This window comes from Astatotilapia calliptera, chromosome 5 (genome assembly GCF_964374335.1).
Source record: "Astatotilapia calliptera chromosome 5, fAstCal68.1, whole genome shotgun sequence".
Taxonomy (NCBI): domain Eukaryota; kingdom Metazoa; phylum Chordata; class Actinopteri; order Cichliformes; family Cichlidae; genus Astatotilapia; species Astatotilapia calliptera.
Window position 1 is genome coordinate 3,771,178 of NC_137426.1, and position 132,743 is coordinate 3,903,920.

The 132,743-nt window shown below is 40.4% G+C and overlaps 9 protein-coding genes and 1 long non-coding RNA gene across 12 annotated transcripts; 6 read left to right on the plus strand and 4 right to left on the minus strand.

Annotated features, from left to right (window-relative positions):
* The first annotated feature begins 12,627 nt into the window (after positions 1 to 12,627).
* On the plus strand, positions 12,628 to 16,937 carry LOC113021877 (deoxyribonuclease-1-like). Its single transcript, XM_080301564.1, has 9 exons — positions 12,628 to 12,855; positions 13,372 to 13,457; positions 13,760 to 13,858; positions 13,991 to 14,097; positions 14,986 to 15,092; positions 15,280 to 15,392; positions 15,836 to 15,990; positions 16,351 to 16,447; positions 16,546 to 16,937. Exons 2-9 carry the CDS (start codon positions 13,377 to 13,379, stop codon positions 16,597 to 16,599), a joined length of 813 nt encoding a protein of 270 aa, XP_080157690.1. The 5' UTR covers positions 12,628 to 12,855; positions 13,372 to 13,376; the 3' UTR covers positions 16,600 to 16,937.
* A 1,940-nt stretch (positions 16,938 to 18,877) lies between these two features.
* Positions 18,878 to 27,988, plus strand: LOC113021879 (deoxyribonuclease-1-like). The gene is made up of 10 exons (XM_026166701.2): positions 18,878 to 19,037; positions 20,235 to 20,320; positions 20,722 to 20,816; positions 21,234 to 21,320; positions 21,712 to 21,815; positions 22,889 to 23,001; positions 25,104 to 25,255; positions 26,278 to 26,374; positions 26,482 to 26,577; positions 27,920 to 27,988. The coding sequence occupies exons 2-9, from the start codon at positions 20,240 to 20,242 to the stop codon at positions 26,533 to 26,535; spliced, it is 783 nt and encodes a 260-aa protein (XP_026022486.2). The 5' UTR covers positions 18,878 to 19,037; positions 20,235 to 20,239; the 3' UTR covers positions 26,536 to 26,577; positions 27,920 to 27,988.
* A 1,238-nt stretch (positions 27,989 to 29,226) lies between these two features.
* Positions 29,227 to 38,878, plus strand: LOC113021882 (deoxyribonuclease-1-like). Of its 2 annotated transcripts, none has more exons than XM_080301561.1 (10): positions 29,227 to 29,384; positions 32,909 to 33,001; positions 33,091 to 33,185; positions 33,293 to 33,370; positions 33,487 to 33,599; positions 35,727 to 35,839; positions 36,841 to 36,995; positions 37,795 to 37,891; positions 38,004 to 38,130; positions 38,393 to 38,878. In XM_080301561.1, the coding sequence occupies exons 2-10, from the start codon at positions 32,921 to 32,923 to the stop codon at positions 38,572 to 38,574; spliced, it is 1,041 nt and encodes a 346-aa protein (XP_080157687.1). In that variant the 5' UTR covers positions 29,227 to 29,384; positions 32,909 to 32,920; the 3' UTR covers positions 38,575 to 38,878. The 2 variants fall into 2 exon arrangements, with proteins under 2 accessions (XP_080157687.1, XP_026022489.2); XM_026166704.2 differs by having other exon boundaries at positions 29,229 to 29,384; positions 33,284 to 33,370.
* LOC113021874 (granzyme B-like) lies at positions 38,879 to 41,150 on the minus strand. Its single transcript, XM_026166696.2, has 5 exons — positions 40,558 to 41,150; positions 40,323 to 40,470; positions 39,762 to 39,891; positions 39,269 to 39,541; positions 38,879 to 39,153 (listed from the first exon to the last, which is right to left on the minus strand). Exons 1-5 carry the CDS (start codon positions 40,613 to 40,615, stop codon positions 38,950 to 38,952), a joined length of 813 nt encoding a protein of 270 aa, XP_026022481.2. The 5' UTR covers positions 40,616 to 41,150; the 3' UTR covers positions 38,879 to 38,949.
* Positions 41,151 to 47,599: 6,449 nt separating this feature from the next.
* LOC113021873 (granzyme B-like) lies at positions 47,600 to 49,398 on the minus strand. Its single transcript, XM_026166695.2, has 5 exons — positions 49,241 to 49,398; positions 49,015 to 49,162; positions 48,580 to 48,712; positions 48,104 to 48,376; positions 47,600 to 47,989 (listed from the first exon to the last, which is right to left on the minus strand). The coding sequence occupies exons 1-5, from the start codon at positions 49,296 to 49,298 to the stop codon at positions 47,810 to 47,812; spliced, it is 792 nt and encodes a 263-aa protein (XP_026022480.2). The 5' UTR covers positions 49,299 to 49,398; the 3' UTR covers positions 47,600 to 47,809.
* Positions 49,399 to 56,922: 7,524 nt separating this feature from the next.
* LOC113021881 (mast cell protease 1A-like) lies at positions 56,923 to 58,426 on the minus strand. The gene is made up of 5 exons (XM_026166703.2): positions 58,211 to 58,426; positions 57,990 to 58,137; positions 57,775 to 57,910; positions 57,335 to 57,598; positions 56,923 to 57,246 (listed from the first exon to the last, which is right to left on the minus strand). Exons 1-5 carry the CDS (start codon positions 58,269 to 58,271, stop codon positions 57,085 to 57,087), a joined length of 771 nt encoding a protein of 256 aa, XP_026022488.1. The 5' UTR covers positions 58,272 to 58,426; the 3' UTR covers positions 56,923 to 57,084.
* Positions 58,427 to 62,002: 3,576 nt separating this feature from the next.
* On the plus strand, positions 62,003 to 70,107 carry LOC113021870 (intermediate filament protein ON3-like). The gene is made up of 10 exons (XM_080301559.1): positions 62,003 to 62,564; positions 65,458 to 65,666; positions 65,790 to 65,850; positions 66,316 to 66,411; positions 66,917 to 67,081; positions 67,674 to 67,799; positions 67,883 to 68,026; positions 68,154 to 68,230; positions 69,328 to 69,374; positions 69,532 to 70,107. The coding sequence occupies exons 1-10, from the start codon at positions 62,253 to 62,255 to the stop codon at positions 69,648 to 69,650; spliced, it is 1,356 nt and encodes a 451-aa protein (XP_080157685.1). The 5' UTR covers positions 62,003 to 62,252; the 3' UTR covers positions 69,651 to 70,107.
* Positions 70,108 to 72,095: 1,988 nt separating this feature from the next.
* Positions 72,096 to 88,762, plus strand: rbl1 (retinoblastoma-like 1 (p107)). The gene is made up of 22 exons (XM_026166706.2): positions 72,096 to 72,617; positions 74,739 to 74,872; positions 75,233 to 75,436; positions 76,156 to 76,220; positions 76,396 to 76,524; positions 76,996 to 77,159; positions 77,310 to 77,374; positions 77,464 to 77,623; positions 78,157 to 78,323; positions 79,473 to 79,585; positions 79,809 to 79,912; positions 81,774 to 81,911; positions 82,171 to 82,335; positions 82,986 to 83,136; positions 83,219 to 83,446; positions 83,821 to 84,011; positions 84,611 to 84,787; positions 85,368 to 85,439; positions 85,540 to 85,627; positions 86,783 to 86,934; positions 87,029 to 87,193; positions 88,195 to 88,762. Exons 1-22 carry the CDS (start codon positions 72,456 to 72,458, stop codon positions 88,387 to 88,389), a joined length of 3,189 nt encoding a protein of 1,062 aa, XP_026022491.1. The 5' UTR covers positions 72,096 to 72,455; the 3' UTR covers positions 88,390 to 88,762.
* A 4,980-nt stretch (positions 88,763 to 93,742) lies between these two features.
* tmem74b (transmembrane protein 74B) lies at positions 93,743 to 128,817 on the plus strand. 2 transcript variants are annotated; one of them, XM_080301562.1, is made up of 6 exons: positions 93,743 to 94,367; positions 96,789 to 96,879; positions 98,474 to 98,746; positions 99,833 to 100,699; positions 104,287 to 104,375; positions 127,735 to 128,817. In XM_080301562.1, exons 3-4 carry the CDS (start codon positions 98,522 to 98,524, stop codon positions 100,475 to 100,477), a joined length of 870 nt encoding a protein of 289 aa, XP_080157688.1. In that variant the 5' UTR covers positions 93,743 to 94,367; positions 96,789 to 96,879; positions 98,474 to 98,521; the 3' UTR covers positions 100,478 to 100,699; positions 104,287 to 104,375; positions 127,735 to 128,817. The 2 variants fall into 2 exon arrangements, with proteins under 2 accessions (XP_080157688.1, XP_080157689.1); XM_080301563.1 differs by lacking the exon at positions 104,287 to 104,375.
* On the minus strand, positions 108,116 to 115,758 carry LOC145428822 (uncharacterized). The gene is made up of 2 exons (XR_013909143.1): positions 115,335 to 115,758; positions 108,116 to 115,205 (listed from the first exon to the last, which is right to left on the minus strand). It is a non-coding gene; the product is annotated as an uncharacterized LOC145428822 (long non-coding RNA).
* Positions 128,818 to 132,743: the final 3,926 nt, after the last annotated feature.

Below are 132,743 nucleotides of genomic sequence, written 5' to 3' on the forward strand. Positions count from 1 at the left end.
TACTCCTATCTATCACCATCTGTTATATGCGCACCCATTTCTCATTAACAGTATTGAATTTCAAACAAAGTACTGCTAAATGTTCTGCTTACTCTCTTTCTTTTTCTATGGGTGGACAAGATGCTTTAGCTTGGAACTAGAAAAACCAAAATCAAACTGAAGGGCTCAAATAGATACTTGAAGATTTTCACATTTGTTTTTTGTTTTAACAAGAGTCATGTTGTCATGCTGCAATCTTGGAGAAAGAGTAAATTAGATGCTTTCCAGATGGTAGTGCAAGATGAATAAAAACTCCACTGGCTGAAATGTACCACCATTTCTTGTAATGTAATGTAATAATGTAATGTGTTAGTCCCCATAGGCAAATAGTTCCTCTGCATTTAACCCATTCACCCAGTGAAGCAGTGGGCAGCCACCAATGCAGCGCCCGGGGAGCAGTGTGTAGGGACGGTCCCTTGCTCAGGGGTACCTCAGGGTAGCCGTTCAGTGGAGTTGAACCCCCGACCTTCCGATCATGGGGCCACCACTCTACCTACTGAGCTATCCCTGTCTACATCCATTCTTATGGATGGATGTAGACACTCATTATTTTACCTCCTTCCTGACTTCCTCTGTCTATATTGGATTCATGATTCAGACCTGTTGCCACTGATATCTGTGACATTTGATCCTTTCATGGACTGACTAATCTTCTCTCAGCTTATTGAAATGACTATAAATAGAAATAAGTAAATTTGGATCTTAGGTTATTACAAATATGCAGAAAAAGGCTTGGGTTCCAGATTGTGTTCAGTTACAAATGCTGAAATGACCATCTCTTTCTTATTTGTGTGCGTATTTTCTTTCTAAAACCAGGTTTGTGTTTGTTTAGAGGTCCACCCATTTGGTGGTTGTGGGCAGTGTTTTCCGGTTTTTATGTTTCATGTTAGAAAAAAAATCAACCCAATTTCAGCATGGTTAAGCATGGTGCAGTTTAATATTTAAAACTGGTGTTCGTTATGGCCAAACTGTTGTTTGCCAGTGGTGCAACGGATCAAAAGTCTCACGGTTCGGATCGGATCACGTTTTTTCATCACGGATCAAATCAATTTTTGGATCAGCAGAAAAAAAAAGAAGACAAAAATTTAACTTGCCATTTACTTATTTAAGTATTTTTTGCCTATTAAAATCATTCAACTCAAGACTCATTCCACGCAATTATATAAAAACAAATTAAGTAATATAGAGCAGTGCAGGGCTTTCTATCTACCACTCCGCTGTGATATAATGAGCGGTCACGGTCACGTAGCTTTCCGTTGTCCTGGAGGTCCACCCATTTGTAGTTAGGGCAACAGAAGATGCCTCAGCCATAACTTTAAACTTTTCCTGTTCATACATGCTTGGAGCAATCTTGTCACTAAGGTGGACGCGCAACGGGATGTCATAGCGTGGCTCAAGCACCTTCATCATAGTTTAAACTAGTGCTGTCAGCGTAAATCTCGTTAAAATGACGTTAATGCCATAACCAGAATCAGAATCAGAATCTGCTGCCCCCAGAGGGCAGCAGATCAAAAAGTCTGTGTCCAGGGTGTGAGGGGTCTGTGATGATTTTCCCTGCCCGTTTCCTGGTTCTTGAGAGGTACAGATCCTGGATGGAGGGCAGGGGGGCGCCGATGATCCTTTCTGCTGCCCGTACAGTCCGCTGCAGTCTGCTCCTGTCCTGTTTTGTGGCTGCTCCATACCAGACTGTGATGGAGGAGCACAGGACAGACTCAATGACCGCAGTGTAGAACTGGATCAGCAGCTCCTGTGGAAGACTGTACTTCCCCAGTTGTCTCAGGAAGTACATCCTCTGCTGGGTCTTTTTGAGGATGGAGTTGATGTTGGTCTCCCACTTCAGGTCCTGGGAGATGGTTGTACCCAGGAACTTGAAGGTCTTCACAGTTGACACAGGGCTGTCTGATATGGTGAGGGGGAGCAGAGTTGAGGGATGTCTCCTGAAGTCCACTGTCATCTCTACAGTCTTAAGAGTGTTCAGCTCCAGATTGTGCTGACTGCACCAGAGTACCAGCCGCTCAACTTCCTGCCGGTATGCAGACTCATCACCATCTTGAATGAGGCCAATGACAGTGGTGTCATCTGCAAACTTTAGGAGTTTGACAGCCGAGTTCTTGGAGGTGCAGTCGTTAGTGTAGAGGGAGAACAGTAGTGGTGAGAGGACACATCCTTGAGGGGCACCAATACTGAGGGACCGGGTTTCAGAGGTGATCTCCCCCAGCCTCACTTGTTGCTTTCTGTCTGTCAGGAAGCTGGTGATCCACTGACAGGTAGCTGGTGACACGCTAAGCTGGGAGAGTTTGGAGGAAAGAAGTTCAGGCACAATGGTGTTAAAAGCCGAACTAAAGTCCACATACAGGACCCTGGCATAAGTTCCCGGGCGGTCAAGGTGTTGCAGGATGTAATGCAGCCCCATGTTCACTGCATCATCCACCGACCTGTTTGCCCGGTAGACAAACTGCAGAGGGTCCAGCTGGTGGCCTGTAATGTCTTTCAGATGGGCTAACACCAGTCGTTCGAAGGATTTCATGACCACAGACGTCAAGGCGACAGGTCTGTAGTCATTCAGTCCTGTGATGGTGGGTTTCTTGGGAACAGGGATGATGGTGGAGCGTTTGAAGCAGGAGGGAACTTCACACCTCCAGGGATCTGTTGAAGATGCGAGTAAAGATGGGAGCCAGCTGTTCAGAACAGGTTTTGAGACGCCGTCTGGTCCGGGGGCTTTCCTGGGCTTCTGTTTCTGGAATAGTCGGCTCACATCCTGAGTGTGTATTCTGAGTTTCAGGGAGGAGGAAAGGGGGGTGAGAGGTGTGGTGGAGGTCGTTGAGTCTGGATTGGGAAGGGTGGGGGTGGTCGTTGAGTCTTGATTGGGGAGGGCGGTGGTGGTCGTTAGGTCTGGATTGGGGAGGGTGAGGGTGGTCGTTGAGGCTGGATTGGGGAGGGTGAAGGGGGGAGAGGTGGAAGGTGTGTTGGGGGTCAATGTCTGAAGCAATGTCCCTGGGGAGGGGAGGGTGGGGCGTGGGAGTCTGTCCGTCTCAAACCTGCAATAGAAAGTGTTTAACTCGTTGGCCAGGTCTTTGTTTGCTTCAATAGTGGGTGGGGGGCGTCTGTAGCTGGTGATTTCCTGCAGGCCCCTCCACACTGATGCAGGATCGTTGGCTGAGAGCCGTTCTTCCAGCTTCTGGGAGTAGATCCTTTTAGCTGCTTTGATCTCCTTGGTCAGTGTGTTCCTGGCTTGCTTGTAGAGGGCCCTGTCACCACTTCTGTAGGCGTCCTCCTTGGCCTTACGAAGATGTTGGAGTTTAGGAGTGAACCATGGTTTATTGTTGTTGTATGTGCAAAAGGTCTTTGTTGGCACACACACACGTCTTCACAGAAACTGATGTATGATGTCACAGTGTCCGTGAGCTCGTCTAGGTTCTCAGATGCAGCTTCAAAAACAGTCCAATCAGTGGAGTCAAAACAGTCCTGCAGTTCCTGCTTTGCTGCGTTAGTCCACTTCTTCACAGTTTTGACTACAGGCTTGGCACGTTTGAGTTTTTGCCTATAAACTGGAATAAGATGGACCATGCAGTGATCAGAATGTCCCAAAGCTGCCCAGGGCACAGAGCGATAGGCATCTTTTAGAGTGGTGTAGCAGTGATCCAGTATGATGTTGTCCCTGGTGGGGCAGTCTATATGCTGTCTGTATTTAGGGAGTTCGTAGTTTAGGTTTGCTCTGTTAAAATCCCCAAGAATAATTGTAAAGGAATCTGGGAATTTCCTCTCCAGGGTAGTAATCTGGTCAGCCAGCTCGCACAGTGCATTGTTCGCGTTGGCCTGTGGAGGGATGTAAACTCCGACCAGCATGAAGGAAGAAAACTCCCGCGGTGAATAAAAAGGTTTACAGTTGATGAAAAAACTTTCCAAGTGTGGGCTGCAGTGTTTCTGTAACTCTGTGACATCAGTACACCAACCTTCATTAATGTAGAAGCAGACTCCACCTGCATTAACGCAGCTGCACGGCATCAATGAGTCAACTAACGCGTTGTCTAGTTTAAACCCCTTGTTTTGCACAACAGAATACGGCCTCCCGTCTGCAGCTAAACACCCCAATAGCTTTTGCAATAGCTTTAGCCCAGTCGGATAGGGCAGCAAAAGGCTGCTTAAACACCGCAAACTCCTCTGCTCCTCCAGTGCTGGCCATAACTATCGCTGGACAAACTGACCACGCGCACCATACACATACTTTTTTCTTCTTTTTCGAATCTTCGGATCACTTGCGTGCCGAACCGTGGAGTGGGATCGGTTCGGATTACGGATCAACCGTGATCCGTTGCACCACTATTGTTTGCACAGAAGTCCAATAACAAAACAGCACTCGGGTTCAGATCCGAGAGGCCGTTCCTCCCAATCTCGCCCTTCCAGGTCTCACTGTCTTTGCCCACGTGAGCATTGAAGTCTCCCAGCAGAACAACACAGTTCCCTTGGGGGAGCACCCTCCAGTGTCCTACCCAGGGACTCCAAGAAGACTGGGTACTCTGAACTGCCGCTCGGCACATAAGCACAGACGACTGTCAGGACCCATTCCCTGACCCGAAGGCGAAGGGAACCAACCCTCTCGTCCACTGGGAGAAACCCCAACATACCAGCAGCAATTTTGGCACAAAAGTGGCACACAGTGAAAGTGGTGAAAAAAGGGCGAGAGGGAAAACACTTGACCTCTGAATTAAATCAACCTAATAAACTAACGCAAGCTTCATATATGGGCTCTAAGTACCTGTAACTAAATAGTCACTGAGACTGGCAAAAACTACAAGACAAAACTCCTGCGAGGGATGCTGAGAAAGTAAACAAAGCTATGAAGCACTCGACTGGGCTAGAACAATCTCCACAATAATAGTCAAGCATGAACACAAGAATCACACCGCGTGTGCGGCAGCAGAGTCCAAAGGGAAAAAGTCTCTTTAGCTGGCTGGGGAAAATAGCCTGAGCACGACACTAGGTATTGTGCGGAGCAGGCACACAAGGTAGAGGGTTACAGGGTTACACTCTCAAAGTCATTGTCTGGGTAGAAGGCGAGGCTTTGGGGAAAATAGAGGTCCGGGTGAGGCTAAACCAGTGCGCATACAGTTCGCCTCCTTGCCCACCACACTGTGAAGTGCTGGGCAGGGAGGCAGGCAGTCGAGTAGCGCTGAGTACAGAAAACAAACCAGTGACAGGAAGTAGAGTGGTTAATGACAGCGAGACTCAAAACCCGCTGAAAAGGTGGGTTAGCTGACGTTCCGGCGATGAATGTTTGAGAACGCTGATCTTAAGAGCCTGCCAGCTGATTACACACAGGTGCCACAAACGAGGGGGGTGTTGTGACTGCCCAGTGATGGATTACTAGCACACAGGAAAACCCAGCACTCACCTGGACCATGACAAGTACATAAGATATAAATAAAAGAAAAAGTAAAATAATTAATTAAATAATTTCATTACAAGCGAATACTAAGTCTCACTGAGATTAAAAGCCAAAGAATAAAAGTGGGTTTTAAAACGCAATTTGAAAGTGGACAGTGAAGGGGCCTCTCTAACGTTCAAGGGCAAATTATTCCACAATTTAGGAGCCACGATAGAGATGGCCCTGTCCCCTCTGAGCTTCCTGCTGGATCTCAGTACCTCCATAGCTTGCCCACTCCAGCTCCTATGACCAAATACAAACATTGGGGAAGAGAGTTAGCTCAACCCACCACAACTTCCAAGCTAGCAAGAATTATCTATTCATGCTAGCGTTCACGTTTCCTAGAACACATATGTGGCACACACGTACTACACATTTAAAGCATCTAACAAAAAACAGGCATAATGATGACAATAATTGAACTAAAATTGCAATCAGAAACATCAGGGTGGCTAAATATGAATTATATGTGTGTTTTACAGTGTTGGAAAGAAATGACACCAACCTCTCCCACAGGGGAATTGTAGAAAAGGGGAGAGGCAAAAGGGGTACACTGTATTTATAGGGTTGCACCAACGAAGAAGAACAATGAGGAGGGGCGCTAACTGATAATGAACATAACTACAGGTTTGGAGGTCCTAAAAGCAGGTATAAAAGGAACAGTTTGGGGGTTTAGAACACATTTTGTGTAATTATAACAAGATGTGATTTATGACCCTGTTACACTGTGAGGATTCCATCAGGGCAGATGCAGGATGGCGGACCATCTCATAGATTTTCGTACTGCCCCAGTTGAGGCACAGTTGATCGGCTGCTCCGATCACGCACTTCAGGGGGTCTATTTACAATCCCTAAATGACGTTTTGAAGATCAACTCGCTTCATGCGACAAGCCATCATCGTTTGAGGAGTTTGCCTCGCTCAAAAAACAAAAACAAAAGAAGTGATTCAGTCCCAGAGCTGATGCAGTTATCCCTGGAAGACAGAGAGCGCTTCTATTGTGGACAGCTTGAACATTTAATTTCTTCGCATCCAAAAAAACTAAAAGGATCTGCCTGCCGGCAGATTCGGGGGTACACACAGTAACCATAAACCCCATCTTCAGCTTCCGGTCTCTCAGTTGGTAGGACAAGATACCCACTCGTTCCAAGCCCTAGTCGATTCTTGGGCTGAGCAAAATCTAATAGATTCTGGCCTTGCACAACAGTTGAATCTTCCGCTATGCTAGCTCAATCCACCACCATTCCCGCCAAGGCATTAAATGATCGCATCCTTGCTCATATCACGCACCAAACTGAACCCCTCAAACTAGTTACATTGGGAAATAACAAAGAAACACTAGCGATTTTTACACACCAGTCCCCTAGTACCCGTCTCATTTTAGGATTTCTTTGGTTAAAAGTATAAAATGCCCATCTAGATTGGGCGGGGCAAAGGGTGTCGAGCTGGAGCCTTTTTTGTCATGCAAATTGCCTTGTATTGGCGTGTCCCCCAGAGCCAGTCAAATCTACTAGCACCAGTGAATCCGTCACAGATCTCTCTCTTATATGCACAGAGGTATTCATTAAAGACACCTTACCACCCCACCCCATGAACATGGCGAGCGCTTCTCAGGTCAGCCAGCTGCCAGCGCCAGTATGCCAACCAGCACCGCTCAGCCAAACCCACGTATGCTCCTGAACAAAAGGTATGGCTGGCTTCCAGGGATATTCCCATATTGCCCAGAACTGAGTCCCGTAAGCCGTCGCCTCAGTACATTGAGCAATTCGAGGTGGACAAAATTATCAATTGAACTTAATTGAATTCAGTTTCATTTAATTTCATTTATACAGTGCCAAATCACAACAACAGTCGCCTCAAGGCGCTTTATATTGTAAGGTAGACCCTACAGTAATACATACAGAGAAAAACTCAATCAGATGATTCCCTATGAGCAAGCAAGCAAGCATGAAGGAAAAACTCTCTTTTAACAGGAAGAAACCTCCGGCAGAACCAGGCTCAAGGAGGGGTGGGGCCATCTGCTGCGGCCGGTTGGGGTGAGAGAAGGAAGACAGGACATGCTGTGGAAGAGAGACAGAGATTAAAAGCAGGCACGATTCAATGCAGAGAGGTCTATTAACACATAGTTAGTGAGAACGGTAACTGAAAAAGAAATATTCAGTGCATCATGGGAATCCCCCAACAGCCTACATGTATTGCAGCATAACTAAGGGAGGATTCACCTAATCCAGCCCTAACTATATCCTTTAGCAAAAAGGAAAGTTTGAAGCCTAATCTTAAAAGTAGAGATAGTGTCTGTCTCCTGAATCCAAAGTGGAAGCTGGTTCCACAGAAGAGGGGCCTGAAAACTAAAGTATTCACCTGACCTTCTGCGTGTCACAGTTTAAACCGGTGATCACGAGTCCTTTGCCCTTTGTCTGTTGTCGAGTCCACAGATCATTCCCTCCAACTACCTACAGTTATTCACCATTCGATCACTGGTCTCGTCTGCTGCCTTCTCAGCAACATCTCTGGTATGGATTCTACACTCACCTACCTGCCTCCTTGCTTCACCACATTCTTTCTGGACTGGATCATTCTCATACTTGCCCAGACCTCCACGATCTTGCCTCGCCCTCTCGCATACCTCCACCTAAAATAATATTAGATAACTTTATTGTCACTGCACAGTCATACATAGTACAATAGTACAATGAAATTGGAAAACTGTCCCACGTTGGCACTACGTACAACACAACACGACAAGACACAATAACTTAACTTAAGTAATAACAAGAAGAATAAGTGTATGTTTATTGCACACTGTTATTATTAAACATTATTATCATTATTGCACCTTTTTATAAATATAAATATGATTAATGTTATTGTTGTTACCCCCCCCCAAAAAAGTCACACGGTTTTTTAGGGTTTTTGCAAAGATGCATTGTGGACACACCTGATGAAAAACTGACAGGAAACCACTGTGCTAAACAAAGACACCATGAAAAGCTGATGTAACCATCACAGGTTTCAAGATTATCGCCTTCATCATCCTGGCTGCAAAAAGAACAAAAAAAAAACAGACCTGATGAGGAGATCTCGAGCTGACAGTCAAACTGTTTGCTCGATTTGTCGAGCAAGTCATTGGCCAATGAGCTTAACACTGATAATCCTCCTTTCTTACACATTGTATGACAAAGTTTTATGAAATAAACTTCATGATTTATTTAATGTGACCACAAAAATGAGCCCATATCTTTTTCTTTTTCTTTAAATTTCAAGAATAACTGTCACCATAATGATTTCTAAAAAAAAAAAAAAAAGAAAGAAAAAAAAAAACCCCAACCCATTTCTTTTGAAATTTCAGCATTATCACCGTCACCATCAAAACTGTCACCATGGTTGCAAAAAACAAAACAAAAATAGTCGTGATCAGGAGGTTTGGGTTTGACAGGGAAACTGCTTGCTAAATTTGCCAATTACAAGTCATTAAAGATTCAAGATTCAACACATTTATTGTCATGTGTACAAAGAAAAGTCAAAGGAGCTTGCAAAGAAAAGCGTCTGGACTTCTTTAAGTTACTTGAAGACGTTTCACCTCTCATCCAAGAAGCTTCTTCAGTTCTAAGGTCAAATGGTGGAGAGTCCCAGATATAAACCTAGTGGGAGTGACCCCCCACAGAGGAACAAAAGGACCCCCTGATGATCCTCTAATCGCCTGAGCCAAGGTGTGAAACTGGGTGTGGGTCCCAATCAGCCAGAGTTTCGGGTGAGCTCATTGTGAAACCTGGCCCCACCTTATCATGCGAATTCCTGAGGTCAGATGGCCCAGGATGTGAGTGGGCATTCAGGCGTCTGGGGAGGGAACTCAAAACTGGATTATAGATGGCAGAGAGTTGGTGTCGTAAACCACCGCCTCTGTTCAAAGATGGTCGCTCACAGTGGACATAGATGGCTTCTTTCACTCCTCTTTCAAACCATCTGTCCTCTCTGTCCAAAATGTGAACATTGGCATCCTCGTAAGAGTGACCTTTGACCTTAAGATGCAGATGGACTGCTGAGTCTTGTCCTGTGGAGGTGGCTCTTCTGTGTTGTGCCATGCGCTTGTGAAGTGGCTGTTTGGTCTCTCCAATGTAGAGGTCTGGGCATTCCTCGCTGCACTGTACAGCATACACCACATTGTTAAGTCTGTGTTTTGGCGTTTTGTCTTTCGGGTGAACCAGTTTTTGTCTGAGCGTGTTGCTGGGTCTGAAATGCACCGGGATGTCATGCTTGGAGACATCAGCCATAATAAAGGCTTGCTTTTCGTTTAAACTCAGTTTTGTCTCCTCCGTGTCCTCATTCACTCACTCACACACACGGTCTGCCCCAGCAAGCCGTGACAATTTCGTTTAAAAGCTATGTTTCGCTTACAGGCTGCGACAGATGTTTTTATACTCTCTGTGAGCTCAGAGGGCCAAATAAGAAATGGTTGTGAAATTAGTTATTGTTATAACCTCAGGATAAAAATACTCGGAAACTCAAGTGCCAGTTTTAGGACGTTTACTGACCACTTTTAGAAACAACCACAGCTAGTCGCATACATACAGGAAACTGTCCCACACATAACATTCCGGCAGGGAGAACCCTGAAAAACCACTGAAGGTTCCGGGGTGCAACGCCCCCAAACATACATTAACAACAACACTGTCTATAACAGTTACAGTCTGTGCATTTGCTAAAACAGAGCTCGCATTAGCAAGTAACCAAGTAACCTTAAGGAACCTCTGTAGTGTAGCTTTTTCTTACTAACCACTTTGGCTAACATGTGTGACATACGGGAGTTAGAGTGGCATATGAAAAAGAAGCTCATTTAGAGCAAGGCTTTTCATAAGAGGAAAGGGGAGACATGGAATGAAACACAAGGAGAGGAACATGGGAACAGAAAAGGGAGACAAAACAGCACCTATAGATTGAGGTAGACACTGGGGAGGGGGAGGGGGTTTCAAAGGTCTTCCTCTGTCCTTGTGAGGGGGTGGGGGATCAAACACAAACGTGACTGGGGAAATATACACGGAGGACAGCAGTAGAGCATGACATGTTGTAGGATTTAAAAAAGTATGTTTGAACAGTTTAATCTGCTTGTCTCTGGTGTTTCTACAGCACCACCTAAAGGTGGAAACCCATTACAGTTCTGCAGGTTTGTGTGTCATACCAAACAGCTTCATTTGAGCTCTGACTCATTTTATAAAAGGTTCAAAGTAGTCCTTGGAAAGGATTTTAAGATATAATCCAAAACTAATGGGGAATGGGGATCTAGGGTTCTTAAAGGGAACAGGCATCCATAACATCCACCTCTCTTCGGGTCAGTACACTCTTAACTCATGCAGGCTCGCCGCACTACAGGGAGTCTGTACACAGGGAAAAACACACAGTAAGTTTCCTCAAAGCATAAAGGCCAGCAAATGACTTCAGGTGCCAGCCACTACCTTAAGCTGATAAGATCATGTGAGACAGGTGGGTGATTTCCTCAGGTGTGTAGAGCAAAGGCCAAGACCCTGAAATAAGGCCCAACAGGGAGCACGAACAACAACAAAAATCACAGATAGAAGAGAGGAGAGACAGAAACTGAAGCAGAGAGAAAGAGACGAGACAAAACCTGAAGATGTCAGCAGGGAGAACTAAAAGACCACAATATAACATTTTGTATGAGTGCTCTATATTTTGCTTTTCCCAGAAACATGGAAGAAATCAAGTGACATGACTGACTTTGTTGTAAACACTTTGTTACCATTGTTACTAAACAGTTTCCCCTTGAAAATATGACAAGACGGAAACATCAGTTTGCTACAGCGTTTGCTAAAAAAAGGTCTTGCCCAACTAACGGTACCCCATCTTGATAACTGGCCATATATTTGTCATTTTTATCTATAACTGAAACTGCAAACACACATTTAAAGTTTACATCGTTAGAACAAATACAAAAGGTTCTGTTCCAAGGTTAATGACGTTAATGATGTCGATACGTTGAATATTAACTATCCAGTTATTTATTTCATTCAGCCAACCACTCTGATCGAGTCGCATCACTGGTGGGATGCTTTAAGTTTCCAAAGATTTATGCAGTTGACAAAAATCTGCCCTGATTCATATACAATGTTTCTCCAGATATTATCAATGAGCCAGCTTGAGGAGTACCAACGGCCACTTTACTGTTTGAAGAAAAAGAAAGAAAACAAAAGTATATAAAAAAAAACAACCACAAAAAACAGTCCACTGAAAACAGCACCAATTGTTTCAGAGAACAACTCTAAAATTCTTCATACTTTCAAACAGAAAGTTTGTGTAAATATTGTGGATATTTTGAGGTGACAGAAAGAAGCTGTTTCTAACAACTAATGAGGAACCGGCCATTTCAAGGCAATTACTTACCTGTACTGTAAAATAAAAACCCTGAAATGTTAGAGATCCTCTATGAGCAGCAGCTGGGATGGAAGAACAACAGCAAGATGTTGTGCATGTCTTGTACTACAACACACACACACACACACACACACACACACACACACACACACACACACACACACACACACACACACACACACACACACACACACACTTTAATCCAAATAAAACAGCAGTGGAAAAACGTTTCTTGTTTTTAGAGAAAATATATAATCAGACGTTTAAAGTTTAAAGACGTTTAAACTATCAGACGCTTCCATTTCACTGACCATCAAAGGCCCTTCAGGTGTCTCAGTGAAATCCTCAGTTCATTTCAAACATCCTGAACTTTTACACAAAGAGTATATTCTCTTTGGCAGATGTTGAAAGCATCAAATATTCTTAGGAAAATGTCGACTGTTGACATGAGATTTATCTCTGGTGTGTCATAAACATTCACAGAACACATTTAACATCTGATTAATAGTTCTCATTATTTTAACATGATTCAATCATTTACAAACTTTTTATACCTTTACACTTTATGTTATAATTGTTCACATAAGTACATGTATACAATTATGTAATGTACATAAAGCATACATGTATATTACATACATAAAGGGCTCCCAGGGTTATGTGTGCACTTTGCCTATGTGTATTATTCTATCACATAAAATTACACATCCAGTCAAAGAAATGTGTAGTTCTTTGTTTCCATTTAAAGATTTTTACTTCTCTTTTAGCTCAGTTTTGGACTCCACCGCTCCAAAGGGAAATATCCAGTTTTTCAAATGCTAAATGATCCGTGCCAGCTTTTCTCTCACTGTGTCCGTGAGCCAGTTTTATTGGCTGTGTGGTTTAACACGGACGTTTCCTTTCCTGCTTAGACTCTCAGTCAGTCGTTCTTTTTCCACTGACAGTGAAGGACCTCTTTCAGCTCTCTCTGTCTTCAGACATTTGTGGTTATTGATCTTAACCTAATTGGTGAGTTCTTTTCTTTATTTTCTGTTTCTTTCTTTAAAAAATTGCTTCAGTATTCAAAGTGGTGATTGAGCTTCTTTTCATTTTACTGGACTTTTGATTGTGTGATGCCAGGTCAGAATTGGCGGGAAACCAGCCAGACATTTTCTCTCAGCCTCTTATATTTAGTTGTTTTCATTTTTCTTTCTTTGAATTTGAATTTTACTTTTGAAGTTTGACTTCTAGTTAACATTGTAAAATGGTTTATTTTAAGTCAAACAATTATCAATTTGGCAGCCAGGTGCCCAAACCAAACTAAAAAGTGAAAGGACAGGTCTAATACATCCACCACCATCACCTTCTTAGTAGCTTACCTGAGTAAGGGTTAAAGTCAGGGCTGAAGCCTTTCAGAGGTCGCTCTGGGCAAGTGTGAGCTTAGACACAAAGCACTGTGTCTAAGTATGGTTAGCATTCTCATTGATGTTAAAGCCTCTGAAATTATGTAAATGCTGTGATATTCTCAAAAGTTTGGTTTTACAGTCAGAATGAAGATCGCAGCCTTCAATGTCAAGAATCTTGGAGTGAGAAAACTCAACAAAGATATTGTACGAAATAATCTAATCAAGGTAAGTCATGAGACATTTACAACTTAATTTGATTAAATTATGATGCTGTTTTATTGTTGAGGTGTGTTTGTGTCATCAACATATTCAAACACTTAATTATAGAACGTATTGCCACAATAAGAGTTGCTGACTTTTAAGTGTGTGACGTCAGGCCATTTTTGCAGTATACAGAGTTATTTAAGTTTGTTCACACTGGCTTGTAAAAGTTGATGTGTTGGATTCCCAGTGGTTGCTGAACTGTTGCACCAGACCTTTATTTCTTAAATGTATTTTTACTAAGTGGGTTTGTGTGTTTCTCTTAGATTGTGTCTCGGTACAGTGTGGTGGTGTTACTGGAGGTCCGGGATCCCAATGACAGGGCAATGAGCAAATTTCTCACAGAGCTCAACAGACACAGGAAAGTCATCACAAACCACATTAACAGGCATTTACACCTGCTGACCACTGGAACTAACTGACAACAACAGTATTCCTGCTGTAATGCCAAACACACAATATGTACAAAACCTCCCAAAAATAAAACTGAACTACAGTTATGTCTGTTTTTGAACAGGGGGAACAGATCTCGTCCATACAGGATGGAGATCGGTGCCCCAGTAGGACGACATTCCTACAGGGAGCAGTTTGTCTTCTTCTACAGGTACAATCATCTGACATTCATATGTTTCATAGATGTCTCACATGTCCGGAATTAAAAGCTCAAATCTGTCAAGACAGATCATTGCATTTAGGAGAAGATTTTAAGGAAAATAAAACATTTTTTAAAAAGTTTAAGATAATCCACAGAAATGATTTCAGATATTCTTCAAACCAAAATATTAACTTTTATTCACCGTCCATTTTATGCCACTTATCCGGGTCCAGAATGCAGGAGCAACAGTCTAAGGCAGAGGTGGGCAACTCCAGGTCTCGAGGGCTGGTGTCCCTGCAGGTTTTAGATGTGTCCTTGAACCAACACAGCTGATTTAAATGGCTAAATTAGCTCCTCAACGTGTCCTGAAGTTCTCCAGAGGCCTGGTAACGAACTAATCATGTGATTCAGGTGTGTTGACCCAAGGTGAGATCTAAAACCTGCAGGACACCGGCCCTCGCGGCCTGGAATTGCCCACCTCTGGTCTAAGGGGAGACTCTTCAACATTTATTGCATTAGATATTTTTTCCTTTAAAAGAAATAAAAGCACTCTATGAATGTTTAAGAGAATAGGTGAACATGGCTTTTAGAAAAATCACCTCCTCTTCTTCACCTACTCCAGCTGTTCTGGGAGGACACGGAGGCGTTCCCCAGCCAGCAGAGAGACATGATACACCAACCCTACACCAGCCTGTCTGTCCCCAACACCCCGACACATTAAGAGTCAAAAACCTGGAGTCGGGACTCCACCCTATTCCTGGCCTCAGACTTCCTCAGACAGCACAAGATTCACAACAATAAGCAACTTCTCACGATATAAGTCATCTCAGTTTGGGCTGAGACCTTGGCTATATGTTAGCATGAGGGAAACAGATGTGTGTGTATTTTCTGTCTCAGACAGGATGAAATGAGTGTGATTGACCGTTACCAATATGAAGAAGAAAACAAAGATGTGCTTGCCAGAGAGCCCTTTATTGTGCAGTTTCGCCGCCGTTCAGCCAGACGTATGTATGAGTGTGAGCTTTTGTCCTCTACTTCTACATTCACAGGGACCAGTTTGAAACTGGTGACGCTGCTCCTTCTTCCAGGATACAGGCTAAATTGTCCATGAATGTCCATACAAGTATACAAATAAACAAGTACTACTGTGCATGTTCACCTGTAACTAACTGGTTATGTTTGTGCTTCCAGTTGTGAAGAAGCTTGTTCTGATTCCCGTCCACACCAAACCAAAGGATGCTGAACATGAGCTGCGTGCTCTTCATAATGTGGTCCAAGATGCAAGAAGGAGATGGGGCACTAATGTAGGCTGGAAATGAAAGAGTGACGAATTTACAGAATGGATTTGTTTACGATGCTAAATAACAATAATAACAATAATATGTTGATTAGAGCAGAAAAGGTCATGAAATGATTGATAGTTACAATCATTGATCTGATTGTCATTCTAGACTTCAAGCACTTCCCAACAGCAGGCTGTGGACAAATTTTATAACAGTAAACTATTTTTATTTGTTAAGATAAAGTTATTGTTGACAAGAAGTCAAAATAATTTGCTTCTCAAGTTATTTAAATTAATTTGTTCTTTGAAAACCAAACCTGTGCCGTTATTATGTTTGACATATGAGCGTAACTAAAATGAAAAATCTGAAATGTGCTCAAACCTAAAGACTGGAGAACAAAATTATATTAAATGATATTGTTATAAAATATTTACCTTTGTATTTTCATATATATTGTCTTTCAGAGCATCATGATTTTGGGGGACTTCAATGCAGATGGACGTTATCTGTCAAGTACTAAAAGGACAAACATCAGAATGAGCTCTCGTCCCTACTTTTGGTTGATAGATGAAGACGCTGACACCACTACTAGTGACCTTAATGACCATACATATGACAGGTATCTTCATATTTACTACTTTTCTTTATGTTGTTGTTGTCTTGCTCAGAGTCACACGATTTTATTTTTAGCTTAGAAAATATTTGAATATCTAAATAGTTATTATTTATAAATATAAATACTTTCCTATTTTAAGATTAGGAAATCCGGGTGGGCAAGATCCGTTTCTATGCTGAAAAAACAATCACCGCCCCTCCTGCCTCACAATGGTTTCACTGCCTACACCTCCCTAGTTCTGTTTCATTACAGACTTAAAACAAAGAAAGTGAAATGCTTCTTGATGGCAAATTGTCATCTGCATGTTAAACAACAGGCAAAGTCAAATGAATGCATGATTGTGACTCTATTTCCTGCCAACAGGATTGTTGTGTTTGGAAAGAGGATGAATGACGCAGTTGTTCCTGGCTCTGCAAAGCCTTTCGACTTCAAAAGAGCGTACCGCCTAAATTATGACACAGTAAGACATTTAATATTAAAAACATTTAATTCAACATGGCAATGTTTACGTGCAAACATCTCACTTCACCGCTGTTTGCCATGTTTTTCTACTTGTAGACTCGATCCGTCAGTGACCACTACCCCGTGGAGGTGGAGCTTCGGGACAATTAACGTATGAAGAATTATAGAAAAAAGCTTTATTTTTACATTGAGAACCTGCCTTGAAGTGAGATAGCAAACAAATTTCACCCCCAGTTTTAATCAGGAACCATGTATGTGTCTTATATGTGTAGTTATATAACGGTTCATGTTAAAATAGTTTTTGCTGTCTTTTTTTCATATTATGTGCAATTTTATGTCAAAGAAGAGTAAATGAGGCACTCTGCCTTTTAGTAAAATTAACAACTGTGTTTTTGGAGGAACTTCAAAGAAAAAAACAGGATTGAATTGATCCCCTGGGTTTCAATCAACCAACACAATGGCAAATAAACCTTTACATCCACGCACAACTTGCTTTGTTTTTCTTTCATGTTCAATTTTATGCAATGACTGGACAAGTGGAGCATGAATTGTCAGGGTTCCTGGGTCAGTAACCCAGTGTTTTCAGCTTGTTCAGGTTCAGTTTATTTTGTCACTCGTTCTCATTTTCTGTTGTTCTGTTCCTGTTACTTCTATGTGTCATTAGTTAGATTATGTTCAGCCATTCACTCACCGGTCTCTAATCACTAATCATTCAGTCTGTGTATTGAAGTCTCTCAGATTCATCGGTTCATTGTCGTGTCATTGTTGTTGATGTTAGGTTGTCACTGTATGCTTTGCTCATTCAGTCATTCAGTCCGTCCGTCCGTCTGTCCGTCCGTCAGCCATTTCCTGCTCCTGTTCTGTTCATTCACTCCATCTGCACTAAACACCAGCTTTCACCACAAGTCGTGCCTGTTTTGAGTCATCTCTTCCTCTCCTCCACACACGAAGCCCTGACATGAATGAGATGAAATATGGTTATCTAAGTGATTTTACAGGTTTTATTTAATAATATAGTTTTACATTTTAAATAATCATTTTGTTTATTTATTGTATTTTTGATTTGGATTGAATTTTGCAAATGTATCCAGTTACCTCATTAATGTTTCCACCCGGGGAGGGAGCCTGGCCCAGCTGCCACAGGGCAAGAAGCAGGTTACACCCTGGACAGGTCTCGACAGGGTGCCAGACAGTGGCAGGGCTACAAATGCAACTATAAATGTTATCTTTGAAGCAGTCCTTGCAGACAAAAGTGACACCAGACAGAAATTTAACGCCCCGGTCGCAAGTTTAACTTAACTGTATAGATGTAATATTCTTCTGTGAGAAAAGTACACCCCTCTCACGTATCCCATGGACACATTGGCTGTTTTAATTGCTGCCTTTCTGTATTGTTTTGTTTATTTGAGACAGAAGCGACAATGTCATGTAGTGTTAAGATAACAACTGCTCTACATACACTGTAAGTAACAAACTAATAAAGTATTCTAATTTTACCAAAACTAGAAGAGAAACTTGTTGAACAGCAGTCATCCTGACTTTCTGAGGTAAAACAGTCCAAGTTGCTGAGTTGAAAAAAACAAATGTCTGTTTATATTTATACTAAAGTTTTAAATTCTCTGTATGAATTTGTACAGAAATGTCTTTAGAAGAAAGCTGTAAACATTTTGTTCTACTGTAGAACATTTTAACATCACTTTTTAATCTTTTCATTTTATTAATGATATTGATGCAAAGGAGCTGTGAGCATTATACCTTTTGTTTGGTTATATTTAGTATTTTGTCCAACAAAGAATTAAGAACCCAACTAGCATGACTCATTTGTTCTGTTAATACTTTGTTGCCATTGTTATTATGCAGTTTCAGACAGGCAACATAACAGGAAGGAAACAGCTGCTACCACAGCGTTTGTGAAACAGCCGCACCATCCAGACAAGATGTCTCAGTGGTGTGGGTGTGGAAGGACATTTTTTGTTTTTTTGCACATCAACAGGAAGCATCCTGTATTTTAAAATGACCGGGAAGCAAGAAAGAAGCGGGAATATTTGTGTGTAGGAAGAGATGAAAGGCACAGCTTGAGTCACAGTGGAGGAAAGAAGATTTTTTTATTACCAAGTGAAGCTTTATATATCTCTGAGGATAGAGGAAACTATATTATCTATTTGGTATATGAATGGATTGTCATGAACACAGCCATGGATAAAAACATGTCACACAGCCATACCTCACTGACCCTTTAGACATCTATGTGTTATCCTGAGGCCCTTTTTAACATCATTTCCACAAAAGAACGTCCTCTCGTCTTGTGCTGACAGGAGGCACCAGATAAATATAAAGTTGTGAAAATGTTGCTTGTAATCAATGATTTTATGATTTGATTACTCGCCATGTTAGCTCTGCATTTGGTCTGTGCCATCTCTCAGGGAAGTGTCTGCTGCATGTATGAGCATGCTCATACTGCATGGGCTGTCTCTCTGCCTGCAGAAACAGTCAGTCAGTCCCATTGATAGCAAGGACAATTCAAAAGGACATCATAGCCAGATTGGTGAATTCCTGTTCTTAGTTTTCTGCATTTTCTACAGAAAAAGGTAAGTTTGAGAAATAATTGCAGGCAATTGAGCAGCTGTTTATTTGACTGGACTTGCAAAATTTGCATTGTGTAATTCAAAGTTAGAATTGGCGGGAAACCAGCTCGACTGCTGTGAAGCTGCCAAAATGATTTTCAGATTATATGCATTTTGTCAGGGGAAGTTTTTTGCAGGTGGGAGATATTTATCTGCTAAAGTCAGCCAAGCAGAAAAAGAAAGTAATAAGTAATAATAATAGTAATAATAATAATAAAAATACTATAATACTATAAAAAGGTCTTGAGGTGTCAAATAAGAACATATACATCATAATAAAAGGTGTTAATAAATACATATTTCAGGAACTGTTAGAAGAACGCGACTGGTTTTGACAGTTCAGATTTGTTTCAGTTTTAAATGAAAGAGTTTCCTGTCTGAAAACCGCACAGTGTGCCAGTTTTAGTGAAGCAGAGTTATCTTCCCTGCTCACTTTATTATTCATCTATTGAGTGAACTGTTGAGGATCTGCACCTGCAAATTTAAATAGACTGAATGAATAATAGTTCATTTCTATTCATGAACAGTGTTTATGAATAGCATGTGCATCCTCTCATGTCAGTATTTCTTGGTAATGTGTCAACAACACTGCTGTCTGCTTTATGTCTCTTATGGCTATTAATGAATAAAATCACACTAAGAAAAACGCTTTGCACTTTTTTCTTCTACTGTCTTGTACTTTTTCACTCTATTTTATTTAAAGATAAGGCTAAATGATATAATCTTTCCATGCTAATAAAACACATATGATAATAAATTAAATAATCCTATTTTCTGTACACTTCTGTATGGTTGTGATCATGGTTACACACGGTAAAGCCAAGTCCCAAACAATAAATGTGTAAATTTAATCCAGATATTTGCTCCTTGTTTATTTCCAATGACTAAATTTGGCTCTGCACCTCTCACAGAGGCTCTTGACCAATTCCTCCCTGCTTTGCATCTTTTTATCATCGCCTGAGTTCTTGTGCTCTGGTTTAAATATGTATTTTTTATCTTAAAATGTTTAAACTAATACTTTGGGTGTAGAACTACCAATATTTGTAATTTATTAGACAAACATGGAGAACATCAGCACACTCCATTATCCCTGAGTTGCTAATAAGTTGCTAAACTGTGTTATTGTTGCTGAAGTCTCTGTTGTTAATTTTGTTTTTACAGTGACCATGAAGATTGCAGCGTTTAATGTGAAGAACCTCGGAATGAAAAAAGTCAATAATGACAATATACTGAAAAACCTTATCAAGGTAAATCATAGTCGTGGAGCACACTGTGACCTTTTTGACTTACTTAGAGTTTTGATTGTGTTTATTAGTTTTGTGCTATTGAATGCAACATGAGGTTAAATTTGTTTGTTTTTTTTAAACACAGTAATCCACCACTACAGTCTGTGCCCTGTTCCTTTTTTTCATATCTCACAAAAATAAGTATATTATCTAAATGCTAACAACACATAGCTGATTATAGGACCATTTATTCCTTTCATTTTCCTGATGTTGTTCACGCTGGCTCATGAAAGCTGATGCATTGTTTAAATTTGTGGTGCTTGCTTAATTGTCTTTGAAGCTTCTTCAAATTACTTCTAATATTTTCTTTTATGCTACAGTCTTTAAACGTGTTTTTTACCGTGTTCATGTGTTTCTCGTAGATTGTGTCCCGGTACAGTTTGGTGGTGATGCAGGAAGTTCAGGACCCCACTGGCAATGCGATGAAAAAGTTTCTCACGGAGCTCAATAAATATGGGTGATTTATCTCAAATTATATAACCTGTAACAATCACAGAACATCTGAGAGGTTTACGATGGAGCAACTGTGGCTTAGCGAGTTGTTGTTTTAGAACAATGTGACTACCGCTGTTAGCCAGTTATTAAACTGGGTGGGAGGAGTTTTGGTTTAAAACTGGCTGGAACCTTCATGTTTTTGCTGATTTTTTCATATACAGCATGTTTTATGTACGTTCAATACAGATTCTATGCTCAAGGAATAGGTTTGATACTTGAAAGCTGTTAAATCGTTTGTTACTGAAACCACAGAATGAAGACCAGCTGTAAAGTTTCAGCAGCTGTGCGTCACATTTTCACTGGGATTTAAATCGCTGACACGTTTAGTCACACAATAAAGAATAAAAGTTAAATCGAGCTGAGCTGTGTTTTTCAACAGAAAAAACAAATATCATCCATTTGAGATGCTGAGCAGTGACCCAATAGGACGAAACTCTCGCAAGGAGCGGTTTGTCTTCTTCTACAGGTATCCATCACGAGGTTCACAGTTGTGTTTCTGTAGCACCACCTACTGATTAAAAACATTACAATTTGTTTGTGTGTGTATCACAGATAAAGGGAATAAATGTTATTTTGTACCGAAAACTATTTTTTCTTTTAACTTTTTAAAAGGTTAAACTGAAATCTTTGAACCAGTTTTAGAAAAAACTAACAAATTAACTTCAATTTTAATCTTAAAACTAAAAATAAATATGAATATGAAATAATAACACAAAAGTACAGGAATTGTTGTTCATAGCAATAAGTAAGTCCTTTTCATATTTCAGTGTTTCTGTTTAGCATCCAGGAAATTAATCATTGTCAATCTATCATCCCCAGAAAAGATTAAAATACAGCTGTTTATCTTTGTGTCTCAGACGTGATGAAATAAACGTGACAGATTACTACCAGTATGAAGAAGAAAACGAAGATGTGCTTGCCCGAGAGCCCTTCATTGTGATGTTTGAATGTCCAAATACAGGTATGTATGTGTATATGATCTTTGCTTCAGATCAGTCTGACTTGGTTCTCCCGTTTCAGGATAAACACTTAAATCCATTTACTATGATTTAAATATATTATTTATTATTGTTAAATTAATGGCACAGATATGACCAAGAACAGAAGAAGTACAACAATTTTACTATAAAAATCTACTCTAAGTGCCCAAAGTAAATAAAGTCATTATGTAGGATCATATATTAACCATCCATCCATCTTCTTAACTACTTATCTAATTTGGCGACACAGGTGTTCCGTGTGTACCATCTCATTAGCAAAAGGCATGGCACATTCAGGACAGGTCACCAGCCCATCACAGGGCTACAGACAACCGCTGATGCTCACACTCTAAATTCACAAGTTAACATAGCATACATGTCTTTGGACTGTGTGAGGAAGCCAGCGTACATGAAGAGAGGTCATGCAGTCACAGCGAGGACACGTAAACACAGGAAACTCCCAGCCAGCCAGTAGATTCATACCAGAGATGACTGCAAAATTAGTGTGTACATTACTTTAATATTATAGCTGGGGATTTTTTTGAATTTCTCAAACATATATGAATTACTCATATACTTTGTAGCTTTAACCATCATAAAGTGGCCAATAGATGCCTTGATGCTCAATCATCCAGGTAGAAAATCTCTAAAAGTTTCTGTAACGTTTTCAGTGGAAAATGCTACATCCAGGTGAACAGAATCATCTTTTTGGGCATATCTTAATATATCCTTTATTAGTAGATTTATATTTCAAAATATTAAAAGTAACAATTGTTTTGGTGTGCAGTATTTTGGAATCCAAAATAAAGAAGAAAGTAAAAAGCATAGAAATAAGGTGCAAGAATATTAAAGCTGTACTTCAGGAAAATGCTTGAATGCAACAGATTTTTCACTGTAAGACTTACAGTATTATAGACAAGGGGCACCGGGGCAAACCATATTTCAGGCTCAGTCTGTGCCACCCAATACAGTCAACTTACTAAAGTCACTGGTGCCACCTCATCAAAAGTAAATCAGTAAATCGTATGTTTATAACGTCTCTTTGTGCTTCTAGTTGTGAAGAATCTGGTTCTGATCCCAGTCCACATTGATCCAGATGATGCTGAAAATGAGCTGGAAGCTCTGGATGATGTGGTTGAAGATGCAAGGGAAACATTGGAAACTGATGTAAGCTTTAAATCAATAACATATAATCGATATGTTAAATATGGTACAAAAATAATAAATATTTTATTTGATTATCACGCAATCACATTTTATTTCATAGCACATTTCATACAAGTTAGTGCAGTTTAAAATTCTTCATTACCTCTGCTGATGTTAGACAAGCTGATAATAAGACACAGAACTGAAAAGGTGTAAGCAGGATGAAGGTACATCAAAATAAAACTAACTTAATAAAAATATCGTTAAGAAAAAACCTGAAATGCCCACACTGAAGGTTCAAACTCAAGCGCCCGAGCTATTGTCCTGAATATCATTACTTATCCTACTGATATAAACTGACCTGGTTTGTACACAGGGTTATACAGCTGATATAAGGTAGGATAGAGAAGAAATACATGTGTTCTTAATTATATAATTTATATAATTAGATATTTAATAATTATATCATTATATAATGTTTTTTAAATCCCAGTTTTTTAATGCCAATATATGTGCTCTGTGTGGCGGTCTGTTCACAACCATAGATAGGAGGCTCCCTTTGTGCAGGAGGTAAGAAATATGAGACATAAATCCTATGTAGAGCATTCGACTTACAATGTAACCAAACAGATCCATTATTAAAGTAAAAACGAATTCCTTGTATAAAGTTAAATGCAATATTAAGAAACATGTTAAAGCAAAAACACCATTTCAAATAAATGCACATAGTGAAAACAGCAAATATCAGATCAGATGACATCTCAGCTTCGTGCCATTACTTAATTTACTGTTGGCTCAAAGCCAGCCTGTCTGACATTACATGTATTATGGACCATGTTTGTTTTTTTAATAATTTTGAACTGACAGCATAAAAGATACCGTTATTTCTAAAAATAATAATTGATCATTATAATAGGTAAAAAAACAAAAAAAACCTCTGCCCTAATCCCAGTAAACACTTTCTTGATGACTTTTATCTCAGTCACTCATTTAAGTCATATTCAATAAAACGATAATTTCATTTTGTGCCTTGTAGTCATTTGAAGTGTCTGAAAAAAACAATAATCCATGATATGCTCACATGCTAACATCCTATCAGTCACATCTCAGTCATTAGGCAGGGAGAGCGCAGCTTCAAGTCTGAACCTCTGTCATGGCTACTGAACGGACTCACGCGCAGACAGTTCTTTCAAGGAAACAAAAAGGGGATTTATTTACAATATGGATCACCTTAGTGCAAAATATATGTACTGTGAGTTGGGAGGGGGTCCAGGGCTCCAGGGAGAGAAGGGGGGGGGGGGGGGGGGGATCCACACACACGCTTCCTCTTCCACTCAGTCACCGCCACCGCTCCTCCGCACACACGCACTCCTCTTCAGCCGCACTCGCTCCAACACTCCACACACTGCCCCACTTGGACAGGTCCGGTGATTCGGTCCAGAATCTACAGACAGAAGGTCAAGGTTAGTTCCACAACAAAAAAACACATGTAAGCGATTCTTCTTTGAATATGCCGCGAGCACGAACTCAGGTGGTTCAACGTTCCAGCGGTGAGCTGCTCTGTGCCACTGCCTTAAATAGCAGCTGGGGAAATCAGCCAGATCAGCCGCAGGTGGACACCATCACACGGGTGCGTGGGCCAAGAGTGAGAGCCCGTAATGAGCTCCACCCAGGCAGAGAGGAGGAGGAGAGACAAAAAACCAAAACTAACAACAACAAAACCTGTAGCCAGCGTGGGCCAACCAGAGAGACACGGGGACCGTGACACTCTCCTTCATTCATAACACCAATGGCCACATTAACTAACTACTTACATCGGCTCAAACTGTGTTTGGGCATAAAAAATGGATTAATGTGGGTATTTACAGGCTTCATAATAGGATTGTAAAAAGCCTCGGCTGGTGTTACATTGTTTATATTGTTCCAGCCATAATTTAGTGGATCTTGCAAAAGTTATTATATAATGTTAATTGACACTTTCCAAATACTAATGTGAATTTAAAAGACATTTTTAATTAAAAAAGAATAATAAAAAGCGTAAAATGAAAATCGATAATAGCACTGATGTAATCAATATGTGTTATAATTTACAATGCTAATTTTAATTTTGCTTTTTTCTGCAGAACATCATGATTTTGGGCGACTTCAATGCAGATGGACGTTACCTGAATGATGAAACTAGGGAAGCTCTAAGCATCAGTTCTGCTCCTTATTATTGGCTGATAGATGAAGATGCTGACACCACTACTGGGGCTAATGACCATACCTACGACAGGTTTATTCAGATTTGCCATTTCTAATTCTACTGTCACTGTCTGCAGGGACTCTGTATTTTTTTCACATATTCTTCATCTCTGGATATAGTGTGTGTTGTATTTTGTATATATATTTATGGTCGTTTAGCAGCAATATGGGACAGTACGCTGTACGATTGTACATAGTATGACAATAAAGAATTAAACTTAAGGTCAAGTTTATAAGATTTAATCCAAAATTTCATCTTTGTGTCATAATTCAAGTTATCAAGTGTTAAAAGTAGACAGGGGGGCGGGGCCTTCTCTACAGTGGAACCAGATCCCAGTTTGATTTGGGAGGTTGACTAAAACTTTCCTTTTGATGAAGAATAAAGTTAGGGTTGTATCAGGTGACCCTGAACCTTCCTTTGGTTATGCTGCTATGGTCTTAGAGCGCCGCGTGACTTCCTGTGACACACTGATGGACAGCATTTCTTTTCTACTAAGTCTCTCTTTACTTCTCGGGTATTTATATATCACTGCTCGCTAATTAATGTGTCTTCCACATACTGTGTGGTCCTTATGCTGCAGTATAAACCAACATGTTGTGATTTGGCACAATAAAAATGAACTTGAATATTTCAGTCTAGTTTTCTTAATCACTGAGCGTTAACGGACTCATTGCTGCCCCCAGATGTAGACGAGCAGTAAGCACCCACTGGAAGCGAGGAACAAGTGCAATCATAACCTATTTATTGACCCAGTACATTACAGAAAATTTTGGTTGAACAGTACAAAATATTTCAGCAGCCCTGCAGACCAGCTTGCTGGTTTGTAAAACACATCTGTTTAACCGCCTGCTGTTGAAGAACAGTGGACAGCTGTTGCCTTGAGCTTTGGTGTATCACTGAAAACATTTGTATAAACTGGATTCCCTGCATTGCTACTTGTCACTAGAAAAGTGTGAATGATCTGATTACATATAAATCTTTCTCAATTCAAATAAACGCACAATGGTGTCGATGAAAATGCACAGAATGGTGACTGTATTTTCTGCCAACAGGATCGTGGTGTATGGAGATGAGATGTATGATGCTGTTGTTGCTAACTCAGCGAAGCCTTTCAACTTCCAGAAAGCCTACAAATTAGGGAAGAAAATGGTAAGACTTTTCACATGGAAGTGTTCACATGCAAACACTCGTATTATAATGTTGTGCATTCTCCACCATGCTGTCTTCAAAAGGATTTCTGACTTGCTTACATTCAGGCTCAATCCATCAGTGATCACTACCCTGTGGAGGTGGAGCTTGAAGAGGATTAACATTTGAAAATGAGCTCATTGAACCTCCAGCAAAGAAGAAAGGTAATTTTTACCCTATGAGGAATATATAGGTGAATGGGTCACCTCAGAAATATTTAAACTTTACAATAGCGATAGCAATCCCCTCAGGAGACCTTTGTAGAAAACATAATAAATAAGAAAAGCCCACTCTGCTCACTGAAAAGAAAACTACAAATACACTTCCATTTATATCTAACGCAGACCCGAGCACACATGGATCACACCTGGCTAATCGATTATCCTCTTCCTGTGTGAGGTCAAGGAGAAATTAGGATCCAAAACAAAATAAGTGCATATCATGCATTTTTTTTCATGCAATTTGAATCAGATTATGATACTAATGATGCAAATAAAAACAAGAACTCAAGTGATGCAGAGCGAGAATGGACATTAGTTAAATTAGTGGAAATTTGTTAGCAAAAACTGCAAAAGCAGCAATGACTTTTTTATGGATCCAACTTTCACACAAAATCGAAAAACATGACATTCTCTGAAAAAAAAAGTGTTTGGTAGATCCTGCTTTGCTAGAATGAGAGAATGTGAAAACTATAACAAGATGGATCGGGGACAGTGAAGGAAATCTGAAGCTTCAGTTTAAAAAAATGTTAAAAGTAAAAAAATTTGACTTTTTCTCCTTGGTTCTGGATGAGCGCTCTGATGTCTGACACAGTTAATCATCTGTTTATGTGGGACAACAAAAGAGTTTGACATTATGGAGGAGATGCTATCAAAGCACTCAATGAAAACTTCTGTGATCCCCAAATAGGCGTACACTGAATTCAGACAAACTGGGAGGTGATCCATCTGATGCCTGTCCAGATCTGGCACAGCAAAAAGTCAGACTTTTGAAGCAGAAGATGGAGTGACTCAAATGAACTCAGACCTGAAATTAGTATTTTTCATACACAAAGGGGAGGGTATCAGTCTGTGTAAACATGAACCTTGTGTAGATGTTAACGTCATCAGGGTGAGAGCACATCAAGTCACTATCACAGCTGGATTTTTATTCTTGCTCACGACATCAGATGTAAACAAATCATTTCATATTTTTTTAATTTCTCTTATTTTTTATTGAAATATTCTTACTTTACTTATAGTGTAGTTTAACGTGTGTTCTATTTGTGTGACGTTTGGGTGTTTTAATTCATTTTTTGTGGTTAATCAGTTCATATTAATTTTTTCTGTTTTATCACATTTTGTCACATCGTATTATTCGCTTTTAACTGAAGTATTTTGAACCTGCATGGAAGTTGCTGTACACATAAGCTTTCATTGATAAAACCTTTGAACGCTTATATGAGATTAATTCTATTTCTGCTTCTGTTGTTTTCGTTGTACCTTTTTGTGACTCTACATCAAACAGGTTCAGAGAAGAAGGCTGCACAGAGTTTTTATTGTTTTATCTGCAATAAACTAATCTGAAAGAATTAAATCTGGTTTGAAAGATTATTAATTTTTGCATTTTGTTTTTCCACAATAAAAAAAACTCTAAAAGACATCAACGCTCAGGTATGCACCGGCTCACTCCTGGTGGCTGCTTGTCAGGGCCTGGCACCTGTGGCTCGGTCGGGCTCCTTCGGGGCTGGGGTGCCCTTGGCCTCTGGGGCTCGGTCCACTCTGGTTGCCCCTCTGTTGGTCTTCCTTGGTCTTTTGTGCTCTGAGGGTCTCTGGATGTCTGGAGCCTGGATCTCCTCCATACCTGCTTCATACCCTGGAGGACGGGGCTATGACTCCCCACACCCTCTAGCAGATCGTTACATGAAGGAACCTTTTGAATACAAGCATGAATACAAACATTACCCATAAGGGGTAGTGGGTAATGTTGGGAAGCACTAATGTGGCAAGGTGTTCTCAGGTTGCCTCTGTGGTGGCCATCTTGTTTTCCTTGTAAGGAGAAGGCCCGCCTCAGTTGCAGCTCTTTTATAGGCCAGTCTGGATTGAGAAGACGTGGTCTCTAGAGTATTCAAAGCTGGAAAGAAATGGATAGGGGGCCATTTAGAGAAGTTGCTGTCTGTATGTGCAAAAGATTGGCAAGAGACAATAAAGTAAATACTTCAGTTAAGGCAGAATGATGTCTGATGTTTTCCTCACCACACGTCTCTGCGTAACATCCAGTAAATCATATTAGTGGAGGTGAGGCCAACAAACATTGACTGGCTGCAGGAGCTACTGTCAGGGTAGCTGTCAGTCAAAGCAGCCACGTGCATAAAGTTAAACCTTAGTAAAATCCACTGTGGTTCTTCCCTTGTACAGCTGTTATGACGTTATGACTTGGTTAAATAGCCTTAAAGACTAAACCTTTTTGGTTTAATTCAGGATGTTTGCTTTTTTTTTTTCTTACAGCCTGGAAAAAAAATTGTTTCTTTTAAACACTCAAGTCTGGTGTTTGACCTCCTCTTGAATCCAACTTCAAAAAGAACTACAGTTCTTGGCACTGCACAATACAAGATTCCCTTTTTCCTCCTTGGGCTGGAGGCCTGTATCTCTGATGACTACAGGGCGCCCTCTATTGGTGTCTACCAGCCAGTGAACATGAAACGGGTATTTTAGGTTAACTGAAGGTAAACGTTTTCCCATGACTGCAGCAGAGTGCTGCGGGTTGATGATAAACCCCTCAGCTGTATGCAAACACAGGAAACACCGCTGCTGATAACAGACACAGATAGGCGTGGTGTGGTTTTGCATATGCTGTATATGTAGTGTGTGTGTGTGTGTGTGTGGTTGAGAACTTCCTAGTCCAGTTTGTTTCTGCAAAAGTCAGCTTCAGTCTGTTTGCTGGCAGATTAGCCGCTTCTTTCATTTTTCATTCTGCTGTTTTACCCACACTCGTGAGTATTATTTTTACATTTTTAGTTTTCTTACTTTTATAAAACTAAATGGTCATCTGCGTTAGTTAGAATTCCTCACTTTAAAAAAATGAGTAAAATATGTTTTGCATTCATTATAAGGGGAGTCAGAATGAAACCCAAATACTTCTGTTTGTGCTCATTTGTAATGTTTGAAAACCTACAATGTCAGCGAATGAACAAAGAGCTGTTATATCTATAGAGTTATATCTCTACTTAGTGGCCATTCAAAGAATCCCTTATTTAAAAAGTTTTAATTCAAGTGAAATAAAACAAGGAACTAAATATAAGGGTTTTTTTTAACTTCCTTGTATTTCTATATTTTTAAGAAAAATATACATCAATTATTCTGCACGTATAAAAATGTTTTAAACAGCAAACATGCCATTATCTTAGTTTGGAATACTACATATAATAATATGCCTCATTACTAATAAACTATTTCTGAGCTTCAATCTATTACTTTTGCTACATTGAGCTAATTTTGCTGCTAAAACCTGCTGATGAATTAGACAGGTGGAGTTTAGTATTGGTCAAATCAAGGAAAATGGTGGTTTTTGGGGATCTTAATGCCATCTTGACACTGTCACTTGAGCTGTCTTTGTTCTCGCCATATTTGTCTAGGTTCCCATGGAGACAGGATTATTTGGGAATCTCAAAAGATTTTTATAGTAAAGTAGCATAGGAGTGGTCATATATGGCACACATCATACAGAGGTCATACCGAGGTCAGAGCGTGCCTAGAGAGAAGCTGCCATGACCCAGACACTAGAACAGGATGGTGGAGTGGTTACGATTGTCACCACACAGCAAGAGGTTTCCTGGTTCATGTCACGCTGAGCTGTGTGGCTGGTTGGACCCACGCGCAGGACTCAGAGATGGAATATTTAACTCAAGGCGGTAATATTTATTCACTGGCAGAAAACAAACTTTACATGAGCACTAAAACAAAATTCAAACTAGGAAGTATGATCTAAACTGGGAGTTCATGATTTGGCATGACATAACCTGACAAAACATGACGACTGAGGAAAACACAACTAACGCAGAGGACGCGACAACGACAGGGAAAAACACAGGGCTTAAACACATACTAGCGTAATCAGGGAATGGGAGACAGGAGGGAAATGCACTCATGACGAGACACAGGGGAGCAGAACTGAAACCATAAACATGGGACAAGGACTACCAAAGTAAAACAGGGAACAAAGACAAAGCACCAAGACACAGACTAGACACTAAGACATGGGAACATAGGAACCTGAAGCACAAAGATGATACAAAACAGAAACCGCAATCCAAGGACTAAAGATGTAACAGAAAACCATAAATCATAATAATTATATTTAGAATTATCAGTTCACCAATAAATACAAAGCACTTGGTCCGTGATCCAGTACCGTGGCAATTCAAATTCAAGCTGTGGCTTTTCTGTGTGAGGTTTGAATGTTCTCCATTCACCTGTGTGTGTGTGTGACTTGTAGTTAAAAGCACTTTGACTGATCAGTTTTATTTTTTATTCACCTTTATTCATACAGGTAGTCCCATTGAGACTCAATGTCTCATTTACAAGAGAGACCTGTTGCAGACAAACATATTAAAATTAGATTAGATTAGATGAAACTTTATTAATCCCTCGGGTGGGTTCCTCCAGGAAATTCAGTTTCCAGTAGCAAAGCACCGAAAGAAGTTGCATGTTACAGATACAGATACAGTTACAACAATAAAAAAGACATAAGTAAATAATAAAACAAACAATAAAATGGCTAAATATGTCTAAAGTACAAAACAAGAACAAGTCCCCAGAGACGATATCACCAAAACATTTGTACGTCTTTTGCAAGTCAAATCAATTGAGAGAGCTTCAAATCCTTCTGCAATGAATTCCAAGAAGTCGGGGCAGAAAAGGAGAATGCTTTCTGTAATGATGTCCTGAGACCGCAGTCTATGACTAAACCTTTTGCATAACATGTACTCTGATACCAATAAAATGATAAAATGATACTGATGAACCATCCTGCATAAGACCAATGAGGACCAGTCTACCAGACAATAAAGTACAGTGTTGCGTTAAAGGTTTACAGACAGTTATAAAAAATAGTGACCCATGATAGACAGAATCCAACAGATGAAGAGAGTGAGCAGAGACAGTCATATAAATTATATCACTGTAATCCAGGATGGGTAAAAAAGTGGCAGCAAGCCTTTTTGTGGCTGTGAAAAAGAAACATGATCTGTTTTTGAAAAAGAACCCCAACTGCAGCCTCAGTTTCTTTAAAAGATCGTCAATGTGTGGCTTAAAGGAGAGACTCAGGCACAATTCAATCAATCAATCAATCAATCAATCAATCAATCAATCAATCAATCACAATACCTAGGTATTTGTATGAGGCCACAGTTTCAGTAGAAATGCCTTGAGCAGATACAAGAGAAGGAAGTACTGCCGGCACCCTCTTTCTGTTTGAGAACAGCTTGACTTTTTTCCCCCTTTATTTAAAAGAGCACAACAATAAGTAATTGTATCATGTGCATAAAAATGAACAGGCATCTAGATTTTGTCTCACACTGTTTACATAGTAAATAGTAGTATTTCCTATGTAAATAATGTAGGCCCCAGGACAGAACCCTACGGGACTCCATTAGTGACATTTAAAAAAAAAAACTGGAAGAGAGACCACTGAGCTGCAACTGCTTTGTTTGAAAGTCCAATTTCCAGTTATCTCTGACGTAAAATTCTATAGTCAACTGTTTAAAAGCTTTGAATAGATCAATAAAAAGAGCTGCACAGTACTTATTTGCGTCCGAGGCTTCATGGGGGTCATTGAGAAATTTTAGGGAAGCTGTGACAGAACTGTGCAGTTTCCTAACTCTAGATTGGAAAGGAGATAAAATACTATTTTACTCCCGATAACAAAGGTTGATTATTAACCAACCTTAGCTAAGACAGAGTTTGGAAATTGGACTGTAATTATTATTAACCATTGAAGAATCACCACCTTTCAGTGGTGGGAGTACAAAGGCACACTTCCACATCTCTGGTAAAGGACAAGTGTAACATTTAAAACATAAATTATCCCTGCTCTCTGAAACCTTTATTTAGGATTAAACATACATTTAATATAAACTTATTATTGGGAATTCTTACCCAAGGTCAAAAAAACCTTTCATGTGCCAAATGTTACTGCAATGATAAACCGCATTAGAGGAACTGGACTCCCTGGAACTTCTCCATTTTCAATAAAAGCTGCAATTTCTCAGGCCTTCACCTGGGAAATTGTAGCTTTAAAGTGATCAGAGACATGTTTTAGAATATACATGTCGCAATACAACCAACCACAGTTTTTTCAGTGTTTAAGTTTTAGTTTCTCTTTCTTCCCTTTGCTTTGGTTTCTTCTTTTTTCTGCCACGCTTCTCCATTTTCTTCCTCTGTTTTGATTCAGCAGACGTTTGAACAATACGTCACACACTGTGTGTTGGTCGTCTAAAACAGAGTTGATCTCTTGCAGAATCAAGTCAGAATGAAGATAGCAGCCTTTAATGGCAAGAACCTGGGACATAAGAAAGTCCATGACAAGTCTGTCGTCAAACACCTCACCAAGGTGATAATAATTTTACCTTTACAACAGAAAGCTTTAAATCCAACATCAATGACGAAATGTGTAACACTTAAATGATGTGTTTCCTCCAGATCATATCTCGGTACAGTGTGATTGTCCTGCTGGAGGTGGTGGATAAGAGCGGCAAAGCCATGGAAACGTTACTTCAAGAACTCAACAAAACTGAGTGAGTTCCCTGCAGTGATAGTGTGTGTATTTAATTATTTTATTTACAACATTTTTATGTAGAAAACTGCATGTTTAAGTTGCTTCTGTTTTCCTCAGCACTAACAGAAAACGCCCCTACAAAAAAACTGCCAGCAAACAACTGGGACGAGACACCTACAAGGAGCAGTATGTCTGTTTCTACAGGTGTGTGAGTCTAAGTTCACTCGAATACAACATCTCAGTGGTTATTAATCAGACTTTAATTTGTGAGATTCATGGCCAGACACACTGATGTCTGACTATTTGTGTTTATCTCTCAGACCAGATGAAGTGACGCTGAAGGACTCACACCAGTATGAAGATAATCAGGCTGGAGATGAAGATGCCTTTGCCAGAGAGCCCTTCATCCTGCGGTTTGATTGTCCAACTACAGGTTTGTGCTTTTTACTGTGTTTCAGTAACGCTTTAAGTTACAAAACAAAACAAGTGGAAGTGCCAAACACTGCAGTTCTACATTTTAAAACTTTTGTTTAACCCTACTGCTTATTTGTACTCCAGTTTTGATGACAAATCCTTTTATTTTATCAGTTTCATAATTCATACTAATCAGTGTTGAGCCTTTAAATAGAGAGTTTGTGAGGCAAGATGAAGAAGCAGCATGCTGCTCTTGTCTTCAGTCATCTGTACTGAGTTTCAGTTACAAACAGTACCACCTCATCCACATTTTCTTTGCATGAATATAGTCAGTAGCACACTAACACATATTTCACATACATTTCTACAGAAATCATATTTTAGGTAGTGCATAACATGAACTGTAAGCTGGAACATATGCATCTTTTTGATTTGAGCTGACACTTTAGCTGACTTCTCACAGTATTGAAATTATAGTTTTAGGAATTACAGAAAATCTCTCAATAACTAGCTTACATGGAAATAATGTCAGAAATTAAATGAAATGTCTTTGTCAGAAAAATGAAATGCAAAACAAATCGCTGTGGAGGGTTTGTGTATCCCAGGGATCCTGAGGACTCTGTTGTTGTGGGTTTTCTATGATGGCAAATTCGTCTTGGGTGATTTAAAAGCCCCTATGAGTATAAAATATAGGAAACAGTTCATTTTGCCCAGGATAGAGTTACCGGGTCCCTCCCTGGAACCAGGCCTAAGGGTGAGCGCCTGGCTGCTGGGCCTTAGTTCATGGGGCACAGCCGGGGACAGCCCGAACAGGGGACATGAGCCCACCCTCCTGTTGGTCCACCACCAGCAGTTGTAGGGGTTGGATGCAGTGTGTGCTGTGTTGAGTCCAGGAGCACAAGCACCCTGGCAGATCAATCCCCAGCTACCGAGTGTCATGTTTCGGCTGTGTACAGGCAGGAGAAGGACCCAAACGCAAAACTCACGACAACGAAATTAAACTCAAAAAGCTGCTTTATTGCAGAATGGCATGGAAAACTAAACTGGGACATGGATAACTAACACACAGGGAAACACAGCCATGAGGGAGACTACGACACTGACAAGGAGAAACACAGGGCTCAAATACACGAGGGAACAAGACACAGAAGGAGAGCACAGCTGGGAGTAATCAGGCTGGACGAGACAAGGGAAGCAAAACTAGAAACACTGACATGAGACACGGACCTTCAAAGTAAAACAGGAAACACACTGACTGAACTCTAGACATGTAAACTTAACAGCAACTGGGGAGACAGAACATAGGGACCTGAAACATGGTACAAAAACGTCACAGTAGACACAACATGGAACACAGGGAAGCCATATTACAAAGCCAAAGAACTAAACCTATGATAACCATAACTGAGACCTAGGGAAACAAGAAACAGTACAACAAAGGACTCAAAACATAAACCATAATATAAAAACACGAGATCTCTTCAAAACAAAATAGGAAACATAATGAGACGCAGACATGACAACCAGAACTTGACAACGTAAGACACAGACATGAAACACATGAAGAGCAGGGGAGACTTAACATGGGTTGGAAACACAAGGGGGAACTAATAAGCAAATGAACATAGGAGACCTAAAGAGCTTAAACATACTATCAACATCAAAATGAACTAAAGCTCAAAACACTGGGTCATAAGACCCAGGATCGTGACACCGAGACTAACGACTGGGACATGGAATGTCGCCTCTCTGGTGGGGAAGTGCTTCTAACGTCAACTGAGGATACTGTCGGGTTGTGGCAGAAACACTCTGAGGATCTCCATATTCCCACTGACACGTCTTCTGTAACCAAGCAGAGTGTGGGGATGAGGGGGACGACTTGTCCATCACTGGGGGGTGAGGTGACTGTGGCAGTTAAACAACTCCTTGGTGGCAGGGCCCCTGGGGTAGATGAGGTTGGCCCTGAATTGCTGAAGGATGTTCGAGGGCTTGCTGCCACTTGTCCTCACCTGGGCTAAGTTGAGCCACTGAACAAGACCCCTGAACCGTGTTTATGGAAAGACTAAACTGACACTGTGAATTTGTAATATTTACTCTATTCAGGTGTACTTTGTATTGAGGCCTCTTTGCTTGTGAACTCTTTCAGTTGTACAAGATCTGGTCCTGATCCCTGTGCACACAAAGCCAGAAGACACTCTGAAGGAGCTGGACGAGCTGCACGATGTGGTTGAAGACATCAGGAAGAAATGGAAAAATGATGTAAGTTTGAGACAAGAGCACTAAGAGTTTAGTTCCTGTGTTTCTCTCCTCTCTTAGACACCTTTAGATTTTGGTTGCTTCGTGGTTTGATCATAGTAATTTGTTGAGTTGTAGATGAGATTATTTTTTCCTTCAGCGGTAGCAAAATATTGAAATGCATACATTAATAAATTATTTTATTATAAAAATTGTGTACACACACACTCCACATCTTCTCGAGCTCCTCTCTGAGCCTTTGGTATTTCTCCAGCTTCTCGTGTTCCTTCTTTCTGATGTTGCTGTCATTGGGAACCTCTACATCGATCACTACGGCCGTCTTCTTCTGTTTGTCTACCACCACTATGTCCGGTTGGTTAGCCACCACCATTTTGTCCGTCTGTATCTGGAAGTCCCACAGGATCTTAGCTTGGTTACATATATATATATAAAAACTTAAACTTCATGCATGCATTTACTGTATTACACTTTATAGATGTTTTGCATGTTAATTACATGTAAATTCTGTCTGGGTTTGATAAAGCATCACAGACCAAAAACCATCTTGAAGATAAGCTATGCAGGAAACATTGGAGTTTGAAAGTGAGCAAGACAAATTTTTAAAATATATCTTTTTATTATTATATTATATGTTAATATTATCTTTTTTTTAATCACATAGTGAATCAGAATCAGATTATATTTTAACTATTTGATTTTGTCTTTCATGTAAACAAACTGATAACAGCGGAGTTGAAAAAAAACCAGCTTTAAATACACAAATGCATAAAGTTCCTGATTCATCGTATCCTGTTTCTGTGCCTTTCAATTGGCCTCTTACAGTGAAGTAATTTGCAGTAAACCACAGAGAGTGGTATTCAGTTATTGTTATGCCAGCTCCTCACAGAATTATGCAATAATAATAAATATATGACACCACATAAACCTTGGTGCTGTTATTTAATGAATCTGTCATTGTATTAAGTGAGTTCTGCTCTCTGTCAACATTTTCATTTCTTTTGTAGAACATTATGATTTTGGGGGACTTTAATGCAGACGGACGATATCTCTCCAAGAAGAAGAAGGAAAAGATCCGCATCTGCTCTCCATCCTACGATTGGCTCATTGATGACGATGTCGACACCACAGCTAGCAACAACAATGATAACACCTACGACAGGTGACACACATGATAATGACATAGGAGGAAACTAAAGACTCATCTTTATTTGGCCAAGTTTGTGCAAACAAACAAGGAATTTGACTCCGGTTCACTTTTCTCTCTTCATGCTGTGAAAGAAATGTGTGTGTTTATATATGTACACACACAAACACACACATACATAAAAAGCAGCGGGTTATTTCAGCGTTCATCAGAGTGACAGCGTGGGGGGAAAAACTGTCTCTGTGGTGGCAGCATGTTTAGTAAACAGCGTCTGTAACATCTGCCTGAAAGCAGCAGTTTGAACATGTGAGAGCTCAAAAAGAGGAAGATACTTCTACAAGAAATAATATTAATGAAAATTAGTGAGTATATTACTCTTCATACTATCTGCACTATCACAACACATTTCTCCATATAAGGAGACAAGTCGAGGTAAAGTGGACGGAGTGACGACTTTCTTTTAAGACAGAAATCTGCACCACTGAAGCAAAAACCAGGAGAAAGAAACAGACGAACTAATTCACATAGGAAAATATTCATGAATCACTGATTGATGTCTGTACAGTTTACTTTGTGGGGAAGCACTATTTGTGTATTTTTGTGAGCTGAGCGACAACAAAGCCTCTGCAACATGGCCGACAGGCCTTTTTTTATTATTAAACAGAGTGCCTCTCACAGCTAACGTCTAATGTTAGGGACATTAGGGAATTTCAAACTGAGAGAAAAATAAAGGGATAATTATTGGAACTTCACACTGAAAAGTGTACAGAAAGAAGTTCTTAATTTTTTTATGTGTCTCCTCTTCCTCAAACAGAATTGTTGTGTATGGAGAGACCATGTCGAACGCCATCGTCCCCAACTCGGCCAAGTCTTTCAACTTCCAGCAAGAGTTTAAGCTGACTGATGAGGAGGTGAGACTCACTTATGTGTTTGTCTAAACCGAAAGATAGAAATGATTTGACAGTTGACATCATTTTAAAGGACAGCATCAGTGTTGTTGTTTAACTATATCTACTCTCTAAGGCACGCAGCATCAGTGACCATTACCCCGTGGAGGTGGAGCTGAAGACCAGAGCAGGAAGACAGAAAAGGATGGCTGTGCCTGACGGGACAGAGATGACATCTGGAGAAGAACAGTCTCAGAAGAAAGGTGTCTGAGATGGTTTAATAAAAATGAATTTTATAAAGGAGCAAATACCTCATGAATCTCAGGGCTGATCTCAGTTCAGTTACATTCTAATTAATTATGCAGAGTTGCTGCTTGTTTCGGAATCAAAGTGATGTGACATATCTCATTTTAACTGAAATACACTAATAGTAACAAATTTATAGCAAACATGTTCTGCAGTGTTGTATCCTGGATGCTTCTGAGAGCAGATTTTACATTTCCTTCTTCTAATACTAAACAACAGTGAAACAGACCAAACCAGCAGGGTCACCAAAGATGGCGCCCAAGCGAGCGGGAGCACCGAAGAAGAAAAAAGATGAACCAGACAGACAACAGAAGAAGAAGAATGTGAGAACAAAAAGGAAGCGAGGGCGGGCATCCAACACGCCAACCAAGAGAAGACGTCAGGATGTTCAATGTTCATGATCTTACTATTAATTTTAAAAAGTAGAGTTACTGTAGTTAGAGCAGATAGTATTAAAATGTCAAAGCTTCTGTTTGTTTGATTTATTAGACCACATCAGGTGGTTCTCTGTGATACCAAAACACCTTCTGTTAGTCTCTAGTATTTATAGTACTCGACAAATCAGGATGAATGTACTGTAGCAATGAAAAATTTGTTTACAAATATTAGTATTGCATGAATTCATTTTCCATGGCAAACTGATATCAATGTTTTATAGACATGTTTTTGAAGTCATAATAAAATATTTTTCATGCACAGAGACAATACTGTTCAAACATTTTCTTTATTCTGCATTGAGAGCAAAAGCTGACAGAGGCACAGCTTCCTGTAAACACTTACAGTGTGCTGACACAAAGCTTTTTGTAATTTTTTCCCTTGAGAATCTTCGTGATCCAGTTAAGGTATTTTGAGATGTCCGTATAGACATTGGGGACATCCGGATAGTTACAATTTCCCAGCTCGGTTCTTGGAATGCTTTTGTTGAAAGAAACAATACCGACAGCCATTCCCTTGCAGACCAGAGGGCCACCAGAATCACCCTGTGAGGAGGAAGTATTTACTTTGTTCATGTGATACTTAATGCAGAGTGCTCATATATTTCTCAACAACAGAGCAGTTAGCAATGACTTTTCAAGGAAAGGACAGAAAAGGTACCTGACAGAATCCTTTTGTTGTGTTGTATCCACCTGCACAGATAATATTGGGAGGAAGATTGTATCTGGGAACCTTTTGAGCCCAAGCATTCTGGCAGACTTGTGGGCTGATGACCGACACATTCACCACTCTCAGGTCGTCAACAACACTACCGTAAGTGTTTATCTTACCCCATCCAGCCACTTGGCACTTCTCATTTTCCTTTAATGTCATTTCATGTAAGGGAAGTCGAATGAACTGAATTCTTTTGCTTGGTCGGACAGGTCTAGACAGCTAGAGGCACAGAATTAAAGAGTAAAGATTATAAATGAGTGAAAACCATGTAACAGCAATAGAGAACATTTATCTTTTATCTTTTTTTTAAGTACTTCATACTTTAACTAGAAATGCCTTGTTTTAAATGAGCAGCTTGCAAAATAGAACACTCAAAAATTTAAAAATTCTTATGTGATTTAAGAAAATAAAAAAGACAAAAAAAGACAAAAAGCCTTACTTCTAGGAGCATGATGTCATATCCATGGCCAACATTCTTATAATCTGGATGTTTGCATTTCTTGGCAATCTTCATTTTCTTATCAGCCTTCTTGAGGTTGTGGTTACCGAGAACTACACGTTTAAGATCCCTGAATAAGATATAATTCTGAGATCATCAGAATTAGATTTTCTGCAGTTGCATGCACAACAAGATGAACAAAAACTAAATGATAAATTTCTTTTTTATTAAATTCAATTTTATTTATTCACTACAACAGTTACTTCAAGGTTCTTAGCACGATTGTTGCAATAATTCAGATGGTATCAGAATTATTATATTATTATGATCATTAGATACATATACTCACAAACACACACATACAGTATATATATATACATATATATATACAGACAGATAGATAGATAGATAGATAGATAGATAGATAGATAGATAGATAGATAGATAGATAGATAGATAGATAGATAGATAGATAGATAGATAGATAGAGAAGCATAGGACATTTTAAGGCAATCATTTGTTTTCCTAATCAGGAATTTCCTCAAAGAGGTGATTACTTACAGGTCACAGTGTGCAGCAGTCATTACAAAGTCCTCAGAAACAAGAAATCCTCCACAAACATGGTTTCCTCCGTGATCCTGCACTGATGCCATATACAGCATTTCATTGTCTGGGGCTATTTTCCCATCTATAATTTTACTTCCAAGGACTAATGGAAGTAGGAGGAAAAGAATTTAATTAAAAATATTAATATTCCACATGCAGGCTGGAGAAGAGTATTCATGGTGCAACTTACCATTTTGCCCGAGGAATGTCAGCATATGAACGACCACAAATTGTTGCAGAGCAAACATCTCGGTGGTGAAAGGCTTGACCTGTCAGCTTGAGACCGACGGGTCAGTCCTTTTGAGTCATGTGTTTATACATTTATAACACATGACTTTTAACCACTTCCTAGGGAAGTGTGGTTTTGAAACTTTCTACAGTAAGTACTTTGTTATTACTGTTATATGTGCACCCCTTTCCCACTAACAGTAATGAATTTCAAACAAAAGACAGCTAAAGTCCAAAGGCATAAACCAGATTAGTGGCCTGTTAAGTCAGCGGTCCCCAACCTTTTTGCGCCACAGACCGGTTTATGCCCAACAATATTTTCACGGACCGGCCTTTAAGGTGTCGCGGATAAATACAACAAAATAAAACTAGTACCGGTACCGAAAAAAAAAAAGATTTATTCATAACACACGTGAAAAGACCCAGGAAAACCGAGTTAACAATAAAAATAACAAAATAACGCTAAAAACCAATAAAAACCCTGAAAACCACACATTTCACACCCGAGCCTCAACTCTCGCGGCCCGGTACCAAACGACTCACAGACTGGTACCGGTGATTAGATTAGATTTTAATTGGGGAAATTTTGCCTCAGACAGTCAGAAATATTATAATTCTGATCAGTTATCAATACTGAGACTCGTGATACTTCGTCAGCGGTGTGAGCATCACAGCAGATGCCATTTAGTCAAAGTAACTGAGGATAAAACACAGAAAAACATGAAGGAGATTTTCCTGGCCATAAACATTAAAAATATTCTGCAGTAGAACAAAAATGGAAGAAGACCATGAATCATGAATCTGATGCTGCTGAAGTGAAGTGAGGTTTTATTAGAGACACAAATATTTGCGTATTGCAATTTGGCATAATTTCAAAAGTTTCTTCTTCATTTCCTCAGTGTTGAACTGAAAAAAAAACCATCATCTGACAGCACTGTACACAACGGTAGACTGTCACATAATAAGCAAGCGAATTGTCATGGTCCTGGGTCGGTGACCCAGCGTTTTTGGTTTTTGTACTTTTACTTTTGATAGTTTTATGTATTATGACTGTTGTGTTTTGGGTTCCCTGGGTTTAGTTTGTGTTCCCTCTGTTTGGTGTCATCTTTGCCTGTGTATCCCCTTTTGTGTATTAAGGTCTCTGTGTTAGCTCGCGTCTCTGAGTCTGTGTGTGTCTGATCTCAGTGTGTTCAGTTTACTTTTTCCCTGTCTCGTTATGCCTGAGTACTCCCAGCTGTGCCCTCCTTTTGTGTCTCATTCCCTTGTTATCCTTCTGTGTATTTAAACCCCGTGTTTGCATCTGTTAATTGCTGGTTCGTCTGTGTTATTTGGGGTTTTCTTGTCAGTGAATCTCCCTCCGTCATCCTGTGAACTCTCCCTGCAAATTGCTTTCTCTCGTGTTCAGATTTGTTGTTTAGGTTTTAGTTTTCCCAGTGTAGTTTATTTCTAAGTTCTGTTTTTCGCCACACTCACCTTTTGTTTGTTATCACTCGGGTTCTGTGTCAATAAAGCCCTCTCACTTCACTGCATATCCACATCTTGGGTCCTTTGTTAAATTCATACGGCTCGCCCCGGCAACCCGTGACACGAATAATGCAGAAAACTGAAATTTGAGATGGGAAACTGTTCTTGAGAGAGACAGAGCTTTGCAGGAAGTGATTTTATTGTGGTGGAAGCAAAACAGCAACGGTAAGGGAGAATTCATGACGATGTTTAACAAATATGAAGCGTACTTTTGATCTTCTCTTGCTCCTGGTTCAGTAAACTTCAGTTGGAGAGTGACAAAATCTGCAGCTTCAGAATCTGTGAGCTGTCGGCTTTCAGCCCTAGCGGCGTGTCCATGTTTGTGCCGTTGGGTGAGAAAGCCGACACCTCACAGATTCTGATGCATCGGGTCTGTGCTTTGTGTTTATGTCTTTGTGTGGAATTTGTCTACCTGCTCTCATTTACTGTTTTAGCTTTTTGGTGGTTGACGAAATGAAAGCTTTAACCTGAGATTCCTTCGTTTCTGGTGAAATACATTTATATTTAAAAATTGATTCAGGATTTCATGAATCGATATTGTGTTATTCAAGCTGAAATAGATTTTAATCAGAAAATGGATAATTGAAACCCACCCTAGTTATAACAGTTGCACAGCCATTAAAGATCAAAACAGGTTCTAAAAAATTTTCAGGGTTTTCTTTCCCTCTGTTTGCTTCTTACTGTCTTTGAGGCTCAGGACCAGCACTCCCCACATTACATCAAACTCTTACAAGTCTAGAAAAGGAGCTGTTAGACAGAAAGACATCAACTGAGTGGTATGGATTTTTGGTTTTCCAAACTGTCTAAACTGTATATAGTGAAGTCCACAAGTTTTTGAACATTAAATTTTGATTTGTGCCCAAATTATTCAATTCAATTTTATTTATATAGCGCCAAATCACAACAAAAGTCGCCTCAAGGCGCTTCATAGATACAGAGAAAAACCCAACAATCATATGACCCCCTATGAGCAGCACTTTGGCGACAGTGGGAAGGAAAAACTCCCTTTTAACAGGAAGAAACCTCTGGCAGAACCAGGCTCAGGGAGGGGTGGGGCCATCTGCTGCGACCGGTTGGGGTGAGAGAAGGAAGACAGGATAAAGACATGCTGTGGAAGAGAGACAGAGGTTAATAACAGATATGATTCAATGCAGAGAGGTCTGTTAATACATAGTGAGCGAGAAAGGTGACTGGAAAAGAAAAACTCAATGCATCATGGGAATCCCCCGGCAGCCTACATCTATTGCAGCATAACTAAGGGAGGATTCAGGGTCACCTGGTCCAGCCCTAACTATATGCTTTAGCAAAAAGGAAAGTTTGAAGCCTAATCTTGAAAGTAGAGATAGTGTCTGTCTCCTGAATCCAAACTGGAAGCTGGTTCCACAGAAGAGGGGCCTGAAAACTGAAGGCTCTGCCTCCCATTCTACTTTTAAATACTCTAGGAACAACAAGTAGGCCTGCAGAGCGAGAGCGAAGTGCTCTAATAGGGTGATATGGTACTACAAGGTCATTAAGATAAGATGGGGCCTGATTATTTAAGACCTTGTATGTGAGGAGCAGGATTTTGAAGTCAATTCTGGATTTAACAGGAAGCCAATGGTTATAGCCAAATTATTCTGCAGATCATCAGAATGAAAAGTTATTGCCCATGTTTGCATAGCCTCTTTAAAAATATGCTTTCATGACATTATTGTGTGTTGGGTGGTGGTCAGGGCTATCCAGACTGATAAAAGGGATATTGAATGTCAGCTCTCAGATGGGGAGGGAGCCTGAGATTGTCTGAAGTGTCTTTCTGTTCTATAGCAAATGCAGACAAAATGTTTTAGACAGCAAATAAGTTAGTGCTCTAAAAATATGATGGTTTGCTTAGAGGACACCAGGACAGATGAGTCCTCTGTCACAGATGGTTGGTCAGTGAAGATGGTCACCTGCATGTTCAAGGTCATTGCATCTCCAACCCACATCCACTGCCACTGTACTTAAGGGAAATTGGGACAATGTTAAAAACTTTCTTCTGCAATTACATTTGCAATTATATCTCAAATCGGAGACTTCGTTTTACTGTAAGATTACAACAATGATGGCAATATAACTGCTTGTTGTTCAGCAGAACAGTGTCCAGTATGTTGGCTGATATACTTTTTTGCATTTGAAAATAAAAGTTGGGCTGATTACATGAAGTTTATTTAATTGTTTTTTTTAATTGCATACAGTGTAATATCAACATAAGTGTTGTTTTAAATGCACTTTAGAACAGCACGCAGCATGTAGCAGTTGCTGTTGTAATGCAGTGTAGCGCTGCATGGTGGGGCCTCCGGTCTCATAACTGGTGTGTCACCCCTGTTTTTGTTCTTCTTTGTATCATCTCTGTAATGGATTCTTCCGTGTGTATGCGGACTAGTGGGCTCTCAAGTAACGTGTGGTAGAGGTAGCACTTTTAGGGGCAGGGATAGCTCAGTAGGTAGAGTGGTTGCCCCATGATCGGAAGGTCGGGGGTTCGATTCCCCTTAACAGCTACCCTGAGGTACCCCTGAGCAAGGTACCGTCCCTACACACTGCTCCCCGGGCGCCCAATGGCTGCCCACTGCTCCACTGAGTGAATGGGTTAAATGCAGAGAGCAATTTCCCCACGGGGCTCAATAAAGTACACACTTTCTTATTTTTGATATTCTAAATAAATGAGTACTAGTGAAAAGTTAGAAGCTGTTGCTCATTCGCTATCCACCTGCACACCTCTGCAGCTGGCTTCATCTCCACCGGATCGGGGTCCTAAAATAATCTCTTGCCACCTGTAATGCCACTCAAGTTTTGCATATGAAAATGTTGTTTATCAAAATAAGCTAGCGTTTGATCCATTTTGATCCAAGCTACAGTTAACAGAGAATATAATTTCTAAGCACAGGTTAAGCTCAGTTGGAGGAGCAGGCCGGCCCCTAGTCAAGTGGACTTGACTAGGGGAGACAGCAACCATGGAACACAGAAACAGAAACCAAAGACAAGAAAAGATAAACAATGAGAAAATCAAAGTTCAATAATTATACAAAACACTGGGTCACTGACCCAGGACCATGAGAGTTTAGGAAGAGGGGAAAGTTAGTTTGGGGAGTGATGGCAGCAAGAGAGAGAGAGTGAACAAGAGACAGCGAGAGAACGACAGCGACTTTTGAGAGAGATTTGTAACTTCTAGCGTGTGTAGTTAGTGTGTTGTGTTGTCTTGTGTAGTTAGTGTGCAGTGTAGTTAGTTTTCTTTTGTGTCTGTGAGAGTACCAGTGAATATCAAAGTTGCTTCTAAAAATCCACCAAAGGCAGACTGCAGTCTAAATGCTATCTTCACAAGCTCTGTATGAACTGATGAAATGGTGAATCTTATGATGCCTGAGACCGCAGTCTATGACTAAACTGGTTGTGTAACATGTACTCTCATAAATAGAAGGTCAGTAAAACCTAAATAGATTTATATATAAAATCATACCAATGAACCATCGTGCGTAAGACCAATGAGGCCCTGCTGCCTTTAAAACAGCGGTGGTGAGGCCCCTTCTGAAGAAGAGCAGTTTGGATTGTAATGATTTTAATAACTACAGACCTGTATCCAACTTACCATTTTTAAGTAAAATCTTAGAAAAACTTGTTTTTACTCAGATTAATGACTTTTTGAATGATAGACAGATCCTGGAGATATTCCAGTCTGGATTTAGGGTGAACCACAGCACAGAGACGGCTCTCCTAAAGGTTTTAAATGATCTGAGATGTAACTGGGACTCCCAAAAGCTCTGTCCTGGTGCTACTGGATCTAAGCGCAGCCTTTGATACAGTAGACCACGCTATTCTTTTAAACAGACTGAAACACATGGTGGGCCTCTCTGGTGCTGTACACAACTGGTTCACTTCCTATCTCTCTGACAGAACTTTTATGGTGAGTATGGATACATGCTCCTCTAAGATCCATAAAATGACATGTGGTGTGCCTCAAGGGTCGGTTTTAGGCCCTGTACTTTTTAATTTGTATATGCTCCCTCTCGGCGGTGTCATCAGGAGGCATGGAGTGAACTTTCACAGTTACGCTGATGACACGCAGCTGTACATCTCTGTGTCTCCTGATGACACCAGACCAATGGATGCCCTTTTTAACTGTATTCTAGATATAAAATCTTGGATGGCAGAAAACTTTTTACAGCTTAACCAGGACAAAACTGATGTTTTAATCGTCGGTCCCGAGGCTCAGAGAGAGATACTCTTGTCTAAATTAGAGGCATTTTCACTATGTCCTTCGCTACAAGTGAAAAACCTGGGTGTTATTTTTGACTCTGAGCTTGGTTTTATCCCACATATTAAACATGTAACCAAAATTGGATTTTATCATCTAAAAAATATAGCCAGAGTCCGCCCTATTCTCTCTCGGGCCAACACGGAGATGCTGATGCATGCTTTTATTACCAGTCGCATTGATTACTGTAATGCCCTGCTCTCTGGTCTTCCTAAGAAGAATATTTCAACTTTACAACTTTTGCAAAACTCGGCAGCTCGTGTGCTGACGAAGACCAGAGGGCGGGCCCACATTACACCGGTTTTAGAATCGCTGCACTGGCTCCCCGTGTGTTTCAGGATCGATTTTAAAGTTCTTTTATTGGTTTTTAAATGTCTTAATGGTCTTGGGCCTTCTTATCTCTCAGATCTGCTTTTACCATATGAACCCTCGCGGACCCTGAGGTCCTCTGGTACTGGCCTTTTGATTGTCCCTAAAGTCAGGACACATGCTCACGGAGAGGCAGCTTTTCAGTGGTATGGTCCTCGTCTGTGGAACAGCCTGCCGGAGGAACTCAGGGCCGCAGAGAACGTACATGTTTTTAAGAACAGGCTCAAGACCCACCTTTTTAATTTAGCTTTTACTTAGCGTTTATTTAATCTTTCCTGTTATTCTATTATTAATTTAGGCTTTACCTAATATTTATTGATTTTATTCTTATTCATTTTTTAATCTTCTTACTCTATTTATATTTATATTGTATCCTGTTCTTATTTATTTTATCATTTTACCCTGTATATATCCTATTGTGTCATATCTCCAGTGTTTCCTCAGAGGGCGCTCTCTGCACCGGGGCTTTGATCGACCGTGGCTGCTGGGGCTCTGGGGGTCCTCTCAGCCTGGCTGGGGGGCTTCTTTGCCTCCCTCCTGCTGTGTGCCCAGCCTGGAGGCTGCAGTCTGTGACCGGCTCCCGGTGCAGACGGCTCCCTGTGATAGTGTTTCCTCACTTGGCTCATGCGTACCCAGCCCAATTTTACTCTTTAAGTGTGTGTGTGTGTGGGGGGGGGGGGGATATGCGTGTATTCACATCGGTTATGTTAATGAGAGTGTGGGGAGTGAGTTGGAGGGTGGGGTGGGCTGCTTTTAACCATGTAAAGCACTTTGTGCTACATTTTTTTTTCATACAAAAAAAAGATTGATTGATTGATAATAAAATATTATTCGTGCACAGAAACAATATTTGAAACATTTTCTTTATTCTTCTTTGAGAGCAAAAGCTGACAGAGGCACAGCTTCCTGTAAAAACTTACAGTGTGTTTGAAGCAAAGCTTTGTGTAAGAAAACAATATTTGAAACATTTTCTTTATTATGCATTGAGAGCAAACGCTGACAGAGGCATAGCTTCCACACTTACAGTGTGCTGACGCAAAGCTTTGTGTAAGATTTAACTTTTTTTCCCCTCAAGAATCATCCTGATCCAGTGAAGGTGTTTTGAGATATCTGCATAGACATTGGGGACGTCCGGATAGTTACAATTTCCCAGCTCGGTTCCAGGAAGCCGTTTGTTGAAAGAAACAATACCGACAGCCATTCCCTTGCAGACCAGAGGGCCACCAGAATCACCCTGTAAGGAGGAAGTATGTATTTTGTTCATATGATACTTAATGCAGGCTGCTCATATATTCCTCAACAACAGAGCAGTTAGCAAGATTTTAAAAGGGAAGGACAGAAAAGGTACCTGACAGAATCCTTTATTTGTGTTGTATCCACCTGCACAGATCACACTGGTCGGAAGAATGTATCTGGGAACCTTTTGAGCCCAAGCATTCTGGCAGACTTGTGGGCTGATGACAGACACATCCACCACTCTCAGGTCATCAACACTTCTACCGTAAGTGTTTATCTTACCCCATCCAGCCACTTGGCACTTCTCATTTTCATTTAATGTCATTTCACGGAGGGGAAGTCGAATGAATTGAATTGTTTTGCTTGGTCGGACAGGTGTAGACAGCTAGAGGCACAGAATTAAAGAGTAAAGATTAAAAATACGTGAAAACCATGTAACAGCAATACAGAACATCTATCTTTTTTTTTAAGTAAGCACTTTTTACCTCAACTAGAAATGTGTTTTTCAATCAGCATATTGTAAATGCAAACACTCAAAGATATAAAACTTCCTGTGTGATGTGAGAAAACAAAAATGATAAACCTTACTTTTAAAAGCATGATGTCGTATCCAAGGTTAACATCCCGATAATATGGGTGTTTGTATTTCTCTGCAATCTGTATCACGAGCTTATCAGCACTCCTCAGATGGTGGTTACCAAGGACTACGTATGTAGGACATCTGAATAAAATATAATTCTGAGATCATCAGCAGATTTTCTGAAGTTACATAAACAACATGATGAATAAAATATGGATACATTTCTTTATAGTTAAATTCAATTTTACTTCAAGATCTTAGCATAAGTTTTACAAAAATTCTTATGGTTTCAGTTTGTAAAGGAAGAACTGTAACTTAAATTATGACCATTAAATTATACAGTAGTAAATATATATACATGTATTTATATATATATTTATATAGGAAATTGGGACAAAAGAAATGGTCTAATTAGAAATTTCCTTGGAGGAAAGATTACTTACACGTCACAGTGTGCAGCAGTCATTACAAAGTTCTCAGACACAAGAAATCCTCCACAAATATGGTAGCCTCTGTTATCCAGCACTGATGCCATATACAGCATTTCGTTGTCTGGGACTATTGTCCCATTGATAATTTTACTTCCAAGAACTAATGGCATTGGGAGGAAATAAAAAACATAAATATTCCACATGCAGGCTGGAGAAGAGTATTCATGGTGCAACTTACCATTTTGCCCGAGGAATGTCAGCGCATGAATCACTGCAAATTGTTGCAGAGCAAACATCTCGGTGGTGAAATGCTCGATCTGTTATGTTGAGACTGGCAGTTCAGTCCTTTTAAGCAGTTTGTACTGACTAATTTCTGACTTTTGACCACTTCCTGTGAGTAATGTGTTTTTGAAATTTTCCACAGCAACTCCTATCGATCACCATCTGTTATATGTGCACCAATTTCTCATTAACAATATTGAATTTCAAACAAACTAGTGTTAAATCTTCTGCTTACTTAAAAATGCTCCCTGTCTTTTCCTATGGATGGACAAGATGCTTTAGCTTGGAACTAGAAAAACCAAAATCAAACTGCAGGGTTTATATAGATACTTGAAGATTTTCACATTTGTTTTTTGTTTTATCAAGAGTCATGTTGTCATGCTGTGATTTTGGAGAAAAAGTGAATCAGATGCTTTCCAGATGGTCGTGCAAGATGAATAAAAACCCCACTGGCTGAAATGTACCACCATTCCTTATGGATGGATGTAGACACTCATTATTTTACCTCCCTCCTGACTTCCTCTGTCTATATTGAGGATGATTTAAACCAAAGATTTCAAATTTGGATTCATGACTCCATCAGACCTGTTGCCACTGATATCAGTGACATTTGGTCCTTTCATGGACTGACTAATCTTTTCTCAGCTATTGAATTGACTATAAATAGAAAATAGTAAATTTGGGTCTTAGGTTATTACAAATATGCAGAAAAATGCTTTGGTTCCAGATTGGGTTCAGTTATGAATGCTGAAATGACCATCTCTTTCTTATTTGTGTGCGTATTTTCTTTCTAAAACCAGGTTTCTGTTTGTTGTAATCAGAGCACCACCTATTTGGTTGTGGGTAGCTTTGTCCTGTTTTCATGTTTCATCTTAAACAAACATTTTAACACACTTTCAGTATTGTATTATTACTGCTTTCCCATCAGAGATGAGCAAAACCATGGTTGAGCTCTGACAGTTAATTTTTTTTAAAGCCAGGTTTCCTGTTTGATGTATTTAGAGGTCCACCCATTTGGTGGTTGTGGGCAGTGTTTCCCGGTTTGTATGTTTCATGTTAGAAAAAAAAATCAAGCTTAATATTTAAAACTGTACATCTCCTGCACATATATATATATATATATATAAAAATAAAAAATTAAAAAAAAACACCCAGCACGCCCCTGCGGGCGGATTATCCTTCAAGCTCGGGTCCTCTACCAGAGGCCTGGGAGCTTGAGGGTCCTGCGCAGTATCTTAGCTGTTCCCAAGACTGCGCTCTTCTGGACAGAGATCTCCGATGTTATTCCCGGGATCTGCTGGAGCCACTCGCCTAGCTTGGGAGTCACCGCCTTGTAATCGGAAGGTTGCCGGTTCGAGCCCCGGCTTGGACAGTCTTGGTCGTTGTGTCCTTGGGCGAGACACTTCACCCGTTGCCTACTGGTGGTGGTCAGAGGGCCCGGTGGCGCCAGTGTCCGGCAGCCTCGCCTCTGTCAGTGCGCCCCAGGGTGGCTGTGGCTACAATGTAGCTTGCCATCACCAGTGTGTGAATGTGTGCGTGAATGGGTGGATGACTGGATATGTAAAGCGCTTTGGGGTCCTTAGGGACTAGTAAAGCGCTATATAAATACAGGCCATTTACCATTTACCGCACCTAGTGCTCCGATTACCACGGGGACCACCGTTACCTTCACCCTCCACATCCTCTCGAGCTCTTCTCTGAGCCCTTGGTATTTCTCCAGCTTCTCGTGTTCCTTCTTCCTGATATTGCTGTCATTCGGAACCGCTACATCGATCACTACGGCCGTCTTCTTCTGTTTGTCTACCACCACTATGTCCGGTTGGTTAGCCACCACCATTTTGTCCGTCTGTATCTGGAAGTCCCACAGGATCTTAGCTCGGTCATTCTCCACCACCCTTGGGGGCATCTCCCATTTTGACCTCGGGACTTCCAGGTTATACTCGGCACAGATGTTCCTGTACACTATGCCGGCCACTTGGTTATGGCGATCCATGTATGCCTTGCCTGCTAGCATCTTGCACCCTGCTGTTATGTGCTGGATTGTCTCTGGGGCATCTTTACACAGCCTGCACCTGGGGTCTTGCCTGGTGTGATAGACCCCAGCCTGTCTGTTTGACCTGCTCCCCTCAGGCAGGAGGCTCCGGTCCATTCGCACCAGAACCTCTCACCATAAGAACAGTTTCTTCCCCTCTGCTGTTGGACACATGAACAATAACCATATGACTGTACCCGCCACTAACACATGACCCTACGCTGTGTCACTGCATCATTCTATGTTTGGCACTGATCACCACCTGCACTCATGTATATATCTTTCAACGTAGCACTCTTAATTCTTATTCTCATGTATATATCTCATGTATATCTCATGCACATATCTTTCCACGTAGCACTTTTAATTCTTATCCCTACTTTTATTTTTTTCCATGTCTATTTAAGTGCTATTTATGACAGCATGTTTGCACTGAAGCACCGCAGCAATTTCCTAATGTTGTAAACCTGCTCAACATTTGGCAATAAACCCCATTCTGATTCTGATTCTGATTCTATGGATCTTGTACTCAGAGCTTGTTGTTGTGCTGCCATGATTAGTGCCTCCGTGCTGTCTTTCAGTCCAGCTTTGTCCAGCCACTGGTAGGATTTCTGGATATCAGCCACCTCCTCTATCTGCCGGTGGTACATACCGTGCAGGGGCCTGTCCTTCCATGATGGTTCCTCGTCTCCCTCCTCTTTCTTGGGTTTCTGCTGCCTGAGGTATTCACTGAGCACTCGGTCAGTTGGGGCCATCTTCCCAATGTATTCTTGGATTCTTGTCTCATCCTGGACTGTGGTGCTGACACTCACCAGTCCCCGGCCCCCTTCCTTCCGCTTAGCGTACAGCCTCAGGGTGCTGGATTTGGGGTGAAACCCTCCATGCATGGTAAGGAGCTTTCTTGTCTTTATGTCAGTGGCTTCTATCTCCTCCTTTGGCCAGCCTATTACCCCAGCAGGGTACCTGATCACGGGCAGGGCGTAGATGTTGATGGCCCAGATCTTGTTCTTACCATTCAGCTGACTCCTCAGGACTTGCCTGACCCTCTGCAGGTACTTGGTGGTTGCAGCCTTTCTAGCGGCCTCTTCATGGTTCCCATTCGCCTGCGGGATCCCCAAGTACTTGTAACTGTCCTCTATGTCTGCAATGTTGCCTTCTGGTAGTTCAATCCCCTCAGTTCTGACTACCTTCCCTCTCTTTGTTACCATCCGACTACACTTCTCCAGTCCGAACGACATTCCAGTATCATTGCTGTATAGCCTGGTAGTGTGGATCAGTGAATCGATGTCTCGTTCACTCTTGGCATACAGCTTGATGTCATCCATGTACAGGAGGTGGCTGACAACTGCTCCATTACGTAGTCGGTATCCGTAGCCAGTCTTGTTAATGATCTCACTGAGGGGGTTCAGGCCTATGCAGAACAGCAGTGGGGACAGAGCATCTCCTTGGTAGATCCCGCACTTGATGGTGACTTGTGCTATGGGCTTGGAGTTGGCCTCTAGTGTTGTGCGCCACATCCCCATTGAGTTCCTGATGAAGGCTCTTAGGGTCCTGTTGATCTTGTACAATTCTAGGCATTCCAGTATCCAGCTGTGGGGCATTGAGTCATAGGCCTTCTTGTAATCAATCCAGGCAGTGCACAGGTTGGTCAGTCTGGTCTTGCAGTCTCGGCTGACTGTTCTGTCTATCAGTAGCTGGTGTTTCGCGCCTCTGGTATTCTTGCCAATCCCTTTCTGTGCCCCACTCATGTATTGACCCATGTGCCTGTTCATCTTAGCCGATATGATGCCTGACAGGAGCTTCCATGTAGTACTGAGGCAGGTTATTGGTCGGTAGTTGGAGGGGACCGGTCCCTTCTTGGGGTCCTTGGGGATCAGGACCGTTCGACCTTCGGTTAGCCATTCCGGGTGTCTCTCGTTAACTAGCAGCTGGTTCATTTGTGCTGCCAGACGCTCGTGGAGTGCAGTCAGCTTCTTTAGCCAGTAGGCGTGAACCATGTCGGGCCCTGGTGCTGTCCAACTCTTCATACTGGAGACCCTTTCTTGGATATCTGCCACGGTGATGGTTACTGGACCCTGTTGAAGGCCTGTGGTACATAGCCGATTATTAGAGATAGGTTGACCATATTTAAGACTAAAGCATTAATTAATGGCAGGACTCCTTTGAGCAGTCTTGTGTTAAAATGGTTAAAAAAACATTTCAAAACTGATTTCCCATGATTACTTAATGATTACTTAACTTTCACTCCATAAATCTTCCACAATAATGATCACAGTTGTTCTGCACTGATCTAAATTTTAAAAAAATGGCTAGAGCAACACCATAGCTGGACTGGCCATCTTGCATACTGGGTGGCCGATGGTGATTTTTTGTTTTTACAGTCGATGTTTTTTGTTGTTGTTGTTTTTGTAACAGTATAAACAGTGAAAGGTAGTGGATTGGCCAGATGCTGGCCGATGTGTAAAAATAACTTAGTTGTTTGGTGGTGGCTATGGCGGAGCTTCCACAGAGGCCAGCCGGTGGATGAGGGAAAGGGGAGGCAGGAGGAGGAGAGACCCGAGGCGGCCGCCGGTCCGAGTATCAGGTGAACTGAACTTCAGGTAAGAAGTCATGACCTGCAGTCTATCTGGGTCAGATATAAACCAAGTTTAGGTGGAGTTCATTTTCGTTGTGCTGACTTTTTATAGTCAGTTACAATAACTCGTACTGCACTAGCTAGCATGACGGAGTTTCTATACAGCTGGGTGGGTGTTATGATGTTACTGATAGTGAACTTTATTTTATTCATAAGGTTAGTTAGTAGAGTTGCCAACCGTCCCGTAAAAAACGGAATCGTCTCGTATTCAGAGAAAATATTACGAGTTTCGTGTTGAGCTGAGAAGGAACACAGTTTGTCCCGTAGTTCAGCTACAATGAAAAAGACACAAAGCTGGAGTTATTTTGTCTTTACGCTGCACAGCTGTCTCTTCTTCTTTCATTCTCCCCCCTCCCTCTCCTGTTGCTACTTCTATCATGAAACTGATCAATGATCAGCTGATCGCATTTTCTCTCATTTGTTTTTCGCACACTTTGCGCCAGAAACAGGAAAACAGTGGATGTCGCGCTAAACAACAGCAGCACGTTTAAGTTTGATCAGCTGTTGTTAGAATTTATTTAATATTAATTTCTAGTATCAGCTGATGTTTGCTGGAGCCTGGAGTCATGATATCGGTTTGGATATGTGGTGAGAGGGAAACATGAAGATGAAACCAGGAGATGTCCTTACTGAACCATCAGAGCTGAACAGGTGATGGAGAAACAGGTTTACCTTTTAGGTGACATGAATGAGTTGAAGGGAAGTTATGAACTGTTTCTGAGTAACACCAAGATCCTTTGTAGCTGACAGCTGGTAACTGTGCAGGGGCGGGTCTAGCAAAGTGTTGCCAGGGGGCCAGGGAGGGCATTAACAGGGAAAGGGGGGCACAAAGAAATACTTTTCTTTCTTATTTTCATTTAAAATGTCTCACTTTTAATAAATAATTATCTGAATCTTACAACCAAAATTTTTATCTGATGTAACATGTATAGAAATCATACATATACCAACAAGACAGTGTACATCACTGTCACAACAGCGTTTGTTTTCATTCAAAGTCTTTATGGCTTTTCCTGTAATACCTGGTGGGCCGGTCTCTAGTCAAAATGCCCGGGCCGATTTTTGGTCCCAGTCCAGCCCTGCACAACACATTCATATGATGCAACATGCCACTGTGAGTTTAATCTTGTTTAAACAGTTTGCTTGCTCAATAGCTATTAATTTTATGCTGAGTATTATATAAAATAAGTTACGCGTAATGTTAACTTACTCTGGTTTGAATTTCAGACTTTCGCTAATTTTCAGAAGCGATGTCAGATTGTTTTCCTGTTAAATTTAGTCATCGTTCGTAGACCACAAGCAGCAACATCCGTCAGCCTTATCACCAGATCACCACATCCTAGACATATTGTTATTTGCTTGACTCTTAATCTCTTCCTGGTTTGTCTATCTTTCTGTGCTAGGGTCTGTGACCACATTCTCTAGTACATTTCTTTAGTCTATATGTAGATAGTAATATCTACTTTTCTTTGCTGATAGATAATATTTAGATAAATCAAATGAATGTTAGGTGAAAGTCAAATTGGTCATAGTTACCAAATACTTTAGAAAATTGTAGGGTGCAATGCAGTAACTTTGTCTTTAACTTGTAATCTGTGATTTTTACTCATATTAGCTTCTTAACAAAGAAGAAGATGAAGATTCTCACATACAAACAAATAATTACTAAAAGCAAGTTTTAAAAGAGGCGTTTTTAGCTGCTTTTTGAAAGAGACCACCAATTTCACAGATCTCAGGCGCAGAGACAGAGACTTCCAGAGTCTCTGTATCCTTTAGTTTTCAGCCGGCAGGCCCTGATCACATGACCTTGGGGACCTGCTGTGGTCAGATGGATGTGAAGTTTCTCTGATGTAAGCTGCTTTTTCTCCATGCAGAGCTCTAAAAGTTAAAACTAGACTACACAGGTTAGACGCACATTAGATCACTGTGACAGTTTTCTGGTGCCACCTTTGATTCATCAGCATGCTATTCTGAACTCATTTGAAATCAAATTTAAAGCTAATTTATACAGGTGAATGTCTCTCTATTATTAAAAAAAAACCCAAAAAAAACACCATGTATTAGTGCTGCTCTGCACCAACACAAGGCTCTCACTGCTGTAACCCAGAGTTACATTTGTCACATCTGATGGATTTTGTGGTATCACTCATTTTTGACAAATACTATATCAGATTTGAAATTGAAAATATAAAACTAAACCATTTTTGATCAAAGCTTTTTAAAAAGAACTGTTTATTTTCTTTTTTGGATCTCTCTCTGGCTATAGTTAAACCACAGGAACCACAGTTTCCAGTGTTCTCACAGTCACACTGAAACAAATGCTTTACTATTTTTTTTCTTCTTAATTTAAAACATTAAATTGCCAAGGATTTAATAGACATTTGTCATTTTCTGTCCACCACACATGAAAAAGAGACTTATGGTCTAACAGGACGAGTCCATCCATCCATTTTCTTTACTGTGTATGCAAGCAGGGTCTCAGCAGCCTGAAACATTTCTCACATAATATTGTGTGAGAGGCAGGGTACACCCTCAACAGGCTGCCAGTGCATCAAAACATGGTGTAGGGTCTGTAACTTACAATATAAAGGATCTTGAGGCAACTGTTGTTGTAATTTGGTGCTGTATGAATAAAATTTAATTGAACTGAACTGAATGATGCACTGGTAACCAAAGAAAAGACTCTCACAGAGGTAAAACAGGGAGACTACAAGCCACATGAGAGTTGCCAGTTTACAGTCACAAATTACTCGACGTGCATGTCTTAAAATTAAAAGTAGGTGAAATAAAACTGAGCATAGAAAAGGCCCAAAAGATTCTCACGGTGACATGACAATGTTAACCACTGCAGCACCGGCTCACAGGAAATTTCTGTGCAAACCAAACATCAGATATGAATGTGCTACAAAAACAAGTTTTTATCGCTAAAAAACATCAGTGAAACCAAACTAACTGAAAAAATGACACATGATTTGAAAGTAGCGTCATTATTTTTTATTTCTAATTTAAGAGCAAGCAGGAATATCTTTGCAATACAGGAGAGATATCTGAAGCTATTTTACATTTATCCTGCAGTTCACATACAGTATTATAATGCCAGATATTGCAGATTGCACATTGTTACAGTGTATACTTAGCATTGCTTTTTTTTCAGAATGTTTTTGATCCAGGAAAGGTGCTTTGATATATCTGTATAGACGTTGGGCCAATTTGGGTATTCACAATTTCTGTATATGTTGAAAGACACAACACCGACCGCTGTTCCATTGCACACCAGAGGGCCACCAGAATCACCCTGTAAGGAGGAAGACACTTGTTTTATTTATCTTCTATTTAACGCTACAAGTGAAGTGATACTTTCTTTAAAAGAACAGAGGACATACCTGGCAGAATCCATTCTTTGTGTCAGATCCTCCTGCACACATAACACCTTTTGGAAGAGTAACTTTGGCTTTCAATTTTCTCTTACAGACATTAAGGTCAATAAGAGGCACATCTACCCATCTCAGCACATCAACAGCTTTGCCATTGGTTTCTGTGAAACCCCATCCAGCCACCTGACACTTTACATTGTCTTTTGCTTTAATCTCCTTCCTTGCCAGTTGTATCGGTTTCACTTTCTTGTCCAGTTGAAGTTTCCTCGAGAGCTAGAAGAAGCAAAAAAGGAAAAGAATAAAAGGACTGATAGAAACCAACTCGGTACATTTCTGATCTTATATCAAGTCTTTGGTGAAGTACCAAGTGGAGTTGTTGAAAGCAGTGATGCAGTTGACCTGTTTTTGATTGTGACTGTAATGATTCACATTCAAAGATATTTACTTACTTTGAGGAGCATGATGTCATTACCAGACTCAGCTTTGTCATATTGTGGGTGCTTGCATGTCTTTACACTGTATCTCATTTTGTTGTTATTAACCTTCTTCAGGTTGTGGGTTCCAATTACAACCTCCATAGGAGAACTGAGCGAGTGAATATTAAGTAGGTGTTAGCTGGGTTTTTTGAGAAAAACAAATAAAAGTTCACAGCTTGTTCACTTACTTTTTGTAACAATGTGCAGCCGTGAGCACAAAGTCTTCACTGACAAGAAATCCTCCACATACGTGTTTTCCATTGATCTGCACAGAAGCCATATACTGCATTGAGTTCTGTGGGACATTTTTGCCATTTATGATTTCACTTCCATGCCCTGCAAGAGTAAGAGGAAAAAAGTTAATGTAGGATTTTTTCAATAGATAAGTAATTACATTTTGCAATCTTACCATTTTGTCCAAGACATGTTAGAAGATAGAGAAACATAAGATCGTGCACAGCATGCATCATCTTTTCAGCCTTTCGTCTTTGAGGTGTTGAGTCAGACCCTGATATTCAGACTGTGGTTTTCATCTGCTTGCCCTTGACTTCTTACTTATATCGTTTCTGCATGAGTGCAACCTTTAAAAGGATCGCTATGATGAGCCTGTGCGGTCAGTCAAACTGTGAGGCATCACAGACCATACTAATGTTTCAGTAAATACAATGCCTGTGGTTGTGCTGCCTGGAAAGAGCATGTTATGAGGCGCTTGTGACATTTTTTTCCTCCTGCATCTATTGAGTGTTTTTCATTTAAATGCCTCTCCAGGCTTTCAAACTGAAAAACTTAAACCTTTAGCCTGTTTGTGGGTTGCTATCACGGCAACGATAAACCCAATGCTAGATGAGTAGATGATGAGTAAGAAAAGCCACACACACAAGCTTTAGGTTTGACTCTTTGCTCTCTTGCAGTTTCTTACAGCTTCTGTTCTGATAAAACGCTTAAAGTCATTGAATCAGTCAACAATATAAACAAACAACAATGCTTATTTATTTCAGTAAGTAATCTGCATGTTGAAAAGGGCAATGAGGCAGTGATCTTATTGGCTGTTGGTTCGAAGACTTTCTTGTTTATGAAATGTGAAAATGAAGTCGGGTATTTGTAAATAATTTTCAGATAATAAGAACACATAAGGAAGTTGGAATACTGTGGAATAGAGTAATATATGATGCATGAAAGTAGCATTTACCAAAAGAATTGCAGTCAAACATTCTTAACCAGTCTGTTATTATTATGTACTAGTATCAATGTGAAAAATGTAGATGCTGATTTGGACATTTTTTATGTTTATAGGGATTTTTTTTAAATCAGTGTAACTATCTACATGTTCAATAAGCTCATTTGTCTTTTAAAGCAATGTAAAAAAGAAAAAATCTGCATTGTCCTTTTTGCATGCTTTTTGGACAAAACATGGGAAACAAAAGCTAAATTAATAAGGGTGTAACTGTAAACATTACAAAAGGTGAGAGCAGCATTTAAAATGAAACTCTGAGCAAACACAACCACACAGAATGACTCAGCATGATCATAATCAGATCACAATCTGATTGGTGTTTTCTGATAAGTGAGGTTGTGGAAATAAGAACTTTGTCAAAGGGGATGGGCATGTAGAGGTTTTGCTATCTCTTGTGTTCTCTCTTCATGCATACCACCAGATATGTAGCCACATCAAATGAATTTAAGGTGACTGTGAAGGATGTTTAAAAAAAACAGAACAAAGAAATGTTCTTTGGTGCAGAGCGCCATGATGCAACACTTAAACCGAATCTAAACCACAGTTTCCAGCAGTAGCGTTAAGGGTTTTGTCGTGAGCTTGCCTGTATCCTCTCAACACAGCCTGGAGCTTGTCAAACTTAGAGTCTAGCATGTTTTTTAGGGTTTTTGCACAGGTGCATTGTGGATACACCTCTGGCCTCGTGAAAAACTGTCAGGAAACCATGGTGCTAAACACAGACAGCATTAAAAGCAGATGTAACCACCACAATTTTCTGAAATCTTGTTTTGACATTTCAAGATTAAAAAAAATTAGGTCTGCTCAACTTGTCAGTCACAAGTCATTAGCCAATGAGCTTAACACTGACAATCCTCCTTTCTTAAACATCGCATGATGAAATTTAGAAAATAAACTTAATGTTTTATTCAGTGTGACCACAAAGAAGTGACTGAGCCTATCAGCTAAACAGGAAAGTGTCGGGTACATCTGTGTGGCAGGCACAGGAGGACCCAAGGCATTAACTAAAGGACTGAGCTTTATGGCTGTTACTTAGAAACTCAAAAATCAATCCAAGACGCTCACCTGCAGAGGCCAACAGTGAGATCAAGTAATCCGGAAGCCAACCAGCTTGCCAGTGACTGAAATAGAGGAACTCTGGAGGCTGGCGTTGGGAGAAGAAACAGGACTTTTCTGGAGACTGGCGAAGAAGTGGGAGGAGACAATGGTTTGACAGAGGGCTGGAATCAGCAGTAACGGTGACCTTCTGGAGGCAAGGCTGGAGGTGAACAAAACAGGTGGCAGGCTGTGACACCAGCCGTGGTGACAGTGACTGAATCACTCTGGACACACAAACTGACAGGGTTGGCCAGCAACTAAGCTGGAGTCCTACCTTTAGCCAGGCAGAAGGCCGGCATCGTTGGGGGTTGGGGCAACTGTCTGGAAGTCAGCAGCAACGGCAAAATCGATGGGACTTTATTTTTCCAGCCTGTAAGCTGCTTAGATCATAATAACCTGTGTTTAGCTTACAGAATGTTTTATTTATTCTATCTGTGAGGCCAGAGGGCTGAACAAGATGCCACTGGTTCTGCCTCACTGCTTTGAAATCAGTTAAAATCTGTGCATTTGTGGAAACAGAGCTAGCATAAGCAAGTATCCAAGTAACCTTATGTAACTTCTGTGATCATGTTAACAAATTAGGTTTTTCTTACCAACCACTTTGGCTAAAATGTGTGACACAGAGGAGTTAGAGTGGCATATGAAAAGGTCAGCCGGTCGTCCTGTGCTTCCTTTTCTCTTTCTTCTCATCTCTCAGCTGCTCACAGCAAATGGTTGGCCCTCCCTGATCCAGGATCTGCTGCAGGTTTCTTCTTGTTAAAAGTGTTTTTCCTTCCCACTGTCACCAGGTGCTGACAGAAGATTGTTTCATTGTTTAGGTGTCTTTTCTTATAAAGGTTCAGGGCTTTTACGTTCCAATATCCTGTTTTTGTGATGTGGTACTACATAAAAGTGAATGGAAATGAATTCCAGGCTCCACTATTTTCAGGTTAATATCTATGAGAAAACTTGGTTGACCGAACATACAAACTTTACCCAGTTTTTCTGCCAACTCACCACGTTAATTGATATTTTAATTTCACTTTCAGATATTGACTACAAACGTTTTTTTTTCTGTGAATTTTAGGTGTTTTCTTCATGAGATATTTCTACTTTCACAAAAGGTTCAGTTCTAAAAATATCCCTCCAGCACTCCTGTCTGTCTGCTAATAGTTTATACTTTGATAATAAGTACTGATGTAATAATGTTATAGAGGTCCTCAGCCAGGAAGCATCGCAGCAAAGTGAAGATGCCCATGCACGGTGCAGCAAGATGCATGAGGCTACCATCCTTTCTGCTTGTCTTTCTGTAAAAGTCACCACGTCTCGCTTATATTGAGCAGGTTTAGAAGACCACAGAACACAGCAATGTACTTCAGTGTTGCTCTATGTTCCAACCGATGACCTCTTTCTATGTCTGAAATGAGACTTGACAAACCACTGACACCACAGTTTCAACAGCCGAGTTAACGTTCCCACCAGTTATGAAACTAGAACAAACAGCTGTCTAAATTATTTTCAATAAATCTCATAATTGACCCAAATTATATATTTAATTTGAAGTAGTAAGTCAAAGAAGAAAACTACATTAGAGATCAACACTTTAACACGTATAACTGGCTTGCTGCATTAGCAATGTTTGGGCCACTGAAACTATGGAAACACCAACATGTTCTCAGGTCAGTTAACCTTCTCGAGGCAATAAAGTGAGAAAAAAAGTAGGAAAACTGACACAAAAACATGAAGATTGACCTTTTGTTTTCAGTGTGTCACGTCAGCAAAAGGGGAAGTTCACAATTTGTCCAGAGTCTCGTCTCCTCTTTAGATTGTTAAAATGCTGTAAACTAAGAGTTTTTTGGCCTTAAATTGTAAACACTGGATATATTACACCACAGCTCTGTTGTGTCCCTGCTTCTCTCCTCCTCTTCTGGCTCCACCCTGGGGAGGTTTAAATGGTCATGAGACACCTGAGACACCTTACTGTGTTCAGACATCCTGCACTCACCTGTTTCACTTCTCTTTCTGCTTCTGTCGTCCATTTTCTGCTCAGTCCAATTCAAATTTCATCATCTCTCTCTGTCATCTCCAGCCAATCCAAACATTTATCAGCTGTTTTTCATCTAATCCTCCATCTCGCTTCATCATGAGTCTGAGTCGTACCAAGCGAATCAGCTCCAGTAACTCAGTTCGGAGCAGCAGCGGCTCCAGGAGGCTGAGTGGTTTCGGTCCAGTTCAGGGAGGTTTCAGTGGCATCTCCCTCAGCAGCAGCTCTCTGTATGCGGGCACCAACGGGCATCACCACGGCCTGGGGGCTCCGCTGGCATCCCTGTCCGTCAACAAGAGCCTGCTGGCTCCTCTTAACCTGGAGATCGATCCAAACCTGTCCATGAGCCGAGCCCACGAGAAGGAGCAGATCAAGAGCCTCAACAACCGCTTTGCAACCTTCATAGATAAGGTAAAGGGACCTCTGCTGAGGCTGGTTCGGAAATTATTACTAAGTATTTTGATCATTTATGAAGAAAATATACATTATAGTTTTCAAAGTTTTATCATTCCTCTTATCTAAACATCACACAGCTGTAAAGTATAAAAATGCATCTTTATGTTTAGATTACTTCAGAGTGGTACTACTACGAGGACTAAAAAGCTCGAGCAGCTTCAGCTGTAACTTCTTCAGTTTGAATGAAAAACTGACTCAATGTAAAAGGAAATTAAGCTACTGTTTTATTCCAATTTCAAACTAATTATCTACAGCAAGTTCAGTTTACACTTGTTTTTCATGCAGCAGAGGAACATAACACTGTTCAGCTGCATATAGAGGACCCTAAGTTTTTATTCTAAGTGTTATGAAAAAGCAAATAGGGGAGTAAATGTGAATGAGAAGATGCCTTGTTGAAGTTCCTGAAGGACACAGGCTGCACACATTTCCCACAGAAGGAGCAATCGGCCCTGTGATAACACTGGACATCGATACCCTACTTAGGGAACATCTCTGCTTTCTCACGGAGTAGGTAACACTTTCACAATAGAGGCTTTGTTGGCTTCTCACATCAGCGGAGATTCACTTCAGGCGTACAGAAACAGAGAGCTGAGCTGGACGGAAGCCCGTTTGTCCAAATGTGCAAAATAAACCTCCTGTTTTTTTGAGCTATGTGAATGTTGACATAGTTTCCCAAAGAGAATGTTTATCAGAAAGGTTGTTAACAATCTTTGATATTCTCTGATGTCCTGTACCTCTATTACTTTTGTGCACATTTAAAGAAATGTACAGAGAACTTTATGCCCAAAAATATGCAAATATTTTTGTGAAGATTCAATTAGTGAATAAAACATATTAATAATAAGAATTTTTATTCAGTTCAATGAAGACATCAATAACAATGACATCAATGACAAATCTAAGGTAATGATTTAATACCTCTTGAAGTAGCTAAAAGTGTGTAAATTGTAGCTAAAAAACTAAAAGATCACCAAAACATCTTCATTTTAAATGCTTTTGGAGTTTATTTGATATTTTGTGTGTGCAGTTCTGCAGAGCTGTAAAATAAAACCAGACAGTCTATCCACCGAATAAGACCAAATATTGTGAATGTTCATAGAAAACATTTGGAAACACCGTCCATTCGTCTCTGTAAATGAGATGGCTTATGTGACTTCCCCCACACAAAGAGTCTTTGTTCTTAGAGACCTTCTGTTGCAGAAGCTCACGAGAATCAACCTGGCTTTTAAAAGATGTCTAGCCCAGTTTTCCCCTCTTTGTTCATTTATCCAAGATTGGATTTCTGCTTAACCTGGGATTAAAATCTGGATGTTGTAAAATGACCCCCTTACAGATGAGGACAATTACTAAAATGCAAAGTTGAGTGAATTGATAAATAAACAGACCTTGCAGTGACAACTATAATCCAATCCTACTTAGGAGGAACTGTTTAAATTAAACATTAGTGAGCTGCTTCTCTCATGCAGAGAAGTAATTAGTGAAATGCATCAGGAAGACAACGTCTCACTTGTTGTAAGACAATGACTCCAGTTAAAGCTGCACGTCAGTGAACATCAAAGTTGGAGTTAAACATCTGAGATTAAATGGTCATTTACTGCATGAATGTATGGCACTGGGATGCTGGATATTCAAGCTATCTGTCCCATTTCCGTCCCATTGAGTTCAATTTGTAACCTGATAGATCAGACTAGACACGGTATGGTTGTGTCTCAGAGGGAGGTTATTCTGTCATGAACAGAACACGGGCTTTGTGTTGGAAGGTATAATAGGCGCTGGATGTACCTGGCTGCAGGTAAGAAACACGAGCCGGGCAAGTACAGGGCTGGAATATATTCAGGTGTTGACACTGAGCTCGAGCTGGTTATCTGCTGGAGCTATGGCATTCCTCTGTGCCTTATTCTGGAGCTGCTGCTGATGATTGCAGTCTTTAATGGTTAAACAGATGGTTATTTTCTTAATAACAATAAGCAGTTAGTTGAAAATCTAAAGAGATTCAATGTAGAAGCAGAAATTATTTAAGAAAAAAGCAAAAACTCTATTTATTAACTGAAAGCATTTTTCTGAAGATTGTGAAAAACAAGGAGAAAAACAAAAATTAATTGTCAGCAAAAACAACAGTGTCGTAATACAGCAATGAGGCAATACATTACAAAAGAGCAATGAGCCATACAATCCACCTATGTGCTGTAATAGCCATTTTCCAAATGTTAAGAAACACTGGGGGTAATAGTGACTTTAAAAGAGTTTAAATTCAATGATCAGTGCAGAGTTCTGCCATCTATGAAGAAAGGTGGCTTACGTATGAACATAGAAGTTGTAGCAGTTGTAGTTTGGCCACTGCACTAAAATTAACTGGACTAAAAGTTGGATTTTGGAAGAGAAGCCACCAATGCTTTCTGGACTGTTGGCTGCTGCCATGCTGTTTTGTTTTTTGTTTTTTTGTTTATTTGTTGTTGTTTTTTTTGGGGGGGGGGGGCAGAAGTGACCCAAATTGGTCGAGAGGGTGGAGTGCTACTGGTCTATTTAACCAAAAGGAATCAACGGCACAGACATATGGGTCCAGTTCAGAGACTGTAATTAGAGGATAGCTGGTGCCCGTCTTGGAGTAATGAAAGCTCCACTAATAAGATGCCCACTGGAAGACCTGACTGAATCGACCCAAACGACATAATGACATAGCTCTAGACTTTCCAAGAGTTGTTATGTTGATAAACATCTTATAATAGAGTCACTTTTGTTTTCTAGCTGTTCCTTCAATCCTGATGATCAGAAACAAAAAGTGCATTATGACAAACCTTCACCGTGTCTTTGAAAATGCTAAATGATCTGGGTCTTCTTCCCTCACCAGGTACGGTATCTGGAGCAGCAGAATAAGATGCTTGAGACAAAACTGGAGCTGCTGCAGGGTCAGGGGGTCAGCCGATCCAATGTGGAACCCCTGTTTGAGGCCTACATGGCAGGTCTGAGGCGCCAGATGGACCTGGTCAACAATGACAAAACTAAGCTGGATGGGGAGCTGAGAAACATGCAGGGTCTGGTAGAGGACTACAAGCACAAGTAAAAAATGACACTTTAGAGTTTTCAGCTCAGGTGTACGACCTGCATGGCGGAGAACCTACACAGATATACACAGGTGTATGTTTTATTGTAATAAAATACCCTGTTCTCTCCCTGTCACAGATATGAAGATGAAATTAACAAGAGAAACAACCTGGAGAACGACTTTGTTATCTTAAAAAAGGTTGGCATATAGACACATCCGTTCATGTTCATTCATACAGGTGTGGCGAGTAATACAAGCCCCTCTATTGTCCTTCCTCATTGTCCAGATTTTCTCTCCTGTATTCTCACACGCAGAATCCATAAATAATTTAGCAACTTTCCTGTGCAGCTGTGCGAGCAGCATCTTGTGTCATTTCTTAGACATTACAGTAATCTCAGCAAAGATTTCTGACTTCATACTATAAGTTTCCCAATTTTTCTGGCTCCAACTTTGGGTCTCAAATTGCTCTTTAAAAGAAGTCAAAATACATTATTTTGGTGTCTGCACACATACCTTCAAAGTTTTCTTAATCTGAATAAACAAAATCCTGCTCATTGTTCTTCCTGATGACTCAAACAGGAGTATTTCCTCCAAGTGCAGGGGATTTTTGAACACAAAAATCAGTGTCTTTTAATCAGTTGTGTGTTTCCCTGTGTGTTTTAGGATGTAGATTCAGCCTATTTGGTCAAGGCTGATCTGGAGGATAAAGTCGGAGCTTTGACTGATGAAATAAACTTCCTGCGTAACGCGTATGAGGAGGTAAACAAAGGTCCTCATGCTTGGCATAATCCTGGATTTGCACACTCTTCCTTTCTGGTTTCCAGTTGTTTCTCGGATAAAGCTACAATTTCCACTTTGTTCATTGTTCTGTTTTATATCATGACTCACTGGAGAGTCAACTTCAAAACACTGTCTGCCTTTGAAATGCTTTTTATGCCAACCTGCGGAAACATTTGTTGTTGTCAACTGACTTCTCTAGAGATCTTCATAATAAATTAAATTAAATTAATAAAAATAAAACACACTAAGTCACCAGAGAGATTTTCAGACCACTGAAGTATCACTGAAACAGGCCCAGACATGCAGTGTGTTTGTGTGTTAACATTGTGATTCCATATGCTGAGCATATTAGCAACACGTAAAATATTTTTATCATCTTTTTTCCCATGGGGTGGCACAAGTGCAGGAAGATGCATGAGACAATAGTTGATCTTGCGGGTTTTTATACTGACTGCTTCTCTTTGATTTCCCTCAACTTGACCAGGAGCTGCGTGAGCTGCAGGCGAGCATTAAAGATACTTCAGTTGTGGTGCAGATGGACAACAGCCGCAGTCTGAACATGGAGCAGATCGTAGCTGAGGTCAAATCTCAGTATGAGGAGATTGCAGCCCGCAGTCGAGAGGAAGCAGAGGCCTGGTACAAGAATAAGGTAAAGGAGAGAAAACAGGATGATCCCTGGACCAAAGGAGTGACGCTAACAACACAAGCGCTTTACAGTCACTTATTTAAGCGGTTGTCAGAGTTCCCCTGCATAAACATGTGTCCTGTCACGCTCCAGTTCTAGATTTTGAACTGTACAAAAGTAGCTTTTCCAGGACTCAAAGTAACTGTTTTAGCTCTTCTCCCTTTAAGACAACTTTCTCCTGACTGGCTGCCCCACACAAAGCTTCTGTGTCTGAGATGAAAACATCAGTAGCATTAGCTCACTGACATCCTGCAGAACCGATGGTTGAAAATAGTCTGAAACCATGTATCCAATTCAAGATGGAAAGGCGGGGTACACCCAGAGAGGTCATCAGTCTATTGCGGGCTAACACAAAAAAGAGACAATTCACACCTGTGTCTTTGGACACAGTACCTGGACAGAACCCACACACGCACAGGAAAAACAGGCAAACATCACACAGAAAGGTCCCAGGCATAATCTTCAGTGCTAACACTGCACGTCCACGATTCCCTCCTTTACATGAAATAATTTTCTTTTGCGGTCCTCGTACCATTCACAGCTATTCTATTTGCAGTTTGACCAAATGTCAGTCCAGGCCAGCCAGTTTGGGGACGAGCTTCGCATCGTGAAGGGAGACATCGCCGAGATCAACCGACTGATCAGCCGCCTGCAGAGCGAGATAGAAGCGGTCAAAGCACAGGTACACATGGAAGCAACATTAAACTCAGAAAAATGCATTTCAGGTCCCTCATGGATGATCTCTTGTTCCCTTCCTCTCTTCAGCGTGCCAGTCTGGAGAACCAGCTGGCTGAGGCGGAGGAGCGTGGAGAGCTTGCTGTGAAAGAAGCCAAAGCTCGGATCAGAGACCTGGAGGAAGCTCTGCAGAGATCCAAACAGGATATGGCTCGACAGCTCCGGGAGTATCAGGTGAGTCAGGAGAAGACATGGATGGAAAATATAAACTATAAGTAGAAACAAAGGATAGACAAGAAAACATAGAACATAAGTGAAATGAAATTATGTGAAGTGAAACTGATTCTGTCTTCACCTGCAGGACCTGATGAACTTGAAACTGGCTCTGGACATTGAGATCGCCACCTACAGGAAGCTGCTGGAAGGAGAGGAGGACAGGTGGTTATGGTTATTCCATTCAGACTCTACCACTGCAGAGAGTTCACCAGAATATACATCCTTCCAATCCAATAAGAATAAATTGCAAGGGGCTTATGTACAATGTTACTTGCATAATCTTATGTTTGCTGACTCTGACTAAATGTAAACTACTTCATAAACCATTTCTTTATTTATGCATACTCATGGATGGAGTATGCATGGATGTGTGTATCCTTGAGCCTGACTTTCACCATTATGACCATCATTAGGGTAATTTTAGTTCGATGCTTGATTTACTGGAATGAGATTGGCAGCGACATACCGGCACTGAGACTAAGAGTGATTAAATTAAAAATTGATATTATGGATACAAATATTCATATGATAATTTTGTAAATTAAACAGCTTCACAAAAATGTGACGTCGCTGTAGATGAGTGAATGAAGCAGTGGAGCTAAATTCTTTTTGGATTTTTTTATATACTCTGTTTTTGTTCCTGCGCCCAAATTTCCCCTCAGAAAACCTCTGAATACAAAGAAAATGTTGCAATAAATAACATTTTTTAATTTGTCGGTGTGCCACAATAATAATAATGTAGTTTAAATCTTAAATTAATAATTAGAAACAGTGGAAACAGACAAGGATCTGATTCCAATGGAAAGTTTTTTGTATTGCTAACAACTAGTTCCTGTTTGTCTTTATTGTGTGAATGCTGTAAGGTTCAGCTCTTTCTGCTAATGCCAGATAAACCTTTGTGGTGCTCATGACTTTTATACTTTTTGCTGATAAGCCATTTTGCAGCTCTTTGTTTCCCAGATGAAGCTGGAGATTTATCATGATTTATTCATCCACCCATTTTCTTCTGCGTATCTAATTCAAGGTCAACAGGGCTATCATACCCCACAGAGAGCGATAATAGAGACATCAGTGAGAACTACACCAGGATGAAATGAAACAGAATTTAGGTTAATGTTAGGGTAGAGTGCCCTCTACGGGTGGGAATCTGACACCACATGGTTACAGCCCAGGATGGAACAGAAGAGTTAAAGAGTCCACAAAAGTAGAAATATAAATAACCTCTTTTTTTTTTCTTTGTTTCTTTTTTGCCTCTGCAGACTTGGACAACAGTCTATCCTCAACATCCAGCCCATCTCCAACTACAGTAAGTGTCACACACTAAGGCAGTTTAGTGTATGAATATGAATGTTTTTATATGACTAAGCCCTTGATGCTCTGGACTGAGAGGTTACATTAATAAAGACAGAGAATTTGTATTTTATGAAATTCTGTTTTACACATCTTCATGTGTTTTTCTTCAGGTTTCTCTTCAAGTACTAAAAGCACTAATGGCTACCAAAGTGCCTCCAGCTCTCCTGCCCCAAAGCTGCTGATAAAGACAATTGAGACCAGAGATAACAGCAGATACAGCATTCACTGAGAGCACACTCACTGGTCCGCTCTGATTTCTAAAAGCTGTCTCTAAATGTGTGGGGGGCTCCACGGGACATTTCATTACTTTACTTAGAATAATGGAAACACAAATGATGTAAATGACAAAACCGAGTGGGAGTAGTGCTGGGGTTTGTTGTTAGTTTCTAATACTGTTAAGGATTTAAATGTGTTTAGTTTAGTGTGCTGAGTAGTCTAGCTTTAATCATATGGGGTTTTGATAACCACTGTGGTAGAGTGCTGTGTTATTTACTGTCTAATATCTACTGAGATCATAAGGTCATACGACTATTGGAGTTTAGAGTTTAGGATAGCTGGTTATAAAGAGATTTTTTTTATGCTACTATAAAGAACATTAACTTTCTTTATTTACAGAAGTAGTTTAGTTTGAGGGGGCTAAGTTACTCTTTCGTTGCTTTTAAAAATAAAGTGATCATAAACAAAAATGTTCGTGAGTTTTTATTCTTTCCTGTTTCTGAAACTTCTGTAAAAGCAAAAAAAAAAAATTCAAAGTATAACAAACACCATGCTAATCATGCATCACATTTGATTTATTTATATTGATGTCTCTGTCGCGTTGCTACACACAGACTCAGCATTTCAGAGGACCCACAAAAATGTGCTATTTTTATACAGTCAGCCCCATCTTCCCCTTTTTCAATGTAATTAAGCATCACTGTTACAAAAGACCAAACAATATTACAGCATGAGCATGCACTAGCAGTTAAAATGAATATACCCAGAGTTAACAATATACAGTATCTGAAAATACCAGAGCCCCTGCTGAGGTTAGAGGTTTGTCCCATGGCAAAGTAAAACAAACAACTACATACCTTTCAATCCATCCATCAAGCTTCATCCAGTTTAGGGTCGCTACTTCTAGTAGTTAAAAGTTTGATTCAAAGTAATAGAAGGAAGTTCTGCCACAATACGTATTTTAAACACGCCTGTAGACGTCACTATTTTATTACTACATTCAATTTAATATAAATGTTATCCAACACATTAAAAATGCATAGTTAGAATCACAAAAAAGCCACCCATAAGTCAAAATTTCCGGTTATTACAAGGGCTACGTTTTTGACTGTTTTACAATCTTTCCAATATTTTCAGTCCTACATTAAACTTCCGGGGGCGTGGAATGGAACGCAAAAACGTTTTCTATTTTCTATTCCGTATTTAATAGCTTTGCTCGTGTTCAATTAAATACCAAAAATTAGTGATGGGTCCAGCAGCACTGACCCACCAGCGCATGTATCAAGCTCACAGAGCGAAGCCTGTATCGGTGCGTGTGTCGCTTTAAGAAAAAGTCACGTGATCGATACAGCTGCTGTATCGCTCATTGCCAACGCACTAAACTGTGTTTAAAAGGTACCACATCTGCATCTGTCAACGGAATGAGTCACCACCAAAAAACAAACAAAATTACTCTCGCAAAAAAACAGATAATACACATCTCTCCATAAAAAATGGAGCCCAAAAGAAAAAGAAAAGTTTCTGCTGTGTGGGATCATTTCGATCTTTTAACTGCAAAGAAGGTAACTGTCTGTCTTTGTTTCAGTGTAATCTATCAGAATAGGAAAAACAGCAATGTGACCTGCAGTGTAAAGTATTTATTTCATTTTATGCAGGTTAAATGTCGCATCTGTTCTGCGGAGCTTTCTTACACAAACAAAAGCACCTCCTCAATGTTTAGGCATTACAGAGCCAAACATGAAAATGAGGAGACAAACACACCGAGAATAACACAGGTAGGCCTATATAGACATTGAGCAGCATTATCATCATTTTTTTTTCATAAATATATGTTTTATTATTTTTGAAATCAAGCATCTAGGAAGACTGTTTTTGACCAGGCAGTCCTGAATTTTTTTATTTATTTTTTTTATAAAAGACAATCCCTTAGTATTGTGGAAAGTGTTGGAGAGAAACATTCCAAGATCAGAGGATCCTTTAACGTACTGGGGAAATAGGAAGACATCTTATCCGAACCTTTTCCACCCGGGTTTACAGTTTTTGTGTACCCCAGCTCCATCTGAGCCCTATGAGCTGAGGAAATGGTGTCCAAAAACGCAATGGACTGAATGCAAAAGCATTGGATAAACTTGTTTTTCTGAATAGAAATTTATAATAAACTCTGAGTCAAATACATTTAAATGGGTAATGTTACATTCACAATACCTTCATTTTAATTTTCACTTAATGTCATTCACAATATATTTTAAAGATGTCTACAATATTTGCAATGTAAAAAATATAAAATGATTCCATGGAAAGTACAATACCTCACAGTGTATACAAGTATGACTAGGTCATTGAATCAGTGCCTGTTGTGAGTCTCAAGTAAGTTGCCTGCAATGATACTTAAAGTCCAGCAGGTGACAGTATGGAGCAAAACAGCAACACTGTGTCGACACAGTATCGATACAGTTTGGGGAATGTGCTGAAACGCTTCACGAGGCCTCATCTACCCATCACTACCAATAATCAAAATTTAAAATAAATTAACTGAACATTAATTTGCTGAAAGCAAAGAGCCAGAGAGTCTGCTGAGCACGAGCTTTCAGCTTGTGACAGGGGGTTGGGCGAACAGCTCAGGACCGACGCTCCCCTCGCCTCTGATTGGTCCGGGTCGTGAAGTTTTCGCGCCAACGCGCTGCATTGTGGGGGACTGATAACGGAAGTTGTTGTGTCCTGAACAAGTTGGTGGGCTGTGTTGTTTGGCAGTGGGAAAGAGGGGCGCTGTGTTTTGGTTTTTAGATTTGAACTCAGGTTGAAATTATACCTGTCGCGGATGCGGGGCGAAGAGTCTTCGGATTCGGAGTCGAGCAGGATGGAGGAGAGCTCGGTGCGGAGGAGTTTGGAGACGTTGTGTCAGGAGCTGAACATGGACGAACAGACGGCCACAGAAGCTATGGACAACTTTACTGCCATATGGAATACATATACTCTGGAGGTGAATAATGTCCTCTAAATAGTCAGTAGCTGTTTATTGAGTCAGACTCCTGCTAAGCTCATTACTGTAGATTAATTTTCATGTGTAGTGAATGCTAGACCCGGACACGAATACAACAGTTAAAGGGCTCTGTTTTTACTTTCCACGCTGGAGTCGCACCGGTTAGTCGATCGCCACTGTTTATGAACTAATTATATTGCCAGTAAAATGATCGTGCTGATTTATTCCTGTGTCAGAGTCACCCCTGGTTTCAGCCTCTGTAATGCAAAAATACTTAATGTCCAAGGGAAGCTTTAGTACTACAGCAGGTATCAGCTGGATCAAGCTAAATTTATACAATATAATAAACTAAAAATAGATGAGACTAAAGACAGCGTATATAGATTTATTTGGCATTTATTTTGTTGAGCTGTTGTTGTCATATGTTGTTTATTGTTTGGGTTGCTGTGATGGCGTGAGTTTCTGATAAAGTAGACACTAGAGTAATCGTAATGTTTTATTTATTGAATGTAACTACTGTCCAGAACCACAGTCTTTGGTCATATCAGGGTTTGGACTGAATAACAAAAAGGGGGAAACGTATTGTTACCACTGACCTTGGTCATGAATTTTTTTTATAAACATAAAGACGCTTAACTTGTTTATGTCAAGCCTGTTCTTGTATACAGGGAGTGCAGAATTATTAGGCAAATGAGTATTTTGTCCACATCATCCTCTTCATGCATGTTGTCTTACTCCAAGCTGTATAGGCTCTAAAGCCTACTACCAATTAAGCATATTAGGTGATGTGCATCTCTGTAATGAGAAGGGGTGTGGTCTAATGACATCAACACCCTATATCAGGTGTGCATAATTATTAGGCAACGTCCTTTCCTTTGGCAAAATGGGTCAAAAGAAGGACTTGACAGGCTCAGAAAAGTCAAAAATAGTGAGATATCTTGCAGAGGGATGCAGCAGTCTCAAAATTGCAAAGCTTCTGAAGCGTGATCATCGAACAATCAAGCGTTTCATTCAAAATAGTCAACAGGGTCACAAGAAGCGTGTGGAAAAACCAAGGCGCAAAATAACTGCCCATGAACTGAGAAAAGTCAAGCATGCAGCTGCCAAGATGCCACTTGCCACCAGTTTGGCCATATTTCAGAGCTGCCTTGTCCTTGCAAAGAAAGGTGGCTATATTGGTCGCTGATTTGTTTTTGTTTTGTTTTTGAATGTCAGAAATGTATATTTGTGAATGTGGAGATGTTATATTGGTTTCACTGGTAAAAAATAAATAATTGAAATGGGTATATATTTGTTTTTTGTTAAGTTGCCTAATAATTATGCACAGTAATAGTCACCTGCACACACAGATATCCCCCTAAAATAGCTAAAACTAAAAACAAACTAAAAACTACTTCCAAAAACATTCAGCTTTGATATTAATGAGTTTTTTGGGTTCATTGAGAACATGGTTGTTGTTCAATAATAAAATTATTCCTCAAAAATACAACTTGCCTAATAATTCTGCACTCCCTGTACTAGTGTGGGTGGGTAAAGCTGTGCAGTAATTTAAAGAGTGCTTGTGGTATAGGGATGCACCACTGATGAAATTTTAGATTTTTTTTTATTCATTTAAATGCATAAAATTCATGACAATGTTGTTTATTGAAAATTAAAATGAAAAACAATAAATGGGAATTATTTGAAACCGTGAGTCATGCAAAGATAGCCTACTCTGTGTAACTACTCCATGCTCTTAAACTTTGTTTCATTATTGTGTTCATTTCCTGTTTTCATGCTTGTCTTATTTGTTCTGTAAAGTGTCCTTGAGTGTTTTGAAAGGTGCTTTTAAATAAAATTTATTATTATTAAAACTTAAGTAGAATCCAAAAATTTAAACATGGATAAAAGCAGGAAAGGATATTTTTAAAAAACACAGACACACTCTTATAAGTATAATGTTGATTCCTAATTCATATTTATGAAGCTGTAACAGCAAAATGTTTTCTGATCAGTTTGATGTTTCTTGACTAAAAAGATGAATATGATTGTGCATCACGCAGCTGTTTGATCACAAAGCTTTCTGTTTATGTTATGTATCAAAGACAGATGTGTAAATGTTGTGTTGCTGTTTCTCTGCAGGGAGATGTTGTACACTGGCTAGCATGTTCGCTGTATTCAGCCTGCAGGAAGGGGTCCACTCCCACAGTGGGCAAAGGGCTGATGGAGGGAAACTGTGTCTCGCTGACCAGGATTCTTCGCTCCTCGAAACTCAGGTGAATCTCTGTCAGCTCTGCGCGACCTGACTGTGCAGTTTAAGAAAAATGTAGCAACTGATAAAGCAGTGAAAACATCAGTGTGCCGAATAAATTATGAGGTGGTAACTTACCTGGTTTTAGATGACTGATGGTGAAGAAAAGACTCAGATTCAGTGTCTTCTTTACAGATAACACAGAAAGTGAAAGATTTTTCTGTATTATCTGTAGAAAAATGTGACCATAAACGATGAATGTTTACAAACTGAAATCCTTTAAAAAGTGTGTTACAACATTTCCAGTTAAGTTTTAATGGGAGCCTATCCTCCATTGTTTTGTGTTTGAACATGTACACTTCTGCTTGTTCTGTCCCTTCCTCAGTCTGATCCAGTTCTTCTCCAAGATGAGGAAGTGGGCCGACATGTCCAAGCTCTCGCAGGACTTCAGGCTCCGAATGGAGCGCCTGGAACGCAACTTTGAGGTCTCCACGGTGATTTTCCGCAAGTTTGAACCCATCTTCATGGACATGTTTCAGAATCCGCAGGGAACCGACCCGCCACGGCAACCACGCAGCAGGAAGCACAGGTAACACACACGGAGCTGCTGGTCTAACCCTTGGTTAACATTCTTGTAAAGTTCTATATCTAAAGTATTAAGATTTAAGTTTGAAGGTGTTTGCTTTAAATCCTTCTGATGCCTGACTTTGCAGTGCAAATTATATTAAAGTACATTCAGTTTTCGACACTGCTTAGCTATAAATTTGCTTACTATAGATTTAATTTTGTAGTGAATGTATTTTAGAGCTTCATGTAAAAAAAGCACCTGAGCAATAATAATGAAGGGATTCTCACTTTATTTAAATGCGTAGTTCCATGCTAAACATGGGCTGTCTTTAGCAGAAGCTTCTGTAAATTTCACAAATTCACTTTATTGGTGACTTTAAGCCCAGAGAGGACAGGACGTCCTTTTAGTCCTAAATTTCACTAATGCTGGTTAATTCATGTAGCCGTATGAACATCACAGAGGACAAATTCTCTTAAAAGCTCTCCTGTTTATCAGAGGTATGCTTTCCTCCTGTCAACAGCAGCTCATACCAGAAAGATAGAACACATTTGATTTTGGACACAGGGTCGTTTTTGTTTTGTTTTTTGTGATCTTGTCTCATACCATCTTTGCCTCTGGTTAGTTACTCTGACCACACACTTAGTCACCAGCCTTCAGTCTGGAAACGCAGAGATTTTATTCTCGTTGTCACATTTAGTCAATACACACAGCATGACCGTGTCCTCTCTCTGGGTCTGCAGGCGGCTGCCCTGTCACATCAGTGATGTGTTCAAGTTCTGCTGGACTCTGTTTGTCTACACTAAAGGTACCCACTACTAAGCTTGAAAGGACACTTTACATTTTCGAATAACTGATTTCACAAATAATTATGTGCTAAATTTTTTTTCTCCGTTTTAGTTTCTTTAAATACAGCTACTAAAATAATTATTATTCATTACAGCCGTGATATATGATGTAACTGTGTGTTTCTGTTTGTGAAGGGAACTTCCGTATGATTGGGGATGACCTGGTGAACTCGTACCACCTGCTTCTCTGCTGTCTGGACTTGGTGTTTGGAAATGCTCTGCTCTGTGCCAACAGGAAAGACCTCATCAACCCGACGTTCAGAGGTGGGGGACCTGTGTGGTTGTCTCAAAGCGTTTTTAGACTAATTGCAAGACCGATTTTTAAAACTTTCAGTTATGTGTTATCTTTTCCACAATGCATTCCCAGAAAGCTCTACATTGATTAACTCCTCAGGTTTTTGTTTCCTAAACAGCTGATCATTGTTTACACTTTTACAGCTGTGATCAGAAATGTTACATCAGGGCGATTAATCACAACATGACAAATTCCTTTTATATGATCAGTGTTTTACGTTTGTACAGTGAGACACTGATTTGCTTCTCGGGAAATTCAGTTTGGGGAATAAACTCTGAGCAGCTGAGGATCACAAAATCTAAAATCAGGTTTTATCAAGCAGAAAATGTAATCTTAGGATCGAGTAGCTCAGAGTTTTCACTAAACCTGCTTTTTGGAACAGGCTGTTGTTGCTCCAGTACCCTCACAGTACATTGGTTCATTTGTGTGTCTGTGTGCAGGTCTGCCTGCTGCGTACCGTGCTGATGGACATATTTCCTCTGATGAGCCTCCTCCATGTGTGTTGGAGAGATTGTGCGAGCTCCACGACGGGCTGGTGGTGGAGGCTAAAGGCATCAAGCAGCACTACTTCAAACCTTACATACAGAAGCTCTTTCAGAAACAGGTGCATTCGATTTATCCTAAACACATGCATACATGTGTTTAATCATTACAGTTCTTTTCCAGCTTTTTTCATTATTTATTTTTAATTTTTTTCAAGCAGTAATTTTGTTTCCCTCCAATCTGCTGCTACCTCACATTTCTCACCAATCAGATCCTGAAAGGTCACGATGAGCTTTTGACTGAACTCTTGGATCCTCAGAACTTCATCGATAACAAGTGAGCAACAAGAGAACAGAAAACAGCTTGTGCTCTTCCCTCTTCTTTCTGTTTTAGAAATGTAGATCCATTTATGTGTGTGTTTGCAGTAAAGCCATAAACAGGGAGTATGAGGAGTATGTGCTGACGGTGGGAGACTTCGATGAGCGAGTGTTTCTGGGAGCCGATGCCGACGAGGAGATCGGCACTCCAAGGAAGATCGTTCAGGAGCCACCTGCCAGCCAACAGCTGCAGCAACATGTGGAGAAGGTAAACACACACACACACCATTAACAACACACACTGAAGGTATAGTCACCAACAAAAGATTTGAAACACCTGCCAGAAAATACCAGGTCACCAGTAAATCAAACATAAGACTGAGAAGAAAAAGTGATTTTCGATTTAAATAATCGAGGTTTTCATAATAAAGTGCGAGGTGAATGCAAAATCCATTTGATAAAGTTTGTATTAAAGCAACAATTATTGACCAATGTTAGTAAATTACTAAGAAAATAAAAGGAATAACAGGAAAACCACTGCTTTTACTTTTAATGTAGTTTAAATAAAGAATAAATGGGCCCAGCCCAGGATGAACTATTTTGTCTTTAAGCACGGATTTAAAAGCAGCCAACAAAGGAGTAGATCTGATATGAAGCAGCAATCTAAAGCTCAACTACAAAAAGTGTGATCCTTCTTTGATTCAAACCTGGATCAGCGAACTCAATAAAAAGTCACAGAGATGGAAAAAACCATTGTGGTGTTACTTCAAGGAAATTTACTCTCTCCCTCTCTCTATGCAGTCTGCCTCTCTCGCCCCCTCCACCCCTCTGACCGGACGAGTGTACCTGAAGGAGAAGGACCTGCTCGTCACTCCCGTCTCCTCGGCGACACAGAGTGTCAGCAGGCTGCAGAGCATGGTGGCTGGTTTAAGGACGGCCCCCAGTGACCATCTGATGCAGATCTTCAAGTCAGTCTTTTTTCTTCTTTTTATTTGTCTTTGCAGAACTACAGCACCAGTGTCCAAACTTCAGACTCGTACTGTACTGTACTTATCTTGAGCATGAAAATAGTGAAAGGAATACATTTAAATTAGAGGAGAAAGACTGTATACTGTAGATTTAACAGTGTGAGTAAAGAGTAGAGGAAAAAGGAGAAAAAGTGATTCAATCATGATCATTAGTCTGTGGTTTTATGAGTAAAATTGTTTGACTCAGTCATTTTTAGTTTTTCTGTCAGGGTGTTTTGAGCAGGACTCTTTGATCCCCACCTCCTCTTGTCTGTAGAGTCTTTGAACCTTGTGGTGGGAGGGGTCAGAGCAATGTGGGGCATGTGCATGTAGTAGGAGTTTCTTAAATTGTTTATGAAATGCTACCATATGTAAGTTTCACCAGCATCCTGTTCCTACTCTACCATTTTGGACTCCAGTTGCTAGCTAATGAACTCAGTATAGCAGGAAATGAACCGGTTTGTTTTGGTGTGATTGTGCCAGGACGATTAGGATATCTGTTATCAGCTGCAGTGTAAGACACTGAAGCTGCGGTCTATTGTACTACACAATGAAAGGTGTCATTACTCAGCTGAATGATACTGTAGATAACTACAACATCACCCTGATTAGCCTGCAGGTAGGGAAATGTAAGATGAGAAAATCCTCATCTTGAAAAGCTTGAATTCTCAGACAGATTTTTTAAAAAGGCTAATATTTATTATTATTATTATTAGTAGTAGTAGTAGTAGTAATATTATTATTATTATTATTAAGTATTTAATATTTAGTGGCAATTCATGTATCATTTAAGAGAAATAAAAAAACAATAAGAGTTTGAATATTAGTGAAATGGACTGTAAGCATTCAGTTACCATGGATCTATTTTCATATATTTCTGAATCATTAAAAATCCTTTGAACATTTCTTTTGAGTCACAGTTACATCCTCCAGTAGATGAAAGCACGAGACATAACCAAGAATAACACAAGAGTTTACAGAAACAAATGTTACAATAATGCGCTTTTCATAAGACGCATGATCCTGAAACCAGTATCACTCAGTCCCTTTGTGGTGTTTTCTATACTCAATAATGTAAAAACATTTGTTTTGCCTTTGTTCTTATTGAAGGTCCTGCTCCAGAGATCCCACAGAGTCCATACTGACCCGAGTGAAGACACTGGGACAAACCTTCAAAGAACATTACACCAACGACTTGGAGGACACGCCTGGCTCTCATATAGGTAGAACACAGACGGTGGTTTGAGGAGAGGTGTCTTCAGTGTTTAACAGACGAGAGGTTTTTGGTGATGACTAATGGAATCTCACTGTTGTGCACTTTTCTACTCCGATCACTGAATCATTTTTCTGCAGTATGAATTAAAATAGTATTAATTAAACTATGCTGGCTGTCAGACTCACCAAAATCCCTGTAAAGCATAAATGCATGTGTGTCTTTTGTTCCAGACTTTGCAGAGAACCGTCTAAAGCTGGCTGAGATCCTCTACTACAAGATCCTGGAGAACGTCATGGTCCAGGAGACCAGACGGCTGCCTGGCAGAGACATGAGCGTAAGCAGCAGTCAGAGCGTGTTTCATACAATAATGAGCCACTCGCACACCACAAGTCATTTTTACTATCCTACCTCAACGTAGATTGTTCTCCACACAACACTGACATCATTCCTCATCTGATGAGGCCTGTATGTATCTCTATCTCTAATTATACCTGTGGGTATAATTAAATATAAATTTATGTTGCGTAGTAGCATCAGACTCAGTGTTTCTCACTCATATGTCAGTCACAAAAACGATTATGCAGTTGTCAACTACTGGATGAGATGCACGGATCGAAGACGCAGCTAATTTATATCGAGCACTAGAGCAGGGCGATATGGCCAAAAATATTTATCACGATATATATTTGAAAATTTGCGATAACGATATAACTGACGATATAATTGATGCGAGACAAAATACTCCACAACATTACTAGCGCAAAAAGACAACCTTCCATTTATTTTCACTTAAACAAGAAGCTGGTTTTTATGTACATTAAAGCTTTATAAAAATGTAACAGTGCAAATGCAAATTCCTTGCTGAAAGTTTAACCCAAAGGCATTTCCAGTAGAAATGGGCTGACATATCCTGAGCATAACCATGTATAATATCCACTGAAGTTAAAAAGAGGTGCTTTGCAACATTAAACTGCAGTGTGCAGTACGTATTTTTCGGACCATAAAGTGCACGGGATAATAAGGCACATTAAGCGAAACAAAGCAGTCAGATAAATCAAACTTTATTAAACTCATTCTTCTTGCTTCCTCCACTTCTGTACCATTGATTCATTAATGTTGAATTCTCTGGCAGCTGCTCTATTCCCATGTTGTTGCAGTATATTAATGACTAACCTCGTATTGTGGATGGATTATCTCAGTTGTTCTCCTGACTGAAGTTTGGTCCGTTTACAGCATCCTGCCATGCGATTGCATTTGTCTCTAACCATGAAGAACCTTCACGTTAACTTTTATAAGTGGAAAAGTGTTAGTGTTCGTCCTCCAGCTTCACTGTTTATGTTATGCTAACATAGCTGTGTCGCTAGCGATCACGTAGCACATCATTATATACCAGCTAGCCCAACTTCAGTAACCCTACAAACGTCACCACTGTTTAGTTTCCTGTCTTCATTTATGTTGGAATTGATAGCAGAGCTGTACGTTTGAATTTTTTCAGAAATCTCTCAGTCAGAACATGCTATATCATGCTTAGGTAACTAGCGAAACTAGCGAGCTAACTTCCGCTAGCTTCCTGCTAACTTCTAACTCCGTTAAATGTAATAACTTTTGTTTTCATGGATGCCTGGAAGTTAAACTTCATAGTTACACCTGGTAAAGCAGCAATGCTGATCGTTTTATTAAAGATGAAATAATTTAGACAGTTTTCAACTCTCAGTGATGCTGCAGTGTTCGTTTGACCTGAAGTCAAATATACAGAGTTTGGGACCCAGATTACTCCCAGATTTAAGAGCATCTTAGTCCGACAAATACGACAATAACAACGGCCGCTTGCATGTTCTGCAAAAAAATGTGCTTTGTTGTGTATCTGACGGACAAACACCAAACCAGTTCCACATCATGGAAGTTGCACCATTTTTACAAACCAATTCTGGTTCCTCAACAGTCGGCCATGTGCGTATGAAAACAAAGGCACTGCGCATGCGCGTTTTACTCCCATTCTATCGCGATATTTCATTTTCCTATCGTTGCCTAACATTATACCGGTATTACCGTGAACGGTATAATATGGCCCAGCCCTATCGAGCACCCCCAAAACCCGGGCAGCAAGCCAGACTGTAGTGAAAACACAGAAGAATGCTAACACAGATGTCTGTAGAGTCTCTGGCTCAAGTTTAAAGGTGTGTTTGTGTTGTCAGGTTTTGCTGGAGCAGGATATCTTCCACTGTTCCCTGATGGCGTGCTGTCTGGAGGTGGTGCTGTTCGCCTACAGCTCCCAGAGGACCTTTCCTTGGATCATCAGTGTCTTCAAACAGGTTCCTTTCTACTTCTTTAAGGTAATAGACGCTTAGAGCACACGCGCACACACACACACAACCTTTGCTGAATAAAGGGTTAAAAAAAAAAAATCTAGACCACTAAAATCAATTTCCATCTTTGTTGCATCTGCTTAAAGTCATTAAACCAGATGCAGTACAGATGTTTAAATGAACAGCTCCTGTTTCCGGATTGATGAGTAAATAAAACCTGTCCTCTCCCCAAGCAGTTTGGGGTTTTTCACCACTCTGGATTGATTTAGTGTGTTTGTGTGCACAGGTGATCGAGGTGTTTATCCGCTCCGAGGAGGGCCTGTCCAGAGACATGGTGAAACATCTGAACTCCATCGAGGAGCAGGTTCTGGAGTGCAGGGCGTGGACCACAGACTCTGCCCTGTGGAGCGCCTTGCAGGCTGCAGGGAACAAGGTTCCCACAGTGGAGGAGGTCAGAGGAACACACATAATCCATAATAATTATAATATTGATAAAAACCTCCAAACTGTCTAGAAATACAAGCTCTCTCAATGTGCTTTGCATAATTTGTCTCTAAAGGCTCAAATAGAAATTTTAATAAACATAAAATGTCTCAAGTCTAATTTTTCATCATAAAGAGGATCAGTCCCATAAACACAATACTGGTGAAGACTATGAGGCCAAGAGGCAAGTGAAGAAAGATTTACATAGGAAATCACTGAAGTGGGAGCTATTAGACTAATTTCCAGCTTCATAATTTTATCTTTGGACTCTACTGGAGCAGCTTTGCATGAATCACATGTTGAGAACTTGGTGCAGCTCCTGAGATCATCAATTGTATGGGGGGAAAATGTTACTTTTTCTGTAACTGTCAACTTTCAAGTTGAAAAAACATTTACCATTCATATCATCCACAAATATGAATTTGTCTGAATCACAACATGAAATTTCTCTCTTTTTTTTTTTATCTGAAAGTGTTAGATAATACAGTATTAGATAAGAGCATATCAGATTCAGGAAGTTGGGAGTGCACAGTGCAGTTGAAACGCATAACTAACAGGTGGGCGGGGCTTGTGTGTCAGAAGTCTTCAATAAACACTAAATCTCATCTCTTTCTGCAGGTGAATTTTTCCTCCAGTCTTGACACAGGTTCTGCTTCTGGATCTTGTTCTGTCAGTGGAGGGCAGTCCCACCTGCCCATGGTGGCCCTCTCACCCATCATCCATCCCCGCATCAGGGAGTTCAGGTCCGGCCTGGGCAGCGCCCGTAAAGGTGGGTCTCTAAGCCGGGCGGGTCTTCAGGTTGTTTTTGTAACTTAATGTTAAATTTTTTGTTTTCTCTTCACCTCTTCCAGATGTGCCTCCCTCTCCACTGTCCGTACATGACAGGTACAGCTCTCCTGCAGCTGGCAGCGCGAAACGGCGTCTCTTCGGTGACGACCCACCAGCTCCGTCACCAGGCCTGAACGCCGGCTTAAGCCCAATGTCCTCTCCAGCAAAGAGGCTGACCTTTGGCACAAGCAGCACCCTGAAGATCGCAGGACAGGGGACACAAACCACCGTCCTGAGTATCCCACTGCCAGGTGCTTACACCTTACACCATTCCTGTTTCACTGTTGTCATGGTTGCATCATCAGCCAAAACAGGATAAAATTACATATTTTTTATTTATTTCTTTTTTTAAACCTCCCTGGCACTGAATAAGCTGAACTGCCACCAAAAACAGAGACTTGGAGCATTCGCATTTGCATTTCTTTACACAGAGTATTCAGGCTCCATACAGAAGAAGGTCAAACCCTCAAACTGAGACGGTGTTAGTACCTTGCTCTGATGCTGGACATGGATTTAAGCCTCTATCCCTGACATGCTGATAGTTTTCTTTGCTAAAATAAGTCCACATAAACGTTCAGGCAGTTGGTTTTTCCTGCTAAACATCTGTTTGTGGGAATATCTGCAGGTACAAATAACACTGACCGCACCATCACGCTGATCCCGGTTCAGCCGTGTGATTCTTCTGCTCCCATCACGGCTCAGTTCCTGCTGACCGCCTCCCCGAGCCGGCCCACCGCCGTTGCCACGACCTCTGATACCCAAGCAGGAAATGGACGACCAAGACGCACAGGATCACTCGCTCTCTTCTTCAGGAAGGTACAGACTGTGAAAGGAGTGTGACATTTTACGACAGGCTGGTTTCATAAAAATCTCTAGTTATAAATTTAAGAATTTAGAATTTGATATTGTTATGTTTCTATAACCTGATCACTCTACTCTTTTTGTCTGGGAAAGAAACGCATTAATAAATAAACCTTAAAATGTGCAGAACATAATACAGGTTCCAGTTTAGATGATAAACATCCCACTAGAGCTACAACCAACAATTCAGATTTAATCTCTTGATTTCTTTTTCCTCCTTCCCGCTCAAAAAAAAAAAAAAAAACAGAGCCCTTTTTTTATTTGTATTTTTGTTCACATAAAATGTCTCTTTCAGATCTTTGATCAGAACTTTGTATGTCATGCATTACACTGGTGGTTAGAGTAATACAGTTTCATTCTCTCTGAATATGAAAATAAGTAAGAACTAAATACTTTTCAGTTTTAAGATGTTTACTCGAGTAACATGAGCTGCATTAGCCACTGCCCTCCATACATTTATCTTTGACATTTTATTTTTCTACTTGTACAGCAGCTGGAAATGATGAATTATGAAATTTGCAGGACATATAAATCTCGTCCCTCTGCCCTTGCAGGTGTATCACCTGGCTAGCGTACGTCTGAGGGATTTGTGTGTGAAGCTGGACATCTCGTCCGATCTGCGAGGGAAAATCTGGACTTGTTTCGAGCACTCTCTGGTCCACTGTACCGATCTGATGAAGGACCGGCACCTCGACCAGCTGCTGCTGTGCAGCATTTACATCATTTCCAAGGTGAGAACCTGGAGAAAAGCTTCACATTTAATTAAGAAGAACGTATGGCAGCTGTTTTTAAACCGCCTGAGGCTGCTGCGCTGGCTTGCTGGGAAATGTCTTTCTGGCATTTTAGCACTGTTTTGCAGGAAAACCAGGCTGAGTCAGCCAGAGAAAAGCAGACAGTTTATTCACAACATTTTATCCTTTAGCTGTCTTAGCTGTCAGTATAGTTTCTCCGATGGAGAATACATTTAATACATGCAGGCTGTTACTAACCTTGCAAATGAAGCCCAGCTGAAAGTTTGAGCAGCATCAACTGTGTCACATCATCGCAGTAGTGTGTATGTATCCTGTTCATTTGTTCTTTTCATAATTGAGCCCAAGTTTCTTTTCCACTGCTGGAAATTCAACTACTAGAACAAAAGAAACATGTGCTTGTAGTAGAGGTAAGGATACCTGAGTTTAGAATCACCTGTGTATTAACGTGATATTTCTCCAGAACAACTTACTAGAAGGAACAGGGCGTCTAGTTTAAGAAATCAATTTTGTTTGTACATCTCTTGACTCCTTCCTTCCTTCCTTCCTTCCTTCCTTGTAGATCACCAAAGACACTCACACCTTCCAGGACATCATGAAATGTTACCGCAGCCAGCCGCAGGCCAACAGCCACGTGAGAAACCCCTTTAACACAAGCTAATTACTGATTCTCTTAATCAGTAATGTTATGTTTGTAGAGGCTCCACTCTTACACTCTGTGTTTATACATGTAGGTGTACCGCAGCGTCTTACTGCGTCGCACTCCCAGAGAGCAGGTGGCTGATGAAAACATGGAGGTGGATCCTGTTTCGGGTGGAGAATGTAAGCTCTCACAGACATATGTTTCATAATGACTTGCTTTAATGTAGCATCAAAGCAGCAGTGTTTATTGGCAGCCGTATTTCATGAACATTTCTAATCAGTTGTTGCATTTAAAGACTGGCAGCATCTTCTGCACAGCAGTTTGATATCTGAATTTAACCTTTTAAGATGTTTGAGGTTAGTCAGGGATTCTCTCTTTATTATTTATTTATGTATTTGTACACGCTGAAAGCTTCAGGTAAACTTGTGACTTTTTACAGATGGCGCTCTGATGGCTGACACGTTATCCATCTTTTTTTATGCTTTTCATCAGACATATAGTCTATAGTGTTATCTTCAGGGGAATAAAAAATATACATGTATTAGCTGAGAACATCCATCTGTGTGTATTCTACCACCTCCATCTGCCCCAGCAGCCGACACTCATGCTGTACAAACATAAAATACTTAAACTGCAGTAGATAAATCTGACTAAGACCTGGAAACGTCTCAGATTCTCAAACTGTCTCAACTGAGCTCCTCCTTCCAGACACCGTCCATAGGAAGTGCACTGGTGACTTCCCACAGCTGAAGCTCTCTGGCTTCACTCTCCCCTCACTCATGCACAACACCCAGCTAGACTTCATCTCCTCTACCTAAAGCACCTACTCCTTCCTCCCCACCTGGATCAGGCAGTTCCCCCTTTTCCAGCTGAGAACCTACAGCCTTAGATTAACTGAGAGAAATGCTAATTAGCTTTAACATTATTTCAGTTATGGTCCCATATTAGGACTCATCAGAGGGGATTTGACCAGTCTAATTCTGGGGCACGAGTGCTTTGAAAATATGCACGAAAACGTCCCAATAAAGAAAGAAATAGAGAAATGACAAAGTTGTTTTAATACATGAGGAAAAACACGACATCGAGTATGATCAGACCGAAGGAGGAGATACTAGAGCTTGTGTTATGCCACCCAAAGTAAAAAATTGATTCAACCCACTATTTAGGTATATGACAGGAAGAGGAAACAGTGGAGGGAAATTAACGATGTAGTTAAGTGATAGAAAAGCAGGACTTTAAGCAGCTGGCTGAAAAGCTGATGATATGAGGAAGGAAAAAGTGGAGCTCGATATTTGATAAATTACTCAAAACCGTTAATTTGCTTTTCTCTTCAGCTGCAGAGAAAACCAATCAGCACTCGGGAAACTTAAACTGCAGCCAATCAGGAGGGGAGGAGGAGCGTGGTGACCTCATCCAGTTTTACAACACTGTGTACGTCCTGAAGATGAAGAGCTTTGCTCTGCGATACGCCACCAGCGATAACCGGGTACGCTCCTGTCGTTACCTGTCTCCAAGGTAACGATATTATTGCGTGGGTGAATGTTTGTTCTTGTTTGACGTGGCTGTGTCGGTTCCTCCAGGCGGACGCTCCTCCTCTCTCTCCGTTTCCGTCGGTCCGGGCTCAGCCTCTGTCTCCTCGCCGGATCTCTCAGAGACACTCGCTCTACGTCTCCCCTCACAAGAACTCAGCAGGCTGTCTCACGCCGAACTCCTACACCTACAGGATAAACAGCAGCCCGTCTAAGGCAAGAACACACTGTCACTCACACACATGGCGCCAAAGAGTCTCTGTAACAGGACCGGGCTGTATCTGCGATAAAACACAATGTGCCGTTAGTTCTATAAGGTTGTAAAGGACGGCACATCCATCGAAGACTCTGAGCCAAATGGATGAAACAGTTCTGTGCTTCATAGCTGTTGTATCACTCGGCCTGATTGGGACACAGAAATGTGTTGTTTTACACTTTTCTCTGAAGTGTCTGTTGTTCAGTGTTGTTTAACTTCCCAAAACTTTTTAGTCATCTTTTTCGATTCACATTGTAGTGATGATTATATGCAGGCGCTTCTAATATTCTTGTGAATTTATAGTTGGGGGTCTCTCCCCTTTCGCAATAAGTGCCCAGAAGCATTTCAAAGATGGCTGCAGAGTGGTGGGTTTTGCTTCTAAAAGACTGTTGTATTTAACCGTTTCAGCTGAGTAAGGTCCTGTAACTCCTAAACTTTCTGTTGATAATTTTAGTCTCATTTAAATCTTGGTCCTTGGTCTCATCAGTGTAATCAGTCATCATCTAGAACAAAGTCTTAAAAAGTGTTGATGGTCTGTAGAAACAGCCTCACAGTTTATTAAAAAAGTGTTTTAAACACTGCTCAGGATACATGAAAGGTTTTGTACTAGTTTGTTGTCGTTATCAATAGCTGTTTGTGTGTTGGGAGGGTGTTAAGAGCTCTGATGTACAGCTGGGACATAAATCCAGATTTACAAAAATCCTTCCAGGAAAATATCCTCTACAGATTAGATTTTAAAAAAAAAAAACATTTATCATTCATATCATCCACAAATATGAATTTGTCTGAATCACACCATGAAATTTCTTTTTTTTTCTTTTTTTTTTTTTATCTGAAAGTGTTAGATAATACAGTATTAGATAGTGAGAGTGCACAGTGCAGTTAAAACTCATAACTAACAATAATACACTATAAAAATAAAATGGAAGCAATGCTTCAGTGTGTCCTTTCCTCTCTGCAGGAGCTGTCAGACATCAACCGGATGATCCGGCAGGGCTGCGTGAGCAGGAAGAGAGCCTTCAACATGGAGGGGGACGTCATGATGTCGTCGGCATGCGACTCCCCGAGTAAGAGGGCGTGTCCGGAGAACGGCAGCAGCCCAGATGTGCTGCTGAAGCGCCTCCAGGATGTCGTGTCGGAGCGGCAGAGTCACTGATGGGCCGACAGAGGGACAGAAACTCAAACCTGAAACTCTGCCAGGAAAGTAATGAAGCATTAAGATTAACGGCTCCTCAGGTTCAAAAAGAAAAATCCAGCGACACACAGAGACGTGTTTGATTTCAGGAAACGTAAAGCTAAGGTGCCTGTTTTATGTCTCACATTTGATTTTAATCCAAGGGCACAAGACACCGAACGCACAGCGATATTGATGCTTTTCTTGTTTTATCCACAGCAAGTTGTAGTTCTGCTTCCTGTCTGTCGATCACATTGTTTGATCCACATCACGAAACAAAACTCACACAAGAGGCGAAACGCTCACTGAGAGTTGCGTTACGTCTTTGCACAGAGGTGCTTGTTATATTCGTGTTCAATCCTCGGTGTGACTCACGTTCAGTTCCTTTCAGTTTTAATCCCGCCCCTTTAATTTAATCAACCAATCCGCTTGAATCAGAGGTCCCGTTTTTGATCTTTGAGCTTTTAATTGTTCAGTTGCCTCCACTCAGACTTACTGCCAGTTTGTCCTAGTGGCCACCTGTAGTAATGCACCTGAAATTCCACAGGGAAAGGGTTTTTGCTTTCCCGCAAACCTCTGGAGAGAGAAAAAAAAAAAAGATGTGTAATGAGGTCGGTTTTAATTGTTCTGGTTTTAAATTTTGTTGATGGAGGGATTAATGTTTCTAAAATCGTTCCTAGCAGCTGAAAAATCTGTGTGTGCCTTAGATACATGTAGATCCCAAATCGGGGCTTACACGATGCATCCCTGCTGCCGCCGTCTTATTCAGGAGGTCTGACTGACTTTGGATCACATTATTATACTAAACAGCAAAGTTGTTTTTCAGCTCTGTGGTGTTCCAAAGAAACAGATGCTAAATCAAAGCACCAATTATATATATTTCTTTTTTTTTTCTTTTTAACAGATTTTACTGTTTGAGAAACATGTTTGATTAGATAACAATAAGTAATCCTTCCTCTAATCTGACTTTTTGTTTAAATCAATGTCCTGGCATTATAATAAGCTAATGTTGGCTTATGTCAGGAAGGATAAACACCTTTTATAATACTATTATGAAAGCTGTGCTACAAGTCTTATTATGACATATAAAGGATGTTAACTGGCTCGTCAGCTGTGGTCATCCTAAATTACCCGGTCGAGCGTTAAAAAGTTAAATATGTAGCTGGATATATAAATATGTTAACCTGCACTGCGTTGTTCACATAACTGCAGATCTGTGTGCAGATTCCTAAAAGAGAAAGTCAGAAGACTATCGTGGACTCCAGCTCTTCAGACTGAATCCCTCGTCTGCAACTTTCATGTAAAGTACTTGACAGGAAGATAAACTGGATTCAATGATGGAGAAGTCCCACTTTTATATTTAACATCAAAACAGAGCTGAAAATAATCAGCTATGATTCTAAAATTTGGTAAACCTATTCAAGCGTTTGTAACTGCTTGAAAATCAGTTGAAATTTCAGCAAATTCTGATGATTTTTAATTATGCATAGGCCTCTTCCTTCACAGACGTAAAGCATTAGAAGCCCAGAGCCTCCTGAACAATATGGCGGCCTTGTTCTTGCATTGCTTCACTCAGTAACAGCGATCGGTGTAGCGTCTGTGTCAATGGACTCTGTAAGCCAAGCGGTAACTTGTCATTCTCAGGCGAGCGTGAGGCATCTCCATGGAGTCGTTCACAGTCGCAGTCCCACCTAAAAACAGACAAACTGTGGACTCTGCCTGTAAACTGAGCCTGGTGGTGATCATCTCATTTATTACAGTCGCCAGCTGAGCATCACATGCAGCCAGCTTGATGACATGTCTGGGGTCAGACGTTGGTCTTTAAGCAGCTGTAGTAGCAGACTTTGTTTTTCAGTGTGGCGACAGCTGTTTGCGTGTTTGTGACTCAGCACTTTAAAACTCTCTTTCATACTGCAGGAATTACCTTTCTTTGTTTTAACAGACTCAAAGAATATTTGATATTTGGAGTATCTAATCATCCACACCTCTCATACATGATTTCCAAAACAAACAAAATATAAACACCTTCTCTTCTTTCAGAGAAATCTGATGTGAACACTTTTTGATTCAGAGAGTCTTTATACATGAGTTTTCAGGGTCAGACCTCTCAGCCTGTCTGTGTTGGTGCCTTTTTTGTACATATGCAAATAAATAACAGTATTAAGGAAAATAAGTGGAGAAAAGGAAACGCAGAAGTATCTGAAACCTTTTTCAGATGTCTGAAATAGTTGAACGTCTAAACCGTGTATCGTTTCCTTGAGATGATGTCTTTCACTACACTTCCTGCAGATGTCTCCTCTTTGTTTGGAGACTTGATTTCTGTGGAGAAAATGTCTTTTATTAGTTTTAATGTTTCTTTTTATTTTGTGGTTTGAACCATGTTGTGCTGTAATTACAGGTGTTCTGCTCGGCTGAAGCAGCATTTTTGTACGCAGGTGTGTAGTATCTACACTCGACTTTATTCTATGATGTGTTAGAAATCAGTCTCTCAGCTTCTACCTACCGTGGCTTTTTCATAATTGCTAAAAAAAAAAGTTTTGTAAAATAAACATTTAAAAGGTGTTGAGTTGTTTTATGGAAGGCCTTAAAAACACTGATCGATGGGCGTCGCCCGTCATCTTCAGTGATATTTGTATTTTCTACAAATAGTCAAGTTTTGTATAATAAAACTCTTCATTGTGAAATTTAGCTTTCATGTGTCCCCCTTATTTCATTTTTTTAATTTTCTTTGGTGAAAATATTTTTAAAAATAATTTAAAAGTGAATTCTTGACTTTTCACATCACTTGGGGGGGTGATCAGTACCATGAAGGTCCTGGGTGAGTGGCCACCGGGCTGCTGAGGCCTTTCTGGGTGGAGTCTCCCTGCACCGCCGTGGTTTTTCTCCGGCTTCTCCCACAGTCCAGACCTGATGTTAGGTTAACTGGCCCGAGGACAGCTGGGATAGGCTCCAGCCTTCCTGTGACCCTAAATTGAATAAGTAGAAGAAGAGTGATGGATGACTGGATAATGTAAGTTGAGGCTCCTGAAAACCACTAAATGGCCCTTGTGGTGAGGTTCCACTGGTCAGGAAGTGACCACACTTCAACTGTTATTTGGTAGATTCAGTTTTATTCTGTAACTCAAGACATCACTTGTTCACTTTTTCTGTTTTCATATATTCATTGTGATTTTCTGATGATTTGCTGAGATGCGGCATATTTTTCTTTGTCCTCCGGGCTCGCATGCTGAGACAATGTCTGACATTTTGATCGGCTCTAAAGTGAACACCGCAGGCCGGGCACTTTAGGTAAAAGCCAGACTTTACAAATGCCAGTGAAAGCAGAGAAGACTGTCGTCACAGGTTAAGTGCTGGCTGCCCACTCTTTTCTGAACAGGGAAAATTTTGAGTCAACACCAAACCGCACGCTGTGCAGATTTCAGCAGAAATCGAAGAAACTACTGCAAAGAAAAGGAAAGACGGGGGAGAATGTAGTTCTTATGGAGTGAAGCTGGTGGGGGTCTTTTTTTGGGCAGAGGAGAATATAACAACGTGACTCACTTTGAGTCTCAAAGGGGGAAAAAAGTGTATATATTTCCGTGAGATGAACCAGTTCATCAAAGGATGGCTACCAAACAGAAAAGCAGCTGAAATAGCCGTTCAGGCTCTTGTTCTTGAGGTTAACAGTGCTTTGCGCCTTGTTTTTAATTCCATTTATGGTGGTTTCTCTTTGACAGACCTTGACAATCATAAATCTATCATCTCTTCAAATTCCTGACTGGGTTAAATGTTGCCAAGTTTGTTTTCGTTTGCAAATATTAAGCTAAACTCTTTGAATAAGAGATAAAAGTCTGCGCTTCAATCACATCTTAATCGTTTGATTTAAAATCCACCGTGATTGTGTACAGACGCGAAACTATAAAGACTGTGACTGGATCTCTTTGGCTGTGCCTTGAAATTCTGACAAAGGGCAGCTTTGTATTAAAGTTACTCTAATGGTATTCAGAGAAAACTGCAGCTTGTCTCTCAGAACTCAAACACTGTGAGGAAAAGAAGAAAATCTTAATTCTCCTCATCCTCATGAATGCAATCGTTTTTATCCTGTTAAACTGAACACAAAGACCTGATCTAAAATTAGCCCGGCTCAGTATTTAGGCCACCTCTGTGAAGCTGCCTGAGAGTCATCCTCTCTGTGGTTTGTCTGTGCAGCGTCTCTGACGGGCCACACGTCCCCCCCACCTTACGTCTCCACAAGGTGAGTGCTGATAATTTGCCCGAGGCTGCAGTGAAATGCATCCCGGTCGTCGTGACATGAGATTATTCACCGTCTCACACCCTGCCGGCTCTTTGTTCATGGATGACTTCACACCAGCAGCCAGTGTTTCTTCACTGAGACCGAGCAGGGGGCTCAGAATCTGTTAGAGGAAACCTGTGATGTTTAACATTTTACCTGCCACTGCTGTTCCTTTATGAGGTTCTTTTCACAGTCATGACGCCCTGATCTAAATCACCGCTGTAGGTTCACTTCCACTGCTGGCAGCCATTTATCTAAGATCCAAAAGTCAGGTCTACAGTATACAACGCTGTTAAACAAGGCACAGACTGTATTTATCAGATGGACACAGCTTATGGGTGTGAAAGACTCATCGTGGGAGTGCCTTAAACCTGCATTCTCTGTAATGGCCAGCAGGGGCCGACTGCTTTGACCGTATGGACTTCTATGAGAAAACAGCTCTACTGCTCCCCTGATGTCTGCCCTTTACTGATGAATTAATGGTCTCATCTGAAATTTTCAAGCCTTACTGAAAGACCCAGTGCTGATTTTAAAACTCTGAGGTCTCCATTAGTGTACAGAAGAAGGATGAAACAGGGCGTGGTGCCCTTAGTTTCTTAGGTTGAAAAAACATTCAGCTTGTGACCAAAGAACTCCCACTCTGAACTTGCAGCTTCATAAGGGGCTCTTGAGAGATTGTCTACAGTAAATAATGGTTCTATCAGCCTGCAGGCCAAAAATTACATTTTGGACAAATTTTTCTTTTGGAAATTTTGAGCATCATTTTGGTAGAAATGGATGACATAATAGACATGCTTCCCTTTTTTCTATACAATTTAATACATTTTCCTAGACAATATGTCTTTTGTGGTAAACACACGTATCCTCAGACGTACAAGGATTCAGAGAAAATGCAGAAGGAAGTCCAACATTCGTTTTGTGACTAACTGTCATATAATGTTGTCTTTTCTTCTTGTTTTCCATCAGCCTCAATAACAGAGTTTAGATGTGCTTGACTGGTAAAAATCCTCCCAAAACACAGAAATGTGTGACATCTTTTGAATGTGTAGAAGGTTGTGTGTTGCCTCCGCAGAGATAATACTAAATGAGAAAGAAAAAAAGCAATATTTGTTCAACTGATGCGAGATTTTTGTCGTTTCTTTACTTAAAAAAATAAATAAATTTCTGCCATAAAGGGATTTGGTAAAGACGTAAATTTGACACCAAAATGAAGAAACTTAAATATCCAATGTTAAAAAATTCTTTAACACTAAAATTACTCATGAACTAAGAATATTTTCTTTCAGGGTTTCTGCCAGTTTCAGGTAAAATCACTCCCTGATTTCCTGATTTTGGAGAAGAATCAGATCTGTCAGATCACAAACGCCTCAATTAACAGGCTGCAGTTTGGTTTGGGGGCGCTGTTGCCTCATTAAATTAGGGAAAATGTCGTGAAGTGATGTAGGTCAAAAGGCGCAGAGTGGAGAGGTTCCTGTGACTCCACCACCACCAGCTCAGCTCAGCAGACACCAGCAGGGAAAGCCACGAGCTGGTTTTGCGCATGGTCAGTTTCACCTCAGTCATTTTTTCGCCTCTCTCTCTCCCTCTCTCGCTCTCCGTCCTCTTCACTCATCATCATCCAGCAGCATCCATCTCTCCGGATGTCCACAGCCGTCGGATTCCTGTCTGGTCGCGCCCTGGGCACCAGGTAAGACCCCGCTGTCATCCCCATCACTGCCCGCTCTCAGTGCTCCGGTCCTCTCATCGGTGCCCCTGCAAGTGATCGAGGCTTTTTTTCCTTTCTTTTTGTTTTTTTTTTCTCTCGGGTTTCTGGGATGCAGCGCGGGGTGGATGCTGCCTGCCTGGATACTGACTCGTTTCCCGGTGTTTCCCTCCAGAGAAATCCGCACTTGAGTCGCTGCCTGGTTGCATAATTTACCTCTGAATGCGATCATCGCAGACTCGGACTCTCCTTCCTCGTTTGGTCCGTGTTATCTGCCGTCTGCTCGGGGTAATGAAAAGCGTGTCAGTCAGTGTGGTGCTTATCTGCCCTGGTTCATCCTGATATCATCTCCACACACACACACACACACGCGCGCACACACAGGCGGAGTGCACTGGTTCAGGTTTTGGCAGCTTGGCGCATCGCAAGGTCACGGTGGTGCTGGAGCACAGCCACAGGGTGGAATGACGGGTTGCTCATGGGCACTCGGGCTCCCAGATGTGATCCATCGAGGCGGGCTCTGATGATAAACGAGAAGTGTGTCAGTGGGCTACTTTAGCCCGGAGCTCCCCGGAGATTACAGACGAGTGATGCGCTGTTTTGTGGAGCAGAAATCACAGCTTGGTGAAAAGGCTGTGCTGTGTTAGAGCAGCCCTGTCTAACATGTGGCCTGCTGTTGGGAAGTCATTCATAATGATGAATAATTGTTAATAAGTTGCTTTGCTGGTCTACAAAGAAGTAATATTTTGCTCATTCGGTTACAAAACACTCCGCGTGGAGATGTTTTCTGCCTTTAAAGAGCCGCTGTGAATATCCCTGCGCGTGTAAGAAGAACAACAGTCAGACTTCATGTTTACATTGCATTTATTTTCTTTAGAGCAGGGGCGTGCCCACAGCAGGACAATTATACTAGAAGGAAATGGATACAAGCTGTGGTGGATTGTAACTTAGTACATTTACTCAAGTACTTTAATAAAGAATCATTTTAATGGACGTTGCTCCTTTCTACTTTTACTCCACTGTATTTTGGATGTCAGTATTTTAGTGCTTTTTTACTTCATACCATTTATTGTAAAGCATTAATTACTTCATATATTACATATCTAAGAATATCAATATGAATGTGTTATCCTGTGTTAGGGACTGAGTGCTGTGTAGAGGAAATTACATTATTGTGTTTGGGATGTTGAAAATGATGCCGTTGCCCATCAGATGCCTTTGCATCAGTTTTGGCAAAACCACTGGTTTTTTGCTGAGCTGCCTGGAGACACAACACTGGTCCCATTTTATGCTTGAATGATTCATGGGTCAGTGTTAAGTGGCTGAGCAAAAAAAGTTTTTTAAAGCAGCCAAGGTCTAAAGAAAAACTTTGAAAGACTTTCAGAAATTCTGGATCCTTGGAAGCAAAATCTAAAGAAATAAGGGACTAATAAGGTTTAAGACTTGCACAGTATGATTGTAACAGCTGATTATAGCTTTTACTTAAGGAGAACTTCTTTCACCACTTTGAAAAACATTATTAAACATTGCTTAACATGAAACATTGTTTTCTATGCTTGTGGGGCCATTTTTTCTGTAATGTTTTTTACGCTACACTTTATTTTTAATCAAACGCTCTGATTTCCTGTAGGGTCCCTGCCTTGTTTTGTGCCATTCAATTTTAAAAATTCATTAAAACAAAGACTTTAATAGACTATTTAATAGCTTTTATTATCCAGTCATTTTAACTCTCCTGCCCACTTGAGATCAGTTTATCAAATTGGGTTGATTTTGACTATGAACCAAAAGTGTTTTTTATACTCCCACATTGGATCTTCAGACTTGAGCTATCGAGCCTCTTTAATGTTCACACCAGCTTGTGCTTGATAAGGATCACACCCGGGGCTCTGAGGTGTTAACCAGCACAGGCAGACAGTTTCTTCTCTGTGAAACAAAAATAAATAACTCAGTGCATTTTTAACCTCCTAAGACCCGAACTCTTTCACAGCATGCATTTCTAATTTCTCTTTGATATTTGGTCACATTGGGGCCCGATGAATGTAAAAACAGAGAATTACCAGATTTTTTTAACCTTATTTTTGTTTCTAAGAAAAATAAGAGCCACATATGAGGATATTCGTTTAAAGTTTTGATAGAACAGTAGCAGTATAACGTCCTCGTAAGTGGATATCAGGCGCATGTAGAGCAAAATTGAGTATTTTAGTCTAAATAACCAAAAATGTGATGTCCACATATGTGGACGGCAGGTCCTAGGAGGTAAAAGCAATTGTCTCACTTTGTTTAAATTGCTCCCTGCTGTTAACGCATCTCTGTGCACATATATCAGTTTTCACCTTGACCTGGTTTAAAGAGCTTACAATGAATTGAAATCAGCTGCAAACATCTCTCTCTCTTCCTTTACTTTAGGATTTAGCTGGTTTTAACTCTCCATCACCGGGAGAAGTGTCAGCGCGACAGTGATGACAGGGAGAAGAAATGGGAATGAATAACCATGAAGGTGAGACGTGTGTGATTAAATGTGTGATGGATTCCTGTCTGCAGGTGGTGTGGAGACAGCAGGCCTGCAGGATGAATCCCCTCTCAGGTGTGACAAATAGTGCACGATTCTTCTGGTTTCACTGAGGCGGAAGAAGAAGCGAGACGTTTATTTCACTTGAGCAAATGTGAAAACAGTCGAGTAAAAATTTGCATTTGAAAGTAAAAATGTTATTTTAATGCATTTGTGAGACAGACCCATTAAAAGTAATCAAATTATCATAAATCGCTGGAATTAGTTTTGATTAATATATATATGAGTACACAGACGTGTAGTTTTCATTTTGAGCTGATTTGTACTTGTTCTCAGTCACTTCTTGTTATAAATGTCCTAAAAATATGCAAACTCATTGCCTCAGAATAAAATGAAATAATGTCAGGGATGAGTTTTAACTAACGTGTTTATTTTGAGTCTGCAGCACAGAGCTCAGTAACACAAACTGCCTGGTCAAAAACAATGTCAGCAGTTATTATCCAGTGTTTAATTACTGCAGTTATTAATATGTTTCAGCTGCCAGCAGGTTATGCAATCCTAACTGCTTCTCATTTCTTAAACAACCACGTAGGAAGACACAGCCCATAGTGGAAAACATGTTACTCTGTTTCATGAGGATCAAATTATTGACCTGCATCAAGCAAAGAAAACAACCAAACAGAAACACTGAAGCAACTACAGCTGGTTAAGAACTGTTCAATGTGTTATTAAAACCTGGAAAGATAGAGTTAAACCATCATCTCTGAAGACAGAAGAAATTCAGTTGAATAAAAAGCATTTCTACATGTGCAATCTGAAAAGAGCTCAACCTTAAGAAAACTACCGATCGCTGAGGTGAACCAAGAAAAAGGAGCATAAACACTGAGCGAAGGCTGAGCCATGTAGTCTGCCTTTACAAACATTTATGAAAGAATGGGTCGTTCTGAAGGGTGCACTCAATTCAAGTGTGGCACTCTAACAGGATACCACTGTTGCAGAAAGTCAGTTCATGAAATTTCTTCCTTCATAGAGTTTCCATAATCAGCTGTAAGTGGTATTATTGCAAAGTGGATGCATTCAGGAACCACAGCAGGGATTGGCCAGTACGTACTGACCAAACTTCCTCTGAGATCATCATCAGCACAAAATCTGCACTGCTGGGTTTCCACAACACAGCAGCTCCTGTAGGTGTGAGGTGTTGGAGGCCCAGTGCGTTTGTAGAACAAAGTAGAGGACGTGTGCTTAATATTAGGGTAAACAGGAAGTCAGATTCTTCTTTGAACGTTAAAAGTTTAACCAGTTCATCGATGAATTCATGTGTACGTTTATGGAAATTTTACAAAGATTCCTAAAAAATGGGATGGATCTGAAGTAACCCTTTGACAACTTGAGAACCACTTCTGACCATGACTGATAAATAAAGTATAAGGCTACATGTTATTAATGTGAGCCTACGATCAATCCAGTCTTAACCAGAGACACAGAAAATGATTTTTTTTGTAGGCCAAGTCGGGCTCCGTTGGATTATATAACTCCTTTCATATGTGTCATGAATCATATAATATTTAATCTATTTATTCAGTGAGGATAAAGCCGAGTGGAGGTCCAATGAAGACATGAGCACATATCGATGGAGTCCTCTTTCAACACCGTAGAGCTCCGGGAGCTGCGAGGGAGTGGAGCCCGGCGAGGCCCGTCTCCGACACCGACTTCAGCACCCTGGACAGCAGCAACGCTGGGCTGCTCCGCCCGGGGCTTTGAGAACGCCTCCTACGAGCAGGATGAGGAGCAGGACCTCCGTCAGCAGGAGCAACAGCCGACGAGTTATCCGCCTTCCACATCAGGAAACAGTAAGGTGAGCGCGGTGGGGTTTGGTGGTTGTGGCAGACATTTGTTTTGGATGTTTTTAAAGCAGTCGCTTAAAACAGTCCTTATGTGACCTCGGCAGATTCGGGTTACAGAGCGAACCCCGTAGCCAAAAGTGATGTAACCTTCCAAATCTAACCTGAGCCAGAAATCCAGCTTCACAGGCATCTCTTTGGAAGATGAACCCTGTGAGAAGAGACAAACACACGCTGGCGTACAGCTGCGGGCCTGGAAAAAGAACTTGTCCAGGGTTTTCTGGCATGTTTGTCTTCAGGAAACAAACAGATTTAAGCTTCCTTCTTAATTGGAAAATGGCTTTGTACTGATTGCTGTTTAGATGCCTTTGGGGTGACATCACTCTCCCGCCCGGGCTTTTATTTTGTTTGTGCTGTTTGTTAGACTGTCACGACTCCACGGAGCTCATCTGTATCTGTACAGCTTTTACTGACACACGTCGGCGACATTCATCAGTAACAGGTCGTCGCGCCGACGCATTTTCTCCTCTTTGGATGTGATCTCACTGCTTTCTGTGAACGCTGACCTCAGCGCTGTGCTCTGGCTTGTTTATCTCATCCTTCTTTCTTTCTTTCCTTGTGTTTTCTTCTTCTAATTCTTTCCTCCCTCTCCACTTCATTCCTTGCTTCTTTTCTTTCTTTCTCAAATTCTCTTTCTTGTGTCACATCTTTACTTTCTTTTATCTTCATATTCCTTCTTTTCTTTACTCTTTCCATTGTTTCCTCCTTTCCCTACTTCCTTTTTTATTTGACCCTTTTTTCTTTCATTTTTCTTTTTGTCTTCACCTGTCTGTTGTTCCTACCTTCCTTTTTTCCCTTCCTTCTTTCCTCCCTCTCCCTATCTCCCTTTATTCCTTCCTTCTTTCGGTTCCTGCTCCCTTTCCCTTTCCCTCTGTTTCTTCACTTCATTCGCTCCTTCTTTCCTTGTGCTTTTATTTATGATTTTATCTGTTCTGTCTTTTCCTTAACCCCTTCATTCCCCCCTTTTTCTGTTCTTATTTCTATATTTTTCTTTCCTCTATTCTCTTCTTTCCTTGTTTCCTTCCTCCCTTTCTCACTAGCATCATCGTCAGGAGATCTCACCACAGTCGTATGATGAGGAGGAAGGCGGGGGTGGAGCAGGTGGAGGTCAGGAGGACGGTCAGGACTTCACTGAATTTCGCCCCGTTGATGACCACTCGGCAGACTATGGCTTCATCTTGGCGCTGGTGTTCCTCGTGAGTGGGATCGTCCTTGTGGTAATCGCCTACACCATCCCACGGGAGCCCAAAGTCGACCCTGACTCAGTTTCGGCTCGACAGATGGAGAAGCTGGAGATGTACTACGCCCAGCTTGGCTCCCACCTGGATAAGTGCATCATCGCGGGCCTGGGCCTGCTGACCCTGGGAGGGATGTTCCTGTCCGTGCTGCTCATGGTGTCCATCTGCCGGGGCGAGATGTACCGACGCAGGGCGGCATTCGTTCGACCCAAGAGGACTTACGGCTCCATCAACCTGAGGATGAAGCAGCTGGCGACTGGAGAGGCAAGGTTAGGTGAGGGCGGGGATGGAGGCGAGGAGGTTTTGGTGGAATGCGCAGAGACGCGGAATAACGTACAGCCAGAGCCGAGCCGGGACTCTAAATCAGTACCGGGACCAAGCAAAAACCCTGCTCCTTCTCTTCCTGCTGCTTCTTCTTCTGCTGCTGCTGCACGTGGAGTCAACTAGCTCCACCCTCTGCCTTCCTCTGCGCGATCCCCCAGGTGCATTATGGGGATGCAGGTCGCCCGTTTGTGCCGAGGGGAGAACCCCATCTTAAGCAAGAGACTTCCTGCCGGAGCTGTTACCCGGCATGTAGGGATGAACTGAGCTTAAGGGATATTTATTCTGACCAATCACAAGGGATGTATGACTTTACAACAGAGGGCTCAACTGGGTGGAAGACGAGAGGTAAGCCTGTGGCAATGTGGATAAGAGCACATGTGGACATGAACGGATGCATATCAAAGATTAAAATGAAGATTTTGAATCCTAGTATGTTAATCAGATTCATACAATATAAAGCACATTATGATATAAAGCACCGCAGAAAGTAAGATTAACATTTTATTGTGAAAATTCTTTACTGATGCTGAAAGGAAGTTCGGTAATTAAATCTAGCCATATTTTAAGCCCTAACCAGCAGGTTCACCTTAACACACTCACACTAAATACTCGGCTTGCAACGCTGCTGTGAATAGCACTATAACAGACTTCACAGTAAATTACTGTAAAAGAAAGAGCAACTCGCAGTCATACAAAAAACAGAGGCAACAGTTTTGAAAGCTTGGCGACGTTCACCTCCAGCCATTAATGCAGAAGGTTAACTGCAGAAAACCCTAAAAAAAAGCTTAAAATGTTCAGTTTAAACCTGCATTAAGCAAAATAAGTGACTGATTAAAAAGATGGAACAGAGCTCGCTTGGCTCCTTTTAGCTGCTTGTTTTGTTTTTCTGGCCGCACAGACAGATGTGGTTTAATGTTGGGAGGTGGATTCAAGCTGGAAAAGGTCTCAATTCGTTCCATCTGATATTTCTGTGACTTTTTTGTAGTAAAACTGTCTTTGCTTACTTGTAATATAAATTTATTATCATATAATTGCTGATTTTTGTGCCCACATGATTAATGGGACCTTGTTGGAGTTTGTTTTTGATCTTTTTTAGTTGCTAAAAGCTCCACTGTGTTCCCACTTCATCCCATTTGATGTTTGCCTTTTTTTCTCTATAATGCCAGCCTGCTGGGGCTGATCAGAGTTGTAGAGTAGCATTATGATTCATTTCTGCTTGTGTTTGTGATTATTTTTTCCTCCATTATTCCCTCTCTTTATCTTAGTACCTTGTTCTTTTGCTGCTCGTCACTGCCCTGTGGTCGCCAGCTCACCTCTGGCTTTGTCTATCAGGGTTTTGACAAACACCTAAACAAGAAGAAATCTTTTACAAAGCTCAGAAAATCTAAGAGGAGCTGCAGATTTAGCTAATAATGGATCTGACGCTGCAAGCTTTCTTAAATTTTCAGTTAATTTGTTGTAAAGGTGTCGGGTGAAATGCTCATGTTCAGATGATAAAAAGAAAGTTTTTCTTAAAATCACAGATTCCTCACAGCTGTTTGTGTCTTTGTTGATATTCTGCCAGCAGATTTTTAGCAGAGGCAGGAAAAAACCTCCACGGGGAACTTTTAAGCCATCAAATATTGATTCTCTTATTGGCCTCAAACGTCCAGAATCCATCTGTCTATAACCACACAGCACATGCTGCTGCTGCTTTCTCTCACTGTAAGTACAGAAAATGGCAGCCCAGTGAGAAATACTCTGTGCATGGTCTGTCTTTAACTCACCAGCTTAAAAGCTGATTATGCCCCCTTGTGGTCAGAAATTGCTTAATGCAGCTTTAACGTTTGGCTGGCTGCAGCGAGAGCTAAGAGGTAACGATGAGAGGTGTTAGCCTGGCAGGTGCAGAAGTGATACACGTTACCCAGAAAGCATTGCTCCAGGCGTCAAAGAGCATAGTTGTCTGTAATGATTTCTTTTATTTTCTTATTTTTCTCTTTGACAAACAGTTTCTGAGCAGATCTTGGTTGGAAATCACGGCTGTTTTATCACAGCAGACACTAGATGAAGAACACAGTTTGTTTGTTGTTGTTTTGTTTTTGTTTGTTTTGTTTTATCACAGAAGCATTTCAAAATCAAAATTTTAAGCCACAACAATGAGTAATTTAACAGGGGTCACATTCATTTTTGCAAGCGACAGAACCAAAAAAGAAAGTGTGTAAAAATCGACTTCTCCAACAAGCCTGTTTTACATAAAAAGTGTCAGTGAATGCAGCATCAACAATAAGTATTGTGTCACATATCTGGTGTCTCGTGCTGCATCATCCAAAACTGTTGCCTCATGGTTACTGATCAGCATTTTCTGTGAGCATCAGCTTCCACAGCAGAGACTCCATCAGAGAGGGAAACTTCATCTATAAGCAGCAGCTGCTTCTCCAGAACTTGAAGTCATATTTATATAAAACTACCCTGTGCTACACGCTAGACTTACATAGACTTTATGGTTTGTATCATTTGAAAGTGCGCATGAACTTTTTTCGACTGAGCAGTTTTTATGATCAGTGGTGGACAAACACTTCAGATCTTTACTTAAGAAAAAGTACTAAACACAAGAAAGAAGTCCTGCGTTAACTCGAAGGGGACCTGTTGTAAATCCTTATTTTCTGTCATATATCCTGTTACAGTGATGGAAAGTCACAATACTCAGCTTTGGTTTGTATGAAGTCACAAAGAAAGGAAATCCTTCATATGGTCTTTTCATTCAGAGAGCACAGAAGCCCCGCCCACCTGCCTTTAAATATATTCTATTTTCAAGGCAACATCCAGTTTAAAATAAGTAAGGATTATTTTGAACTTTAAATCATGCAAAGCTATTTTGGCAGAGAACAAAAATATGAAGCAGGATGTGAGCAGAATTGGCTCCCTTGATAGTAATTGTGCACATTTTGCAAACTTCACGCTGATTACAAAGCACAGATCCATTGTTTCATTTGGACATTTAGACAACCGAGAGTAATGTTGGTGTTAAAGAGAGTGAGTGTTTATTTTATCGAGTAAAAAACTGTAGGAGAAAACATGCTAATAAAACAATTTAAAGAACATGGGGCAAAAATAATTAACTTCTATAACTTAATGTTTGAGCTCTACTTGTGTTTAATTTATAATGATCCCTATAAACAGATTCTGTATGAGTATGAAGACATTTTTGGGACAGGAAGCCTTTTGGTTTCTGTTTGTACTCCAGGCTTTGGATAGATGCGGGTAAACAGTTCATGTAGAGAGGAAATGCAGGATTACATTTGTCAAAGTATATTAGATAACCATTGTGTAGTATCTTATGACAGTTTTTTATTAATTATAAAAAAATTACAAATGGAAATCGTGGCCTGGCTGGTACCACAAAATTAGCCATTATACCCAGTGGCTAAGTTATCAGACATCCCAGTGGGTTCCCAGAATTAATTACTTGTGCCTACACAACTTCCATCCATCCCCTTATCCAATTCAGGGGCACAGGGAAGCCGGAGCCTATGTATTTAGTTACACTCCACCACTGATTATAATCCGAACGTCTATGAAAGAGTCAAAAGCCTAAAATGGGTAAAAAGCTGATTTCATCTTAAAGAAGAAACATTAAAGTGACTTGTGGATGTTTTTGAGTGGATTGAACCTTTAATGACATCACTTATTTGTATAATATGTACACTGATGTTATTTATGTCATGTAAGGATACGATATGCCTTAACAAGTAAACACCGGCACTGTACATTGTGTATACACTGATATTATTATGCTAACGTATTACGGTCTGTATAGTGAGCCAGTTAGCCAAGGGTAATGTAGCCACACACACACACACACACACACACACACACATGCACACATTATTGAGTCCAGCTTGCAGTGGCGCACACACTGATACTAATCTCAGCTGTTTTTTGACGTTTTACAGTTTTCTTTCACAAATACTGTAAATATAACCTGCAGACATGCAGGATGTGGAGGACCTTCAGAAACTTCTGCTCCAGAAACACGACGCAGGTATGCAAAAGTATTAAAAAAAAAACAACGAGTCACAGCGAACCAAGTTCTTTCTTTCATAAACATCACACAAACTGCTGAGTAACCCTGCGAGGCCTAAACCATCACAGGATCAGAGGTTTGGTCGAATCTTAACAGAAAAAATGACTTTTGGGTCCTCTGTTATTGTTAGGTCTCATAACATAAAGCGCCTTGAGGCAATTATTGTTGTGATTGGTCGCGATAAAAATAAAATTGAAATGGAAATGTGACTAGTTCGCAAAGTGTGTTAGCAGAATTATTAAACTTTTCATTCGACTGTGAAGATATCAGAGAACGATTTTAAAGTGAAAGTCCCATTGTTGATGGCACAGACTTAGGGGTAATTATTAGTGATGATGGCTTTAACGTCACAGACAAACGGTCTTACGGCCGATCAGCTGGTGTGAAGGTCGTTTGAGCCTTAAAATGTCAGAAAAAACTAAAATTGATTTTTTTTTCTCCCACTGACAATAAAAAAATGTTCTAGACATATATTTATCACTTTTAAATATCCCTACTATGATCACACTTTGGAAACAAAGAATTTGAGGACATCAACAATGACCATAACTTTATTGTTATTTAACTAACGATAAAATATTTCTGCTTTCAATGAGTCTTCTGATTATTTTAGTAATAAAACATTTAACATAAGAAAAAAAAGGCCAATAAATATACAAAAGCATGAGCTTCAAATATATTGAATCTATCAACACTAATGTAATTATAAACATTGATAGTGTAAGCAATGATTAAAAAGTAAAACAAAGACATAAAGAAATATTTTAACTTTACATGAATTATTATATTTATTAATTACAAACAGCAAATGTTTGATGACACAAATATTCAAACCTGTTAAAGGTTTTTATTTATTTATAGTGTTATTGTTATTTTACCAGGAGCTGCATCCAGGTAGAGACCAGGCTAACGGTGTGCAGCGTGTAACCTCATTCGCTGCAGGTTAACATTTATAAACAGAGGGTCACAGATTTGGTCCTTGCCACCCCCCCCCCCCCCCCCACCCCCCCGCTGAAGTGTCCTTGAGTAAAACAAAACCTGAGATCTTTGCCGCCTTCATGTGAGGGGGGTTCATGGCTAACATCGGGACACACGTGAGGGAACGATTCCCATGTTTTCAGCAGCTGTCGTCCTTCGCTGCTGCTGAAAGCTGCCCTGCTTCCTTCTCACCTCCGCAGTCAGTGTGTGATCACACCAAGCTCACTGTGACAGAGGAGGAGAACTGGAGGTTCACTCAAACTTTACAGGCACGCTTTTAGCCAAACGTGTCTCTGCTGGATTAGTCACGCTGGCTGTGATGGAGGTTCAGAACAAATCTGAGTCATGATGCACTGATCCGACCGACACAGCTGATGCTGTCTGGTGTTGAGAGCAGTAGTCCATTAAAAAGCTTCTCCTTCAACAGTAATTTTCTCACTTTCCCAAGCTGCAAACATGTTGGCTGCGAGCACAACCAAAGACACACAAAAGGCTGACATAGCGCTGAAAAATATGTTCCAGTAACTGTAAAAGTCAGAAACACCTTTCTCGGGCACATTTTCAGCATCTGCTACTTTTACATCACACTCCAGAAGTCCTGAACTTTTCCCTCAGCCAAAAGCAGGTTTTGGAATATTGGAGACGCTCTGTGGGATATATAAGTTCATGATAGTTTGATCACTTACTTACTGCAATAAAATAAAACATGAAAATGAAATGACAAATCAAACTTCTTCTCAAGTTCTTCTGCAATCATCCACGGAGCGCTGCAGCATCCCCAGCACTCCTTTCCACAGGTTCTGAATCCTGTTTAGCCTCATCGACATTAACAAGAGACATGAATTTAAAATAAAACCTTAAAAAAAGACAGAAGAAGCAGAAGTGCAAAAATGTCAAAGTCGTTCCAGGTTTTCAGACTCTTTCCTGTTGCACTGGATTCAGAAACAGTAGAAACGCCAACATGGAGATAAAGTTTCAGGCTGAGATGCTTTAGCGTCATGCTAGTAGAAGTGAGGATTGCAAAGGTCAAAGTGTCACTTCATTGTCATCGTGTTGCTTTGGAAACAGGCTGAAGCTTTCCTATTCATTTGTGGATGAAGTAGAGAGGAGTGAAGGAGGGGAGGAGATGTGGGCGAGGCGGTGGGATGCAGCCGAGTCGCCGGGTGACGTGAGGTGATTCTTGAAGAGGCGGATTTTCAGCTTAGCGGGGAAGACGAGGAGTGACTCTGCATGAATACTTTGAATGACACTGTCGAGGAGGGAAATTATTTTACTGCTATTGGTAAATAATTGTCATTGCATTAATAATATAATTTGCAGCATGGATATTGCATTCAGGGGTAGAACAGTGTGTGTCTTTCAGAAAGGCTAAAAGTCACAGGCTGACAGGAAACAGGCTTGCAGAGAGTTTGCACAAGCAGGAAGTTATTTTAAGCAACAGTATGATCATTGCTTTAACAATGTAACAGATAGCTTTAAGAAGGCCTTAAGATGCTTATGCACACAGTTATTATGTTTAGTAGAGGTTCTTGATTAAAACATTTATTTAGTAAAAGTCATATCCATAGTTTCAGTTCGATTATTACATATACGAGAGTGGTTTCTGTCTCTCTGTCTGGTGAGGGGTCAGGAGCTAGTCGCGAGGTGAAACAGGGTGCAATTGTGGTTAGCACACAGACGCACACACACACACACTCAGTTAGAGAATCATTTATAGGTGAAAGTTTAATCATGTTTTGCTGATGTTGCAAAGAGCAGTTTGTCGCAGAACTGCTGCGAGCATCCGGCAGTGACAGGAAGCACCTGTTGTGAAGATAGGAGACAATTGTTCTTTTAAACTGTGTCAAAAGTCGTTGTGGTTTTGATTTGATCTATGTATAAAATGTGTCTGTGACGTATGAAGGGGCGTCAGTAAACAAACCCTGATGCTATAAAATATCTGTTCATGCTTTGATTGAGTCGAGGACTACTGGCTGTCTGCGTACAGAGTGTCTTCCCACGCGTGTATTCATTAAAATCATCGTTTGACTTCACCCGGCCGGATTGGTGTGGTTATTCTTCGATCACCTCTTGTACCCTTCCTCAATATTGAATCTTAACATTTGGGGGCTTCGTCCGGTTATTGGGGAAGGAGAGTTGGAGGTTTGGACGGAGAAATCCGGGGTCTTGGGTGGTCTGACGGGCAGACGTGAATTCCAGTGGTCTAAGTGAGTGGGCATAAGCCGGCTTATCCAAAAGGTAAGGCACTACCTGTTGAATTATTTCCAAAGTGTGCCAAATTGGATATGATAAAATTTAAGTCTACTCACTGAAATTACTGGTGGATGTCTGTTTTGATTTTGATGAAAAATCTCATGAGTTGATGCAGTTAGAGTTCTGCTAAGAAGAAATGAAAGTAGTTAAGAGTCTGATAAGAAAAGTTTAAATAATGGGTTGAAGTCCCAAAGAAATTGAGTTAGAGTCTCAAGTAGTTGGTAGGGAATTGGTTATTGTGTTGGTTAGAGTCCAAATTTGGTCATAAGAGTGGACCTGAGCGGTCAAATTGGCCACTAGGTTGCACCTGCCTCAGTTATGAAGGATATAAAAAAAACAACAACAGCAATAGAATAATATTAAACACAAAGTGAACCCGTCTTCCTTCATTAAATAGGTTCTTTTAGATGTTAAGGAGGAATTGACTTAACCAGGCTGGCGGAGAATGAAGACAACCGGACACCTGCTGCAGATGGGGAATCAGTGAACTTTTATTGAGACAGAGACAAACTCTCAACGCAGCTCACATCAAGAGATTCCAAATATTTGCTGTGAGGATGGGTATATATTCTCTAAAACTTACAGGAGGGGGTTGTGAGGAAAGTGCTGCATTAGCAGAAAAACAACTCCATAAAAGGAAATCGGCCTTGGGTGTTCTAGTCTCTTCGCTTGCAGATATCTTTCACCTGCAGGATGAGGCGATCGCTTCTTATCGCTCTCAAGGCCAAAGTCGTGAGCACATTTTTATTACACAGTTGCACAGTAACTTTAAAGCTGAACAATATTTAAAGCTGAATAATGTTTAAAGCTGAACAATATTTAAAGCTGAATAATGTTTAAAGCTGAACAATATTTTCTTCAAATCCCCCTTTTGACCCATCTTAAATGGGTCAACACACAAAAATAAGTAACAATCAAAGGAACACAGAGACGTGTCGAAGCCTGGCTCGAAAAACTCCTCGGGTCTTTTCATTTGTCTTTATCTGTCATTGCAGATGAGGAGAAAAGAGTCCAGGCACCACCCTGCCCAGGGGTCGGCTGCAAGCAGTCTCGGTTCCCGACGAAAGCAGTAACAGCTGTCCTGCACACAAGGGTACAACGAGTTAGTGCAACCAGGGTAGTGACACAAAATTAACAGTTCCTGTAACTCAGCAACCAAAAAGCATAAGTAATGATAAAAATGTGGAGAGTACAGAGTATACTATAATAATGAGAGATATAAACGTGAAAATGTAAAAGAATAAATCAACCGTAAAATAAACTCAGAACGGTAACTGCTAAGGACATTCAAAAGTGAATATGGTAAAACTGGAGAGGAAGTGGTGGGCAAGACCCTAGGGGCTACATTTGTCAGATTGGGACTGTCAGAAGGGGGCGAAGCTTTTGAACTTGAAGGTGTCATAAGTGTCGGGGGCCCTTCACAGATCAGGATTATGCCAATGGGAATGAGACCCAGGGCCAGGAAGCAAACAAATACGCAACATCTTTGCCTGCCTGTCATTTCAGGGGGAAAGGGCCAAGACATGTTTACTTAGCTTGGATGTCGTCTAATAGAGGATGATGGGGCACAGAAAGGTGGTCCAGTTCCCCCCACCTCGCCAAGGGCGTGTTCTAGGAGTTAAAGAGCAACAACCTGCAATCTGTACCAAAAAATCTTCATAGTCCCACCGGAAAATCATAAGAGTAATAAACGATTCAGCTCAACAGACAAGTATCATGTTCAGGTTTCTCCAATCATTAAATCACTATTATTGCCACAATTTGCTTTATTCACCCTTTGGGCAATGAGAGAGAGAGCCCCTAATGGCCAGTTAGTGGGCTCTAGGTCAAACTGTCCCCAAATTTGTTATCTGTTATTATTACTTGTTGTCATGTCACTTGTCTGTTTTCTACTGCACCCCTCTCACCAAAGCAAAGCAAACATTAGCAGCACATTGACCGTAGTCAGACATCCTTATTCCATAGGTGCTATAAAACATTTCCTGTAAAAGAATCACAGTTGTCAAGACAGGGTGTGTCTCCCCCAACACTCTCACCAGAATACAGTGTAATAGCATCCCCAACTCCTAACCCATAAACACCGTTTCTTCACACATCCGCCCAGAAATCCTGTAATAGAAAAACATTAAAACTGTAACCCTGTAGGGAAGAAAATGTAAATGGTAACGCTGCGCAGTTACCTCTGTAAGCAACACAAGACACAAAAATGGCATTTACAGGTTCACTCATCCTCGAATATTTTGTCATCCTTCTACTCCTGTAAAAGAAACCCACATAAATTCATCCACCCTTTTATCCTATCTAGGTGGAGGTGGTTAACCTTGAGTCATGGTCAAGTCTTGTCATCTCTTACCAGTCAGTCCGTTTGTTTTTATTCCCAGTCTTTCATCCATTCATCCGTTCTTTGCTGATAGTGAAACCTGTCGTCGCATCTAGTTTCCACACTCAGCAAAATGACGTCATCTCAAAAAGAAACAAGAACTTGAGTTTGGATTACCTCGCCGAATCCTTTTTTAAACAGGGACTCTCGTTTCTAATTGTCCCCACAAGTGTTTCCTCCAGAACCCATTTCAATGCGGAGAAACTCACTTACAACAATTTTCTCGCCGACGTGTAATGCTTGTAATTTCCGATGTGCAGATCTGCTTAAAGAAAAGATTCACAAACAAAAATCAGTAAATATAAAACAAAATAAAATGAAAAATAACAAAAACAAAATGCAGACGCCCGGGTCTTAGGACTTGTCACTGAATATTCTTCCCATCAATAAAAATACCAACCTAAACCTACACAGAGTCAAATCAACACCACCTCAACCTTTTCATATTCATAAACCTATATGTTTTGCGTTCGTGAAACAAAATTGAACCATTAAGTAAGTTGAGCTCTTGAAATGTTTTAATTCTCTTAATTCTGCCAGTTTATTTCAACACTTATTCAATGACTTTTATTCAACTGCTACTTGGTCACTCGACTTTTACCTGTTCAAATTGCCTAGGGTTCAACAAAGTCTAGATCCCCGTTTTCATGAAACTTGAACGGTGTACGATGATTTACTTACAGTAATTTAGAATCATCACTCAACCTAGCTCTACTACTGGCACTGCGTGACTTTTCTCACACTGGAAACCAGAATTTAGTACAGAACTTTAATGCCTCAGGCAATCGCGTTCAAGAGCTGCCCCCCCTTCTCTTCTTCTTTGTCCGTGTGTTCCTCCTTTATTAAATCTCCATCACAATGACGTGGCGCTCTGAAATAAAACTCACACTGTTAATTCCTCGTTTTCACTCTGCACCACTGCTCAGAGTGTTTTCTTTTCTTTTTAGTGTAGAGTAAACAATTAAGTCGAGGCCTTAAGCCCCAGATATCTCGCACGGGCATCATTTTCATAACCAAACCGCTCCGGACTCTGCTCCCCAGACCACACAAATGCCCTCTGGGCTTATTATTATAGCAAATTCTGTATTTGACTTTGTTGTGTGCAGCATTGAGCCTTTGTCAGTAAAGCATTCTTCATTGCAGCAGCTAGAGCATTGTGTGTCACTTCTTAGTAAATTAAATCAACATTTTGATTTTAGTGCATGGGTATGTATCAGTTTTTACTCCCTCAACAAGTGCATAAGTGTTCATGTGTGTGTTTCCCTTCATTCTAAGTAGGCGCATGCAGAAGTGTGTGTTCGTGTGTTGGTATATGTTTGTGTTCATCACCTTCCTGTTCTGTAGTTTAGGTAAACCAGCGGCCTGACGCATGGCCTAGGGTCCTCCCCTCCTCTTTGGGTCTGTTTTCATCCGTTGTTGCAGCTGCCTGCATCTTCCTTACTTTGCTCCACGGCCTTCTGCAGCTCTGCTGTTCGGCTCTTCTCAGAGGTCAGCATCCTTCTGCTCACCGTCCCTTTTCCTCCGGGCTTAATGCGCGTCTCGTCACAGCTCTGTCAGCTGACGCAGCCTGGGAATTTCCCCCGTGTAGTGAAACGGGCTTTAGGTTTAGTGCTCTCCGTCTCTGCTGCATGAGATCACTCTTTTGCAGCACTGTTGACATCCTCAAGTTGTTGTTGTGAGTCCAGCTGCTGTGGCCTTCAGGGGTCAAAGGGTCAAAGATGGTCGCGGAGAGGGCAACGATGGTAGAGGGGAGGGTAGGAGTCCAGGTCAGCTTCGGCTCTCAGAAAAAACAAAAACAAAACAAAACAGGCGAACAGGAAAATGATGTTGTGTTGGCTGTGCTGTGTTGGCTGTGTTATCCCGAGAGGGGAGAAACAACGAGATCTCGTCTCCCCCCTTTTTTGTTTTTGTTTTTTTTTTTTTTTTTTTTTTCACCATATAATCAACTCCTAACCCCTCAAGTTGACAGGACAACACAGGTACGTGTTAAAATTCTTAAGATCCTGTTTAGAAACCTAAAAAGGAATTTCCTATCATTCAGTAGTCATTTGTCTTAAACAATCAACAAAAACATGTCCCAAGTCGACCCTTTTAACCACTAAATTTGTCGTGTCCTCACTTAATCCTCAGACCAGTGTCTTTGTCTTTTAACGTTACGTTGTTGTCCTGCAACCCAAAGCGTTTAATTGTCAGTAATGTATGAACTATATCATTTAAAAACAGGTGTATGTTAAGTGTCGCTACTTTAACCTCGCATGTACGTGCACATGTATGTAAGCTGTTTCTTCATTGCATGTATGGGTGCGTCTGTATATGGGTTACTTTAACTTTTTCTCAAACGAGGCATTTCTCTAACACGCACATGTGTCTGTTCCTCACCCTTCTCATATCTTTCTCTGGTTGTGTGTGGTTTTATTTGTTTCAGTGATTTACCAGGAACATCTTTTCCTTTTCTCCATGTCTTCCGCCAGAGGTTAACACCGGTGAGATTCAGGGACACAGCACCCAGAGCGGTTCAGCAAGAAAAACCCGCCTCAAACTACATTCTCTCTTTTTTGTTTTACCGGGAGGGGTGAGGACAACTCTGGTGTCCAGCCGTGAATTTTAGCCAAAGCTTGGCCTGTCTTCTGCTGCCGTACTCAGGCTTCCAGGTTAAGAAAAAACACCTGTATGAAGACACTAAACATACATTTAGTATTTGTATAAACATAACTGCCTAAATCATTGAACTCTTGAGGAGGGTGTATTTCAGAATCAGAATCAAAATCAAAAACTTTATTGTCATTGTCATGAGACCGACGACATTAAGAATGGTCCCTGATCATTGCATCATCCCTAGTAATATCAAATATAAAAAAACAATAAAATTCAATCAATAAAATAGATAGAATACTTAAAATACTAAGTATTCCCACCGTCATGCTTCAGACCGTGCATAGATTAACACAAGAGTGGCATGGTGGACATTTTGTAGTATTCAGACGTGTTATTGCAGTTGGATAACAGCTGTGTTTGAGTCTATTAGTCCTTGCTCTAATTGCCCTGTACCGTCTGCCTTAGGGCAACAGTTCGAACAGGGAGTGGCCAGGATGTGAGGTGTCTTTTATGATGTTTTGGGCCTTTTTAAAACAGCGGGCGTTGTTTGACTCTTTACTAACTTTAAAACCCCACCATAACAATTTCTCACTGACAAACTTCTATGCATCCATTTAAACATGCGAAGCCAGCACAAAATCACACACATACCCCTACAGCAAAGCTTTAACATAACCACAATGCAACTCCTCCCTTAAACGGGAGAAATCACCCTGAATCAACCAACTCTATATAAAACGTCAAACAAAGATAAACCACAAACATTTCTACACTTCTGTGTCTTCCACGCAGCACAATAGGCAGAAAAACACCGATTACTCACAGTCTACAACAAAAGAAAAACCTGCTCTTTTCACAACTCTCACAGCTAAAGTCAAAACTCTTACCCAGTGCCTCTGAAATAATAAAAAAAATCACCAAATACTCGATTACTCTTTTCACTCGCTCCCTCTCACTCCCTTCTTCCTCATACAGCATACACGCTCGCTCCCGCGGACCCGCTCGGCCCCGCGGGCTCACTCGGCCCCCACCTTTTTTCTCTCACAGAGACAGAGAGAGACCCTTTTCCTTTTTTTTTTTTTTTTTTTTTTACTTCGGTCTATCTGCACAGAGTTTACCTCATCTCTTTCCTTCTATGGGCATGCACACTTCCTGTCTCACACACACAGCCCCTCTCTCAGAGAGAGCAGAAAAGAGTTTTTCCTTTTTTCAACACTCAGGAGAAATTCAACAGACAGTTTATACCACTATTTTACACTTTATTTACACACACCGGTAATTTATGTTCTATTTACACACGGGCCCGCATAGACATATGCCAGAAGAGGTTACCCCTAACTTTTTGACTAATTTAAAAGCATCTTTCAGCTGTTTTCCTCAATGACTCTTTCTGCTTTTTTGCTTCTTTAGGCTGGTGTGTGGAGTTGATGACTGTCTCAACACATGTTAATTGTTCTCCCAATGTGCTAAGAATAACACCGGGACCCCAACCATCATCATTAGTTTCTCGATCTAATTCTCCATCCATTTTACTGTCAATGGAGGAGTGTTCTTTTATTGATTTTAAAGGAGAATTTGGGCCAGCTGGGTTTCTGCCTCTGTTAGGCACTAATCAGCTGGGGCGCTGCTTTAAAGGTGAGTCAGCACTGAAATATCCCTTCAGGTGTTACCAAGCTTCTACCAAACCGGAGTCTGGCGGGTAACCTTGCCTAGAGCTTCCTGATAGGGGTGCTAGTTGGTTGTCACCTTGTTCACACGTCTCATTCACACTTCATACATTACCTGCAGTCACTCATTACCCTCCTTATGTATGTAATAAATGTGTAAAAAAAATTCTATGTGTGGTGTATTATTTTAACCAAAAGAGGAACCTAGTTCCTTTAATTGTGTAATCTGTGAACACGGAGAACCAAACTGTCCTGCCCAGTGTTCCACAGCAAGCATTCAGCGTGTATTTATGTGTGTCCAATATCAAACAGAACATCAAAACATTTAAAACACTAAAATCATCGGGGTTTTAAGAAGAGATCCGTTTTCTCCTATTGATCAAAGGGACCCCTCCTTTGGACTCCAACCAGTACTTCTCCTTTTAAGTTTTAGAGGATCTTTTCTAATAAAGTCCTCTGGGCCTTCCTAACCCTTCTGTAGTTTAGAGAATATTACTAAAAAATATTCTCAAGGCCTTTAACCTTTTAATTTGTTTAGAAAGGCGTTACTAATAAACCCTTTCAAGGTCCCAGACCTGCTGAGGTATGTATCCGACACCGGAGAGCAAACCCGTCGGCTGCAACCGTGGTCAGACCTCAGTTCACTCTTATCTTTATTCACTTATTCACTTATTTCTTATTCACTTATCTCTTATTCACTTGTCTGATTCTCAACAAGCCTTAAGTAAGCCAGACAATTTTGGTTATGAATTACTAGGAGTTTGGACACTAAGTATTTTTATAATGTTCAATATAGCAGAAATAAAAGGTCTGCTTACCTTGTTTTTTGTGTGTACACAGCTTTTGTCCAAACTCCGTTCACTCAGACCACGGCCGATGTCCTCCCTCCCGTTCCAGTTTGACCTGGAGCGGATCCTGTTCGTGACGCCAATTGAAGGATATAAAAAAAACAACAACAGCAATAGAATAATATTAAACACAAAGTGAACCCGTCTTCCTTCATTAAATAGGTTCTTTTAGATGTTAAGGAGGAATTGACTTAACCAGGCTGGCGGAGAATGAAGACAACCGGACACCTGCTGCAGATGGGGAATCAGTGAACTTTTATTGAGACAGAGACAAACTCTCAACGCAGCTCACATCAAGAGATTCCAAATATTTGCTGTGAGGATGGGTATATATTCTCTAAAACTTACAGGAGGGGGTTGTGAGGAAAGTGCTGCATTAGCAGAAAAACAACTCCATAAAAGGAAATCGGCCTTGGGTGTTCTAGTCTCTTCGCTTGCAGATATCTTTCACCTGCAGGATGAGGCGATCGCTTCTTATCGCTCTCAAGGCCAAAGTCGTGAGCACATTTTTATTACACAGTTGCACAGTAACTTTAAAGCTGAACAATATTTAAAGCTGAATAATGTTTAAAGCTGAACAATATTTAAAGCTGAATAATGTTTAAAGCTGAACAATATTTTCTTCAGTTATACACTTGTTTCGGGTGTTGATTGTTGTTTCAAAGTATTATAAATTATTCTAGAACGGCAGTTCGAGTCTGCTAGGAAGCGCAGTTCTCGGAGGTAATGCTCCCTCCTGGCCGAGGACGCTTGGCCCTGACCTATCGGCGAATAGGGTTAGTACGGTTGGCAACCGGGGAGAACTTGGGAACCTCCAAAATAGCTAGGAGTTAGTCTCCTTACCGTTTGCAACGGTATCTGCGCTTTTTTGGACAGGAGAAGTTGGACTTCGGGCGTGTAACTTTAACTTAACACTTCGAGGTAAGCCTTGGCTGTGAAATGCCAAAAATAGAGCTTCAGGTAAAGTTTGGGTTGGTTGACGCTTTTAAATTGAGTTAGGGATTTTAGAAATGAGGCCAGAAACAGTTAAAGTCTTGATACTGGTTAATTGGTCGCAAAAAACTCAGGGAGTTTATCCGCTGGGCGGTTATTTTAAATTTGTCTAAAATTGTGTAGGCGCTAAAGCTGACAGATCTGACAGTAGTTGTAAATATAAGACGTCTTTGTAATAAGAGATCTCTGTGTGAAAGGAGTCTGAGGCAATGCTGCTGCTATTTTTAGACGGTGTGTGTGAGTGAAAATGCAAATGAGTAAGCAGTGAACTGTTTAAGCCACAGTTGGTTTTACAAATACTGCTGCAAACAGTGTTGAGTGTGTGTTTAAAATGCCATTTATGTTTAGTAAAGGACTATAAATAAAGTTTTGAGTTGCCGTAGGGGATGCATAGTAACTGACTGAGTTTGGATGTAGATATATAAATATATTGAGTGCACTGTATATACTTAAGACTAACACATGACTTTCAGTAGTAACTGTTCTCCAGCATTAGCTGCTGGTGGGTTTTATTTTTCAATTTCTTGTGTGTGCGGTGAGAATTAATGGAGGTTTCAATTTTTTGTTTGTTTGTTTTTTACTTGCTTTTTTGATTATGACAAGCATGTCTAAAATACTCTTAGGAAATTGTGTTTTGAGTTATATTCTTCAACTCTAGTCACAGTTTAAGTGTGAATGCGGTGACTAGAAGCTTTGACATGATGAATAAAGGTGTGAGAGGTATTTCTTGGGTGATGTAAAGTAGGACGTTTTAAACTTTGAAAGTGTTTTTAATTTGAGAGAGGCATGAGTGATGTTATAAGAGTTTAGTTTATTTAAAAGGTGTGTGTGAGAGGATTATGAAATCATTGTGTGAATGATGCTACATTTTAGGTCAAAAGTTAGTAGAATTACAGAGGGTTTGTAGATTGTAAATACAAAATAAGTTTGATTAGCCTGGAGAAACAGCAAAGCAGTTTGAGCTGCTCTGAGCAGCTGCGGGCGGTGTGGGTGTAACAGGAAATGGTGTGGGTGACAGGAAGTTTGCATGCCCATATAAGGTGATGTGTGAACAGGGGAAGTCTGAGAGAGAAGTGTGTGTGTAGGCAAAATGCAGAGTGTGTGCATGAAATAAGGGAGTATTGTTTTTTACATCAAGGTTTAGTAGAACTAAAGTAGAACGTCACAAACAAACAAAAGAAAATAAAATGAAGAGAGAAAATAATGTGGTTCCCTGACCGGGAGAGAAAATAACTGACAATTACATTAATGAATAGAAAACACACATACACAAAGTGCCATATGTGAAATTATTCTAGGAAGGAGTCAGAATTGAGATAGCTTATTATAGAGATAGTTTAACATAAGATGCAATGAAGGAAGCAGCTTACATTCCTTTAATTCCCAGAGCCAGTGTGTTCCCTCCCCTGCCCACTTGGGCCCCGTATCAGGCGAGTATGGAAGGCTGGATAGCCCATGACGGGTAAGATCCCACCTCGAAACCCTGGGACAACCTAAGGCAGGCACAGTCACGAATACTCTCGGACCTGACGGGTAAGACCGCTGGGCTAGGGTGGAGGTGGAAAGTGGCAAGTGGAGCCCTACCTTCTGGCTGAGGACAAGGAATGCTGCTATTTAAGGTAGGAAATCAGAATTTGGGTTAGTAAAGTTGGGGAGGAGAAAATTGACTGTTTAAAGGCAAAATTATGAAGGAGTCTGACACACTGTAAAAGCACCATATGCAAATTCACACACACAAACAGGAAATGCATTAAACTTATAAAGACAAGACAAGCTCATGGAGTTTAATGCATAGACACTGATTAAACCTGGCTAAGAACACAAACATAGGCAATGAAGAACAGCTTGCTATTTTGTATGAATGATACAAGGGTGTGAATGCTTAATAAAATACATTTGAGTTTGTAATTGAGGAATAGAATAAGCCATATGACAAAGGGAGTTATGAAAACAAAAAAAGGGATTAAAGTAGTTTTAAAAAAGAGTGACTTAGGAGTGCTCTCGTACTGAGTGATCAACACTAGTGATCACTGTTGGAAGAAATAAAATGATTTTATGAGTTGGGAATGTTTAAACATATGTTTCTGTTGTTACAGCTTCTTGAGAGATGATTCAGTATGCAAATTAGCTGGAGTGTGTGGTGACGAAAGAACTTCCTGAGTGTGTGTGTGACTGTGACTTTCAGGAAGAGGAAGCATAGCAGAGACGAGAAGTGCAGATTGGGGTAGGAAATTTATAGTTTAGTGATTATATGATGTCGTAAGGGGGTTTTATGCTGAATTGAAGTATGTTATAGAGCATAAGGGGGTGATTTTTGTGTGCAAATTGAGTGGTTTTAATGAGACTTTTGGTGTATTGAGGAGGTGAAATTATGTGGTGGCAAGATTTGTGTGTTTAAGGTTGTTGTGGTGATGGGTTGATTCTGTCAGGTAGGTTGTTGTTGTTATTTTTGTTTTTAATAGAGGGAGTTTTAGGAAACATGGACATGTCTAAAATTGGGCCCATTATTTTGTAACAGTGCACTTAAAGACAACCTGTCAGGTGATTTTGTTTTGTTCTTATGAGCTAACAATCAGCTCTATTTTTCATTTCTGTTTTAAGCAGGCCTGCAACAGTGAATAACGGCGCTGAAAATTCTCGGGAGGAGCAAATATAAGGGGGCTTCCCAGATTACAATTGGCTGAGGAGAAAGCTACCTGGGGACTATTCAGGTCGTAAGTCCCTGTAAAAAGGATTTTATGCGAGTCAATCCAGTCCAAAAGTATAAAGAAATATTTTCCTATGGAAAATAAAAAATGACGGAGCTCATTTTGCTGAGGGTGGAGTATCTGACCGTGCGGGAAGCTCCACTATCAGCAAATATATGGTGTGACTGCATGTGAGTGAATGTGAGACTGTATGTGAGTGAGGATGAATAAATGTGGATAAACAATTTGCTTTTACCAGAAAAATTTCTGTTTTGTTTTGTTGATTGGGGTTAGATTATGGGATTATAGTATATTGTTGGGAGAATGCCAAATGCTAAAGGGGAAATATTTTTTGATGTAACTCAGTTATCATTGTTTGAAGAAGCACATGACTGATAACTGTTCTGTTTTAAGTTTATTTTTATGACATAGATTGGATCATGAGTGGGGAAAACTGAGCAGTTTTAAGTTTTGTATAGTATCTTGACACATGAAATGTATCAAGATAAAGGGGGGTTTAGGGTTTAATAATTTAATTGTTTAATAATTTAGGATCATTTTAGGACCTTTTGGGTTTTTGATCATTTGGATATGGTAAAACTGAAACTGTTATTTTTAAGTTAAGGTTAAAGGATTAAAAGTGAACTTGTCACGGTTTGCGAGGCAAGCCGTGTGGAGTTGTAGAAAAGGACCCAACGGTGGGCACAAAACAGCACTGGTGGAAAAACAAGAAACCGGAAACCTAAACTGGGTAAGCTAATAAAACAAACCAGAAACGAGGATGCAGGGAGGTCCGGGGAAATACACCCAGAGAACATAGGGAGATTACACACAGGTGGGAAACACAGGTGACACTGATAAACATAACGAGACAGGGCAGGAGTGAACACAACATTACGCATACTGACGAGAGACTGTCAAAGTAAAACAGGAAGTACACAGAGGTTCAGACAGGAGGAGAGAAAGCACGGGGAGAACACAGACATAACAGGCTGGGGGGAAACATGGAATAAACACAAAGAGAGACGAGAGCTCATAAATACACAGAGGGGCACAAGGGGGTAAGAGCCACAAAGGGAAAAAACACTTAGGGAACACCACAACAGGACACCTCAGAAAACCTGGCCTAAATAAGGAGCGAAAATACAAGGAACCAAGAATACTGGGCCAACATGGCCCAGGACCATGACAGAACTGAATCCTGTTTAGAAGATACAATGCCGGTTTTTCAAAGCTGTGAATAAATCTTAGAGGGAAAATTAGTGAGGGTTGAAGGAGTAGAACAGGTTTGATTTTTTGATTTTTAGAAGAAGTGGTTATAATGTAGGCTTACACATACAGATATTACATAGGTTTATCTTTAGGATAAAGGGGGAGCTTATACGGAGAAATGATTTTTATACATATTGCATTTTGTGCTTTTAAAGGAGTTGTGGCTCAAATTTGTCTCTGGAGGGTCACGAGCCTTTGGCTAGCGCTATGATTAGCCAATCTACTGTGAGGGTAATATGAGTACATGAAGGATTGCACACGCTTACAGACACAGAGTTAAGAAACACACATGACAGTATTGATTCCAGGCAAAAGGCCTTAAATTCATTTAGCTTTTAACTGAACTTAAAGAAGGACCAAAGAGGAAGGAAAGCATATATTTTGGTTAAGTCTGATAAACTAGAATTAGGAGGTATTGTTACATTAAAAGGAGCAAAATGAAATAAAAAGGCTATACCAAAATGGGTTATAACATAGGAAATGTGAGGTTAAAATGAAGTTAACACATAGGAGTTGTTTCAAGGCAGCATTTACCTATGATGAAATGTATACAGGAGTAATTGCTTATATGCTTAAACTTAATTGATTAAAGTGGTTGTTTTCTTTTAGAGTAGAGGAACTTGCAGCAGCGACAATTTGTGCACAGGAGGTTGATGATCAGATAAGGGAAAATAGAGCGAGCAACCGGACGTGAAAGCAGGGCTCAAAGAGTTTTAAAGGGATGAGTAACGTTGAAGAGTATACATAAATACAAGTCAATAAGTTAAGAAGATAATTAGGATCAGGCTTTTGATTAAAGAGTCTCAGATAGGATAAGTTAGGGAGATGCAAGAAAAGGTGTTTTGTTTCCTTTGCAGAAGACCACAGGAGGGGCGAGGATCCTGGAGATCTCGAGGTTCGAGACCACCAGAGAAGGGTCTGCGTGAGGACACAATGTATTGTGACCTCTGGTTTTCCAGAGGTCAAAAGGGGGAGTGTCGAGGAGGGAAATTATTTTACTGCTATTGGTAAATAATTGTCATTGCATTAATAATATAATTTGCAGCATGGATATTGCATTCAGGGGTAGAACAGTGTGTGTCTTTCAGAAAGGCTAAAAGTCACAGGCTGACAGGAAACAGGCTTGCAGAGAGTTTGCACAAGCAGGAAGTTATTTTAAGCAACAGTATGATCATTGCTTTAACAATGTAACAGATAGCTTTAAGAAGGCCTTAAGATGCTTATGCACACAGTTATTATGTTTAGTAGAGGTTCTTGATTAAAACATTTATTTAGTAAAAGTCATATCCATAGTTTCAGTTCGATTATTACATATACGAGAGTGGTTTCTGTCTCTCTGTCTGGTGAGGGGTCAGGAGCTAGTCGCGAGGTGAAACAGGGTGCAATTGTGGTTAGCACACAGACGCACACACACACACACTCAGTTAGAGAATCATTTATAGGTGAAAGTTTAATCATGTTTTGCTGATGTTGCAAAGAGCAGTTTGTCGCAGAACTGCTGCGAGCATCCGGCAGTGACAGGAAGCACCTGTTGTGAAGATAGGAGACAATTGTTCTTTTAAACTGTGTCAAAAGTCGTTGTGGTTTTGATTTGATCTATGTATAAAATGTGTCTGTGACGTATGAAGGGGCGTCAGTAAACAAACCCTGATGCTATAAAATATCTGTTCATGCTTTGATTGAGTCGAGGACTACTGGCTGTCTGCGTACAGAGTGTCTTCCCACGCGTGTATTCATTAAAATCATCGTTTGACTTCACCCGGCCGGATTGGTGTGGTTATTCTTCGATCACCTCTTGTACCCTTCCTCAATATTGAATCTTAACAACACATTGATGTTTCCCCGCTGGCCTCTGGGCAGCCAGAAATAAAAAGACAAGGCTTAAGGTTTTAACAAGGTTGGAAAAAAACAAGTCTGAACCTGGTTCTCTTTGGGGGAGAAACAGATTAGGCCTGTGGACCCTGCAGGTCCATGTTAGTGGGGAGAAACAACATCACAGAAGGAACGATTGTTGGTGCTCGGTCACTTCACACAGGTTGGATGCACAGAGCTGGAAGAAAAGGGCTTGAAAGGGTCTTTAGTTCAGTTATGTGGATGGATGCAGTCAGGTGAGGAGGACACAGAAAGAATGAGGATTACACTTCGAAAAGCTCATTCAGATGGGAGGAGGGGGGCACGCATGAGAGTATTTTTTCAAAACTTCAGTCTTAGAGCTCATATTGGTTTGAATTTGATCAACTACATGTGAAAATGTGTGAAAATGGTAGAAAACCAGCAGAAATTCAGAAATGTAATCATCACTGAGCTGCATTCTGAGTGTGTTTGTAATGTCAGTCGCAGGTTGCACAGAATTCAGAGTCCAAATAACATGTTTCATACATGAGACAAAGAAAAGACTGCTGTGGATTTTTGTTCTGCCAGATTTTGGTTTTGCAAATAAAAATAAATATCTGAGCTGCTGGAAGCTTTGAAAAATGCCAAGTTTAAAACAGATTTGCAGAAACCAAACGAACGCTTGAGCTTCTCCTCACATCCTTTAATGCTGGCTAAATTTGTTTGTGCTGTTGTCGCTTTCTTTTGACAGCCAAAGTTGTGAGCTCATCAGGAAACTGTCTGCACTGGTTTAAGATCAATTGAGAAGTAGGGTCATTTTCCTCACAGGTGCAATCAAAGTATAGAGGGCGTTGCCCCTGCTGGTCATTAGCAGGAATACAGCTTTGAGGCTCTTCCACACCAGCTTCATTATTCAGACCTGAAGGCGGGCATTATGAAGTCTGCGATGAGGACGTAGGTGAGCTGTTTGTGAATATGCAGATGGAATCAGGAAAGAAGAGTCACGAGTGAGAAACACTCACTGTCTTCGTTTGCTAAAGTGACTCATAGGTCTGCATATATTTATTAGCTGCACTCCTGCCCTGACGGCATTACTACAGCGCCGCTGCACTCACAAAGGGTGAAGAGTGAGGTCACAGTTAAATGCACAAATGGATTTTATAATTAAGCAGATGTAAACAGATGGAGGATGTTAGCGTCTGAAAAGTGTGAAACTATGTTTCTGTGTTTCACTTCCTCTGTGACATCCTTGAATGTCAAGAACTTTGACCGAAGACACGAGAGAAAATCAATCTTTATTCCGCGGGCACCGCCATGACTCGGTTGCCATGGAAATAGTCTATTTATATCAAAGGACTGTTGGTAGAGCAGCTCTCGGATGTCATGAAAAGTCCTTGTGAGGACATGATAGAGGAGACAGTGTCTCAGAGTCTCCTGAAACCTCTGGCTAGGACGAGATGCACACTCAGCCTTTGTGGGAATAAATAAATTACACATTTTCCAAGAATCAGAGCGTTAATTCACTCCAGGCTAAGAGGAGAGTTTAGCTGAGTAGTCAGAACTTTAAATGCATGAGGATAAAACCGACAAAAAACTCTGCTGGGCTGAATGAATAAAATATTAGCAGCTAGACTTTCTTAAATTTCCTTTTATTGGCATCTGAGACATACTCAGTAGATTCTAAAAAATGAATAAAAATGTAATACTCCTTGCACAACAGAGAAAATATGATGATATTAAGTCTCTTTATCTGGTTTTATGGGATATAAACAGAAGGTTTAATGTTTCCCTGATTCACTGAGTGCAACTTGGCAAACCAGCACCAAGAAATATTTGCAGAATAACCTGTGAGCTTTAAGTTTTTTGCTTTGTTCTCATTGATGTAAAGACAAGTACTGGATAAACGTGCCACTGTAGAAATGATACCCTAATTTCATTTCATGGAAGAGAAGGGTTTACCAGCTTGTTTCTGGATTTTAGGTTTTGAAAATCGAGCGTGAGCGTTTTGGCCGTCACCATGTTGGTCTTTCCGAAGCAAAGGTTGGACGACCTGTAACCTGCATCATAATATTTGTCTGATAATTGCACTAAAATGCTCCAACAAGGCGTTGAGGTCCAGTTCAGTGACTTGAATTTGAGAAGGTGGAGCCAGCACAGCTAACAGCTGCAGGTGTAAGCACGAGTCAGTCAAAGCAGCCACATTATGAATGAAGACAAACGTCCACAGAGGCCAAAACAATTTTAGCATCAGGCTGTAAACATTTTATTTCTGCTGTAAAGTCGGAGTCTGTGGGGACTGACTCACGTTCATAGTCAGCCTCAAATGGACATTCAGAAGAACGGCAGGTTGTTTGTTTGTTTACACATTTGCATTGGTTTCATTTTTCAGCCGCTTGATTGGAAATCAAGGTGATTATGTACAGAAACATTCATGTGTGTTTTTAGAAGTCGCTGCCAATCGACCCACTTTGTTTTTTAACCAAAACAAGGTGTTAAATGTATTTTCTAATCTCACCTTTTATAGGCTTGAATCAGGAAATGTAAATGAACCTTGTTCAGTCAGGGTCAGTCGCTATATTTATCAGCATGGCTCTGTTCCACACAGACACAGAACAGAGAAGGCATCATTGGCGGTAGAGTTTTACACCGATTAAGTCAGAAAGAGAAAAACAAGTGGGAGGAGGTGGGTTGCAAAGCAGCTTACAGTAGCATTTCAGGTATGGGAAGGTTAAAGCAGCCTGAACAACCCGCCCTTTCTGTGATTTGCTAATTTGCTCTTCAAATCAATTCCAAATTAAAGTCGCCACTCTGCAGTCATCATGAAATGCTTCGGGACTTATTTTTGGGGGCATTTCCTAAAATAGGTGTAATTTCAGTGCTCTATGGGACACAAAACAGGTTAAAACTTTCCCTGGAAGTTGAATTTCTACCATCAGAGTTCTCTCAGAGAGCTCAGGAGTCTTTGGTGCCGGGTGTTTCTCTTTGATAACGGCCCTGGTATCAGCTTAAATATGACGAGGTGAATGCTAGCGGACAGTTATCAGGCACAATTTGACTTCGCTCTGCTCTATGTTTTTAAAAATATCTGCATGCACCTGCACCCCCCACTTCATCTAGTGCATATCTTTATTTTCCTTCCTTCCTAGTTTAAAGCAGAAATATCAGAGCTAAAACGAACAAAAACAATCTGGTTGCACAAAAAGAGAAAAAAACGTCCTCACCCTCCCTCATTTCTCCACACTGAGTGGTCAGAGGTCAAAGTTCAGACACAGCACAGCATTCTCACAGCTGTTTGGGATTCAGAACGATGCTCAAGGACACTTCAGCAGCACACAGGGTTGTGACCCTGATTTGATTCTCATTAATCACAACACGTCCCGGCGCCTCAGAAAAAATCCACCGCAGGTCGCTGTGACAACAAGCTCCTGGTTAAAACAGAAATGTAAGCGTTCTGAAAGGTCCTTCCTTCTGCAGGCTGCGGCTCGATGTTTCCCTTTATGTACAAATGTGACAAACAACAGTAGCATTTCACTCTGAGACTCAATGAATGTACAAACTAATACTGTAACGCTGGAGCTGGTGCATCGCGGCAGAGTCGCCCAATCTCATGATCTCTGTCGTTCACACGCGAGCCAGTTTGGTGTAAACAGTCACATGACTTCAGTATAAAGTACTTTTTTTTTCTTCTTCTCTGAAACATGCAGAGGTAATAGATGTATATTTGATTAGATAAAGTGATATTTCACACCGGTGGAAAGTTCTTTGGACGATCTTCAGTGTCAGTCAGCTTCCATGAAGCTGAAATGATAAAGGATTCATGTTGTTTTTGCCTGATTTGATGGATCTTTGATTGAGATATATACACATAGGCTTTAAAGTCAGATAACTCCAAGGCATTGTCCTCTAAATAACAAATGAAATGCCTTTATGCTCACAGCATGGTCATGTTTAATCTAAAGAAAGTTCCTATCATGACCAAACCATGAGAATAAAAACGTTTTAAGAGAGTTTAATTTTGGAGCCTTAAAACAGGGATGTCAAACGTACCAAACAACAAGAGCCAGAACTGGCCCGTCAAAGGTCCAGCCCGGCGTGCTTTGCAGAGAAGAAGGGCTCAAATTTAACTTTTCATTAAGTAAGAATCACAAGACTCCAAACTGTTATTGTCTCCTGAGCCTGAGGTCCTACTGACAAAGGCTTGAACCTCAGGCTGCCACATCCCAATAAAAGTAACAGAAAAAGCATTAAATAACAGAAAAGTTTGTTTTTTCTTTATAGATGAACCATATCAAATATCATTTGTCTCCATTAAAGAGAAATCAGAAATTATCTGTGATATAACAGAAAATTTCTCTTTTCTTAAATCAGGAAACAAAGTCTGGCTAATGTCAGTACTTTTTTGTGATTTTATGGATCCATTTCTTATAGTGTGGATTAAAGCCTGAGTGGACATGCTGATGGGATTCTTTGAGTTATCACTGCACTTTTCTCTGAGTTTATTACATTCAAATGAGTTTGACGTTCCTGCTTTAAAAGAAGTAAACATGGAAACCATCTGAGGTCACGTTGCCTCGAATCGTGTCAGCAGCAACATTTTCAGACGTTACATAAAAAGTAGAAATAAAAGAGTGAGCGATGCCCCCGAGGCGGCCTCTGTTTACAGCTGACTGTTCAGTAATTTAGATTTAAAAAAATAAACATTTCTGTCCAAGTGAAATATCGCTTTATGAAAGCAGAATGAAGGGATGCATATTAAGGTCTAAGAAGTGTACAAAAACTATGAAAAATATTATGTGGCCTGAGAAAGAAGTTTTGTGTTTGTCTGTGAGTCTTTTGCAATGAATATATGACAATGAAAGTAAAGTTTAGTACAAAATATAGCAAAAAAAAAAAAAAAAAGAATTTAAAGGGATATATCACTTTGATTTTAAGGTGGAATTTTAGTTATGTTATATTATAAATTAATGGAAACGTTTATAGATTACAGATTATTATAAATAGCAGAAAGTAAAATAAATAAACTCTCTGTTGATATTTGAGTCTTATAATGATTGTATTACTTGAGAAAGGTGACATAGCCCTTTAACCTGAGCGAAAACCAGGGTTACAGAGACTGTTACAGAGCAGGCGGTGTGTGAGATAATGCTGGTTTATTACTCCAAGTATAAAATAGTCACATTTATTGTTATATTCATGAATTTAAGAGAACTACATTTATCTCTTCACTCTTGGTGCTAAGTTGCAAATATCTGTGTAAAAATCATCTTAAAGTTGTTTACTTGTTACAAAAGAAGAACAGAGCTCTGTCTTCATGAAAACCTGGTCAAATAAATCTCGATATTACTCGACTCAGTAGCTCCTCCTGTATTTTCTGTGAACTTTACTTATCAGAAGGCCAGACGCATAAAAGTTGCACAATCAGACTGTTCTGGATTGAGCACTCCGCTTTCTTTGAGCAAACTTTGCAGCACCACCATTTCAGAGTTGATGGTCTCATTACAGTTTTCATTAGATGTTTCTCAGTGAGATCAACAAATTGCTGTTCTTCATTGGTGTTTACTTACCTGCCAAAATAACTCGAGAATTTACAGAGAATTTAAATGCAAAGGTTGAATTACGGAAGCGCCTACAGTTAAAGACCAGAGTGCAAATTATGCTTGTGTACATGCATGAAATTTCACAGTAATTAAGACTTTAGAGAGCGGGACCGTGCATGCACAGAGCTTTATAAGCTGTGTACAGACACAGATTTTGTCACAGACTTTTATGAATGTGGCTCAGGAATCTGTTTGCTGTTTTCCTTTTCTCTAGTTTCTCCAGTTTGTGGAAATTCAGAAACAGCAGGAAATCATCCTTTTATGATGCTTGTTTTCCCTTTAACTTCAACCAGCGGTCATTAAGAGGGAGCCATTCGAATTACAGGGTAGTTATGATGCTTTAGTTGCCCCCAAAACAGGCCTGAGCTCCTGATAAAGCAACCATCTTCAACCAGATCAGGATAATTAAAGGCTGGTTTTATTTGTAACAGCATTCATGTGATGTATTCTGTGTGAACCTGGTGTCTCACAAATGTTTCTCAGTGTTTCCTTTTTAACTTTAGTCCTACATAAAATGCTGCTAACTGTTGTATGTTTTTCCAAGTTTGAATCCTTGCAAAGGATCGTTACTGCAGGTAATTACTGTAGAGGATTCAGATGCTCTTTAAAATATACATCAGCTTCTTTCTGTCTAAAGAGGAAGTTTTAAGGACTTTGTATGATTTTTACAAGAAACCAAACCTCAGTCCCACAAAGAGTGAAGAGGATTTTCTTACCTTTGTTTTTTTTTTTTAATTTCATCCAATAATAAATATTAGATTGCATATTTGCTGATATTATCGTCCCGCCTAAGAACAATCTAAATTGCTCGAGCTGCACAGACACCTGTTTTGCTCACTGATGTATTGAATGAAGAGCACAGAGGATTTTGTACAGTCTCAAACCGAGTTGTGTTGTTAAAGCTCTACCATGACCAGTGTTTATTAGTGAGAGTTGTTCATTACCATTTTATAAATCTTAAAAATTCTGAAATCCTGATTCACGACTTTCTGTGAATGCGTTTGAATGTAACAGTTTCAAATGTAACTGATTTCAGCAAATATATTCTCACTCCAGCGATAACTACAAATATATCTGCCATCTCCTGTTTTTGCTCTTCACTTGGTTTTAAAAGACGCTGCGTTGTGCGCTTCAGGAGGCCAGTGAATCTGCATGTTATTAATGTGTGACGCTCTAAAGGTCCGATGCCTTGTTCCTGTACATACTGAAGAGCCATGTCCTGTATGTAACGACGATGCTGGTTTTTAAGTCTGATTTTGTTAACGTGACCAATAAAATTGCTGTTGTTTTTAATGCAGGCTGCTGCTCTCTGTGTTTATTTAGCAGTTCAACTTCTGCTGGACCTTATTTGCATTTCATCAGGTTCAGAGGTGAGACAAACATCCTGCACATTAAGCTCCCACGCTGTGGCAGCAGTGCAACCTGGTGTTACTGCACAATCAGAGGGAGGCTTCCTCTGTCTCCGGGTTAAACTTAGAAAACTTTTTCCAACTTCAATTCAACTTATTTAAATCAAACATAACAACAACCTTACACACTGGTGAGTATCAGATATAGACTGTATGTGAAAGATGGATGAAGACACCATGACGCATCCACACGGTTTGTGAAATCCTGTCTTGGATGTTTTGTCAGTTACTATCACATAGTTCTGAAATCAGACCTGATGAGGGCTTGAGCTGTCCCTGAGTAAGAGTAAACCCCGCTTTCTACTCGTTTTTTACTTTAAGACCATGATTTGCTAAATTTGCATGATTGCATTCAATAGGATAGGACAGAAGAAACGATAGGAAAATCTGAAAAGCCCCCTGCTGACCATCAGAAAGAATCTCAGTTTAAGGCAGCTATGCACCAGCTTCACTTTTCTAACCTGGAAGCTGTGGCCAAGGCTGTTTAATAGTCACGGATTAATAAAATCCCCAAATTTTACTGACTAAAACTGAGGTATGAGATGAATGAGCTGAGGTGAAGCCTGGCAGACAGCTATCAGCTAGCTGCCTGTGTGAGCATGTGCAGTGCAAACGTTCAAGTCCTTATAAAATTCAAATGGGTGGCTGACTTGTTAAGAATGTCAAAATAAAATAATTGTGACTCATACAGTTGTCAGGTTGTTAGAAAATAGTTATAGACACTGAAGCACTTTTATGAACCTGATTATTTCTGCTGTAGGGTTCGATGTTTTAATATGGGAGTTTGCTGGGACTGACCTGCTTTTACAGCCAGCCTCCAGTGGCCTCCTCTGCAGTTTCTGTTTCTCTGTCTTGGCTTAACTTTACACCTTTGAAGGTTGCAGCTTTTTAAAGACCCACACATCATCATCATCATCATCATCATCATAGTATAAACAGTATCACAAATGGTGGAGGCTTCATATCAGCTCTCTGGGAAAAGCTGCAAAAAATATTTTTTGTTAATCGTTACTCATCTCACAAAAGGATATGACATCATGCAGATAAACCCTGGCTATATAAAAAACAAAATAGAAGGCCTTAAGGGAACCAGTATAAACTTGAATTGTGTTATTGCTGTAAAGCTATGCAATCAACATCTACACTGTACGGTAAGTAAGCAATAGGAGCTTAACTGAAACGCCTGCAGATCTAACCACTGCAGTGGATTTTATATTTAAACTCCGCCCTTCAAGTGTCCGAGTGTCCCGGCTGAGCTGGTTGTGGCTTATTTTTAGATTTTTAAAAACTGACTTTGCTCTTTAGCATTAAATTCTATGTTCTAGTCTGTCTCCAGGACTCTGTCTCATTGTTATTACTGTCAGTCTTTAAACTGAGTTCTTTTTTCTTAAAGCTGCATGACGTCTTTTTATGTCTCCTCTTGTTTTTGTTTCTTGTCCCTTTTATTTATGCTCTTGAGTCAGATAGATCCCCAGTCAGCATGACTCATAAATGTCACAGATTACTGTTTTCCACAAGACAAAATGAGAACCTTGCCTATCTTTCTACCCACACAGGAGCATTAGTAAAGACCCCCTGACGATCTAAAGGTAAGTATGCCTCACACAGAACCTCTCATTAAATTTAATAGGAGAAACATCAGATGAATCTGACTGAGCTGTGTTTTGATTTTCAGACACTGATTTATGTCCCTGTCACTCCCACTCACTCTTTTTTTACTGTCCTCTTCTGGCTGCCATTTACATCCTAACAAAGCAAAACATAAAGGCTGTTTATGTGGTGTTAAACTAAAACTATAACTTTTAAAATATCCTGAAATAAATGGGAACAGACTGTTCTTTTTATGAATTTTAAAGAGGAGGAAGTCAAAGCATGGAGGAAACTGTGTGCTGACAACATCTCAGAGCAACATACCTCACAGTCCAAACTCTAATGAGCTCAAATGGGTAAACTCAGTTTACATTTTAAAAGAACACCATGCAGCCATTCCTGTGTTGGCTTTTCCAAGTCAGTTGAGTGCTTAGCTAGCTTGGTTAGCTTGCTGTTTCCACAAACAACATAGATACAATGCACACACAAGAGCTGCTAACTAGTGCTGAATGAGTGCTGCACAAACACACACACAAATACTCATCAGTACTCGAGCACAAACTTCTTCTTGATGTGTGAGAACATTTACCTCAGAAAGCATCAGAGAATTTCTTTAAAAATGCCCCAAATGCACAAACACATCAAACGAAATCCAGTTCAGGGACTCCAAGTGTGAGGACACACAGACCCCTAATTTTAAATCTAAATAAAATATAATACACCTCACATTTGTTTTGAAGAGAGAAACAATCATTTGATTTCAAAATTCTTTTTGTAGCTGGCGGCTGTAAACAACAACAACAACAACAAAAAGGGCTGCTGCTGTGATTTTGGATATTTAAACATGGGTATGACTCACTTTTAGTGACAGCCTCACGTGGTCGTTAGAGGAGCTGCAGTTTATTTGAGCAAGTTTTGGTCCACAAAAAATCTGCATGAAGCTAGAAACATATTTGGGCCTCATAATGATTATTATGTTCTCTACTTATGAATAAGAGAAAACCCTAATACTGTATGGAGTCCCCCAAAGATCAGTCCTTGAGCCTCTGTTGTCTTTACATGCTTTCTTTAAAGGAAAATCCTTCAAGAATACAAGGTCACTTATCATAGCTATGCTAACGACACCCAGATTCATTTGGCTGTCTCACAAACGACTTTGATCCTGCCCTGAAAAACTGGAAGTCTGGATGCAACACAGTTTGCTTCAATTAAAGAGAGACATGTTTAAAACAAAGATGCACAGTTGCAACTTGAATCTACAGCCTGAATCCATGTGATAAATGTTAGTGTGATCAAAGTTTCACTGACCATACTAAGGCTGTAATCAAGTCATTTTACTCTTTCTGGCATCGTTGTATGATACTCAATTGTATATAGCATTTGTATTCTATTTCATTATATTGTGTACAGTTGTGTACAGTATCTTATTCTTATCTTATTCCAGTGTTTTTTCTTCTTCTAATTTTTCTATATAATTTTGCACTGTCCACTTTCTGCTGTAACAAAACAAATTTCCCACCTGTGGGACTAATAAAGGTTATCTTATCTCATCTTTTTGTCATCTCAGACAGATACACGTTCCAGTGCGATCCCAGCAGGAAGCTTATTCATGCCTTTATTTATTTAAAAAACACGACCATTGGATAGTTAGTTAGTTCAAAATACTGCTACAAGAATTTTAAGGAAAACCAGGAGTGACATCATTGTGATTCTCTGCTCCCTGTGTTTGTTTCCAGAATTGAATAAAAAATATTCCTTACTGCCAGGGTTCTTTAGAATAAAAAAATATCCAAAATATTAATCAGTTCATCCAGGGCTGGCAGGGTACACCATGCACAGGTGACCTGACTATCACATAGAGACACAGGGAGCCACGGGTGATGAGAAATGAGCCTTGTGTGGTTCTAGAGCCACTGGTCTTCATCAGCTTTTCACCTTACATGTTTGCCATGAATCATTTTCTTTACAGGCCTTTTTTCTCTTCAAGAAACCAGCACTGTAAGAAAAAGTTGGTCCACAAACTTCCTCTTTAGCTCTGTATTGTTCATTAGTTTCAGCTCAACAAGCTGTTATTTCCCCTGCAGGCAGGCGACAAACAGCCATCTCCAGTCCTCTGCCCAGGGAGTGCTGAGAGGTAAATATAGCACAGGAAACTGATGCTCTGGTCACAGCAGCGCTCTCTCAGGTGCTTGTTAGAAGATTAAAAAAAAGGCACACAGTGTGA

Coding starts and splice junctions, on each gene's coding strand:
- LOC113021877 (XM_080301564.1), top strand. CDS start 13,377: ATGAAGATCGCAGCCTTCAATGTCAAGAATCTTGGAGTGAGAAAACTC. Junction 14,098..14,985: donor CAGTTTGTCTTCTTCTACAG/GTACAATCATCT, acceptor TTTCTGTCTCAG/ACAGGATGAAATGAGTGTGA. Junction 15,393..15,835: donor GAAGGAGATGGGGCACTAAT/GTAGGCTGGAAA, acceptor ATTGTCTTTCAG/AGCATCATGATTTTGGGGGA.
- LOC113021874 (XM_026166696.2), bottom strand. CDS start 40,615: ATGTTTGCTCTGCAACAATTTGTGGTCGTTCATATGCTGACATTCCTC. Junction 39,542..39,761: donor ATGACATCATGCTCCTAGAA/GTAAGGCTTTTT, acceptor CTGTGCCTCTAG/CTGTCTAGACCTGTCCGACC. Junction 39,154..39,268: donor CAACAAAAGGATTCTGTCAG/GTACCTTTTCTG, acceptor TCCTCCTCACAG/GGTGATTCTGGTGGCCCTCT.
- LOC113021881 (XM_026166703.2), bottom strand. CDS start 58,271: ATGATGCATGCTGTGCACGATCTTATGTTTCTCTATCTTCTAACATGT. Junction 57,599..57,774: donor ATGACATCATGCTCCTCAAA/GTAAGTAAATAT, acceptor TGCTTCTTCTAG/CTCTCGAGGAAACTTCAACT. Junction 57,247..57,334: donor CAAAGAATGGATTCTGCCAG/GTATGTCCTCTG, acceptor TCCTCCTTACAG/GGTGATTCTGGTGGCCCTCT.
- LOC113021879 (XM_026166701.2), top strand. CDS start 20,240: ATGAAGATTGCAGCGTTTAATGTGAAGAACCTCGGAATGAAAAAAGTC. Junction 21,321..21,711: donor CGGTTTGTCTTCTTCTACAG/GTATCCATCACG, acceptor TTTGTGTCTCAG/ACGTGATGAAATAAACGTGA. Junction 26,375..26,481: donor ACAAATTAGGGAAGAAAATG/GTAAGACTTTTC, acceptor GCTTACATTCAG/GCTCAATCCATCAGTGATCA.
- tmem74b (XM_080301562.1), top strand. CDS start 98,522: ATGGAGTCCTCTTTCAACACCGTAGAGCTCCGGGAGCTGCGAGGGAGT. Junction 98,747..99,832: donor CCACATCAGGAAACAGTAAG/GTGAGCGCGGTG, acceptor CTTTCTCACTAG/CATCATCGTCAGGAGATCTC.
- LOC113021882 (XM_026166704.2), top strand. CDS start 32,921: ATGAAGATAGCAGCCTTTAATGGCAAGAACCTGGGACATAAGAAAGTC. Junction 33,186..33,283: donor CAAGAACTCAACAAAACTGA/GTGAGTTCCCTG, acceptor TGTTTTCCTCAG/CACTAACAGAAAACGCCCCT. Junction 38,131..38,392: donor AGAACAGTCTCAGAAGAAAG/GTGTCTGAGATG, acceptor ACTAAACAACAG/TGAAACAGACCAAACCAGCA.
- rbl1 (XM_026166706.2), top strand. CDS start 72,456: ATGCGGGGCGAAGAGTCTTCGGATTCGGAGTCGAGCAGGATGGAGGAG. Junction 83,137..83,218: donor CCTGGGCAGCGCCCGTAAAG/GTGGGTCTCTAA, acceptor CACCTCTTCCAG/ATGTGCCTCCCTCTCCACTG. Junction 84,788..85,367: donor GCATTTACATCATTTCCAAG/GTGAGAACCTGG, acceptor CCTTCCTTGTAG/ATCACCAAAGACACTCACAC.
- LOC113021870 (XM_080301559.1), top strand. CDS start 62,253: ATGAGTCTGAGTCGTACCAAGCGAATCAGCTCCAGTAACTCAGTTCGG. Junction 65,851..66,315: donor ACTTTGTTATCTTAAAAAAG/GTTGGCATATAG, acceptor TGTGTGTTTTAG/GATGTAGATTCAGCCTATTT. Junction 67,082..67,673: donor AGGCCTGGTACAAGAATAAG/GTAAAGGAGAGA, acceptor TTCTATTTGCAG/TTTGACCAAATGTCAGTCCA.
- LOC113021873 (XM_026166695.2), bottom strand. CDS start 49,298: ATGTTTGCTCTGCAACAATTTGCAGTGATTCATGCGCTGACATTCCTC. Junction 49,163..49,240: donor GACATTCCTCGGGCAAAATG/GTAAGTTGCACC, acceptor CAATGCCATTAG/TTCTTGGAAGTAAAATTATC. Junction 47,990..48,103: donor CAAATAAAGGATTCTGTCAG/GTACCTTTTCTG, acceptor TCCTCCTTACAG/GGTGATTCTGGTGGCCCTCT.